General features: G+C 33.5%; 5 protein-coding genes across 10 annotated transcripts; all 5 read left to right on the top strand.

Moving 5' to 3' along the window:
• The first annotated feature begins 28,873 nt into the window (after nt 1-28,873).
• LOC132731215 (reticulon-4-like) lies at nt 28,874-79,115 on the top strand. 5 transcript variants are annotated; one of them, XM_060717355.1, is made up of 11 exons: nt 28,874-29,384; nt 31,067-31,189; nt 32,534-32,566; nt 35,950-35,979; nt 55,166-55,288; nt 60,314-62,935; nt 70,341-70,548; nt 71,184-71,322; nt 73,390-73,459; nt 73,717-73,822; nt 74,699-79,115. In XM_060717355.1, the coding sequence occupies exons 1-11, from the start codon at nt 29,054-29,056 to the stop codon at nt 74,745-74,747; spliced, it is 3,834 nt and encodes a 1,277-aa protein (XP_060573338.1). In that variant the 5' UTR covers nt 28,874-29,053; the 3' UTR covers nt 74,748-79,115. The 5 variants fall into 5 exon arrangements, with proteins under 5 accessions (XP_060573338.1, XP_060573352.1, XP_060573345.1 ...); XM_060717369.1 differs by lacking the exon at nt 31,067-31,189; XM_060717362.1 differs by lacking the exon at nt 32,534-32,566.
• A 1,636-nt stretch (nt 79,116-80,751) lies between these two features.
• On the top strand, nt 80,752-86,781 carry LOC132731199 (thiosulfate sulfurtransferase-like). 2 transcript variants are annotated; one of them, XM_060717345.1, is made up of 8 exons: nt 80,752-80,979; nt 81,858-82,030; nt 82,529-82,724; nt 82,937-83,032; nt 83,513-83,642; nt 84,119-84,217; nt 84,703-84,824; nt 85,256-86,781. In XM_060717345.1, the coding sequence occupies exons 2-8, from the start codon at nt 81,873-81,875 to the stop codon at nt 85,316-85,318; spliced, it is 864 nt and encodes a 287-aa protein (XP_060573328.1). In that variant the 5' UTR covers nt 80,752-80,979; nt 81,858-81,872; the 3' UTR covers nt 85,319-86,781. The 2 variants fall into 2 exon arrangements, with proteins under 2 accessions (XP_060573328.1, XP_060573320.1); XM_060717337.1 differs by having other exon boundaries at nt 80,753-80,979; nt 84,116-84,217.
• A 3,496-nt stretch (nt 86,782-90,277) lies between these two features.
• Nucleotides 90,278-103,847, top strand: LOC132731188 (thiosulfate sulfurtransferase-like). Its single transcript, XM_060717327.1, has 8 exons — nt 90,278-90,614; nt 98,328-98,494; nt 98,847-99,045; nt 99,824-99,919; nt 100,133-100,262; nt 100,646-100,744; nt 102,860-102,984; nt 103,591-103,847. Exons 2-8 carry the CDS (start codon nt 98,337-98,339, stop codon nt 103,657-103,659), a joined length of 876 nt encoding a protein of 291 aa, XP_060573310.1. The 5' UTR covers nt 90,278-90,614; nt 98,328-98,336; the 3' UTR covers nt 103,660-103,847.
• A 2,221-nt stretch (nt 103,848-106,068) lies between these two features.
• On the top strand, nt 106,069-109,505 carry LOC132731069 (uncharacterized). The gene is made up of 3 exons (XM_060717183.1): nt 106,069-106,186; nt 106,689-107,074; nt 107,448-109,505. Exons 1-3 carry the CDS (start codon nt 106,126-106,128, stop codon nt 107,520-107,522), a joined length of 522 nt encoding a protein of 173 aa, XP_060573166.1. The 5' UTR covers nt 106,069-106,125; the 3' UTR covers nt 107,523-109,505.
• Nucleotides 109,506-109,663: 158 nt separating this feature from the next.
• On the top strand, nt 109,664-124,928 carry LOC132731178 (thiosulfate sulfurtransferase-like). The gene is made up of 8 exons (XM_060717318.1): nt 109,664-109,903; nt 110,399-110,571; nt 111,150-111,345; nt 111,945-112,040; nt 113,512-113,641; nt 119,006-119,107; nt 120,011-120,135; nt 121,008-124,928. Exons 2-8 carry the CDS (start codon nt 110,414-110,416, stop codon nt 121,074-121,076), a joined length of 876 nt encoding a protein of 291 aa, XP_060573301.1. The 5' UTR covers nt 109,664-109,903; nt 110,399-110,413; the 3' UTR covers nt 121,077-124,928.
• The last annotated feature ends 2,941 nt before the right edge of the window (nt 124,929-127,869 follow it).

Genomic DNA, 127,869 nt, shown 5'->3' with positions numbered 1-127,869 from the left:
AATTGATATTACCTCTATGAGCTGACTTAATTTTGATGGTTTACTGAATAAGTTATAATTATGCAACCTTATATAGTTCATTATCTTGACCAGATAATAAGCAAATATTTACAAAGCTGTTCAGATAGGGCATATAATTCTATTATTGAGGTTTTGGAGACAAAATAGCATGTTTGTCATGATGGACAGCTGGCTGCATGTAACATTTGATAAAAAAAATATGTTAAATTTTAATCACTTTAAAATTTGTCACACTAACTTTGTAAAGGTGAACCACCTGTTCTGGACCTCAGGGATTTTTTTGGCTTATTTTATAGCCGTTATTGGGTCATATTCCCAATTGAAAATAGTATATTATTTTCCCAATCTAATATTGAAAGTTACCAATTAAAAATATTGAATAAAAATTCTAAAATCTTTGCAAATAAGGGCTTCTTCACTGCTTAAATGTTTGAACATGCCATCATAGACAGTAATTGTTTGCATCCATTTAATCACTGCAAAATTTCAGTCATGCATTTTTTCCCAATTTTTAACAAAACACCGCTGAAATTCCCAATTCCATGGGTATGGGTCGTGTTCCCAAAATCCTGAAAAAAATCCCTGGACCTGCACAAAGCTCGGATTTTATTTCAGACAGAGGCTTTTTTTGTAACTTGCATAGAACTGCAGCACCAAAATCAGTGCAGCAGCACTGAAATATCTCATGTTCTTGTTTAGAAATATGGCAGCATCTAAAATACTAGAAGGATTAAGGCATGATCACATCATTGAAGTAGTAAAACAATTCATGCTAAATGCATAATTAGATTTATAACGTTCACTTCCTTTATATATGAGGCTAATGTTTTATTTATTTTATAATAGCATCAAACTGTCACGGTTCAGAACTGTTCACTATATAGGGGGAGAAGATGTGTAAGCGGCCGGATAGCTCAGTCGGTAGAGCCGCGGTACGGTATTCCGAGGGTCCCGGGTTCGAGTCCCGGTCAGGCTGCACATTTTTCTCACCCTGTGACATTTGGCGCCCAACGTGGGGCCGTGACTGAATATAGCTCAGAGTTTAATTCACATTGCTCTGTAACTCTGTGAAATTCGAGGACAAATTTCAATATAGCAGGGGAGTATGTCACGGTTCAGAACTGTTCACTATATAGGGGGAGAAGATGTGTAAGCGGCCGGATAACTCAGTCGATAGAGCCGCGGTACGGTATTCCGAGGGTTTCGAGTCCCGGTCAGGCTGCACATTTTTCTCACCCTGTGACAAAACTAAAATAAAAAAAGGAAAAAGGAAGAAATATGATGTAACACTGGTGCAGTTTAAGGTAATTTATTATGACTAAAATGTACTTGTCTGGTTTTATACATACCCTTCATTATGAAATAAATTTTGTGTTTATTTACGCTCATGCGATTTTTTAATATCCTGATCATTTTTCTACCAATGAGATTCAGTACATAAATGAATTTAACAATTTAATGTTTAATAATGTTAAAAAAATGCAAACATATCAAATTGTGAAATAATAAAATCCAAAAGGAATGCAATTAAATTATTTGTGTGGACTTTGACACTTCTTTAGTTGCAAACAGAAGCAACAAATATATAAAAGAATAGTGGGTGTGGCATAAATTTCCATTTAAATCAAGATAGCATCTAAAATGCAAAACATATTCCAAATGCTTGTCTAATAACATTCATTAAGTATAGATTAGGTATGAATACATACATTTATATGTAAATTCACTGTAACTTGTTCAATTTTAACTATACTTTCGAAAAAGTATTTTCAAAACAATCCAAAATCGCGAAAACTAATGGCAAAACATTAGAGTATAAAGTAGCATCACTTACTACACAATGGTTTTTATATTTGTATGCCAATGATGAACAAGATGTTGTGAAAAAATAGTTATGTTACCTGTTGAGATTTCCCATTTTTATGTAAACCGTTGCTTTTTTTACTATATCCATTTATTTTGCCATTTATGTGAACTGTTCCATTCGCTCCTCCAGCAAAAGCCACCATTTTGAAAATGAAGTGACCTTTAACCTCTACATCTTCCGATGAATTTTGTATCTATAAATAGATCGTGCATAGCATGATGATCAGTTATTACGTCATCGTTATTGTTAAACACGACGAGAAACTTTATCACGCTAGGTAGTCTGTTGCGTGCAACATGCGTGATATTTTTAAAAGACATGTCTGATTGTACAAAAAAAAAATTTTTTAACTCTATGTATCTCATCAATAATCTGCCATTTATTTTGTATAAATTATGAAGTCATTGTTATTTTATCAATATTATAAGACAGTTTTTACCATTGTTAAATTTATATAATTTAACTTTGCCTTAAACTTAACTTTTAAATGATGTTATGTAAGTTATTTGTGTTAAACAAATAGAATTAATTTTAAGCCTCAATTATTTTATTCTTTGTTTTACCCATGCACAGTAAAGTGAACATATTAATCAAATTGTGATTATAGGCTTTAATAAAGTACAGCTTATTACTTATATACAGTTACTGTAGGCCTAAACTGGTTAAAAACTCATTCTAGGTTAATGTGAAATTAGATGCTGATGTTTGAAATTATTTTTTGTCTAATAGATTGCAGTATTTCAAATGAATCGTAGATAGCACATTTACTTTGGTAAATCGGCAATAGTAAATAGTAAAATTAATTTAAAACACTATAAGCTGGTTAAAATTTACAAATTTTAATTGGTCGCGCGGACCAATTTAATTTTGTTTAAACTATACATATATTTCACAGCGAGTGGCGATACGAGTAACCTAGTCACGAGTTAAAGAATTATTAAATATTATTATTTCGGTCTAAAATGCAAAATAAGGTGGGGGCTCTATTCCTTTCATCCATGGACATTCAAAAAATTAAATTTTGATAATTTAGGCTAAAAAAGCGTAAGAGATTCGGCATTGAATAAAAAGTTTATTTGATAACTAGACATAATCATCATTATTAGAAATTAAATAAGTTTCAGAATTTAATATTATCGTCCTAACGTTAGTCACTAGATCTATTATTCATTTTAGAATAAAAACAAATAAAATAAAAAAAACCACTGAATGCTGATCACGGACTTTAAGTTAGTCACATAAACATGAAATTTTTTAACAATCTACAACGTACGACTATACTGTATCTATATAACTTTGTATTTGGTTTGGTAGTTTGCCCATATGGTTCGATATTTTTGCATGATTATAATAACCCTATCTCAGATCCTGCATGATCTATCCACGCGGTTATCTAAGTAAAGTGGACTTATTTTAATGATTTTAAGGCCAACCTATATTTTCTTTAGAATTTAATATAATCACGTGCGAATCGGTTGGAATGATTCACTACCGTTCATTTTCTTGTGAAGTAGCATTACTGTAGTGTTTCCTAAGGGAGCGTCACATTTCTAAAGAACCATGGGTATAGATCTAAAAGAAACTTTGAAAATAATTAGTCCGAATTAGCACATGTATCTTAATTCATTAATTTGTGTTTCCACACTATCAAGCGGTGGGTCCATTACTGCAGCGGTGAAGCATTCGACGCAGAAGCACAGATATAAATGTGACTTTCACTGCATCTTTCTCTGTCATCGGTTAGTTTAATACCGAGTTTTACTAATCATATTTTAATGTTTTCCTGGGACTGGAGCCCACATATTTACTCCTACACCTTACAATCTTGGCCATAACATTTATGTAAACACTTCTGTACAAGACGTCGCTTTTGCTAATCTTGGCCATAACATTTATGTAACCGCTTCTGTACAAGACGTCGCTTTTGCTAGGCGTTTACCACAACTTTTCCGCGCAACGTCAAAATACCATACTTCTGACCGAGACACCGTATATTTTTGTCATACAAAATGGATGTCAAGACTGCATACGACAAGAAAACAGATGATAATTTGCCCCAAACATTGTAAAATCATCGAATTTTTCATTCCATCGAATGTGTCATTTAATTTGAAGCTTATTACTCTTTACTGCATGCTCAATGCTTCACTATCTAAGTCAAGATAGTGAAAACAATTGGGGCATACTGTGAAAAATATTGATTTAATTGCGAAATTAAAAACTTTCTAGTACGTTTTAAAGTTCATATGACTCATTGAAATGCAATATAGATATGTACATTATTATCGTTTGAACAAGTTACACCATTTTAATAACCTGTTTTTTTGTATATATGGTATGATTTTCATGTTTCCATGTGCATACTTCAGGCACCACAGTAAAATGTGGACACCGCATTATTCGTCCTTAAATCACTGCATTTCTTTTCTTTTCTTTTTTTCCAGTAACGTCGATCGACGAGAGATATTTACATGTGTGGTTTATACATTTGAAGAAATTTGAAAAAAAAATTAAAAGATCAACTTACTAATCTATTGAGACCATTGGACTTATCTATCTGGTATTTTGGATTTCGACCTTCAAGTCTTCCATAAAATAACATTTTATTAATAAAAGAGAAAGTGAACAGTCTTCCTTCAAATAAAACATATTTGTAAGTAGATATGTTAGTTTCTTTAAAAGTATGGTGCAAAAGAAAACAATGCCAGTTATAATCAATCTAACGGAATAAAAATGCGGTGTTAGAATTCAGTGTTGTGCGGTGCTCCAATATGCATCTCAGTTAGACTTTTTGCATCACATATTCCCAAAAATTTACAATTTAAACACACCCTTTTGTGTGGAACTTTATTTTATGCTTAACCATTATATATATACGGGCTCGTCAGGTCATAGCAAAAACACATCGTCGTTAAAGCCCAGGTTTTTGTGATAAGTACAAGTCATGTTGAGGTCGACACGACCTTTTGTAAACACTATTTCTTCGAAATATGTGATGTTCTGCGAATTGTGTTGTGCTAGATTAACGATGAAATGTTTCAAAAATTCGATGGAATAATTAAAACGTTGAAAAAAGTTTGCAATGTCTAACAGTAAGGTATTTTATAAGCTATTTCCTACAATTCGATTAGCCCGCCATAACTATTTTGTCCAGAAAGATACGGTGTCTCGGGCAGAAGTATGATATTTTGACGTTGCGCGGAAAAGTTGTGGTAAACGCCCTATCACCGTGTTATTTGTTTTAGTAAAAATCGGAACAGCTTTGTTCAAAACGACCACGAATAACGTCGACATCGTATCATATTTATACTGCTTTCATAAACCAAACATATCGGGTATTATTATTGCTTGTATTAAAAAAATGTCAATAAACTGATTATAACGTAATCAGTAGTGGATGACATTGCGACGTCCGATTCCATGAATTCATGACTGTTTTGAGAGTTCAACTTAACGGAACTTTTCATCGATCTTTACCTAATTCTTGTCCATGATCTACGGACCTAATCCTGTTATCCCCTTTGGGGCAAAAGGCATCCATCTGGGTCGATTCATTGCTGCTCTTTTTGCTTCTGCCCAGGTGATGTTGCAAGTTTTCAGCTCAGCGTCTATTGTTCGTCTCCAGGTGGGTTTTGGTCTACCTCTTCTTCTTTTGCCCAAAGGATTTAAATCCAGAGCTTGCCTTGTGATATTGTTTTGAGGTCGCTTCAGAATGTGTCATATCCAATGCCATTTTCGTTTCTTGATGGTGCTTGTGATGGATGACTGGCCTGTTCTATTTCCACAGTTGTGAGTTGTTGATCTTTTCTGGCTATCTGATTTGTAGGATCTGTCGGAGGCATTTGTTGACGAATACCTGCAGATCGTGCTCGTTTTTTAGTTTGTTTCCAGGTTTCGGATTCATACATAAGAACTGACATTGGTCTCGAAGATTCTCAGTTTGGTCTTTTGACTGACGTTCTTGTTCTTCCATAACGGTATGAGGGTCACAAGGGCATGTCTGGCTTTACCAAGTCTCGATTTGATGTCATCGTCAGCTTCCCCATTCTTAGAGACGATACTTCCCAGATACGTAAACTGGATGACGTCTTCGATGGATGGAGTAGTGTGATGGCAGAGTAGTTCCGAATGTTTAATCTTAAGGACTTGGTTTTAGAGCTGTTGATCTCCAAACCTGTTGATTTTGCTGTGTTGTAAAGACCTGTTGTTTTACCTTTTATTTCAAATATTTCTCTGTTAAATGTAATTTTTAGTTATTATGCAAAGTTCACAGAGTTCTATCTATACTAGAACTGCCACTGTCATGGCATGAATACCCCGCATACCACCTTGTCAGAACAGTGGTCATTTAGAGCTCAAGGACAACCTCCCTGCCAAATCTGAGGAAAGTAAGCCAGTGCATTGCTAAGTTATGTATTGTACACGTATTGCGTGGCGAAGACAAAAATGACCTTTACCTTTGACCTACTGACCTCAAAAACGAAACTGCCACTGCATGTTTTGAACCCTCCCCCATTCATGTAGCTTTGCCTGGGGTGTTTTATGATGAATATATATAATAATGAAAATAATGAAAAAATTGGGAACCTCAGACCAACTGAAGAAACATACGTCTTACGTGTTGCTGCTGTTTTACATAACTGATGCAAATTTTAATTTAAATTTTCAATATGTTTCAAACCATTAGGAGCCGGCACAATGTTTTGATAGCAGATAAATGCTTATTTAAACATCTAAACACCCAAGAAAAAATTCTCACCATCACATTTCAGAATACATGTATATGCAGAATTTATAGACTAAGTGGCCATCCCACGTAAACTGTGGCATCAGAAATGATATGGAGTTGAATTTGCGGCACAAAAAAATAAACCAATTCATATTTTCCAAGGTAGTTCTCTTATTTCAAAAAGCATTCAAAAACGAATTGAAGAAGTGCAAAAAGCACCACTTTCTCTTTCTCTGGTTACTATTGTTTCAACATTAAAATATATATTTTGTTCAAACATTCGAACCGCGGTTTTGAAGCGATGAAAAATTTTAGCTTAAAATGATGATTAAGTGTGAAACATTCTCGACCATCTATTGGCTTCTGTCGTCATTTTGGAGGTACACCAATTTGTTCAAGACTTGCATGTATTGTTTGAAACAGAACTTCAGTTCAGAATCGAAATGTAATTAGTTCTCCTGGGTACAAAATTTATCCTGCTCCAGGGGTCTTTTATTTTCTATTGACTTGTATGGTTATAAATATCTTAAATATATTCCCTAAGAAACTACAATGCTTAGAGCTTAGATATTTGGCATAAATAATTACTTTGTAGTCATCTATAAAAGTTATGTAAATCACGCCCCTGAGTAGTGAGCCCTAAGTACGCAACTTGACGGCTTGAAAGACAGGTCCTTAACTTGGGACCAACAGCCCTTATCAGGCTACCTCCTTTTCATATTGTCTCAGGTTACTTTATACGTTTAGTTGCACATTGACCGCTGAAAGTGGGCTACTTTCCGGTCAAAATTAAAGTATTTGGCTAACAGTCCGTTGAAATTGCATGGAGGTAAATTATCGCCACTTTGTGTTTCAAAATTAAGGACGTAATGGTGACATGCCCGGGGTATGTACTGGGCAACGAAAGCTGTATTTTATGCCTTAATGGGCGGATAAACCTTCATTTAGCATAGACTATACACACAAACAAGGATAACTTGATATTATAATCAAAGGGCTGTGCGCAGCTCTATGGTATTTTCTGATCTTTGCAATCTAAATCATACTGACTATCTGTATGTACTTTCCTGTATAAGTTTATTTTTATATACTATAATTCATCTTACGCAGCGACAGCGTTTTGATTTTCTTCTATAACAGTTTGAGATTGATACATATGGAATTTTGCATGAAAAAAAATAGAATTGCCTCGACTAGGATTTGAACCATATGCTTTTCACACCCTAAACGAGACTGCTTACCTCTGCACCACGGCGAAGTTATACATATGTACCTTGAATAAAAACGAATACATTATGTAATTCTAAATTGAGAATTTCCATTTCGTGTTTGTAATCCTTATTAATTTAGAGGTATTTTGTTCACGATAAACGTGTTGTTTAACACTGATGAAAATAATTTAGCGAAAATCTTCTCGCCAAAACAGTCCGACATGTATATATTCTACTACTCGACAGTCAGATTTATTTGTGTACTACGCTCTGGAGTATTCGGTAATCGGCATAGCTAAAAATAGCATTTTCATTGATTAAAATGATATTCATGATAATCCGAAGCTTTACGGAAATTGCCGAACATTTTTCATTGGGTAAAAAAGATATTCATTCGCGAAATTTGTGATTGTAACCTCATATTTCTGTTGACTAATCTAAACTTTTAATGCACTGTAATTCGTTAAGTGCCTACATTAAAAATTATTCTTTCTTTTAAATTGCTGGTTTTTAAGCAGTTTTGAGTGAGAACTACTTTGCGTTGTTAGGACTGTGAGGAAATTTTGTGTTAGACCGTGGATGTTAGCTATGTATTTACTGATCTTACGATCAGAAAATACAAAAACAAGAATGGGGTGCCTTCATGTACTATAAACATAATGTTTGTATTTCTAATTTAAATATTGTTGTTTGTTGGTAATCACATTGTCAGAATAATCATGAAGTTATATGTAGATATGTATTTTACAACGAGTTAATATTTCCATACAGTGATATATTGTTGTAGATGAAACAACGAGTTAATATTTCTTTACAGTGATACATTGTTTTAAGCAGAGTGTAAATATCATGTTTAAACCAGTCGCTGGATGTATACATGTTTAAAGGTCAGATCGTTTATACTAGCAAATATGCGCGTTTTGAGAGAGATTTTACATCAGTTAGGAGAGACACGCTGATAGTGTGTAGCGGTTATTTTTTTATTGGGAAGAGAATTTTGTTGTTTTGAAGAGAATTTTGTTGTTTTGAAGTCAGTTTTGTTGGTTTGTTGAAGTGGTTGAATATAATTGTGGTGATCTTAATTGATCAGGGTTTATTGGTTGAAATTAGTTGTTTTTGTTGTTGAGTTATATCTGTTTGTGAAGATATAATTGATTGATATTGGTTGAATGTTTGTCTGATCAAGATTATATTAGTTGATGCTTTGTTTTGAGGATATATGTAAATATTGGGTGCTTTAGTTTAAGTTGTTTTCTGATGCTGATTAGATTGTGTGAAGTTAATATTGTTGGATGAATGTTTGTGGTTTATACTGTATCTTAGAGTTGTAAAAATATTCATTTTTTGTGTTCTTCATTTTGTAGTGATTTTATTGTTTTGTTTGGTCATAAGTTGTTTAGAGCTTGGGCTCGCCAGGTGTCTAGTATTGTTTCATATAAAAGACGTATACGTGAAAAGATATTTCGTATAAGTGGCTGATAAATGATGTGTGTTTGTTTTGGGTGTAAATAATAGTCAGAGGTTGTTGTTTAAGTGTATATATTGATTTGAGATAGAAAAAGATAAAAATACCTAAAAAAATAGTGTTAACTAAACAATTACATGCTAGTTTTCCAACTGAGAATATTTCAATTTTATGTCAGGCGGTGCTGCCCAGCCTCCATATCTTGGAAATTGGTTCCAGTACTATTACTGAATCTTTCCTTAGATTAAATAACATCAAGGCAGACATTTCTCCTGACACACATTGAAGTTCCTGTATCTGACATTAATGAAATGATGTTCAAAATTGTAATTTACAGAATGTTTATTGCATGACTACCACAGCATTATCTGGATAACTGAATTCTTAAGACTTAATTAAGTGTCTAGATTAAGAATGCCTGATTTTTAAAATAGAGTCTCGGAATTCCCGAAGCACGCCCTAAAATGCTGTATTTGTATTGTTTTAGGAAATAAAGCGAGGAAACAAACGTATAAACTAATACATTCATTTACTATTTCTCTTTGATGCATGGAACTTCTCCAAATTCCACCCAAAGCGGGCTCGACGCGCAGATAGCATACAGCAACCTCGTGAGGGTGTGGTCGTTAGGTCAGGGTCCATCCGCCCTTTCAGGCACTGAGAGTACGGATCCCGGATGTGGTTGTTTAGAAAGAAATGCCTTAAGTACGAGATGGTAGAGAAAGACAGCATGCCATGTCTTTGACCTTGAACTAAAGAAGCACAAACCTCCGCATTGCACATTATTTTATTATAATCACACACATACATACATGCGCGCAAGCACGCTAGGACACACACGCACACGCACCAACACACACACACACACACACACACACACACACACACACACACACACACACACACACACACCTACCTACCCATCCACTGAATTGTAGATCCCATCCATTGAAGTGTAGTATGAGGTCCATTAGAAAGTACCATAAATTGATGTATATTTTAAACGAACAAAAAGTTTTACTCTTTCCTAGTTACTATAGCAAAAAGCCGTAAAAATATCATGTTGAATGGTTTTAGCGTTATTCATTCTTGCTGATGGGTGGATGTCGATGTTATCATTAAATGAAGGTATGGTTTGATCTATTTAATGACAAAATGTTGACGTTTACGAATCGTATCTTAAAACGATTTATTATCATGAGAAAACTTATGTTTTTGTGACATTTAAAATCAAAGCACAGAAGGCGATGAATTTGTTTGGGTCTCAGAATGTAAGAAAGGTACAGGTTGTGAGATTATATGTATAGTGCCACCAATGCTTTCCAGCGTTTTAATTGTAGTAAATTGGCTATAAGACTGATTGCAACACTGATATTCAATCCAATGTTTATTTGACTTAAACAATTTGAAAAAAAAAATGAGTTGCCTTTACTGGGATTTGAACTCCAGGCCTCTCGCTTCCTAAGCGAGCGTGAAAACCCTTCAGCCACGGTGAATTTATATGTGAACGGCCTGAAGAAAACCATATTATTCGATCTAAATTAGGGCTTGTAACGACTTTAACTGTTGTTTAATACAGATGTAAATAATGTAATACATACGGAATTCTACATAACTAGAGTTTGCATCAAAAAATCATTTTTTTTACGACAGCCACACTTTATCCTTGCATATCATGGCTACTTCCTTAACAAAGACACTTAAAAAAGAATTTTAAAAAAAGTGTCCTCGACTGGGATTTGAACTCCAGACCTCTCTCTCACTGAGCGAGCGCGTTACCCCTGCACCACCGAGAAGTTATACAAACAATGTCTGAATAACATCAAGTCATTCTAAATTTAGAACTTGCATTACATTTCGGGTTTGTAATCCTTATTAATTTCGAGGTATTTTGTTCAGGATAAACCTGTTGTTTAAATTTGAAGTAAATAATTTAGCGAAAATCTTCTCGCCCAAACAGTCCATGTAGAATCTATATATTCCACTACTCGGTTTGTGTAGTATTCGGTAATCGACATCGCTAAAAATAGTATTTTCATTGATAAAATCATATTCATCCGCGTAATTTGTGATTGTGCATTTATTGACAATTCTCAACGCTATTTTTAAACTTTGAATGCGTTGTAATTTGTTGGATACTTGTAACAAAATAAAAATATTTCTTTCTTTTAAATCGCTAGTTTAAAGCTGTTTTGAGAACTACTTGTTGTTAGGTTTGTCGTAAACTTCTGTGTCAGAGATTGAATGTCCGCTTTGTATTTACTTATTTTCGATCAGAAAATACAATAAAACAATATTAGAAATATTCGACCATTTGGGAATTATTTTGCTTGAATATAGATGTGCCTGTCTTTGACCATCTTTACGCAGTGATCTCCCCTGAATTTTTCGGCGCTAGTGTTACATATAAAGGGAAGTAACCGATTCAAAAAAGCGGCATTTGCAATTAACAGCATTAGACTCTGAAATTTCGCTACCATTATTTGTTTGGTCTGACGACCCAAACAAATAAAAATGCCGCATCTCATCGGAAAGTGTGGTTATTTTCAATCAAACTCCACGTAAAGTAAAAAGCTTGCACAGGGCCAGAAATTTGTTAGCTGGCTCTTAAATTTTGACTATTAATCCATAACATTGATTTACACGAACACAGTTGGGATATGTTAAAAATAGATAAATACAAGTTTACCGCCCGTAAGTTATGTTTTTATACCGACATGTATATACTAGAACGGCTGTCGTCGCGTTGAACAGTTGTCTTCGAATTTATGTGTACGGTGTTGGAGCAGACGTGTGTTGCAAATATGCTAACCTAAAATATGTTTAATATTGTTATTTATGCAACACAATATCCATATAATAAAGAAATTATAAAAAGAAGAAAAAAAAAGATGTTTGTTACATGTGTATATTGTTAAAGTCGCATTGATTTGTACGGAAGCCCATTGAGGCCGTTTTGAGATAGAAGTTAGAAGTTAGATCTTAGATCTTAGAACATAGATCTTAGAACTTAGGTCTTAGCTCTTAGAACTTAGAGGTTCCATATTGGCGGGAACACGCCATATTTACTGCAAGATAGACAAGAAGATGTAAGTGAGATAAGCTTTTTATTATATTTCTTTAATTTTATTTTTTAATTTAAAGAATTGCAGAGTTATAGCTAGAACGTTAAAAGATTAAGTGATTATATATTATAAATAAGAACCGGGTAAAAAGCAACCAATTTCAATGGGAGGCAAAGGTCGACGAAGCTATCTTCAACAGGCTGGTACAAACTCCATAAGTGGATATTTTAGCCAGTTCTAGCTATTTTAGCCGAACCTGGCTACCAAAAAATCTACGATGAGGGCACAAGCGATGAACCTGTTGCCTATATTTATGTAATTATCAATTATCAAATTTAAAACAGAATTTTTAAAATTGTGTATCTGTTAGTTTAATGATAATTAAAAATGTCGGTTTTCTAATATGTATTAAGATAATTTGGTTATTTATCCTATTTCAGAATCTTCCTCATCCCTTTTCCGGACGATGAAAATGGTTTCTAAATTAGTATCTAGGTTTGGAGTTTGGCTGTTTGTTATTACACCAGTAACAAGTGTTGTAATCACATATTTAGCTGCCATTCCCAAGGGGCGCATTTAACAAGGCTAGAACCGATCAACTTTGTGTGGCATGCAAATGGTTACGACCAGTTAAAGTCATGTTGATTTTGCATCCTCGGAGCGATCTGTACAGTCGACTCATTTTATGGCTCAAACAGTATCAACAAATCGCCGGCAGTGAAAACGTCATACTACCCAGACACATTAGAGGAATTGAAAATTCTCAAATATAACGGCACAGAAAGCGTAACATGGTTGAAAAGTTTGGATTAGAATGGATTACATCCAAGCAGAACTATACATGCATGTAAGATAAACCCAAAGGAGATTTTGAAATACCTTTCGGAAGACCTGATACAATGTATTTTGTACCTGGAATCTATGACGGGCATAACTTTGGCCATCGTGTTGAACAAGAAGATATACAAATGTGCCAGAACTTTGTGGAATACTTACACGGCCTCATTGAAACGAAACCGACAAACTTGTTCGAGTGTTGTCGTTGAATAAAGCCTTTGAAGCCATTAAACGAATCGTTAACATTGTACCTTGATTTTTACAGATGATTGTGGAGCATTAACAATGACTTACAATGAACATGTAATTGGTTTCGTGTTGGCATTCATAATTATTAATAAGAAATTATATTATTCATTAATTATTTTATTAATTATATCATTGATTATATATTATATTCTAACATAGATTTATGTGATTTTAGACCCCCCCCAATATAATCCTTTTGGGTTAATGATGCCTGGATCTTTTGAAAAAACCTATTGAACTGTTTCAAGATTACTTTTAATGTGGAACGCCTGGTGTAGTCAGAGCTTCAATAAATGGTCCGATCAAATTGTGTGTCTATTCTACATTTAAAATTTCATTAATGTTCACTTTGTATTAGCGGTGAATTCTTCCGTGTTTCCATTTCTACCTGGTCAAGATCACAGTGGCCACTCAAATAAAAGATAAACATTGCCTTAATTTTAACGAAGTGCACTTCTGTATTAATATTTGATGACATTATCAGTGTTTTAATACTGATTTGGGTTACATGTACCATGATACATATTTATATTAAAGGTATTGAAATAAAATGCTATTTGCTACAATTTCCTAAGGTGACAAAAGTGCATTATTCTGCACAAATGATTGATGGCGTGACTTGTTCTTGGCTTCAAATGGGCCTGCAGTATATTCACAAGGACATTTCATTACTGAATAGAAACAATATAATCTAAGTTTATGGTCGTCAAATTGGCAGGGTACCGAATGATGGCTTATCAAGCAATTGTTGTATAACTAGGCTAATTTTTTTTTTTTTTGTTTTGGGTTTTACGTCAAATCGACACAGTATAGGTCATATCGCGACGTTCCAGCTTTACCATTGCTGTGTGGAGGTCAACTGTGTCAATTTCATTGAACTTTCAGTGCGATGTGCGCTTGCTTTGAGAGAACTGTTGTACTCAAATATGTTTAATTCATATAAGAAAAAGACCTGTCATTAGCATTACAATCTGGCAGTTTTTGTGACAAATACTTTACATGACCATAATCTAAAAAATAAAACAAAATAAAACAAAATAAAACATAAAAATTGAACATAAATATCATAAATGGAAAAAGAGTACAAACGTTAGTATAAAAAGCACATGTAGTTTTGTTTTTAAAGTAATCAGTTTTTGTCTCCCTTACATTGGGAATGTTTTAATTATCAAAGCACTGAAAGTTCGAAAATCAAACGTACGGAAAAAACAACAACAAAATGGTGGAAGTAGGATGCAAGAGCAAATTATTTTCAAATATAAGAAGCTAAAGTTTAATGTGCGATGAGGCTCTGCAAGGTCTTCACAAGTTTTAACAGATTAATTTGAATTATTTCAATAATCATATTCCTGTGATCGTCTTACGAAAACGGCTATTAATCAAGTAGGTTTAAATAGAGGATATTAAATGAGTGTAGTTTAATACTAAATTTATTGAACGAGTTGAATAAGATCATATTATGCGAGCCATTTAAACCAAAGGTTTATGTGGTTTCTTTATTTTAAAATATTTTTACCTAAAATATGAACGTAAAGTAGCTTCTAAATCATGGATGTTGGCCCGGACAGACAGCTGACGACCAAGTATATAAGTAATTGCGCGGAAATGTTCTCGGGCGTACATAATAAAGTAGATTAACATCATCATATGACATTTTCCAACAGTAAAAGTCCAAAATCAAACAATGTGGCAAAATAAACATAGCCTGGCTATCTGTACTTCAGTACTTTGATCATATGTATTGAGCATTCCAATCTGCAAGTGCGCCCGGTTTAGACGTAATTCCCTACTTGGTTATAATAGTAAAATAAAGTTTCCTTTTAAACGGAAAGGCTTGCCCAGTTGTTTTTTTTTTATTTCTACAGAACTATATTGAGCAGGAGCCACTACGTTTAGTCAAATAGGAAGGCAACCGTTCAACGAGACGTCAGCCGTTCTAGTATATGCATGTCGGTATAAAAACATAACTGACGGACAGTAAGTATTTATCTATTTTTAACATATCCCAACTGCGTTCGAGTAAATCAAAGTTATGGATCCATAGTCAACATCTAAAGCCTGCTAAAAAAATCTGGCCCTGTGCAAGCTTTGCGTACTCTACGTGAATTTTGATTGGAAATAACCACACTTTCCGATGAAATGCGGCATTTTTTTTAAAGTCACGACAACTTTAGTTTTCTCATGTTAATAAATGATTTTAAGATATGAATCGTAAAAGTCAACATTTTGCATTAAATAGTTCAAGCCATACCCTTCAAAAATAATTTTCTTTTAAAGATATAGTATTTAATTTGGAATGTCTTCAAAATTGGAGTAACGTCATCAACCGTTTGCCTCTATTATAACATCGATATCCACTCAAAAGCAAGAATGAATAACGCTGAAAACCGTTCAACGAAACAATTTTTAGGCTTTTGTACTATATTAACTAGGAAAGAGTTAACTTTTTTGTTCATTTAAAATATGCATTATTTCTAATGGACTTTATGCTTACGAAATCCATGTGAGTCCTCTTGACGGGCTATTATTTGTTGTATCTTAGCTGAGAGACCTTTTTCTCCATTTACTGCAATGTCTTTCAATATAAAGTAGCAAGATCTATAAATACATATAATTCCACATGCACGTACACAAAACACTCTCATAAAGACACACACATACACGCACAGACAATAACAAATGCATATATAAGCACACAAACACGCGCGCGCACAGACACCACACAATCATACTTTTAAACATACATACACACGTGCATGCGTGCGTCTGCCCGTCCGTCTGTCCACACACACATACATGCGCGCAAGCACGCTAGGACACACACGCACACGCACACACACGCACACGCACACGCACACACACACACACACACACACACACCTACCTACCTACCTACCTACCTACCTACCCATCCACTGAATTGTAGATCCCATCCATTGAAGTGTAGTATGAGGTCCATTAGAAAGTACCATAAATTGATGTATATTTTAAACGAACAAAAAGTTTTACTCTTTCCTAGTTACTATAGCAAAAAGCCGTAAAAAAATCATGTTGAATGGTTTTAGCGTTATTCATTCTTGCTGATGGGTGGATGTCGATGTTATCATTAAATGAAGGTATGGTTTGATCTATTTAATGACAAAATGTTGACGTTTACGAATCGTATCTTAAAACGATTTATTATCATGAGAAAACTTATGTTTTTGTGACATTTAAAATCAAAGCACAGAAGGCGATGAATTTGTTTGGGTCTCAGAATGTAAGAAAGGTACAGGTTGTGAGATTATATGTATAGTGCCACCAATGCTTTCCAGCGTTTTAATTGTAGTAAATTGGCTATAAGACTAATTGCAACACTGATATTCAATCCAATGTTTATTTGACTTAAACAATTTGAAAAAAAAATGAGTTGCCTTTACTGGGATTTGAACTCCAGGCCTCTCGCTTCCTAAGCGAGCGTGAAAACCCTTCAGCCACGGTGAATTTATATGTGAACGGCCTGAAGAAAAACCATATTATTCGATCTAAATTAGGGCTTGTAACGACTTAAACTGTTGTTTAACACAGATGTAAATAATCCTGGAGCTTACTATAAGCATGTATATTTATAAAGAATCAAAGGGCTGCAAGTTCTGTGGTATTTTCTTATCTTTGCAATCTAAATCGTACTGTATATCTGTATGTATTTTCCTGTATAAGTTTATTTTTATGTATTATAATTCATTTTGCAAGGCACCAGAGTTTAATACATACGGAATTCTACATAACTAGAGTTGCATCACAAAATCATTTTTTTTTACGACAGCCACACTTTATCCTTGCATATCATGGCTACTTCCTTAACAAAGACACTTAAAAAAGAATTTTAAAAAAAGTGTCCTCGACTGGGATTTGAACTCCAGACCTCTCTCTCACTGAGCGAGCGCGTTACCCCTGCACCACCGAGAAGTTATACAAACAATGTCTGAATAACATCAAGTCATTCTAAATTTAGAACTTGCATTACATTTCGGGTTTGTAATCCTTATTAATTTCGAGGTATTTTGTTCAGGATAAACCTGTTGTTTAAATTTGAAGTAAATAATTTAGCGAAAATCTTCTCGCCCAAACAGTCCATGTAGAATCTATATATTCCACTACTCGGTTTGTGTAGTATTCGGTAATCGACATCGCTAAAAATAGTATTTTCATTGATAAAATCATATTCATCCGCGTAATTTGTGATTGTGCATTTATTGACAATTCTATAAGCCAACGCTATTTTTAAACTTTGAATGCGTTGTAATTTGTTGGATACTTGTAACAAAATAAAAATATTTCTTTCTTTTAAATCGCTAGTTTAAAGCTGTTTTGAGAACTACTTGTTGTTAGGTTTGTCGTAAACTTCTGTGTCAGAGATTGAATGTCCGGTTTGTATTTACTTATTTTCGATCAGAAAATACAATAAAACAATATTAGAAATATTCGACCATTTGGGAATTATTTTGCTTGAATATAGATGTGCCTGTCTTTGACCATCTTTACGCAGTGATCTCCCCTGAATTTTTCGGCGCTAGTGTTACATATAAAGGGAAGTAACCGATTCAAAAAAGTGGACTACTTTCGGCATTTGCAATTAACAGCATTAGACTCTGAAATTTCGCTACCATTATTTGTTTGGTCTGACGACCCACCCAAACAAATAAAAATGCCGCATCTCATCGGAAAGTGTGGTTATTTTCAATCAAACTCCACGTAAAGTAAAAAGCTTGCACAGGGCCAGAAATTTGTTAGCTGGCTCTTAAATTTTGACTATTAATCCATAACATTGATTTACACGAACACAGTTGGGATATGTTAAAAATAGATAAATACGTAAGTTTACCGCCCGTAAGTTATGTTTTTATACCGACATGTATATACTAGAACGGCTGTCGTCGCGTTGAACAGTTGTCTTCGAATTTATGTGTACGGTGTTGGAGCAGACGTGTGTTGCAAATATGCTAACCTAAAATATGTTTAATATTGTTATTTATGCAACACAATATCCATATAATAAAGAAATTATAAAAAGAAGAAAAAAAAAGATGTTTGTTACATGTGTATATTGTTAAAGTCGCATTGATTTGTACGGAAGCCATTGAGGCCGTTTTGAGATAGAAGTTAGAAGTTAGATCTTAGATCTTAGAACATAGATCTTAGAACTTAGGTCTTAGCTCTTAGAACTTAGAGGTTCAATATTGGCGGGAACACGCCATATTTACTGCAAGATAGACAAGAAGATGTAAGTGAGATAATCTTTTTATTATATTTCTTTAATTTTATTTTTTAATTTAAAGAATTGCAGAGTTATAGCTAGAACTTTAAAAGATTAAGTGATTATATTTTATAAATAAGAACCGGGTAAAAGCAACCAATTTCAATGGGAGGCAAAGGTCGACGAAGCTATCTTCAACAGGCTGGTACAAACTCCATAAGTGGATATTTTAGCCAGTTCTAGCTATTTTAGCCAACCTGGCTACCAAAAAATCTACGATGAGGGCACAAGCGATGAACCTGTTGCCTATATTTATGTAATTATCAATTATCAAATTTAAAACAGAATTTTTAAAATTTTGTATCTGTTAGTTTAATGATAATTAAAAATGTCGGTTTTCTAATATGTATTAAGATAATTTGGTTATTTATCCTATTTCAGAATCTTCCTCATCCCTTTTCCGGACGATGAAAATGGTTTCTAAATTAGTATCTAGGTTTGGAGTTTGGCTGTTTGTTATTACACCAGTAACAAGTGTTGTAATCACATATTTAGCTGCCATTCCCAAGGGGCGCATTTAACAAGGCTAGAACCGATCAACTTTGTGTGGCATGCAAATGGTTACGACCAGTTAAAGTCATGTTGATTTTGCATCCTCGGAGCGATCTGTACAGTCGACTCATTTTATGGCTCAAACAGTATCAACAAATCGCCGGCAGTGAAAACGTCATACTACCCAGACACATTAGAGGAATTGAAAATTCTCAAATATAACGGCACAGAAAGCGTAACATGGTTGAAAAGTTTGGATTAGAATGGATTACATCCAAGCAGAACTATACATGCATGTAAGATAAACCCAAAGGAGATTTTGAAATACCTTTCGGAAGACCTGATACAATGTATTTTGTACCTGGAATCTATGATGGGCATAACTTTGGCCATCGTGTTGAACAAGAAGATATACAGATGTGCCAGAACTTTGTGGAATACTTACACGGCCTCATTGAAACGAAACCGACAAACTTGTTCGAGTGTTGTCGTTGAATAAAGCCTTTGAAGCCATTAAACGAATCGTTAACATTGTACCTTGATTTTTACAGATGATTGTGGAGCATTAACAATGACTTACAATGAACATGTAATTGGTTTCGTGTTGGCATTCATAATTATTAATAAGAAATTATATTATTCATTAATTATTTTATTAATTATATCATTGATTATATATTATATTCTAACATAGATTTATGTGATTTTAGACCCCCCCAATATAATCCTTTTGGGTTAATGATGCCTGGATCTTTTGAAAAAAACCTATTGAACTGTTTCAAGATTACTTTTAATGTGGAACGCCTGGTGTAGTCAGAGCTTCAATAAATGGTCCGATCAAATTGTGTGTCTATACTACATTTAAAATTTCATTAATGTTCACTTTGTATTAGCGGTGAATTCTTCCGTGTTTCCATTTCTACCAGGTCAAGATCACAGTGGCCACTTAAATAAAAGATAACCATTGCCTTAATTTTAACGAAGTGCACTTCTGTATTAATATTTGATGACATTATCAGTGTTTTAATACTGATTTGGGTTACATGTACCATGATACATATTTATATTAAAGGTATTAAAATAAAATGCTATTTGCTACAATTTCCTAAGGTGACAAAAGTGCATTATTCTGCACAAATGATTGATGGCGTGACTTGTTCTTGGCTTCAAATGGGCCTGCAGTATATTCACAAGGACATTTCATTACTGAATAGAAACAATATAATCTAAGTTTATGGTCGTCAAATTGGCAGGGTACCGAATGATGGCTTATCAAGCAATTGTTGTATAACTAGGCTAATTTTTTTTTGTTTTGTTTTGGGTTTTACGTCAAATCGACACAGTATAGGTCATATCGCGACGTTCCAGCTTTACTGGTGGAGGAAGACCTCAGGTGCCCTTTCGTGCATTATTTCAGGCACGAACGGGCACCTGAGTAGAACCACCGACGTTCCGTAAGCTAGCTGGATAGCTTCCTCACTTGAAAGAATCTAAAGTCCCTGTCGGGATTCGAACCCACAGCGGTGAGGGGTAAGTGGTTTGAAGTCATTGACCTTAACCACTCGGCCACGGACGCCCCCATGACTAGGCTAAGCTATAATACTAGATATAAAGCGATAAAGAAATAATGAAAAATTACATAGCGATTTTATAAAAACCACATGCAATTATTGTGGCTATAGTTGCATGTTGCCTTAAATTGCAGTGATGAGGCAAAACAGTTTGCAAACGTATTTTTGATTTATATGCAGTACGTTTATTGATTGTTTTGTTTTGTAAGTGCGTGCGTGCGTGCGTGCGTGTGTGTGTGTGTCGGCTTTTTGTTCAAAGAAGTGTCAGCATCAGAATAACTATTTCAACTTATTTTCACACATACATCTGCACTTGCGCATGCCTTTCGGACTAGTTATGACGTCTGTTTAATGCACGGGCCAACAGGTATAACAATGCGGTACAGACAAAATCGGAGTATAACAAAGCTGAAACCCTGTCTCGATCGATCGAAATATAGGGCTTCAAACAGATGGTCCAAGAGGGGACCGTAGCAGTGAAGGACCTACAAAGTGGCCTAAACATGGTCCAACTATCTTAGAACTTAGACATTAGAAATTAGTTCTTAGACATTAGAACTTAGACATTAGAAATTAGTTCTTAGAACTTAGTTATTAGAACTTAGACATTAGAACTTAGTTATTAAATTTAAAAAAAAACTGTTTTGAAAGAGGTAAAAGAAGGAAACATAACTCCGTTATCATACATAAAACTTTATTCAAGTAACAGTAATCATACATAAAACTTAATTCAAGTAACAGTAAACTACAAAACATGAAACAAGGCACTTATCTCATTTATCACAAAAAAGGAATATCACAGTCTCGACAAGAACATGTCAATAGCGTGCAAACTTCAGAAACCATTAATACTTCTGCTCTGTCACAATTACATTTTTTGTAAAGATCAATGATATCTGTAGGTCTACATCAAATATTCATAGAAAAAAATCGAATGAACAAAATACTTATTTTTTAAACGTTTTGTTAATAGTTTAAAAAATATAGCGTTTCTTAATCCGTCAGTTATATTCAAAACATATATGCACATGAACTTGAAATTAAACCAGAACGATGAACTAAGAACTTGGATATACAGTTCTGTAAAATGCCTAATTAGTTTAAAGTGTCAAGGCGATATAATACGCTATCAATGCGGGCGAGTTGTTGCTGTTTGTTACTTCGAGACATAAAATGTGTCGACTGTACCCGTCGATCGCTCCGTGGATGCAGAATCCACACAGCCTTAACTTATCGTAACCATTTACATGCCACACAAAGTAAAGACCTTTTGAGACATATCTTCGCCGAGATGATCGGTGGCTTTGCAGTTATTAGTTCCTTTGGGATCGCTTTATGGCAATAGCCTCATCATAGAATCTCTACACATTGCAACCGGTAGTCTGTCAGCAGTTTGTGCTACATCGATCTAGATATACCTACACACTTGGTACTCCTATGGATTACTACAATAGGTCTCAACCCGGTACGGAATTAGACCCAACCCGTTGTAGTCTAGAAAGTAGTTCTTTAAAATTTTGAAGTGGTTCAATTTCAATCGCAACTACTCGGCCCTTTCCGTCAGTCTTCGGATAAGGACCTCGAACACAATAGTATGAATACACAGAACGGATGCGGTATTTCGGTCTAACTTACGCTAAGAAACTAAACATGTAAACAAATAGTAATTTAATGTTGGGAGTTGTTTACAAGTTTATTTCCAATATATGTAGTAAAAGTTCACCTAAAATAAGTGATATCATTGGTACAAAAGCAAATAACTCATTATTTATATATTTATTATTATGATTGTAGAAACCGAAAGTACAAAAAACCAACCTGTTGACATTTCGTCGGATTTGTTTAAAATTGAACACAAGGTTAGCTTTTAAAAAAAGCTAGTAGCGGCTCGCTTCGTAATTTTTCAAGGGGTGTGTTTAAATGTAAAAATGACAGTTCTGTTAGCTGAAGAGACTTCAGCGAACATCAAAATAAAAGTGAAGTCAACACTGGCCCGGTGCCCGATGGCCAGTGTATATAAGTTCAGGCCAGTGTAAATTTAAGAAAATTTTGTTAATTATTTAGTAGAATAAATTCAAAACTGGAATTAGGGCCAGTAAATTCAAAATCTTAAACTCATTGACTGAAAGTGACATATAAAGTTCTCTCAGTTTAACCAAGGTGAGTATGAGTATAATATTATATGAAGGTGCATGTAAACAGATAGAATGAAGAACCTATGTCTATGCACATTTACTATATGGCCTGTTGACCTTGACCACAAAATGTTAGATAGGTAGATTTCATAAAGATGTCTCTTTATACAAAATTAAGTTGTAATACATGTATGTTATTTAGTATTGGAATGAGAGGCACAAGTCCTAAAGTAAACACAAGTTGTCAATCAATTCAGCCAGAAAAGCCGGGATCCTATTAAAAAATATAGGGATCCCGGAAATTGACCAGTCTAAGAAGATGTTTTTCAGATAAGCCGGGATCCTATTAAAACATATAGGGATCCCGGGAATTGACCAGTTCAAGAATATAGTTTTCAGAAAAGCCGGGATCGTATTAAAATGTAAATAGATCTCACAGATTGGCCAGTTTTCAGAAAAGCTGGGATCGTTTTAAAACATATAGGGATCCCGGGATTTGACCAATTCAAGAAAATAGTCTTTGATTTTTCCAATTAATTAGGCATATAATTATAAGTATTTTGATTTCCGCATTTTAAGTTTGTTAATAAATAGCTCTAAATATATCTATATTCTAAGTTAAATTAATTTAACGTTCATTATATACAATAAAAAAAATTAACGTTTAATGGCCTTTCATTACGACAACAATCAACACAAATATAGTTCATTAGGTTTTTCCTCCATATCTTATACGATCCCGGATCCTGGGCGTCCCGGATCCCGGCCAGTAAATACATACACTAAATACCGGAAAGGATAAAATGACCGGAAAAAAGGAAAAATAAAAAATGCACAGAACCAGATGTACACTTATGTTAATTAACCAAACGAAAACTTACTACAGAGAAAACAGGTGAAATCGCTTAATCAGAAGTCAGTGTAAATATGATTTATTGAAAAGAATTCATAAAGACAAACATTTTAATCATCATTATATCTTTGCGCTCAAAACAATACTTGCTGATCTTTAAAAATGGCGTGAAAATTGAAGGTTTTTTGACGCTATGTAAGATTAAATTTGATTGGCTAAATAATTTTGGATCCTAGCCCTGATAGAAAAATTTTGAAGAAAGCTGGAAGCCAAGCTTCGATTAAATTTTTGGATAGCTTCGGAGTTTTAGGTTGTTTCTCAGTAAAATCCTACCGTAATACCGGCTCGCCGTGGCGAGCCGGCATCAGTGGGCATATTCTAATTACAAATTGTTGTCAGTCATATTTTCAAGCAAAAAAGTACCGGTACAGGCATTTGATGTCAAATATATACATTCGTTTCACATTATCTCTGTTTCTGTTTACATCTGAAACCACGTGGAAGAACTACTTTCAATCCGTATTGTTTCCGAGGTTAATATTATAGATAATAGCCGAGGCAGTTCCGAATGGCCCGATTTAAGTCATCTCTAGTTAGATTGGTCATAATTAAAGTGTATTTATTGCATGTGTGTAGTTTTTGTGTGTTATATGATGACTTTAAAAGTTGTTTTTTTGTGTATTCTCCAGGAACTCATTTGTTGGCGGAAGGATTAAAGATGTACCACCCACCAGCAGTCAGGAGTTTTTAAAGTGGTGAATTTAAACTGTGTTACAGCAGAATGAAGATTTCTGAAAAAAGTAGATGGCTAACCTATTATATTTTGGGCCTCATTTGACTTAGATAGTGTTGGTGTTTAAAGTTGAAGACAGTATATAATTCATCAAGAACAGTGGAATCCAGAATTAAGCCTAAAATGTGACTGATTTACTATAGAACAAAGAATAGGAAAATTCACCAGGCCGACACCAATAATGGGGTCCCTTCCATCGTCCTTTAATTGGTGTATGTGTTTTGCGTTGGATAATTTTGTTTGCTTTCGGTATTAGTTTAATATTATTGTAAAATAAACTATGGATAAGTAATTCTTAATCAGTTCTAGGCTTATAAATGCGCCCCTCTGAGAATGACAGCTAAATCCATGATCACAACACTAGATACTGGTGTTATAACAGCCAAACATCCATGCCCATGTAGAAACAATTTTCGTCGTCCGGAAAAGGAATAAAGAAGATTCTGCAATAGGAAAAATAATCAAATTATTTTAATACACATTAGAAAACCGACATTTTTTAATTATTATAAAACTATTAGATACACAATTTAAATACTGTTTCAAATTTGTTAATTGGGGAATCATATAAATACAGGCAACAGATATATCAGTTTCAAAGCTTGTGTCCGCCATCGAAGATTTTTTTGGTAGCCAGGTTCGGCTAGAATAGCTAGAACTGACTAAAATAGTTACTTATGGAGTTAATTTGTCCCTGCTTGTTGTAGATAGCTTGTTCGACTTTTGTCTCCTATTGAAATTGGTTGTTTTTTTATTTATAATATATCATCATTTAATCTTTTAACGTTCTAGCTATTTCTCTGCAATTCTTTAAATAAAAAATAGAATTAAAGAATTATAATAAAAAGTTTATCTTACTTACATCTTCTTGTCTATCTTGCAGTAAATATGGCGTTTTCCCGCCTATACGGAACCTCTAAGTTTTAAGAGCTAAGACCTAAGTTCTAACATCTAAGTTCTAACATCTAAGTTCTAACTTCTATCTCAAACGGCCTCAATGGACTTCCGTAGATTTGACCTGAAATATGTTATTTATGCAATAATTTATCTATCTATTAAAAAAAACTCTGACTTTATTTCCCTTTTTATTTTTTGATACATTTATATGGATATCATGTTGCATAAATAACAAGATTAAACGTATTTTATATCTTATCAATGCGACAAGCACCATTGCTGTGTGGAGGTCAACTGTGTCAATTTCATTGAACTTTCAGTGCGATGTGCGCTTGCTTTGAGAGAACTGTTGTACTCAAATATGTTTAATTCATATAAGAAAAAGACCTGTCATTAGCATTACAATCTGGCAGTTTTTGTGACAAATACTTTACATGACCATAATCTAAAAAATAAAACAAAATAAAACAAAATAAAACATAAAAATTGAACATAAATATCATAAATGGAAAAAGAGTACAAACGTTAGTATAAAAAGCACATGTAGTTTTGTTTTTAAAGTAATCAGTTTTTGTCTCCCTTACATTGGGAATGTTTTAATTATCAAAGCACTGAAAGTTCGAAAATCAAACGTACGGAAAAAACAACAACAAAATGGTGGAAGTAGGATGCAAGAGCAAATTATTTTCAAATATAAGAAGCTAAAGTTTAATGTGCGATGAGGCTCTGCAAGGTCTTCACAAGTTTTAACAGATTAATTTGAATTATTTCAATAATCATATTCCTGTGATCGTCTTACGAAAACGGCTATTAATCAAGTAGGTTTAAATAGAGGATATTAAATGAGTGTAGTTTAATACTAAATTTATTGAACGAGTTGAATAAGATCATATTATGCGAGCCTCTGGCGAGCATAATACTGTTTTATTCAACGAGTTCAATAAATTTAGTATTCAATCTACACGAATATAATATTCTTTTTATCACTGAATAAAATAAGAACAGTCAAATGTTAAAATGAGTAATTTGTCAATGTCGCGCCTATAGTGTAACGATAACATTAGCGCGCTTTAACGCTATGTTTCTATATAGCGCAAATGACGTCACGTCAAAGTGTTATTACACGAGTGTAATATCGTTTTTATTACATAGAGGATATTTGTTTAGTTCAGTGTAAGATCGGAATATATTTCACCGAGTGAGCACCAAAAGGTATATTTCACGAGTGGCGAAGCCACGAGTGAAATATGAACTTTTGGTGTTCACAAGGTGAAATATATTTCGATCTTACACTAAACTAAACAAATTTTCTTTTTATTATATGCAAAGAAACGTTTCAAAAAGACATTAAACCTAATACTGAATGAAAAGCGCGCCAAAAAATAATACAACGTGACGTCATTTACGACGTCACGTCATTAAGTTGGTACCCAGTACTGTGCACGCTGGTATTTCACTGAAACAACGTAAGGGGCTTTAATTCAAAACAGTGAAATTATCAAAGTGGTAATTTCACTGTTTCAAACAGTGAAATTACCAGTTTTATATCACTGATATATTTCTATAAACCACCGAAAAGCATGTAATAAATGGCTTTATTACACTCCTCCGCCACGGTTTATGTGATAAAGAAAGTTATCGCGTTTTGATGGATATTGAAAGGCGTTTATTATGACCATCTTCGCTTAGGCTTTTCTGATAAAAAAAATCATCGTAACTAAATGTCTCCTCTTTTTTGTGTAATTGTGTCATTTATTTAGCCATTGTTAAATAATTAATTATCGTTGGGTTCTAAACTTTTCTATAGGGGTATCTTGATAGAAACGCATGCAGTCCAACAAGGTCCTTGGGGCGTCCTTGGCCGAGTGGTTAAGTTCGTTGACTTCACACCACTTGTCCCTCACCGCTGTGGGTTCGCATCCCGACAGGAATTTTGGATTCTTTCATGTGAGGAAGCTATCCAGCTAGCTCACGAAACGTCGGTGGTTCTACTCAGGTTCACATTCGGGCCTGAAATTAATGCACGGGAGGGCACCTCCACCAGTAAAGCTGGAACGTCGCCATATGACCTATATAATGTGTCGTATGACGTAATAAGAGATTAATACACGACAGAGTAGGGCCGGAAGGTGATAATCGGCCCGCAAATTGAACAATGGCCCGAGGGCTCCAGTCCGAGGGCATTATTCATTTTTAGGGCCGATTATCACCTTCCGGCCCTACTCTGTCGTGTATTAATGTATTTAATACAATTGGTAGATCTAATAGTAGCATTTATTTTAAAACAAATACTTTGAAGTTCGTTGTATACACTTCTACTGTTCTGTACTGTTAGTGTGTTCAAAGCAGTAGAATTTAGAAGCAAGTTTTATTTTCTTTTTGTTTTCGAAATGAATTTGTCGTATTATTTCTTCAAATTTCAATAGTAACAAAAATGTGTTTGTACGAAATACGCTTAAGCTCTCACAATAAAACAAAGCAATTCGTGCTGATAACCTACTTTCACTTTTACAGTTAATTGTTTGATGACGTAAAATTTGACGTCATTTTTTCACTTTGTGCACGTGCACATGTTCTGCGGGCTGATACCGGGCCGCAAACTCATAATAGCTCACCTGACACTCATAATCAGTTGAAATCATAGGCAATTTTGTTACTATATATAGTAACAAGTGTATTAAAACCCAATTAAACAAAAACATAAACAAGGTCCGTGCTCACTTGTTAATTAGCCTGATAATATATTCTACTGATAAACGAACGTTTTCATCTCTCATATTTCTTCCCATCAGATTTGTCATTTGTCTGATACATCTGACTCATTAAGTATCATAACTAAGTGTGATGAAATCCAAGTGACATTGTGAAATCCTATTGCTTCATATATTGTTGAATTCTACAAGAAAAAGATTAATTTACCCGATTCACCAGGGAATATTGTATATTGGCACTTTGTAATTTAAGCTGGTAAAAATATTTTAATAAAAACTTTGTGTACAGCAGAAAACTGATTCACTCCTTATATTTCCTCTTAAGCAGACGTCAAATGACAGACGTTTTTTGAAATCTGTCACTTCATATTTAATATTGTAGATTTTTTATTGTTAACATCATTTTTGAACAGACAAGTTTACTTTAAATACATAATTAATATATAGTTTTTGTTTGTTTAAGGTCAGAAACTCTTCAGTTTTCGCCACATCTTTTTGTTTACTGACAAGTTTAGATTGCTTAAAACTAAAAAAAGAGGAATCTTTTTACTTTTGACTAGATTAGGTACATATAGCACTGTGTGCGTTGGCCAAATTCACGTAAAGTATATTTAGTACTCTGTAACCAAACTCCAAACTCAGTAAAGGGGAATAACCATTATTGCCGTCGATAACGGAAGTCTAATTATATCCGTTACACATGCGCACATTTGATGATTATTAATCAGCCATTTCGACAACGGTTAGAATCTGTAACTGAAAAAAAGCAGTTTTATTTCTATATAAAAGAGAATTCAGTTTGCTGAAGGGCAATATTTGGTACATTTTTACAATTCACTTGTTTACACTCGAAATTGAAACATGTCAGATAATTTCAACAGCGAGGAGTTCGAAAAAGTTGACGCGGACCAAGATGAAATCGTAACCTCAACTTCGATGACTGGGGAGGAGGCTGAGGAGGACAGGTATTCAGGTAATCCAGCACAGGGTGAAGTAGATTTATTAGGTGACTTCACAGGTGTTTCTCCAAGTGCGCCACCTTCAAATGAGGCATTTGAAAATGAAAATCTCCTATCCTTTGGCACTGACACCACCCCCACAGAACCAAGTAATGATTACTTTCAACCAGAAAAAACAAAAACTGTCATACCAGAACAGGTTTCAGAGAGCAAAACTACTGCTCCAGCAGAAGGTAATAGTATGAGATGTTGTGATTTAATTATACATTGGATCTTTTTTATGTGCACAGTCTTTGTCTAGGTTTAATAATAATCAGGTCTAGGATTTCATGATATTTACGGACAGTCTGTAAATTTATGGACGATCCATAATCTTACAGATTTTTTTCATCATCATCATCATCTCAAGTAATTGCATCACTCCGCAAGACATTAAGTAAAAAAAATAGTGATAGCTGCATTTAAATTCAAAATCGCAGGTTAAAATGAAAAAGGTTACATAGATATCTATTATATGATTAAATGTAACAGGATGGTAAGATTCAGAACAATTTGATGACCCATTTTTCACTTTTAACAAAAAATTCAAAATCATCATACAAAGATGAAACTCGCCCCATAACCATTGTAAATATATTCAATCAATAAAATAACTTGTCTTAAGCTGCGGATTTTAGTGTAAAACTAAAAACAGCAACTTTCACATCGAACATCTGTAAATTTATGGATTGAAAAATCTTTAAATTTCTAGACTATCTACAAATTTATGGACTGTCCATAAATATCAGGAAATCCTAGATCTGATAATAGCATGCCATGGCAGAGGGGCAAACATGCCAATTGTAACAAATTTTGTAGAGTGTATGGTTGATAGCATACAGAGCCTTTTCACTGTTCAACAGGAGTCTTTTAAAGACTCCACAAATTCAATATGCCAGCTTCACAACTGAAAGAAATTCCATCTGCAATTGAATGTTTCATTGATTAGCCACATTGTTTTAACTGAGAGTTTATTACAACAAAATTTCACTGCTTCATTTGGGAGGTGCTTAAAACAGGTTTTTTATTTATATTTGTTATGTTTATGCAAAAATTCTACTGTTTTTAAAGTCGAAATTGCCTGTGACATATCACACCAGGGCCTCTTTCCAATTAATGGAAAGTGTCTTGGTATAATATGATGATGACCAAATTTAATTTAGTAAAAAAGATAAAATGAACAAAAACAAATCAGATGAATCATAGATCTACTATCATTTTTATGACAAAAAAAATTCTTTGAACATTATTTTAGCCAATTTCATGTAAGCAAGGTGGTCTTCTACCACTTGTGTTGTTCATCCCACCCGACATGTGATACATCTACCCTTTCTTATTCTTAAGAGTCTTAGAGACCATGTTACCTAACCAAAACAACACAATTTTTAAGGCCTTAATGGCATCAGGAAATTAATGGCTCTACTTTTAATGTGAAATGAAACTAAATGCCATTTAGCTTTGTGAAATAAGTAAAAGTGACTCCAAAAAGTTTAAAATCAGTGTGACCGATTTTGTTTGCATATGGTTTGAATAGATAAGAAAAGAACAATTTATTTGTCTGATCAAAATTGTATTGAAGAATAATTTATCTTTTGCTTTAACAATGATACTGAGAAAAAACAACAACTAAATTTATTAATGTAGTGGTATTTTGCAATATATAGTTATACACATCTTTACATGGTATTGATGAATGTGTAAATTTTATGAACCTTTGACAGTGTTGCACATTGATGTCACCTGACCCTCTAGGCAATGTGTATACACATACACAGACTCAACACATTTGAATTTCCTCATGTTATTTCCTTATTTATATCAATGAATCTTTTACATGCTTTGCTCATATTTTATGTGGCTTGTTTTCAATATATAGCCACAATGGACTCTAAATCTAAAGAAAATTGTGATGAAAATACAAAGGATGATTTAAAGATTATAGATACATGCTGTCCAGCAGTAGAAGACACTTCTAATAAAAGTTATGAAGACAAGCCTGGTAACATAATTTCATTTCTTTGTTTTCTCCTAGAATAATTATATTCTAGGAAGCTGGGTCTTCTTTTGTCTTATTAAGGCGACTCTTGTAAACCCAATTTGCAAAATCATTTCAACACTGTAGCACTTAAAGGAGATTTTCCTGCCTTTGATCCTCAAACTTACATAAAGCAATTTAAAATGATGAGACTTAGTATCAGTGACCAACTTAAGCATTTATGTTAGAGACATCTTTAATGGTTTGTTTCTTTGTTTTAAATGTAGTGTCTTGGTTATTTTATCAGGTCACTTGAATGTGAACACTACTATTCTATTCCCAGCACGCCAGTTCTTATAAAGGTAGATCTAAAATGTCATGTCCTTTTTATAGTAAAAAAAATCCGAGAAAATAATAATGAAACACCAAACTTTGTTAAAATATTTTTCTTATAAATATTCATGAACTTTAAGGTTGGATTGATTTCTTTATGTATTATATTAAAGCCGAGTTTTTATTACTTCAGCTTACAGATCAATAATATTGTTAGCTTATTGATTTAGACTATTGATCAATACCTTATGCTAGGAAAAAAAAGAGAGTGAAATTGCACCGAGTAATACTGTGACTGAAGATAACTTTTAAACACATGACTTGTCGTTGTTGCTATAAATAACTACAGATTTGGCCTTGATACCACACCTGTTATAATGTATGCAATAGTTTACCTATGATTAAACATACATACTGCACATGGTTGTGGTTTGATACTGTATAAACTTGACCTATTTATAATACAGTACATGTATGTATTTATCATGTACTTAGGATACTTAGCATATTGAAAGGCTTCCTATTTAAATGGGAGTGGTTTATAAAAAAATCATATTGACCATGTAGAAGTTTATGAACTTTTTGGTCTAAATTATTTTTCAATTTGAAAACTTTGCATTTGTGAAATTAAAGATATTTTAAATATTCTTGAATTTATTTTCTTGCACACAAGTTTTTGTACCCTATTTTTGGCACAACTGTATGTTTGAATTTAATTAAGATTATGAATAAAAAAAAAGATTGTTGTGGTAAATAAGGTCTTCTTGATGTTTTTGCACTGTTTTTTTTGCCTCTTTGATGTTTGCCATGTGGGTGTTGATCACTTATATATCTTTTCACTGTTATGTCAAGATGATGAAACTAGGCAGACATTAAGTTAAGAAGACAGTGCATTCAATCCTACCTGTAGATCACTTAACATGTGCATTTAGTCATGCGCATGAACTGTAACAAGTTAATGCATGTTTTTGCATACAATGTTAATGTATAGTTTAATTGCTTACACTTTGTATATGACATATTGTTCGTTTGTAGGTTTAATGGGCATTCCTGGTGCTAAGGCTTTGAGTATGTATCACAGTTTTAAAGATGCTTGACCTGTTCACAAGTTCCTCGAATTTAAAGAGTTGTTTCACCGAAAGAAAATCCTGCTTTTTAACTTCAAATCATATGAGAAGGATCCAAGTTTATATTTTGATTCTATTCTTCCTCCTTACTAAATTACATTTATTTTACCTCGATGTTTGCAACATTAGATAATGTTTTTATTCTTCCCTAAAACTTGGTAGCCAAACAAAGCATTGAAGTAAGTTTTGACTGTCAGGGAAATATATGTTAGTTTTAGTTCTGTGATTGTACTTAATTGTCTGTGCCTCAATTAAGTTCAACAAATAATTGTGAGAAACCTTCATTAATTGTTCATTTTACTGTGAGTAAGTGATTCAATTATTGCAATATTACATGTATATCACATAGAAAACCTGAGTATTTGGCAAAAATGTTTTGACGAAAGTTTTGAAAATGTAAACATTTTTGTCTTCCTGCAATTTCTACTCATATTTACATTAGTTTAAACTATTTAGGATAATTTTGTACCAGTCTGGTCTTAACAAAGTCTAGAGCCTTATGTTTTGTAGTAAAGCAGGATTTTCTAGCTGTAAAACAACATCTGTTTGATAATATACTCACTTCATCCCCTGGCATGTCCCAATATATATATACATTTATATATATAATCAGCAACAGCTCTCTTTGGCACTATGTTAAATACTTAATTATTGTTAAGCAGTAATACAAGGGTTTATTCTAGATATTGCTTGCTTTTTATATGTGGAAGAAAGATGATTTAGTTTTATGGATAAAAAAATCTTTGAAGTGTGGCACAGTCCTATACATTTTATTTTCGTAAAGGTTTTTGACAAAAAAGAAAATTGATGTTGAAATTTTTTTTTTTTGCTGAAATTTGGCAGGAAAATGAATATAATTTTCGATATAAGTAAAATTTCATACTTTCTGCTGAAACTTGGCACACAACTGATACCAGAAGACTTAAGTGACTGGAAGGTTATTGGAAATTCTGGATATAATTAAAGAACTAACGATAATGCTTTAACATGTAATGATGTCATTTGCTATGTAGACTTCAATGCTATACAAAAGAGACATTATGTGTACATTAATATACTGATTATTTCAGTTTTATCAGGCAGTCAAACCTTATTATCATGTGAAAGTTATCAGTTAGAATTTCTGCCCATTCTGTCTGTGTTTTATACAGATAAAGGCAAGAATAAATACATGTAAGTTTGAAAACCTTGACCTTTCTGGACTTTGTTATATGCAAAACAGTTATGCACTTTATAAAAGGTCTGTGTCACAAGGTCTGACTGGCACTTAATTATATAGTCAAGTACTTGTTTCAATTTTTGCACAATATCCCAGATACTACTAGGTGTAAAATAAGGTTATTTATCTTACCAAGCATATCCCATGAGTATTGCTTACTGTTAACGAGTGCATAATTGCTGTATTTGAGACTTTGAATATGCAAATGAGTTTATTATTTTTATTTTATATTACATTCATGTTTATTATTAGTATTCATTATTGAACAGTCCTTTATACTCTAAAGTTAACAGCCGAGTTGTTGAAATGTAACACATTTTAATTTCATTGTTTTCTAACATAATTTTTATCCAAAGTTCTGTTTCATTCTAACTCAGTTGTTCATTTTTAGTTTAAAAAAAAAGATAATTATCAAGTTTTGTATTAATCCAATATGAGACATTTTATTTGTTGAAGCAATTAATTGATCCCAACATTATGGGAATGCCACTAACATGTTTAGGAATATCTCAAGATGTTATCCAGCCAGCTTACAGAACATTGATGGTACTCAGTTGCCCTTCTGCACCTGAAATAATGAACAGAGTGGCACCTGAGGTCTTCCTGCAGCAGTAAAGCTTGAAAGTCGTCACATATGACTTTTATGATGAAACCCTATTCCCCCATTATGTACACTTAATAAAGCCAAAATTAGAAACATCCTATCTTGTCTGTATAATATTTAGGAGTGTAGGCTTTCATGTTCAAATCACAATGTTGGTTTGACATTTCGTTAAGGTTAAGACAGTTTAACAAATGCTGACTTAATTTGTAAATTTCAGTATAGTGCTGATTGTGATCTTGAAATAAGAAATTCTAATATATGCATAAGATAATTACTGGTACATATGTACCATGTGCTGCAAAACCAAACAATCAAATGCTACTTAGTGATATATATTTATGCCTATTTATTCAGAATTGAGATAATTTCAATTTTGATGACGCATTTAGCTTCACTATGCTATCTCCTTCATAGCTCTTTATATTCTATACAAAGAACAAATTGAAAATTAATTTATGTAAAGATATCTTACTTTCTTTGCTGTCATTCATAACTGTAATCTCTACAAAACTTTGGCATTTTAAATAGCAATTTTAAATTGTGATTTGAAACTTCTTCTTCTTACATAGTTATTGTTTGATGTTGCATTTTATGTAGGAATATGACATTATTACTATAGAAGAATATTTATAATAAGCCAAGATCTTGAAAACCAACATTCCTTCTCATAATTTTTGTAAATTGAATCAAGGGTATTTAATGAAATGAGATATTGTTGCTTATTATTAATTATATACATACAAGGCTTACAAAGCTATTATAAAAATGCTTATTTCCTAGACTGAAAGCTTGTAGTATCTATTAAAATTGCCAGCATGTATCTTAGTCATCAAGCATTTGAATGTGTAAGCATTTCATGCATTACAGTTGGTTTGCAATAATACTTTAAAAGTGGCTTGATCAGAGATGAAATTTTCCAATGTGTTTTTTATTAACGTAAATTCATGTTGATTTTTTTTTTTCATGGACTCTTTTTATTTTGAAAGTGTCTGTTTCAAGTTTTGGGGAGATAAAAATCTAGAAGTATGTCAGCCAACAATATAGCGGCTGTTTGAGCTACAACAATATGCTGGTCTGGCCCTATATTGTTGGCTATAGTTTCAGCATTTTAAACATTAATTTGTTCAGCATTACAATTAATGTGGTAAAAGTATGGGAGGTTATATTCTTTTAGTCAGAGTGTCAAATGAGGAGAAAGTTCATGAAGAAACTTAAAGAATTATAATTTATCTGTAATATTATAAAACCTATGTCAGATATAGTAAGTTCCATCCAAGCTTTACTTTTGAATGCACCACATTTGTCAGGAATTCTTTCAAGTCATGAATGCTCTTCATTAGAGAGATCATTTTAAGTTAAAGAGTGAAACAAATTTCAAAATCTGAGTTTGATCAAGTCACTTTATATTGTAAAATAATGCTTATAAAATTGTATGATGCTGTCTCAATAGTATTATACATAAATTTACCTTTTTACATTTCTATTTTCCTGTCAATTTCAGGCGGATGGATGAAAACAGTTGACCCAAGAGGTATGTAATTTTATTTCACAGATTTGCATGCTGTAAACCTATTGTTATTCTTGAATTATTCTAACTGTTGTTTTAGAAAATATACTTGTCTGAGTTTTACCATTTCTCAATAAGGTTTACATTTTCTATGCTTAAATTCTTCATCAGATTTACATGGTAACAAATTTTTACAGTTTGGAAATTTGATTAATGGCTCAAATGAAGTACAATTGTTGAGGATTTTGGGAACACAAAAGATATTATGAATATTCTTTATTGTTACTAGGGCTTTTTTTCACAGGTTGGGGAAGCAACCCTGTCCTTAATTTTTGGGGAAAATTATACAGTATATTTGCAAAAGGGGAAGAAAAAACTTTAGACGTGAATTCAATTTTTGGTTAAAACTGTGTGATTTTAAAGAATTTTTCTGTCAAGAATCTACCCTTAAACGGCCCCATGCCTGGAAAAAAGCCCTGATTGCATTAAAAAATCAGTTCATTGTGACTTGAAATAGCAGTTTGTAAATTTCTTTAATATATTAGGATTCATTGTAACATATCTGTACTGTAAAAGGGCATGATGTAATGTGCTTTGAACCTTAGAGAATTTCTCAGTCATGTTTGGTTAAAAAAAAACATTATATAAACAATTTGCTATAAATTAAGTTGAAGAAACCAGAAAATACTTTAGAAACATTTACTACTGACTTTGTCTTTAGGCGGAAAAAACAGCTCTATTCACTTAGAGGGTTATTAAGTAAAAATGTGCAGACACACTCAGGACTTTTTGTGTGAAAAAAGTTTTATTTAGGAGATGTTACTGGTTTTACTTCATTAGTGACTTGTTTGGAACATATTGGTCTTTGATGTCTATAGACTGATACTCTGTATTGAATTGTAATGGAAAAAGAATGCTTGGTTTCAGTTCATCTGATGTTGGTAGAAAAAATCAATCTGGTAAAGAGATATTGGTCTGATATAACAAGAGTGATGTATGTAATTGATCAATATGTAATGCATGTTGACATGAGGCAACTGAGGAAGAATACCATTTTGTATAGATCTATATTATGACTGGTAGTGTAAGAGATACAAATGATATTTACAGGTTACAAATGATATTTATAGATTTGGTGATTAGTTCTTAATTAAAATTGTGTATGAATTTTAATATTTTCTATTCAACTGGATTTTTTTTTTGGTCATAAATTTTGTAAACATTTCAGCAAAATTGCTTGATTAAAGGGGACAATTTTTGTATCGTCTTCTTTTACATGTTGCAATGGTCTAGAAATTATAATGTCCTCCACATCAGGAAAAGTACTTTAATAAAGTAGATGAAACTGGGAAGTATTTTCAGGTTCCATTTTGAAGTGTTATGATTCAGTTTTTAATTGGTTTGTCATGCAATTTGAAACCACAAGCTCTGTGTGAAGTCAAACCTTTACTGTCCTTAAACATGTAATTGTTCCTGCCAGTAGTTCTGTTTTCTGTATTGATTTTACCATACTTTTATGTTTTGTACTTAAATTTCACAGCAGTTACAATTGGTAGTAAGTTGAGTCAATCATATTGCCAGGAAGACTTTAAATGTATCCACATATATACCAATTCAATCCTAAGGTATTGAGCAATGTATGATATTTTCTGCTTATTTTAGATGTCAGATTGATAATATCTGTCATATGTTGCGGTTCGGACCGGAATATCCGTCCCGAGGGGACCCGCCCATAGCATATTCTGCTATATTTATACCCCCAAAAACGAAGTTTGGGGGGGTATATAGGAGTCACCCGGTGGTCGGTCGGTCGGGCGGTCGGTCGGTCGGTCCAGACGTCCGTTGCATTTTCCTTGTCCGGACCATAACTTGAAGACTAATGGTTGGAATTCAATATAACTACATACAATGGTCAAGCACATTGAGAGGAAGTGCAGTGCACAAGAACCATAACTCTATCTTGACTAATTACAGAGTTATTGCCCTTTGTTACTTTTCCTTGTCCGGGGCATAACTTGAAAACTACTGGTTGGAATTCAAAACAACTTCATACAATTGTCAAACACAATAAGGGGAAGTGCAGTGTACAAGAACCATAACTCTATCTAAAGTTATTACAGAGTTATTGCCCTTTGTTACTTTTCCATTGCTTTCTTTTGTCCGGACCATAACTTGAAGACTAATGGTTGGAATTCAATATAACTACATACAATGGTCAAGCACATTGAGAGGAAGTGCAGTGCACAAGAACCATAACTCTATCTTGACTAATTACAGAGTTATTGCCCTTTGTTACTTTTCCTTGTCCGGGGCATAACTTGAAAACTACTGGTTGGAATTCAAAACAACTTCATACAATTGTCAAACACAATAAGGGGAAGTGCAGTGCACAAGAACCATAACTCTATCTAAAGTAATTACAGAGTTATTGCCCTTTGTTACTTTTCCATTGCTTTCTTTTGTCCGGACCATAACTTGAAGACTAATGGTTGGAATTCAATATAACTACATACAATGGTCAAGCACATTGAGAGGAAGTGCAGTGCACAAGAACCATAACTCTGTCTTGACTAATTACAGAGTTATTGCCCTTTGTTACTTTTCCTTGTCCGGGGCATAACTTGAAAATTACTGGTTGGAATTCAAAACAACTTCATACAATTGTCAAACACAGTAAGGGGAAGTGCAGTGCATAAGAACTATAACTCTATCTAAAGTAATTACAGAGTTATTGCCCTTTGTTACTTTTCCATTGCTTTCTTTTGTCTGGAGTATAACTTGAAGACTAATTGTTGGAATTCAATATAACTTCATACAATGGTCAAGCACATTGAGAGGAAGTGCAGTTTACAAGAACCATAACTCCATCTTGACTAATTACAGAGTTACTGCCCTTTGTTACTTTTCCATTGCTTTTTTTTGTCCGGAGCATAACTTGAAGACTAATGGTTGGAATTCAATATAACTTCATACAATGGTCAAGCACATTGTGAGGAAGTGCAGTGCACAAGAACCATAACTCCATCTTGACAAATTACAGAGTTATTGCCCTTTGTTACTTTTCCTTGTCCAGAGCATAACTTGAAAACTACTGTTTGGAATTCAATACAACTTCATACAGTTGTCAAGGACATTAAAAGGAAGTGCAGTGCATAAGAGCCATAACTCCATTTTGACAAAATACAGAGTTACTGCCCTTTGATACTTTTCCTTGTCTGGAGCATAACTTAAAACGTACTGGTTGAAATTCAAAACAACTTCATACAATGGTCAAGCACAAAAAGAGGAAGTGCAGTGCACAAGAACTATAACTCCATCTTCAGTATTTATAGAGTTATTGCCCTTTGTTCCTTTTCAGGGCTCGAATTTAACACTCGCAAACTCGCAAAATGCTAGTTGAAAAATGATTTTGCGAGTCAGATTTATGACTACTCGCAATTTTTTGCAAGTTGAAGAAAAAACGGAATACGCTCTTCAGGAAAATCCGAAATATAAATGGGGCGTAATATTTGCAGGTAGCCGAGTTATAAACTATGCGCGCACTTGCTGTTTGGTTTACATTTTCTATACCTTAACCTCGCTTTAAAAAGTACACAAATTTAAACCAGTCCAAATGTCATTTTGTCCGTGTAAATCAAGCGTGATCGGAATAAAATGTCTAAACGAAAAATAATGAACTTCTACCCACTTACTGAAGCAAATGTGTCTTTCGATAACAATATTCTGAGTACAGAAGATGATTCACAGTCTATCAAAAGAAAGACAATCAGACCTTAAGTAATGGGAGAAAGAACTGCACGTCAGTCTTACGTACAAACTCGATGACGATGGAAATGTTGCTAAAATATTTTGCGCTGATTGTTGTGCACATAATCCAGACCAGACATTGTCGGTATGGCGACAATATTGCATTATTATTTTTTTACATGTAGGTTAACATTTGATAAGAATCCCTGTCCCCTAAATAAAGTTTTTGAGTGGAAAGTTACATTGCTGATTCGTATCCCGGGCAGTTCGAACTCGTTCAAATAAATTACAATTTTAATTTTGTTATTCTCTATATCCAGCAACAACTTTGTCTTTCAGCACATCAAATAATTAAACTTAAAATTGAAGTATTATAATTTTTTTCATGCCCAATTTCATGATTAAGTCAGCTATGGAATGAACTCAAGTTATAACAAACTACTGTAAATTTATGTGTTGTACTACAACATTTATTAATAAAAACATTTTCAATAAAATTCATTATTATGATACATAATTGTAACAACAATGAATTAATTATTATGGTACATGATAATGTAAACAATTAATGAATGTAAACAAAAGTTTAAACAATTTTGGAATTAAAAAATCATTGTCATAAAAAGTGCTAGTTGAATTCAGTTTTTGCTAGTTAAAAATTTGTCTACTAGCAAAAAATTGCTAGTGGCCAAAAAAGTTAAATTCGAGCCCTGCTTTTCTTTGTATTTGTGGACTTATTACAGAGTAATTCAATAAAACTTCTTCAATGGTCAACCACATTGAAAGGAAATGCAATATACAAGAACCACAACTATCTTTAATTGCCCACAACCATAACTCTATATTTCAATTCTTTTACAAGGTTTTCTGTTACTAGTAACATCCTCATTTCCGAAGCAGTCTTGTGGGGGTATTAATCACATTTAGTGATAGTTCTAGTTTAAGTAAGGTGGAATGTCTGGTCTAAATTCCATTCATTCCATAAGCAAGTCAATTAGTGGGTCCAATTCTTTTGTTCAATAATTGGGTTCTGGTCAATAACTGGGTCTTTGGAAACAATAGAAAGTCCCAACAATCAACAGGGTTTCAGCTTAAACTAGTATAAAAATATATATATATGCTCAGTTTCATACTGTTTTCACTTTCAGACAATATAAAATTGATCAGTCAGAAGAACATTATACATGATGGTTTGTCATAGTTAACAGTATGCATTGTGTACTACATTGTGTTTATGACTATATCCTGTTCTTATGTAAATGTATATACATTTCAAGACGTGTAAGTGGGGGCATCTTTTTCCTTTGGACTCATTTCTAGTTTTTCATATTTCAAATGGTTAACCCCAATATGATATATGGTCATGGAAAGTAAAGTCATTTCATCCCTAACTATTTTCTTACAATAGCGTATGAACTTACAACTTAAATAACAACGGCAAAATGACGTCATCCTAAGCACATATTTCCCTTCTAAAACGACGTCATTTTAACGTGGTTCATTCATAAAGTGAGCTAAAATGATGTTGTTGTTTGGCACGCGACTCATCTGGCACCCCCCATGCCAGATGAAATTTCCGGCATGGGTAAAACTCATGGAAACGCCAGTCTGCTATGCAAGAAATTCTGATCCAAACCGCAAACATATGTCAGATATTTTTTCTTGCATATACTGCCATATTATTCCATATTTAAAATGGTTGACCTCAATATGATATATGTTCATGGAAATTAAAGTCATTTTATCCCAGTCTGCTATGCAAGAAAGTTATTCCTCTTGATCGTTTGTATATTGGAGTTGATCTGTTTTGAATAAAGTTCACATTACAATCGCAATATGTGTATACTCATTATTGGGAATTCATAAGCCTTCCCTGATTTTAGAGGTAGAGTGCCATTTTGTGTCATTTTGTGTTTGATTAGAAATGTTTTGCTATTTTGAATTACGTTATTTCAAAATGTAAGCATAAACACTAGGACTTGATGAAAAAAAAATCAAGTCTTTCATGGAAAGGAATCCTATAATCATGCTGTTACAATGTAAAAATACAGACCGTAAATTGAATATTGTCCTGTGGGACTTGCTTTATTGCTAGTGAGTTTTCCTCCATTTATTCAAGTAGGACAATATTGTACAGTGAGCTAGTATGCAGATTAGCTCTAATGTTTCACTTAATAATTGATGAAATTAGGAGAAACTTTCCTTGTTATGGCAAGGCTTATATATCAGTAGGTGCTGAAATTCTCTCATAATGACTTCATAATGCACATGTATATTTTTTTCCAAGAACAAAAAGAAAAAGACAAAAAGGGATTGATCATTCTTAAGGTAAACCCTAAATTACAGACAGTTCATTAAAGTCTGAAGTCACTTCAAGTATGTGACCTGTCTCAATGTTGAAGAGAATCTGGGGGAACTGCCTGGTTGACCCTGTACTGACTGGCCTGACTCCATGTTGTAGAGAACCTAGTGGAACTGCCTGGTTGACCGTGTGTCCAGACTGGCCTGACTCCATCTTGTAGAGAACCTGGTGGAACTGCCTGGTTGACTGTGTGTCCAGACTGGCCTGACTCCATCTTGTAGAGAACCTGGTGGAACTGCCTGGTTGACTGTGTGTCCAGACTGGCCTGACTCCATCTTGTAGAGAACCTGGTGGAACTGCCTGGTTGACTGTGTGTCCAGACTGGCCTGACTCCATGTTGTAGAGAACCTGGTTGGAGACTGACCTGGTTGGTGGAACTCCTGGTTGACTGTGTGTCCAGACTGGCCTGACTCCATCTTGTAGAGAACCTGGTGGAACTGCCTGGTTGACTGTGTGTCCAGACTGGCTCCTGGTGAACTGCCATGTTGTCCATATGAGAACCTGGTGGAACTGCCTGGTTGACTGTGTGTCCAGACTGGCCTGACTCCATCTTGTAGAGAACCTGGTGGAACTGCCTGGTTGACTGTGTGTCCAGACTGGCCTGACTCCATCTTGTAGAGAACCTGGTGGAACTGCCTGGTTGACTGTGTGTCCAGAATGGCCTGTCTCCATGTTATAGAGAACCTGGTGGAACTGCCTGGTTGACTGTGTGTCCAGACTGGCCTGACTCCATCTTGTAGAGAACCTGGTGGAACTGCCTGGTTGACTGTGTGTCCAGACTGGCCTGTCTCCATGTTATAGAGAACCTGGTGGAACTGCCTGGTTGACTGTGTGTCCAGACTGGCCTGACTCCATCTTGTAGAGAACCTGGTGGAACTGCCTGGTTGACTGTGTGTCCAGACTGGCCTGACTCCATCTTGTAGAGAACCTGGTGGAACTGCCTGGTTGACTGTGTGTCCAGAATGGCCTGTCTCCATGTTATAGAGAACCTGGTGGAACTGCCTGGTTGACTGTGTGTCCAGACTGGCCTGACTCCATGTTGTAGAGAACCTGGTGGAACTGCCTGGTTGACTGTGTGTCCAGACTGGCCTGACTCCATCTTGTAGAGAACCTGGTGGAACTGCCTGGTTGACTGTGTGTCCAGATTGGCCTGACTCCATCTTGTAGAGAACCTGGTGGAACTGCCTGGTTGACTGTGTGTCCAGACTGGCCTGACTCCATCTTGTAGAGAACCTGGGGGAACTGCCTGGTTGACCGTGTGTCCAGACTGGCCTGACTCCATGTTATAGAGAACCTGGGGGAACTGCCTGGTTGACCATGTACTGTCTGGTCGACTCCATGTTATAGAGAACCTAGTTGAACTGCTTGGTTGACCATGCACTGTCTGGTCGACTCCATGTTATAGAGAACCTGGGGGAACTGCCTGGTTGACCGTGTACTGTCTGGTCGACTCCATGTTATAGAGAACCTGGTGGAACTGCCTGGTTGACTGTGTGTACTGACTGGCCTGACTCCATGTTGTAGAGAACCTGGGGGAACTGCCTGGTTGACCGTGTACTGTCTGGCCTGACTCCATGTTATAGAGAACCTAGTTGAACTGGCTGGTTGACCATGCACTGTCTGGTCGACTCCATGTTATAGAGAACCTGGGGGAACTGCCTGGTTGACCGTGTACTGTCTGGCCTGACTCCATGTTATAGAGAAACCTAGTTGAACTGCCTGGTTGACCATGCACTGTCTGGTCGACTCCATGTTATAGAGAACCTGGGGGTACTGCCTGGTTGACCATGCACTGTCTGGACGACTCCATGTTATAGAGAACCTGGGGGAACTGCCTGGTTGACCTTGTACTGACTGGCCTGACTCCATGTTGTAGAGAACCTGGGGGAACTGCCTGGTTGACCTTCTGCTGTCTGGCCTGACTCCATGTTGTAGAGAATATTTGAAGAACTGCCTGGTTGACCATGTCCTGACTGGCCTGACTCCAAGTTGTAGAGAACCTGGGGGAACTGCCTGGTTGACCTTCTACTGTCTGGCCTGACTCCATGTTGTAGAGAATATTTGAAGAATTGCCTGGTTGACCATGTACTGTCTGGCCTGACTCCATGTTGTAGAGAACCTGGGGGAACTGCCTGGTTGACCATGTACTGTCTGGACGACTCCATGTTATAGAGAACCTGGGGGAACTGCCTGGTTGACCGTGTACTGACTGGCCTGACTACATGTTGTAGAGAACCTGGGGGAACTGCCTGGTTGACCATGTACTGTCTGGCCTGACTCCATGTTGTAGAGAATATTTGAAGAACTGCCTGGTTGACCATGTCCTGACTGGCCTGACTCCAAGTTGTAGAGAACCTGGGGGAACTGCCTGGTTGACCATGTACTGTCTGGCTTGACTCCATGTTGTAGAGAACCTGGGGAACTGCCTGGTTGACCATGTACTGTCTGGACGACTCAATGTTATAGAGAACCTGGGGGAACTGCCTGGTTGACCGTGTACTGACTGGCCTGACTACATGTTGTAGAGAACCTGGGGGAACTGCCTGGTTGACCATGTACTGTCTGGCCTGACTCCATGTTGTAGAGAATATTTGAAAAACTGCCTGGTTGACAGTGTACTGTCTGGCCTGACTCCATGTTATAGAGAACCTGGGGGAACTGCCTGGTTGACCGTGTGTCCTGACTGGCCTGACTCCATGTTGTAGAGAACCTGGGGGAACTGCCTGGTTGACCTTCTACTGTCTGGCCTGACTCCATGTTGTAGACAACCTGGGGGAACTGCCTGGTTGACCGTGTACTGTCTGGCCTGACTCCATGTTATAGAGAACCTGGGGGAACTGCCTGTTTGACCTTGTACTGACTGGCCTGACTCCATGTTGTAGAGAACCTGGGGAACTGCCTGGTTGACCTTGTACTGACTGGCCTGACTCCATGTTGTAGAGAACCTGGGAAACTGCTTGGTTGACCGTGTACTGACTGGCCTGACTCCATGTTGTAGAGAACCTGGGGGAACTGCCTGGTTGACCTTGTACTGTCTGGCCTGACTCCATGCTGTAGAGAACCTGGGGGAACTGCCTGGTTGACCTTGTACTGACTGGCCTGACTCCATGTTGTAGAGGACCTGGGGGAACTGCCTGGTTGACCTTCTACTTTCTTGCATAGCAGACTGGCGTTTCCGTGAGTTTTACCCATGCCGGAAATTTCTTCTTGCATGGGGGGTGCCAGATGAGTGGGGTGCCAAACAACAACGTCATTTTAGCGCCATTTATGAATGAACCGCGTTAAAATGACGTCGTTTTAGAAGGGAAATATGTCTTAGGATGACGTCATTTCGCCGTTGTTATTTAAGTTGTAAGTTCATACGCTAATGTAAGAAAATAGTTATGGATGAAATGACTTTAATTTCCATGAACATGATCATATTGGGGTTAACCATTTTAAAAATGAAATAATATGACAGAATATGCAAGAAAAAATATCTAACATATGTTTGCGGTTCGGATCGGAATATCCATCCCTCGGCAAGCCTCGTTGCCGCCCAATGGGCGGGTCCCCTCGGGACGGATATTCTGGTCCGAACCGCAACAGATGACAGATATTATTAGTCTGGCCTGACTCCATGTTATAGAGAACCTGGGGGAACTGCCTGGTTGACCGTGTACTGACTAGCCTGACTCCATGTTATAGAGAATATTTTGGGAACTGTTGGTTGACACTGTACTGACTGACCTGTCTCCATCTTGGGGGAACTGCAAGGGTTACTAAGTAATGGCTGACCTGGGTCCATGTTGAAGGGAACCATGGCAAACTGCACACTGGTGACCATGTACTGATGTGCATACTTGGCAAACTAAATGAATGACCATATCATGCTGGCTGATTTGGCTCCATATAGCATGCAGCAGAGTTTAAAATAAGAAAATAGAAGAACACTTCAGTATAAAATATGTTCTTTCATTAACCTTTCTTGACATTTTTTATCTATATAAATGTTTTAAGTATATGCCCTACTCTCCTATAAGGTTACAATCAATCACAATCTTGCCATCAAAGAATTTCTTTAGTAGTCTGCACATGTTTCTTTAAGTAACATCCTTGTGTTATTTGTCTTTTCAAGAGGGTTTAAGTGTTCCAGGCACAAATAATGTTAACATCCTTGTGTATAACATCAAAACAGCTTATCATCATTTGCTTCCCTTTATACACAAACAGTGGTATCATTAATGTATTACGCAGTACCAGTCAGGTAATGATCTAACAGTCAGTATAGATAACCTTCAAACATTTACCTGCCTAGACAATGTACCTGCTGCAATTAGCTCTTATTACACTAAATATATATTATGAACTTGTCCATCTTTCAATCGCATTATCTGGACAAAACCATTTATCATTTTTAGGGAAGATTTAAGAATAGGTAGTGACTGAATAGCAAACAGCGCATAACATGATTAGACAGTTTGGACATGAAGGCTGCTTTTGGTCTGCATGGCTAAATTTGGAGGCACTCCAGCAGTCTAAGAGTTGAAGTGGTCCAATTTACAACTGAGGGGATTTGAACATCACGGATTAGTATGAAAATAAGGCAACTAATGTTTGCTAGTATCTAGTGAGACTGTGCCGAAACACAGGATTGTTTTGAAATATAGAAGGCATTATTGTCTCTTAAAGTAAAAAAGCCATTAGTCAAGTTAATGGTCAAGTCTGTTAATCCAGCTTCTTACAATTATATCTGTCTAACAGACCAAAATCATTGTTTCTGTAGCAACACAAAAAATTTGTCAGTTCTGAAAAATGAAGGATGAACATGGGTTTCTTAAATTATAAATATGTGTAGATCATAAGAGATTATAAAACATGGGATATGCCATATGTCATGGGATATTTAAATTCTTAAATATACCATATAGGATTCTTAGATATGTATACATCACATAGGATTATTATTCAGTAGGTATATTTCTCATTGGTATACAACATGCGATTATGTGATATCACATAGGTTTCTTAAATGTAATGTATGAGTATTATAAAATACACCTCATGGGGTTTTTCATGTGGCCCTACACCTGCTTGGATTTTTCAGATGGTATACACTCCATCTCGAAGGACATAATTATGGCAGATCTATAAACTATGATTTTCAAATATGAAGGTTTTGAGACCTGTTAGTTATTAATCCTAACATTACCCTGGATTTGAACCAATCAGTGTTAGGTCTGTTTTTCAATCAATCACAAACCAGGCTACTGTAGAAAAAATAATAAAAAGGAAAACCTGCTCAGAAGTTCGTTTACATTATACATACCTGAAAAGTTAATTATGATAACAGAAGAGTACAGTTATAGCAGAGAAATATCACATAATATGATATTGTAGGAATGTGGCCAAATCTCTTCACTCTAGTATGTGCCATTAATGATATAAACACACACATCATTGTTCATCATTCATATCTCTAATATTCCATGTTTCGCAATGGCAGATAATAATTAGATTCATAAACATATTTAAAGAGTGATTTCTGTCTGCCCAAGTTGAACATAATCATACAAATCAAGATACTTTCTAGAACAATTATTATTATGTTATTCCCCAGACAGCTCCTGAACATGCTGTTACAGTTTGTTTAACTGGTTTTGTTCTATATCTAAATGTTATGTTTTAAGTGACTGTAGATCTTTCCCTTTTTAAGTCAGTCTTTCCCTTACAAATTAAATGGACTTGTCCATCTTTCAATTTGGACATGACAATTCATCAATTTGTGGGAAAATTTCATATTATGCACAGACTGAATAGCAAACACTTCTCACTGTGCAGACTGTTATCTTGGTCTGCACTGTTTGCATTGGCAATATCTGTCTTCTAAGGAAGGGTTAAAATAATTCTGAACATATTTGTGGGGACTGTTATTTGTCAAGACTCCAACCCTTACCCTGCTGATTCCAAAAATGAGTCAGCTACTAAAGTATAGTGCCAGGTCAGCCTTCAAAATTGAGGTAAGTTTGTATATCATGATTTGATATAAATCCTGAAGATTCATGTAAATGTTTAAGTGTGCAGAGTAAATTTATCTAACAGTGACATTTATGTCAAACCAGTTAAAACCAGCATGTGTGGGTTAAGACAGGAGGTCAGTATCTAAACTTAACTGGGGCCATGCTTTAAAGGTTGTTTGGGCCTTTCTCAAAGATAAAACTTCAGACCGTATAAAAAGTTACGCGCAGTCTGATCAGGATCCATGCTGTTCGCTATCAGTTTATCTACTTGTAATAGAGTTGGTAAGCGAACAGCATGGATCCTGATCAAACTGCGCGGATGTGCAGGCTGGTCTGGATCCATGCTGGTCGCAAACCCACTATGTTGGTTTTGTAGCGACGCGGCTTAATTATTCATTTCCTCTTGAACTTCTGTTTGAGATCTGAGCTACTAAAGTAGCTACCACTTTTAACTGGTTGTCTACTACACTATATGTTACATGTATGACTGGTCTATAAATATATATAAATATATGATTTATATATCAAGATAATAAGATAATATAGATAAGTGTTCTAATGACAGTACAGGAAAACCTCTCAATATGTGGTGAAGATAGTCCGCAGGAAATCACCTCTTGGATATACAAGCCATCTCGGTTAAAGCCAAATGAAACTAATTCTTTTACTCTTCCTTATGATTTACTTCAGACTGTACCATTAGATAACCTCTTATTGCACTAAACAATTTAACTGTAACTGTTTTCTCAACAAAAATGCAGTTTTTACAATTCTATAATCATTAGCTAGTTTAACTATTGTCAAAAACGTGTCTGTGTGTGTAGGAAGTAAAACGCGGAAAGAAATAAAAAAAAAGAGAGAAATGTTGTTGTAAAGTTTTGTTTGCAGATATGTGTATTATGTGTGTATGTTTTATGTTTTAAATGTAAGGATTGCGGGGCAGATCTGATTTCTAGAATAATTTTCCCAGCTTTCGGAAGGATATTTTTAGATATATTTTCTACAATCTTTTGCGTAGCACAGAGAAATGATGATAAGAAATGATTTTTTTGGCACTTAATCTGAAAATATCTATCTGCTTATTTCCTATGTGTTTAAAGGATAGTTTGTGACTACTGTAGAACATACCTGTGTTTCAGGAAAAATATTATTACAACTTATTAGGATTACCTAGTGCTTCACTTGTTTTGAAAAGTGTGGTCAGTTTGGGGAAATTTATTCATTCAGGAGTGGTGTGTGCAGTCAGTGTTAACATTTATGTTTATATAAATGTGGAGTTTTTGCTTATATTTCCGAGATATTTTATAGAGTTGTTTCTTTTGTGAGGAAAAAAATGTGAAAAGATACTATATATCGATGGCTTAACGCAATAAGGGCGTAACTACATTTTTGAAAATTTTACAGTAGAGCAAAAAAACTAACTCATTTTCTTGTTTCTGTATATTCCCATTACATTACTTGGTTTTGTAATATGAAAATATATATTCTAAATATAACTTATAACAACATCAAAATAAATTATGTAAAAAACACTTTATTTGCAATTTTATTACTTATGCCCTTGTTGCATAACTTTTACATATTATTTGAGAGATAATATTATATGCAATAAGGGTATAAGTATACTTACGCCCATATTGCAGTAAGATTTACATTAAACATGGCTATATTTTGTTATGCAATATGGTACCATGTCTACATATAATTCAATTACAATAGGATATTTAACTTTCTCAAAGATTTTCCAAGAAATACTTAAAAGTCTACACTAATGTTTTTGCAATTCTACAATGTGACAGCGAATTTTATACCTCCTGACTTTAATATTGACCTTTATCATATAATCCATGCCTCACTTATTTCTATTCAATATATTGAAATATATTGATTTAAATTCTTATTTATTCTTATTTGAATTAGTTTAGCATACCATTAAATTAATTAAGTGCTTAATGTATTCAAAAACTTGACAAAAATATTTTTAACTAATGAAATTGTACAAGCTGCGGACACTAGTTTTTGTGTAAACATTAGGACCTTTTGTAATTACATTAAACAAGTAAAGCAGCTATCATGAGTGTCATTTAAGACTTGTATGAAAATGAAAAATGAAGTATTTGTGATTGTTACCATTCTGTTTCCTTCATTGGTTTCTTTAATTTTTTAAAGATGATTACACCTTTCTATGCCATCATTTCTAGCTGAATAGGCGCAATAACTTCAATATTTATGCTTTCACATAACAGTAGGGTTTGATTGTCAAAAATATGTGTAACATACATTTGTATTCAAATGTGTGCACATTTGAAATATTTGTAATACACTAATTATTTCAAATGCTTACAAATCCTTTTTATATCAAGAAATTAAACTGTATGAGGCAAGTAATTCCCCTTATTAATATGTAATATAGAATGTAGGACAAAAACTTTGAGGTGTGGGGTTTTGACATCCATCTTCTCTTAATATTATATGTTATTTTGGTTTTGGAGTGATATTATGTGGATATATTACCTGGCAAGATTTTATATCACCCGAGCTGTTAGGCAAGGGTGATATTTTATCTTGGCAGGTAATATATCCATATATATCACTCCAAAACCAAAACAATAATTTTATTACCCTTCCCATGCCGAGTAAGATGATTTTAAAATAAATCATTGCTGTTTCAATTAAAACGTCGAAATAAGATTCCCTTTAGAGAACGCTTTCACCACAACATGACGTCACATAAATAGATGACGTATTTGCTTTCGTACCTAACAAACGCAAACAAGAGAAAAGGAGTAGTCTGTAGAAGACACTTTTTGTTAGAAATATCAAGCATTGGCAAGGCCATTTTTGTTTTCAATACTGATGAGAATATTTATCATTACTTTATTTTGGTAAATAATTTTTATTTAATATTTAAAAATTGCTTGTATATCAGAATTTACACCGCGTAAATTGGAACTGTACGCACATCGCCACAACGCATGTTGTTTACAACGTGGGGTACCCAACGGGCATATTTAGTGTGTAAATTACCCGTCTGGCTTAATATCCAATCAAAAAGGTGGAAAAAATCTGGAAGGGTAATAAAGTAATACATTGTTTAAGTATAAGGGATTGGGCTCAAATAAAAAATTACTTTATTGCATTATACTATTAAGATGACTTGGTTTGTTTGTGAAAAAAAAAATATTAATGAGCAATTTTTCAAAATTAAAAACTTGCCATCCATTTATACCCTTAAGTACTTTGATTCCTTATGCTCTTGTCCTTATGTTTTATCTGCCCCACTCACATGAAAAATAATGGGGACTTTGATTTATGGACAACCACTTTAAGATCTAATGAAATATCCAATGGTGTGATCCACAACAATTCTTCTACATAATGTAAGCAAGCGGCTATATCCAAATATTTGTTGCTAAAATAAAATAATTGGATTGACTCAGTAGTATATGGACAACTGGCAGGTTAAGACATGTTTCAATTCCCATGCTATCACCCAGAACACTTTTGACAGTGGACATTAGTAGGATATAGAAGACTCAAACACAATTTCCCTTATTTAGTTAGTTTACTTTTCAAAAGAAGCTGGCAATGCTTGCTAATATCATAAAGCAAATAGTTTTTCTGTGTTGTTCCTTATTATCGTATTAATTGTACATGACAATTTTGAAATTAATTACATTATCTCTCAAATAATATAGTGGCTTGTATTATTAAATAATTCAAGTAAACCATGAAAATAATGTCTAAAAGTCTCTCTGGTATGGTGTAGATAATGATTTAACCATTTTTAAACAACTTTAAATGAAAAGTGCCATCTGCTAGTAAACTTCAACCAGATCACCCCTTTTCTAGATTGTTTTCTTATTCCTGCCCGTAATAATAATAGATTATTGGGTTTCAATTACCAAATTGTAAAAATTGGTTTGAAGTCAGAAGATAAACTCCCTCAAATTTGAAATTTACTTACAATAACAAGGGATTTTTCTATACTTATAGCACCAATAACATGAATGTAATTTAAATTCTGAAGTAACATTAACTGTAAGGGGCAATGACCAGTTTGCAGAATATTTTTTGTAAAATTTTGCAAAAATATTTAAAAAAAAATTTTTTAAAGCACAGTAGGCAGTGTTATACAGGATTTGAAAGTTGCTTGCCTCAATCAATATACTGGAGTTATTAGCTAAAAACATTTTGCCCATTAGTCGTGCCAGAAATGCTTCAAAAGCTTTTGTTTGGTGTTCTAATTTAGTTTCCAAAAAGTTACACATTTGAGATACATCTGAGCCATCATTTGTTTCTTTTCTATTTTGGCATTTAGTACAATACAGTACAGTGATTTTTTTATAGCAGTTAAAATGTTAAAATACTGCTTTGTATACATTTGCTACTTTTATGTCAAATAATTTCACATTCAGTGCTAATTCTTTTTTCATGTGGTAAGTATCCTACATGCTCTAAAACCATTATTTACACGTTATAAAACTTTTGTTTGCTTTTTCTAACGAAAGCAAAAATATTCCTTTTCAAAATGTGTCTTTAAAGGGACTCAACTGAGGTTTTTTGCCTTGACAGGACTAGATATTATTTATAACATTTATGTTCCATTTGATGTAGGTCTAGATCAAAAACAGGTGTACAAAATTTCATTTTAATCCCTAAGTCTGTTTTTCCAGAATAATAATTCTAATCATGAAAAATGACCCAAAATTGAAAAGCATTCAACACTTTTCACTAAATTGGACTAAGAATAATAAAAAAATATGATTTTCAATATATTTTTGGGTATATTTTTAATCATTGTTTGCAAATAATCTTTTGCCTGTTTTAAGAAATTCATATTTTAGTCCTTTGGACCTCAGTGGAGTTTGTTCCTTTAATTAATAGCCTTCAATTAAAATGGTTCATGTACATAGAAAGTTATCAGTTACTTGTTTCACTAGGAGAATGACTTCAGAAACATCAGACATGTGGTGTACTCCGTAAATGATCTCTTACAATAAAAAATAAATATTAAAAGAACCATTGACAATGTGATATTTAATTGAATATCTTCATTTAATTGATAAACTTGAATGTTTTTAAATACTTAAACAGATTTTATTTTATGTGCAAATCAATGTCTTAAAAACACAGTACAAAATTTTAATGTAAAATATATGTGATGTAATTGTTATACAGTGGTAATAAAACTGGTATAGAAAAATCTTTAAAGTTAATTTTCTATAACTTTTTTCCTGTCAATTGGTTACCGTGACCTCTGTAAATAGTAATAATATACCGGTAATTCAGTTATTTTGTAAAATTATTAGCAACAGATAATGGTATCAGTTAAAGAAACAAAGGAGGTTTAAATGATACAGTTTGTTCTTGCATGACTGTGCATTTTTTTAAAATAAAATGGAAGAGATAATGCATTTGAAATTGATTTGACTTCAATTATTAGCAAGTCTTGTTTCTGATGGACATTATTATATACTTAAAGTAAATCTGATATTGTTACAAAGAAACAGTGCTATCTTTCTGCACTTTTATGACATCACTTTGATTTATCTAATATACTTTTGCCTATGTTGCAGAAAAGAATTGAAACTCTTAGATACTTTATATATATGCAATATGAATAAGGACGTAAGTCGAGTTACTCCCTTATTGCATAAAAAACATAAGTCACTTTGAGATAGGCCCTTATAGTATTATCAAAAGGTAGATACAAATAAACAATATTCTTTGTTCAAACTTTCAGAGTTCATGAGTAAGACTAAAATAATGTCAAAAATGATATAAAACCATTTTTAGAAAAAAATGTAGTTACGCCCTTATTGCGTTAAGCCCTCGATATATATATATACATTTACCTGGAATTTGTATATTGTTTTGTTATAGCACTGTGTGCTAGGATTATGTAGATTATGTTTGTTGAAGTGATGGTAGATTGATATACATGTTGCTTTAAGCTACCACATGCTGTACATTATGATATATGTTAAACAATAATTTTGTCTTCATTTAATTAAGCATTAGTACTTATGATAAAACAGTTTGATTGGGTTAGTGACCTGTATTAATACTGTATCCTATGCAAATGGTTGGCTCTGACTACTCATTGAGTTGCAATAATCTTAAGGGTCCTGCAGATTTTTCAATATTTAAAGTCTTTAAATTTGAATATTCTTCCTTTGGACCAAAGTTTTACAAGTTACACAATTTTTGATACTTTTAAGAGCTCCATAACTTATGAATCCAAGATATTTATGTATATACAACAGTTTAACTTTAAAAATTAATTTTGGAAATTAGAATCTACAAAACTGTCTTTTAAATCCATTGGTTACTTGATCATGTTTAAAATCTCAAACATAGAAACTACCTAGTCAGACAATTGGGTTTAAGCTAAGATATGTCACTTTTAAGGAAGTTAATAATAAACAGACCTATTGTTATCATTGTGTGACTACCACCAATATAACAATATACAAACATTATGTACATGTAATGAGATAAAAGTGTTGTTGTTTTATACTGTAGACTCCTTGAATACATTTATGATCTGCAAATTGGACATAACATTCAAAAACCTATTTGCTTCCATAGACAAACATCTTAAAAATGCAACCAGCTGGAATTTTTACTTTATACAATTGGTGAAGTGAAGGGGGGGGTATACAATTGGTGAAATGTGGGTGGGGGTTGGCACTGCACCTGATTGAAGTTAATTAATTCTCTGTTGCCCGTCTGGTAAACAGATTGAATTTTTTAAAATTTGTTTATTGTTATGTAAGAACAGTAATAGTGATCTGTTCTAATGTTATAAGAATGTGTGGGAAGATTTCAGGAATTACTCCAACTACATGTCAAGTGCAGAATTTATATGCCTTATCACATGTAAACCACAGTGAGAAATTGTAAGATAAGCTGAACATGCCAAAATTCACCATTAGTCACATTTTGTGTGGGTTTTTAGCTTATCAGTGCATGCTTTAGTTACTGTTATTTTACAGTTTAACACATTTAAGTTGACTTGTTTTGTTTTTTTTTTCATTAAAATTTGTTGTTTAAATAGCTGTGTTAACAAGTAAGTAACTTTCATAATATCTGCTAGATGACATAAGCGAAATGGAGGAACACAGTCCATTCAACACTGGTGGAACCAGTCAATCTGACAAAAGTGAAACCAGTCCAGTTGAATCTGCTGAGTCATCCCCTCAGCAGAAGGTCAATGGAGGTAACATCTTGGAATGTTGAGAATGACTACATATTTTTACAAAAACATATCATTGCATGACAGGCTGAGAAATGCTAAATATTGGGACAGATTGCAACATCATGTATGTTATGCCTTGGTTTTGAATTCAGCTGACTGTATGAATATTAAAATCACTCAAAAATTGATGGTACAGCTTACACCAACTTACTAATAATTATTATTATAATTATGTGTAACAAATTAATTAAATTATAAGCTTATATACATTTTATATATTTATTTTGTTGTATTGATTTGAATTGCATGTCTTTTAAAATATTTTTCATTTTATTTGTTGAATTTTTTTTTTCTCACTACTTTTTAGCTCGACTATTCGATAAGAATAAGTAGAGCTATTGCAGTCACCCGAGCGTCGGCGTCGGCGTCGGCGTAACCACTTATGTTAAAGTTTTTGTAATAGTTCAAATATTTTCAAAGTCCATTGACATATGGCTTTGAAACTTTGCACACTTGTTCACCATCATGAGCCCAACCTGTAGACAGGAGGAGGTAACTCTATCAAGCATTTTGACAGAATTATGCCCCTTTTTCGACTTAGAATTTACGTTAAAGTTTTTGTAATAGTTCAAATATTTTCAAAGTCCATTGACATATGGCTTTGAAACTTTGCACACTTGTTCACCATCATGACCCCAACCTGTAAACAGGAGGAGGTAACTCTATCAAGCATTTTGACAGAATTATGCCCCTTTTTCGACTTAGAATTTACGTTAAAGTTTTTGTAATAGTTCAAATATTTTCAAAGTCCATTGACATATGGCTTTGAAACTTTGCACACTTGTTTACCATCATGAACCCAACTTGTAGACAGGAGGAGGTAACTCTATCAAGCATTTTGACAGAATTATGCCCCTTTTTCGACTTAGAATTTACGTTAAAGTTTTTGTCATAGTTCAAATATTTTCAAAGTCCATTGACATATGGCTTTGAAACTTTGCACACTTGTTCACCATCATGACCCTAACCTGTAGACAGGAGGAGGTAACTCTATCAAGCATTTTTACAGAATTATGCCCCTTTTTCGACTTAGAATTTACGTTAAAGTTTTTGTAATAGTTCAAATATTTTCAAAGTCCATTGACATATGGCTTTGAAACTTTGCACACTTGTTCACCATCATGACCCCAACCTGTAGACAGTAGGAGGTAACTCTATCAAGCATTTTGACAGAATTATGCCCCTTTTTTGACTTAGAATTTACGTTAAAGTTTTTGTAATAGTTCAAATATTTTCAAAGTCCATTGACATATGGCTTTGAAACTTTGCACACTTGTTCACCATCATAACCCCAACCTGTAAACAGGAGGAGGTAACTCTATCAAGCATTTTGACAGAATTATGCCCCTTTTTCGACTTAGAATTTACGTTAAAGTTTTTGTAATAGTTCAAATATTTTCAAAGTCCATTGACATATGGCTTTGAAACTTTGCACACTTGTTCAACATCATGACCCCAATCTGTAAACAGTAGGAGGTAACTCTATCAAGCATTTTGACAGAATTATGCCCCTTTTTCGACTTAGAATTTACGTTAAAGTTTTTGTAATAGTTCAAATATTTTCAAAGTCCATTGACATATGGCTTTGAAACTTTGCACACTTGTTCACCATCATGACCCCAACCTGTAAACAGGAGGAGGTAACTGTATCAGGCATTTTTTTTACTATCAAGCACTAAGAATAGTCGAGCATGCTGTCCTACCGACAGCTCTTGTTTATTAAATTTCTTTAAATTTATATAGAAATTTAAGAAAGGGCTTGCCTTCTAGGATCTTAGATTATTTACTATACAACTAATACATTCCTTTTTATTCTCTGTTCAATTTGGGATTGGTTTTGAAATTAATATACACACATTCTATTAGGGTTGTAAGTTTCGATTTGGTGAATGAAATTTTTAAGATTTGCCCTTGTATTGGTTTATAATAATTGTATGCGACCTGCAAAGCTCAATCCTGTGTGTTTAGGTCTGCAAATTTAATTTTACATAAGAATATTGAAGTTATAAATGAAGAAGTCTTCATGTATTCATACATGAAGGTTTACAAGGAAAAGTCATTATTTATTACATGTTCTTGATTGCAATTATATGTACATGTGTACTTAGTAGTTATATCATAATAATGATGATACATTTATATGTACATATGTACTCTAGTTGTTATTTCATAATAACAAAACTACAAGGAATGTGATCAGATACACTGGGGCTAGCATTATCTACATCCTAGATTTTAAACTTCATTTTTAAAATGTAAGAAAAAGTTTAACCGAGGGCTGGTAATGCATATTGTTTCAAATTTTTTTACCTCTATAGAAAAGTAAATTGAAGTAGCATTGTAAAATTATTTATGAATGACAAAAGTTGAAAATTGTCTTTCTAAAATTTGTTTTTGGCTATTTGGCTATAGTAATTTCTTACATGTGAGAGAGTAGTTTGTGGTTCTACCAGTGGCTGCCAGTGTGCAATTTACTTTGAATGAAAATTTACTTTTGAAATCTCACTTATAATATTTGTATTTGATAAGGTGACAATTTTTTGAAGTGGGTAGAAAAGGGAGAAAGGAATAAAAAAAAAATTTCTTGTTTATAAAATCATACATAACGTACATGTATATATCATATAATGTGAATGATACAAACATGAAACAAGGAAGTTAAGCTTGAAAGTAGACAAAAGAATGTGTGAATGTTGAACTTTATACATGTATAGTAGATTATCTTATTAAGTATTACTATGTTAAGTGTATTTACAACATTAATGTATAAAGTCCTGTTTAACAAAATTTATGACATAGCACAGCATAATTAAGAACAATTTGTGATTTAGCCATCAATACTGGACGTTAATTAACTTTTGTTGTCTGGAAATTTGCCCATTTGAGACAATTACTTTTATATTTGTTGAGTTTTATGACTACTTTATTGGGCTCATGTAGTGCATCTAGATTTGTAGCTTTTACGACCAATGTACATGAGTTTTGGGTTATTTCGTAATACAGTTTGACATTCATTTGAAAGCAGACATGCTTTTGATCTATTTTTGATGTACTAAAATTAAGGCCAGATCTAAATATAGAACTGTAAGATTAGATATTTTCGAGTTGGCTATAATATTTCAGAATATCTCTTGTCTGTAATATTATTATATATTTATAAAATATATACAATACATTGATTATTGCTCAAGAGATTTATTGTCTTGATGTTACATGTCAGTTTTAATAATTTTAACTAGGGCTGGGAACGAATAAGGAATTTGATGTTCGAATATTCGTTTTCCATATTCGAATATATTCGAATATTCGTTTTTACAACATTTGTTTCAATATTTCTCTGTGACGTATACGTATCCGAAATTGATTGCGTCGAATACTATACTACTTTAAAATGCTTGGAATAATCGACGATTAAAAATATATTTATAACTATGTAAAAAGTTTTTAATTTATATGTTGTAAATCGACATATATGTTTACTTTTGAAATAAATTCATAATTTGATTTCCTTCAAGTTGATCCGACTGCTGATCATATGTCTTATTAACGGGAGGTAACTCACGTGGACTTGATTGACAGTAATATGAATCATCACTCATAATTATATTGAAACTTAACTTGTATTAAATATTTTTTTATTTATTTATAATTTTAGATAAGGTTTGAAATATTCTTAAGATAAATTTTAGATAAATTTAGCTATAACGCAGTAAATGTCACAAGGAGTCTAATTTCTACGGAATAAATATATTCTGACGGAATATAGACACTTACCATGCTTTCATAAAGCACCGATTAATGCGTGTCGATTTTTTCGTCTTCACAAAATTTAAGACAATTATTGATTAATCGGAAAGTTTATAGCACAGAAAACAATAAATAAGATAATTAATATCGGAAAGTATTACATTAGAAACTGTTAAACAGGTAAATTGGAAACTGTGAAACAGGTTCTAGTCCCCAAAGTTTTCACAGTTAATTGGCGATAATCGTTGACACGTGTCATACAAACGTGTGAACACCTGGTCAAGTAAAGGTCAATGGTTTAATTTACGATCTTAATTTGAATTTGAAAGTAATATCAAAAATAATAAAACATTTTTTTTTTCGAATATTCGTATTCGTTTTTCAATGTTCGAATATTCGATAGTGTTTTGAATATTCGAATATTCGAATAAAATTCCCGGCCCTAATTTTAACTGTCATTCAAACTGCATCCTTATCATACTTGTATAAATGCACTTTAGAATTATCGGTAAATCGGTCCTATCACAATATAAACAAGCAAGTTTTTCTAAAATTGTCATTAAGGTATGATTAGTTTATTATATGTATCTGTGTATAGAAATTTACCTTTCGAACTATCCATTTGTTTGTTTGTTACTAAAGATAGTAATTTTTAACACGAAATTGTAGCCGCATCCCATATCAGTGTCATTGTACATGTTGTATTATTGTATCTTTTAACAATGATATGGTTAATGCATAATTTATGGAACATCCCTTATCATATTTTATTGTTACTAGATGTATTTATAACCACTTGAAAATGCTTTAATGTGATCTTGAAAGGACCCTTATACTAGGATGGTATACCTAACATTTTTGTCCTTGTGTAGTTTAGTATTACCACTAGTGAATCAGTGTCGTGTTTGTAACCGGACTTGACTGTTTGTTTTCAGAAATAACATAGATTTTAATAAATGTCAAGGAAATAGATCAAGTGGGAATATAGTTGATTAAATGGATGGAATTTGTTGGCTTAACTGACATACTTTCATAACTTAGTATATATAGTATGGTAATGTAGGATAGGTCATCTATCTAAAGATAACATCAGCAGGCAGATGTTACGTTAAATCAGTTATTTATTAGATTATTCTCTTTTTAGAGAGATCAGATTAACTGCTTCATTTAAATCACCTAGATGCAGCTGATCTTTCTCAAAAGAGAGTTTGAGGTTTATATATGGAGGAATTATTGTAGAATCTGTTGGAATTACTCAAGACTCAGTTTCGAAAGACATACTTGAAAATAGTTCGGATTCGAGTTCAATTGTGAGTTCCTCAGATAACGAGTATAGTAGTTCAGCAGATGAATCTGACTCAGAAAGTAGTGACTCAGCGTCTGAAAATTTAACAGGAGAAATAAATAAGGAGAGAAATGGATTTATTGGAAATTTAGATGATAAAAATCAGTTGATTGCAAGTCAAAGAAGTGATGAAAGATCAGATATTGAATTACTGTCTGGTACCCAAAGTTCTTTCGGATTAGTGCAGTTAGATAAAGGTATAGAGAAGGAAATAAATTCTGAGAAATCAAAAATGGCATCAAGTGATATATCTGAAATGCAGGCTGGTCCTGAAGATGCCATAAAGATTGGAAAAGATATGGAGGAGGAGACAGGAAGTAATGTCGGAAGTGAAACATTAAACACTAAAGAAGATGAGTATGGAGGGGCTGCTGTTGGTGATATAGGTAGTAATAAAGAATTGGTCGATGATAAAGTTGGTTTGAGTGAAAATGACATGCTTGATATTATTAACAAATTAACACAAGATGATGATAGTATTGATAAATCTACAGATTTAGAATCCGACAAAGCAGCTAGGGATCTTGAATTTGAAAAGTTTGTAAGAGGTGAAGAAGTTCTTTCAGTTGATAATATTTCACCAGTTGTATCAGATAACGGGGAATGTAAAAGTATTGATTCATCATCCAGCAAGTCCAATTCAGATTCTGGTGATGAAGTTTCATGTACTGACAGTGATTTATCAGGAGATGAAGGTGTAGTTGGTGCTTGGAGCCCTTCTCCACTGTATACCCATTCATTTGGAAACTTTGATGAGGATGAGGATGATGAAAATGAAGATATGGATGTTGAAGAACAAAGTGGTGATGTTCTTGCTGGGTATGAATATGTTGGCTCAGACAATATAAACACTAGAGGGGAGACTGTTCGGCAAGAAAGTGAATTAAGCAATTTAAGGGCTGATGTTAAAGGCCTTATGGAAGAGATGGAAGCTATGGTTCAGGATACAGATTCAGATGGAGATAAGAGAAGGTCAGGAGAGTTCATTGATAAAATGGTTGCTGATATAGATAAGACTGTGATAGACGATGATTCTGTAAATACAGAACCAACTGTTTTACGCTCTGAGCCACTTGCATCAATAATGGCATCAGCAACAAGAGAGAGAAGTAAAACTCCAGATCATGTGAAGTTTCAAACACCAACAAACACTTTGTTTTATGACCCTGACTGTCCAATTGTTGAAAAAGTTTCTATGGAAGTTGCAGATGAACTTATTGATCATGAAGAAAGGAGTCTTGAAGATGTAGAAATTGACCAAAATGATGACATGAATGTTGAAGATGTTGAGGAATTAGAAGCCAAAGTTGTAAAAGACTTAAAGGAAGTTTATAATAATTTAGAAGCTAAGGGGGAGATAGAAGGGGCAATGGATTTACTTAGACAGTCTGGAATAAAAAATATGGATGATATAGCTCTGCAGTTTGCAAACAAAGTACTTGAAGAGGCTAGAAATGAAAGATTTGCAGGACAAATGCAAAATAATAATATAGAAAATTTGGATGCAAATAAAAATGATCAACAAATTAATTCTGATGTTGAAGTTAGAGGAGACAATAGCAGACAAAATACAAATGAGATGCAAGAACAAATCAGAACAGATGTTGAAAATGAAGAAATAAGTGAAGATGTAATAACACCAGAAATTAAAGAAAAAGAGTCTGTTAATCCATTTAAGACAAATGAATCATTAGATGACAGCAGTTCAATCCAACTTGAAGAAGAGAGTATATCTGAAAAAGAAACAAAATCACAATTAATGAGTGAAAAAGAGGACATGATTGGTGAAATGGACATGGGTTATACTCAAGAGATAAAAGAGGCTCATTCCATAGAGGAGGTTGAAAAGGAGGATGAAGTTGAAGAACCCGTAATAATGAGGCAAAAGAAAGTGAGAGTAGTTGAAGGAAAAGTTACAGCAAGTGAAATGTTTGATTCTATGATCATTCACGATGTTGACACTGCATCAGAACGAGATGTACAGTCTATGATTATTCATAATACTGATGAAACTGAAAGGGATAACAAATCAATGGAAATACAAAACTTTGTAGCCAGTCAGCTGCAGGATGCAATATTAAACTTGGAAAAGGAACATGAAGAAATATTAGCAGATGAAGCTGAGGAGGAGAGAGAAGAAATGCAAGAGTATGAGCATAATAAAGTAGGTTTAGATGAAGTGGAAGTGATGCATAGAAGATTATCTGAATGTACAGAAGACATTGAACACTTTGGATTAATAAATCATTCAAATTTAATTAAAGAAAGTGCTACAGTTGAACAAGACAATGAAAGTGAAAATTTGATTTGTGAAAATTCTGATCAGGAAAAAAAAGGTATTGATATTATTGAGGATATTAGAAATACAGAAGTTGAAAAAGTGTCTTCTGATTTCGTTGAAAAAGTGCCTTCAGAAATCATTGACAATGTATGTAAAGAGGATTTAAACAAAGAAGAAGACAGATTATCTATATCAGAGAGGGCTACTGAGATTATGAAGATGGTACTTTCGGAAGGTATAAGTAGCAAAATGAATTTTCGTTTCTTTCGTTATGTCTTTATAGCTTGATAATATCTTTGCCTCCATTTTATGATTTATCTTATATGTTATTTTTACAGTCCTTATTGCATTTTTATCTTCAAAACTATTTTAGCTATTTGAAAAGAAACAGATTTCTAGGATAACTATTTTAACATATTTTTTGCAGATAAGAATGTGGGAAACAAATTAAATCACTTAGAAAATATAGCAATATTGATCAGAATTTAGAAAAAAATATGCTAAGATTACAAGTTGTGTATGTTTCCTACATTGTCAGTTTCCTTTTAGTCTTGTTAATTTGTAAATTGTGTAACTGGATTGTGCATGAAGATGACAATCAATAATGGTCTTGTAATGACTTTGTTATTGATGCAATCACTTAGTTGTTGCCTACTAATCAATGTGTGTCAGTACTTTTGTACTTTATTTATTACTGTCTGGTTATTTGACATGCAGAACATTCAAAGTTTTGTGTCTTATAATCTTTATTGTAGAGCATGTAAGATTTATTTGAAACTAACTGTAGGAAATTTTTTATATGGTATAAGGCAAATGAATGTTATATTGGCTATATCCAAATATCCATTCATTCTTTCAAACTACTTTTGTAGTGTCTTATCATTATTGCTTGTATAAGAACTTAAAGGAGATCACCATTAATATTAATTTTTTTTGTAGTTTAAATGTAAAATTTTAAAATGTCATTTCTAGTTAAAACAAATAAGAAACATTTCTTAACACATGTAAAACCTTATAACGCAGAAATGGGACTGTTTTCCTGCCTTGAAATGACAAATCACATTACCATTGTGAATGGAATTTGAAAGCAACCTTGGCAGATTATTTGTGTAACAAAATACTGGAAAAGTCTGAGAAACACAATAGTTTTTTGTTTCGACAGCTTGCTCCCATTATAATACGGGAGATATGATATAATTCTGCTTTACCATATGGGCTGATAAATTGATTGCTGTAGCTTGGCATTTTGATATGTTCCATATTGTGCTGGGATTAATTGAACTGTATGAACAGCATGCCTTTGATCAATATTGCTTGACCCAAATGCCATTACATTATGTTTATTTTGTACTTGGAGTTTATTTTGAACTTAGGGAGTTGTTTAAAATGGGTAGGATGAGGCAGTGGTGATATTCTCCCAGGTATGAGAAAAGGTTGTTGGTGTTTAAGCTTGATTCAAGACAGTGCTGTTGTTGTTCTTTATAATGAATAGGAAGTTGAATGATTGGCAATAGTTGATGTTGTCCGATAACAGTTGGACTGAAAGTAACCCACAGTATTGTGACATGTATTTTTTCTTATTGATAACATTTGTTTATCCAATGGTACTTGATGGTTATTCTTCACTGTTGTTGTGAGATGACTACACTAAAAATATTCATATTAAATAAACTCTCTCCCCTGTCCAACAAGAAAAAACAACAACAAAATAAAAAGAAATAAAAACAGAAAAATTCCTTATTCCTAAAATACAATAACCGTAATTATTTATTGTCACTTAGTTATTGGCATTTCATTTAGAAATTATCCTGAATTAATAGCATTAGCCTTTTGATTGTTTAATTCTAGAGAACTTGTTTATATAAACTGTGAGTACCTAAATTAGCAGAAAATAGCTTTCTTGTGCCTTAAAACACATGTCCATAGTTATTATAGAAAGAAGCAAAAGTTCAGCATACTATTTCTGTCTGAGATTGCTGTACATAGATTTTTTAAGACAATAAAATGTAGGAACTATATTTTGTCCTTGTGTGTGTGCGTATTGATTATTCATTAAGCGGTATAAATTCCATAGAGGAAAATAGATCCCCTTTTATTATACTGTATTTATGCATAAGTGGAATAAATCTTGCTTTTAAGTAGCAACAAATTGGCTCAAATATCTTTATAATGAAACGGTCATTGTGTTAATGCAAGTTATTTTAATATTGTCTTTAAGTTATTTTAAGATTATATTCTTGCTCATAATTTATATAAAAATGATTGGTTTTTAATTATAGTTTAGGTTTTTGTATGATATAAAGCTTGCGAACTGAGTTTATTATATTCAATTGGAGATCTGAAGTACATTAATATTAAACAGAAGGAATTTAGTTATTTAACTCTTATATTAACCTGCAGAATGTGCAATGGAATTGCCCTGCTTTGAATTTGGAACAGCCCATTTGAAAATTAAGGGATTTCAGTATTAAAATAAAAAATTCAGCGTAACCAACTGTGTATTCACCACTTCTGATATATTGTATGGAGGTTGGCTGTTATACATTTAAAACATAGACCGGGAGTAGGTCATTGGGTCATGTTAATTAAAAATAATTTAACTCCTGATAGTTTTCACTACCTTCATTATAAGCAGAATTAAAAGGATGCATTTATTTAAAGCTCAAGTCCTCAGCGGAAGGAACATAATAAAATCCGACATCTTTTGCAGATGTTAATGCACAAAAAAAGTGTATTAATTAGTGTTATTCTTGCATAAACATAATTATATACATCTGTTTTCATATAAAGAAACCAGATTTTGTAATGCTTTTGAAAATTGTGTGTAAGGTTTCATTTGACAATTATGATATTTAAAATTATCTGGGTTGTCATTGCTATTGGCTATTTTTACACGATGCCTGAATTTTTAGATTAATAAAGGTAGGGTAAACAAATTTACTATAAAGCAAGTACAGTATGTAAATAAGTAACAAAAGTCTTTCAAAATGACATGTGCCTGAAAATATGAACAGAATGATAACATTTGCATGATATAAGTAAGTATAGAGAAATTGGCTATATGCTTGACATCGAAGATGAATAAGGCATGGGTTTTTCTTATATTTTTACATCTTCAAAGATCTGTAGCACAGAGTTTTTTATGACTATGTCTATGGTTAATACACAAACAAGCATGTGTTACTACATGGGGGTTTGGTCTATCAGTTTTAGTAATCTTCCCTTTGAAATGATCTCCTGTAGCCAAAGACTGTAGTCATATACCTTTATGTTCAAAGCATATAGTATACTCCAGCCAAGAATCTTGTTTTTGCCATTACATGTGTGCTAAATCATTGAACAAGAAGAGATATTTTTTTCTGTTGATATATTTTTGATGATAGATGTTTTATAATGTTTATATGATTTGTATTTTATTATCGTTTGCATCATTCTAATGAGATATGAAGAATATTTCCAAGAAAGTTTGGTTTAATTACGAGCATTTATAATCTCCAGACATCGATGGCATGTTACACAGTTTTTGGTGATAAATTCTTTCACTGTCTTCAGTGCAATGATTGCAATTTTGAAGTTATCACAGGTTAATCCTTCACCAGCTGAATTTCCTAAATGGATTTGTCCAGTTTCCATGTTTGGAATAGTCCATTTTCAATTTTCGGGATATTGAAATGAAATCAAAATTAGTCGGCTAACAGTATAGAGACTGGTCAGACTGCACAGATTTGCAGACTGGACTGGGTCTATATAACATCAAAAGGTTTTAGCATGGTAAAAGTAGTCATGCCATAATTCTTAACTGTAGTGTTTATTTTACACTCTGTTTTACTGGTATAACTTTTTTTATCCCCCGCCGAAAAGGCGGCGGGGGATATAGAAATAGTCTCCGTCCGTCCGTCGGTCCTTCTGACCGTCCGTCCTTCCGTCCGACATTTTTGTCCGGAGCATATCTCTAAAAGTATTTGAGTAATCAACTTGAAACTTCATAGGTGGATAGACCTCATTGAGGAGGAGTGCAGTGCGCAAGAATGATAACTCTACCCTGCATAATTTTTGTGTTATTGCCCTTTGTTATTTTTCAAAATTGATTTTTGTCCAGAGCATAACTCCAAAAGCCTATGAGATATCAACATGAAACTTCATAGGTGCATAGATCTCACTCAGGAGGTGTGCAGTGCACAAGAATGATAACTCTACCTTTCATAATTTTTGAGTTATTGCCCTTTGTTATTTTTCATACTTAATTTTTCACCTGAGTGGAGCATAACTCAAAAAGTGTTTGAGATGTCAACATGAAATGTCATAGGTGGATAGATTTTATTGAGGAGGAATGCTGTGCACAAGAATGATAACTCTTCCCTGTACAATTTTTGAGTTATTGCCCTTTGTTCTTTTTCATACTAATTTGTCCGGAGCTTATCTCAAAAAGTATTTGAGGTATCAACTTGAAACTTCATAGGTGGATGGATCTCATTGAGGAAGAGTGCAGTGCACAAGAATGATAACTCTACCCTGCATAATTGTTTAGTTATTGTCCTTTTTTTATTTTTCAAAATTAATTTTTGTCCAGAGCATAACTCGATCAAAAGGCCTTTGAGATATCATTATGAAACTTCATAGGTGCATAGATCTAACTCAGGAGGTGTGCAGTGCACAAGAATGATAACTCTACCTTTCATAATTTTTGAGTTATTGCCCTTTGTTATTTTTCATACTTAATTTTTCAATTCAATTTTTTTCTCAAAAAGTATTTGAGGTATCAACTTGAAACTTCATAGGTGGATAGATTTTACTGAGGAGGGATGCAGCACACAAGAATGATAACCTACCCTGCATTATTTTTCAGTTATTGCCCTTTGTTATTTTCAGCCATCAGTATTCACAAATGTTTCAAATCTGTAATCACTATAGCCATCAGTTTTCATTACCAAAAGACCTCTTAAAATGGAATTATTCTGCTGTACTACATATACATTCTTTCAATGAGCAAACACATTCGGCGGGGGATGGCCATGTTGACATGGCTCTTGTTTCATACATTAGACTAGTTAAGTACTTTTGAATATTCAGGCACTAAATTGTAACAGAAAAACTTACAATGTTTGATAATATGAAATGCAACATTTTAAAATATGGACTCTTCAGTTAAGTTTGATAATTTGAAAATATGGTTTCGTCAAACATAAGAATCTAGGGTTTAATCTGGTATAATTGTCTGTTTTCTTTAAGAGTTTAATCATTTCAGTAATTATCATTTCTCCTACAGAAACCAACAGTTCATCTACTGATGCATGGGAATTTCCTGCAAGTGCTAATTACCATTGATCTTATACTGTTGACACATTCTAAATCTCGATGTTAGATAAATGTTTTGTTGCTCGCAGTGAGTCACCAGTCTCTTCATTCCGTCAACCTGGATTCCGATGTCGTCATGACGACATGTGACATAAGTCAGCTTACATTGACCTCATTCTGGATTCACAATTGTTACATTTATAAACTGTTAGAAGGCTTAACTATGTAATGTGACTAAATAGTAGATGAAGTGGTATATGTCCTGAAAACATATTAATGACTTGCAATATTTATCATGTCATTAATTTTCTCTTCTAATAAATAAAGAAGCAGTTTGATTCATTGGGTTGAAAACGGTTAAAAATCCTATGCATTATTTATGCTGAAATCAATGTGTAAACAGAGGTGATTCAGTAAAATCTCTTTATATTTCAAATGCTTCATTCCGCCATATAATTTTTATTCTTCACATAAATTGGGTTAGTGCTTTAATTAAGCAGCAATTTTTTTTCTCTGTATGTAATTTGATATCCTGCTGTTATTGTATGAAATAATACTTTAATTTTGAATGCATTTTTGAATATCTCATAGAATATGGTACTGAAGTGATACAGTTTACCTTTTTGTATTTGTGCCCTAGGAAATCTAACTGTAAATTCCATCAAAATGCACTCTTTTCCTCTTTTGGGTTGTAATAACGGTGATATAAACATTATATTATATCTATCAAGAACTGAAATAGTTTAAATTTGTTGAATCTTTATAATTAAATATTATCAGGAGAATATCTTACTCAAACAGGAAGTGTTTTGGAATAAAACTAAATTATAAATGCATTACATTTCCATTGTCAAACTGCAGTTATAAAAGACACGTCCTTTAGATATGTCAGGTGACTCAGACAAACCAGTTGACTGCAATGATATTCCTGTGCCTTTTTCAATGCTGATTGTGACTCGTTATAAAAGCAGAAGTACAAAATCAATATTTAACTGTTTTCAAGACAGTGAACTATTTCAATAAAATTGAAATCTGGAATTTACCGTATGCACACACAAGTAAGTTAAATGAATAAATCTAGGAAGTATTTTAACAGTTTCTTACACACAACAGTTGAAGAGGTGGCTAGTGCAGTTTTTCGGTTATAACTTCTCAAGCAATATGTTAAGGTCAAAATGGCTTTAAAATGTTGGTTGATTATGTGTGTCAAACTTTCATTGAAATGATTACGTGTTTTTCTGTGTCAGTATTTATTTACATGTGTTTTTATCTATCAAACTTTCATTTAAATGTATTTTCTGTGTCTGTTTTCAGTGTCAAACATATTTTTAAAAGTATTTTTCTGTCTGTGTCATAAACTGATTGCATGTCAGAAACAGGTATTCAGTCTGGCTTCTTTTACGCAAAGTGCATCTTAACCTACAGATGAGTTAATATATGAAATAAGAATTGTCTGTAAAAACTAGTATGTAATAAGATTGTCTATTCTACAATGTAAAGACTGATGCATTTATTTATTGAACACAGTATGTGCATGCAAATTTGAATGGTGATCAACTATGAAAAGATCTATATCTGGTGTTTGTGTTTTAGTATCATATTTGCCAAAGTTGAAGGATCATATAATATAAAGGAATTCAGCTGTAAATAATGCTGACAAAGCAGTTTTACAATTTTGGCAGTGTTTTATTTTTGATGAATTATGCATGGGAAGTAGACTTCTGCTATATTTTATTCCTTTATTGCAACTGTCTGTGCATTTTATTGCTTTATGATTATATAATCTATATACTGACCAATCTTTGAGTTAACCTTGAGGTAGTTCTTGTACATGTATATTCTGAAAGTGAACTAAACGTAACAGAAATGATGGAAATGTTTTAGATTTGAAATGTGTGTGCATGAACTTGTTTTTAGATCTATAGCTTTTATATCTTTGAATGCATTACATTTCACTAGTTAAAAATCAATCTTGCATTGGGTTTTATTATGTTCATGTTATTATTAATCTGTTTTAACTACAACTTTTAAGTTTTGTTAATGATATTATTTAGACTGATTAGTACCTTCTTAAGTTTTTCATTTTTGTTTTCGTTACTGTTAAAACTAGTTTTTTCTAAGTAAAAGTTACTGTTTGTGTTTGATAATTTCTGTTGTTATTTATTAATCTAAACTAAACTAAACATACTCATATTATTGCCCTGAGATATTTAATTCCATCTAGAAGGTGCGGTCCACCAAATGCTGCCTACATGCTGGGCATCTTGACCATGCATTTTTCAGTCAGTGAGCATGAATAACCTTAACTGATATGTTATTTATAAAAATATAATTTTATATTGTAGTGTTGGACCTGATTTACTGGCGAGATGTTAAGAAGACGGGTGTAGTTTTCGGCAGCATGATGTTCATACTTCTGTCCTTGACCTTTTTCACGATACTGAGCGTGTTGGCGTACCTGTCACTTGCCATCCTGACCGTCACCCTCAGTTTCCGTGTCTACAAGAATGTCATGCAGGCTGTGCAAAAAACCAATGATGGACATCCATTCAAGTAATTTAGTGCTTTATTTGATTGAATTGTCCTGTCCTGATTTAGGACAGAGTCGTAACTACATTTAGTACAGAGTAGTAACTACATTTTAGGAGTAGTAACTACTGTTAACCATAACCGACTATAAATAAAGTTTGTCTTACTGTCTTATAGGACAGAGTCATAACTACATTTAGGACCGAGTCAGGACTACATTTAGGACAGAGTCATAACTACTGTTATATGCATTCATTTTGTAATACTTGCCAAGCACGGTTAGTGGTTAAATCATATTATTACCCCTCACTATATTTATAATGTTAATTTCCCATAGGCCAGTAGGAGTAACCCATACGGTTAATTCAAGTGTACCATGATTGTGACAAAATTTTGCACAGTATTTTCCTTTGGATGGTATTAAACTGTTGGAAACCTACATGTTTCTTATATATTGTCACATTGTATTATTTTCTGAAATTTCTTTAAGAATTCTATGAATTCAAATTAAGGTTAATAACTTCAATAACAGTTAAGGTATATCATATTGATTAATTATACAATTTAGTAAAAGATTCCTTTTTATTTTGTTCCAAAATCAAGTTTAATGTTTATTAGGTATTGGTCCCAATTATAAACATCATTGTTTCTTTTTATAGAAAACTGTTAGACTTGGATATTTGCCTGCAGAGTGAGGTTGTTGAGAGTGCCGCAGATAAAATTGCTTGTAACGTAAACAACTGCTCGAAAGAACTCCGAAGACTTTTCCTTGTTGAAGATTATGTTGACTCACTCAAGGTGCGTATAAGTAATTTGTTTCATGTGAGCAAGCTATCTGGCTAGCTTATGAATGTCAGTGGTTCTATACAGGTGCCCTCCATGCCTGAAATAATGTACAAAGGGGCACCTGAAGTCTTCCTCCACCAGTAAAGCTGAAAAGTAGCTGTAAAACATTTACTGTGTTGATGTTATGTAAAACCCAAGCCAAAAAAAAAAATATATATATATAAAAATTGACTCACCTATATAATTATGTGGTAATTCACATGTATGGTAAGCTTTATGCTTAAAGAGAGATAATATCCTTGCAATATGACATGACTAATGTTTGTTGTTATATTTGATTATTTGGAATACTAAAACTTAACAATTCTAACTTCATAAGCTTGACAAGTTCATTGTACAGATATATACTAGCATACGATGAAGGTTGAAATTATGCCCACCAAAACTGAAGTTCATGCTAAGGGGAACTTTACACAGTTTTTCTTGTTGGTTTTTTTTGCTCTAGTTAAAGCAGCGAAAAAACACTAAAAATATGTTTTATCATCGGCAACATGGTCTTTTGTATGCATCCTACAAAATCATTTTATTGAGTTGTATAGACATAACCTCTGCAAGACTGTGATTAATTCATTATTGTCTATATTCTATGATTTGTCTTCATCTAGACAGTGTTGTCATATTGATATCTATTTATAGATATTAGTAGGTCTGACCGTCTGGCACTCTGCATGGATTTATGATTGTTTCCCAGAACATAATATGTATGAAAAATTCGGCTATCAAAAACTTTTATGATGTAAACAATAATGCTGTTTATTGGGCAAAAAAGAAATTAAAGAAATAATTTGTATAATGGGGCTGTTGTCATTTTGTGGATACAGTAATTTCACTAATAATCTGAAAGTATTTTCTGACTCTGCTCAATTAGTGTAATAGACTTTCTCTTGTAGAACAGAACTTGCCAATAATTTTAATATCAAAATTGAACATTCAACAGAATGGCAATACTGGCAAAGTTGTGCAAGCTAGCTAGGTTCTTTTATATTTGGCATAGGAAGCAGGGCTTCCATTAGTGGAAGTTTGGCTTGTGACTTACAAAATATATTGCTTTTCCTTCTTTACCTATATAATGTGAATGTCAGACACTTTCCAAATTTTGAAACCTAATGGAAGCCCTGATAGCAAGTTTCAGAAGTCACATTCAGAGTGAATTTATTGTATAATGGCTTGATTGATTGACCTCATGTTTCCTGACAGGTGTCAATTAAAGGTTTACACTTTACTGAATAACATGCACTTTTTCATTAGCTAAAGCCTTCCCTACTTACTAATATTAATTTCTACTGGCTATTCTCTTGTGGACAAGCATTTACTTGAAGCCATTTAGTTTAGACATTATTTATTTAAGCCCAGCTGTGATGAATGCTTGTACCTTATTTGTACTATCTTTAAATTGGCTTCCTGGAATTAACCAGTATATGCATGGTTGTTACTCCAGTATGGCCCTAACCTTCTTTCTCTGGGATGGCAGCTAGTATGCCTGTTAAAATGAAATATGCTTTACTATGTAGAGGTTGCTGCTTGCTTATTTACCCTTAATCTTATTGCTCAAATATACTTGTCCAGTTTCCATTTCTTGGAACTGTACATTCACAATTTTAGGGATATCAAGATGAAAATGTAAAGCTAGTAGGCCACCAGTATAGAGTCTGGTCAGACTACACAAAAGTGCAGGCTGACCTGGCTCTGTACAGTGGTGGCAAATGCTAATCACTCACAGTTCCAGCAGGGTAAGGGTCAAGTCTTCCAAAGAATTCTCAATAACTTAAGACATTTCCATATACTTAACAAGTTAATGAAAATCAGGTTTAGATAATCCATATCATCGCCTTAGTGCAATAATGTAATGAGTCCTTCTGAATTTAATAGTAGTTAATCACTTATTGCACTAAGGTGTGTCAAATAGACAGCATCAGTGTTAGAATGATTTTCTGCCTTTGTATCTTTAGCAAAGAGAAAGTGTGATAATGTAAATCTACAATTTGGTAAAATATAATCTTGTTAATTTCTCTGTTTCAGTTTGGTCTGTTGTTGTGGTTGCTGACATATGTTGGAAGTTGGTTCAATGGCATGACACTTATTATTCTCGGTAAGTTATGGGTCAAAATAAGACCACATTAACGTGCTCACTACTTTTATTTTTTTTGCACATACAAAGTTGAACAAATTTGAAAGGATTTGGTTAGAAGTGGTTGAGGCTGCCAATATTATTGGCATTGATATATGTAACTGAGCTAAATTGTTAAAAGAAATAATATACTATAATAACATGATGCAAATTATGTTGAATATTATGGAGAGATTGATATTGTCTATTTGAAAACGGTTTATGGTGTATATTTTCAGCTGTAGTAAGTATTTTCACATTGCCGAAGGTATACGAGACCTACCAGGGCCCCATTGATCAGAATGTTAACATGGTTAGAGGCCAGCTCAACAATATCATGAAACAGTAAGTATATCACAGTAGTTAATTCTTATATATGGAACAGTATTTTATACAAAAATACACCCACTGTGGAAGACAGGTTGTGTGTTCTGAAATCATGACACGTGTTTCATGGGTACGATGATGTCATTTTGACTTTACTACTATAAAAAAAAGTGCTAAATGAAAATATAAGTTTTAGTGATTTCTTTTTCAAAAATGATTTATATGTTACATGAATGGAAAAGAATCAAACACTGATTGTTGTCAAGGGGGGAGTATTAAGCTCTTGTGTAAATGTTCGATGGAAACTTGGCAGAGCCTCTTTACTGCTGTTAACAGCTCATTTTTACTGAACTTAATACAATACTTGTACATACTCTTTTCATCCTTTTCCCCTTGAAATTCTTTGGTTGAGGATTTAATTGCCATTGTGTCTGTCCTTTAGTTACATTTTCTCTGCAATTTTTTTGGTGGAGCATAAAAAATAAACTTATAAGTTTATCTTTCCTAATGTTTCCTTTAACATCTTTGTTTCTTGACTGATATCTTTTTGTGATATCTTCCACTCTGCCATTTAATGGGGGTTAAGTTCAATAAGGTCAAGGCTAAAAATGAATTTTCATACTTTCCCCATAATATTGTCCTGTTTTTTGCTTTGTCATTCTGAGGTATCCTTTAGTGTTACAGGATTGTCGTTTCTGTTAGGGTTCTGGTTTTTTGACACAATAATTAGTGGAATCTAAAGACAACCCTGTATTATTAGCAGTAATATTTTATCTGTTTTAAATACATGTATTGACATTTAACCCATCTTTCTTCTTGCTTTTTCTTGAAAGTCATATTGTTGTATGTCACTTTAAATGATAAGTAATGCATGCAATGTTTTCTTTATTTCAGAGTCTCCTCAAAGATCCCTTTCCCAAAGAAGAAAGCTAAGACGCAGTAAAGATGCATTAGACGTAAATAGGACATTTAAACAATTTTTGGACAGAAATAAATAATTATTATACTACAAAGATTTACATGTTATTCCATAAAGATGTTTCAAAAAACGTTTTGTGTACATTTCTATAGCCACATTTCATCACTTGGATTTTAGTGGATTAGCGAAATCTGGAAATAATTGGAAAAGGAAATTAACCGAAAATTTTAATAGTTTGTGACAATTGTTAAATAATGTTGATGCGGATAGGAAAATTGCCTGTAGAGGAATTTATTCAAAGATTAACGCTGCATATGTCATGCTTTTGTATTCATCGGAGTATTGTATGGAATTATGCTTTATGTATGACAAACACGAAGCTGAATTGACGTCAATTTCGAGCCCAGCATCAGAGATACCGTGTGTTAGTGTTGGCAAGTGTTGTGCCTCATTATAATTGGCAATGTATCAAAAATGCTTTCAATCGCAGAAATATATTTTGAAGATTTATAAATAGTTTTAAATATGTGAAGATGTTTTGAGTTTTTGTGGAATGAAAAAGAGAGAAATTTGCAGGAATTTAATATTTATATGAATGATGGAGATCAACCAGACGTAGGAAATGTAGGAATGTGTCTGTAAAATTAGAACAGGTTCAAACACTTTGATTATCTAAGTCACTGAGTTGGGACTGGGTAACAATGCTTTTGTGCAATCATTCTGCATGGATGGGATATGTAGTGAATGAATGTGAATTTCTGTAGTGAATGGACGGAATAAAAATGTGGATCATTTATGTTCTAAGATTTATACCATTTTGGAATATTAATGTGTTATGTTAAAATATTTCTTTGTAACAGAGGACAATAGTCATTTTGTATAGTAGATTGTATAATAATTTATTAAGACTTTGATTATTTTTCTTGGTATATCCTCTGTGATAAATAATAAACTCCCTTTTGCTGTGCTCATATATAATATATTACACTTTACCTTGTTTAAGTTTGGAGTAGTTAGTAAAATAGAATTTCGTGAAATCAATAGAAAACCGACCGAAGACAGTTCACCCTTTGATACAAAAGGTTTTGATAGAAGCTGTATAATTGTATTACGAAAAAGGTCGTTTTGGAAAGAAATTATCATTTATTAGAAAAAAATAACACAGAATTTTGCATGTTACCAGAACTTCTTGCCTTAAACATAAACATTCAATGCTCTATAAACCTCTCTCTTTGTCTAAAGCTCTTTGTCATACATTTAGTGTTCTCTATAATCTATTATTTACTTGTCTGTGACCTGTTTATTTTGTTTTTAAACACTGACCCAGTTTGAAGTGCTAAAAAAATTTACAGTTTTTGTTTTTGTTTAGTGACATACATCTTGCGTTGTTCATTGAGCAATAAATTCTGTTGTTTTTGTTTTCATACATCTATAAACATTATTCTTGATCAAAATCATTTTAAGATGTAAGCAGTATATTTATACATTATTTTTTCATCATTAGGTTAATCTACTTTTTTTTTTCATAAAGAAATAATGTATTGTTTTTAGAATACTCTGTTCAGATTGGAATATTCAGCCTTTATCGGTGCTTCAGTTTATTCATCACATTGTTTTCATCATTATTATATAATTTATTTCACTAAGAGAAGATGTTTTGATTTCTCCCGATACTTTTTCTGTTGATCGTGTGTCAACAATATAAAACCTGGTGTCAGTCTACAGTAACACAGACATGTAAGTTGGCCCAGCTCTATACTGTTGGCACAGTTTATACAGTTGTCGTTTCAGTCATTCTTTTTCTCGGCAAACAGGAAGTGAAACTTTCACAAGTAATCCACATAATAACAAACAGTACATTTTGATTTTATTGTTAAATTGTTAAGAATTGATGTCATGATTTTCTGAATGACTGGATATAAATTATCTTGGTTCGATGTCTAGATATAACAGGACTGTATTTGTCAATGTGTAAATTTTGGTATTTTAGCAGTTTGATACCTAAAAGAAAGATTTTTAGCAATATATTTAACATTTTCAGATCTTGTTGCTTTTTGATAAATAAGAACTTTTTGCAATGTTGTTTGTCAGTAAAAACAGCAGATTTTAATATTAGATGGCTGATGCTGTTAATCCAATAGTAATGAATGCAAAAATTTGTCGGAGAGAGATTTTATGTTGCAAAATTATAATTGTTTTTCATCAGAATTTCAGAATTACCACATTGACAAATGCAGTGTAAAATTTTTTCTACAGCTATAGTTGGTGTGGAGAGGTGAAATCTTGTACATGTATGTGTCAAACTTGTTCTTCTGATCTCATTGTGTTTTTGAGGCAATGTTGTGATGTATAATGTTGTTGCAATAGCGTACAGTCCCGGATAATGACAACATAGTTTAAAACCCCGTTCTGATTGATGGCGGTGAGAATTTCTGTCGATGCTACCAGTATAGATCCGAACCAGGTCAGTCTGCACGTCCTTGAGCGCGTGACCAGACTATACTGTATAGTTGGCAGGTTTTTATAGATTGACCAAGGAAGATAGAAATTGAAAATTTTTCAAGGCAGATTTAAATTCCATCACAGGAATTTAGAAGTAAAGGGGTTGAAATATTATTCTTACAAATTTATTAAGTATTCTTAAACACAGAATATTCAAATAATCATTTGCACAAATAATACAGACAGTTCTGGAGGGAATTACTATTTTGTCTGCAGATACTCCGTCAGAAACATCTGTATTTATTAAAGATTGTAAATTGGATTTGTCGGTAGAGCTGAAAATGATGGAATAAATGCAAAACTGTTTAATAGATATAAAAAATAGATTATAATCCTGAATGAACTATGATGTTTTATAAACAATATATTTATTCTTTTACTTAAAATTTGTGGCAAATTGTTAATATATGATATGCCTTAATATTCAGAAACTAGAAAGTAGTGGAGATAAGATGTTCTTTTGAATTTGAACTTGAACAATGAAATATATTCTTGAATTTCACATTAGTATATTTTATTTCATCATTAAAATGGTTACATCTAAGTTAGACATCACATATTGTAAGTTCATGATGTATTTTTTTTCGCAGTCATATTTTTTTGGTAAGAATTATATTACATATATATATGTGGTAAATGATATGTAAGCTTTGAATATATATTGTTGTCTATTATCTTGAATTTAGCTTGTGTCTAGACATTTTATATTCCGATATTTTTTTCTAGTATATTATATAATGTATTGATATAGTTTATTTGCCTTCACTGGTATTAAAACAATGACAATGTCTCATTTTATTGTCTATCCAGAGTTGATAAGGCAACATTTTTTTTTGTCTACGTATGCGTAGCATTTTTTTTGTAAACGTATGCAAGACTTTAAGTGTTACGTATGCAGAACATTATTTTGTTAACGGTATTGCGAACATTGTTTTGTTAACGTGTGCCAGACATCAAGTGTTACGTATGCGGAACATTGTTTTGTAAGCGTATGCGAGACAAGATGCTACAGCAGATGTCTGTATAGGATATTGTAATAACTGTATATCAGTAAATCTTTTATATATAATAATAATAATACAAAGTACTTATGTTGTATATATACTCAAACTATATAATATCGCTATCTACTATTCATACATAAACTACTATATGTAAACTATGTAGTGACAAAAAATGGGATTTACTTTTTTAAGGTAACGTTAGAAACTCCAGATTAAATAAACATGTTATCACAAGGCAAAATAGTTTAGCATTACACTAAGAAAGTTTCACAAAATGGGGAAGTTTAAAACAGTTTCACAGTTTGAGATTGTTTATTAAGTTCATTTATAAGGTCATATTGTTGACTGAGAAATGACAAAAAGTTGTATGGTTCATTATAAATTTGTTCAATTGTTCACATCATTTCACATTTCTTTATCAAAAATTCATGTTTTTTTTTTTGTTTTTTTTTATGAAATTCTTAAAATAGCAGATTTTTATGTATGTCATTTGAATTATTGTTGAAACTAGATAAAAGTAAATTTTGCAATTAACTGATACACTGTTTTATTTTCATGACAATTTTATTCCATAATTATACTACAAGCACAACAATTTTCCTGACCCTCAGCTTCTATTAGCAAAACCTTTGCCAGAATTAAGGAACGTTTTTATTATATTAGCACAGTTTAAAGATATAAATATTGACAGCAATATTGTTATAATTATGATCTAGACAATTGTTCAGATATAGGAAGCTATGTTAACATGTATATTACAACTATGTAGCTATTCTCCTCTTGTGTGTTCATTTAACTTTAGATAGCTTATTGTATAAGGCCTTTCACATGTCACTATTAAGCGTTTTTTTTCTTGTCAATAAAAATGTTTTTCTGTCCACTATAAGTGTCTTGTTTTTTCTATTATTATCTCCCCTCCACCCACCCCGAAGTCTTAACATGAAACCATAATTGATACCTTCTTGCGAGCCCTATTGCTAAATGGTCAGTGACATGAATCCATGTGTCTATGATGCCATTGAATAAATATCCTGAAAGTCGTTGGTGGATGGTTTCACATGTATGAAATATAATTGCCCCACTTTCACATTGATAAGGTTATGACAATTTTCTGCCTATGAACATAACAATTTGGCCCATTGGAGCTTTGGTGACATAGTGATTAATGTGTTAATATATCATCATTGCTGGAATTGAATACATGATGCCAATATATATGATTATGCCAGATGAAAATCAATTGAATTGAACTTTGCCAGGGATGCTGGTTATACATGTATTTATATCTTTTAAATACGGACACGGTCATCCATATACTGATGTAGCTAAAGAATCGCAAATTACACTTACAGTGCAAAAATTAGCCAGCTTTGTTAATATATCTTTCTTTTGTATATTACTAGAGACATATTAAATATAGCTCTGTGATATTAAGCTATATAAGTTTAAAGCACATTTGAGCCGCGTCATGACAAAACCAACATAATGGGTTTGCGACCGGCATGGATCTAGACCAGCCTGTATAACAAGTAGAGAAACTGATAGCGAACAGCATGGATCGTGATCAGACTGTGCGGATGCGCAGGCTGGTCTGGATCCATGCTGGTCGCAAACCCATTATGTTGGTTTTGTCGTGACGCGGCTCATTTGTATATTTGTAATGAGACCTAGGTTGGATATTTACATCATGTCAGAGACATGCACTGTTTAGGTTCCTTCTCCTGTTTTATACAAGGGGTGTATACTTTGTATATGCATGGAGCTAAATTGTTAATATATCTGTAACAATTTCACAAGCGGATTTAAAAGTATTGTTGGATGGTACTGTTTATGGAAGAATAAAAAATGAACTCAATGAAAAGAATTTTCAGGTTCTTTCAGTCGATATGACGTCATCGTTCAATATTATTTTGAAAGCCAACGACGATATTGCTCTTTTTTTTAGATCTACATTTAATTCAATGCGATATTTATTTCTTGATTCACTTTGTGAAGTGTCTTGTGCCTCGATATACTGTTAATCCAAAATTTAAAAAGTGCTTTTGATGCAATTACGCGCCAGAGTTTGTCTATTTAAGACCCACCTTTTTAATGCAAAACGTAAGTTTTAAAGGTTATTGCTTAAGCTGATACGCTGACGGATTAAGATCAACCAATATGCTGCAAAACGCTAGATGTATATTATATTGATATTGCAATTTAATCATATTTGACGAATCACCACAAATAAATATACATATATAACCAGTTAAGGTTAAGTGTTTGTACTTTTGCTAAAGACATAGGTTGTTTTCTTCTCCACAATTTTGAAAAAGTATTTTTTACAACTGAAATCTTTGTTCTGTTGGAGACCCAAACGAAGGGAGACAACTTCTCCAGCCTTACTATTCAAATTATGTCAAGGGAAACAACCGCAATAAAAATAACCTTCTCGTAGTCACGTTCGGTATGATGAAATGCGCTCACCATAAAGTCACGTTTACCGAGCCTTATTCCAGTATTTATTGACGTCAGTCACAGATTTTAAAACATTTACAGTACCCGTATAGTGTTGAAAAAGTCTGAAAAGAAAATATATTTTACTAGTGTAGTTTTATTTTACAATTTTATAAACCTAACTTTAATGAAGTAGTGCGTGTCGTATGGTTAGTTAATTATCGGATTTAGATCTGTACAGCGTAGTGAACTATAACATAACACAATATTACAGGCATAGAAAAAGGTGGCAGAGGTCGAGTGGACGTTTAAAGGTATTATTGTTTCTTTTTCCAGCGTTCAGTTTGTTGTATAATATAATATATAGTATTTATATTTACTATTACATCGAGAATACTTACTCCGTTATGGTAATGTCAATGTACATGTTGTATCTTTGTGAACAACGGTAATTACACTCAATAAGTATAGGTCAGTGTTTAGTAGTAAGCATTTACTACTTTAAATTGGCCAAGAACGGCGCGAATTTCATTTGAAATACTATACTGCAATCAAACACTATGTCAATTTGATTTTGTGTACAATGTTCAATACTGAGATGTTTTATTTTGTTTCGAACTAAAAAAATATTCTTTTAATAGTCCATTTTCCATTTTGGTAAATATAGATTACAGTAATTTTAGAGAAAATTAATAATTATATTGTATTAGAACTGAATAGATCTTACGTATTACCGAATGAAATATTTCTAGAAAATTCACATCGCTTTGCTGATATTTACCTATAAATCTCATGTATGTTACATGTATGTATTTCAATAGTTTGAATATGTTAAATTTATATTGTTCCTTGTTTGAATATATTAAAGTTATATATTGTTCCTTGTTGAGGGCCTCATGGAAGATTGATATGTTGTTCAAATGAGTTTTCTTGTTAAATAAAGTCTTAATTATTACATTATTATTATTTGCTGCGTTTTATAGTTGCCACGCCTATTCATCACACAAGAAAATGGGCATGACTGAAATTCTAAGACGATCGATTTACAACGTGTTTTCATTCACGTGTACGTTTTATAGTTTGGCGGGAATTTGACGTCACGCGTTACGTTGATAACGTTCATGACCTAAATTTCAATTTAGATTTATTTCACTGTTTTCAATTTAATATTAATTAAATTGATTTATTTAAGAAATAGCAGAAGGGCATGACTATCTCTAGAACTGCATTAGTTGTTTCAACAAACTGGCTTCGAGAACAGTTAGGCAATAATGCCAAAAATCAGATATCCAAGAAACTACGAGTTCTCGACACATCTTTCCTGAAGAACAAAGAAGTTGATACATACAGTACATGCTATCTACAGTAAGTGTGTTTATACCGTTATGCTTCGGGTATTCTGTTTATTTTTATGTATTTTCTAAAATTAAGATGTTTTCAACAGACTAGAAATGCATATCTTTCTGATGTTACATACATGTACAGCCTTTAATCTAATTACAATGTTGTAAACAGTTCATACTTTTTACAACAATACTAGTTATACCTTGAACATAATATGAACATGCTACGGTAAGCGCCAGGTTAAACGTTAACATAAGAATATTAGAATTATATGTAAATACATCTAAATGGAATCCCTTTGAAATATTTCTAACAAGTAGATTTTTAAAGAGTGATGCCAATATAATGATCACGGAAGGTTACTTGGCTTTGAAATTGTACTGTTTTCATCACATAAACAGATAGACGAAGGGAGACAGCTCTGCAAGTAACGGTTTGTGATTTAAAATAGGGACACTTTAAAAGAGAAATTCTCTTCCATGTCTTATGTTTAATTTGATTTATTTTATCATTTTCCAGGGAGCATATACCCCAATCTGTATATTTTGGATTGCACAACTGTGTAGAAAGCACACCAGAGCTTCCACGAAACTTGCCAGACCCGAAATGTTTTTCACAATATGTGCAGACATTAGGGATTCATCCTGACACACATATTGTGGCCTACGATAGGTTCGGACCCACACCTGCCTTCCGTGCATGGTGGTTGTTTAGGGTAAGTCGTTTTTATAGAATAGCCAAGATGATTGGAATACTGGAGTGCAGAACAAGTTTTTTTTTCAATAATTATTGATAGGTCATGTCACACTTGTAAAATATCTATTGTATGCACATGAAAGTTTATAAAGTAACACTTATAAAGCCAAAGAAAAGACACTGTCGTTTAGGAACATCGATAAGTAATAATTTCATCGATTATTATTTCAGCTGTATGGTCACAAAAAAGTTTCAGTGCTGGACGGAGGGCTACGGAAGTGGATTGCAGACGGTTTTGAGACCACTCAAGATTTGGTAACAGTTGAGGTACCAGAGTTTGTCATATATCTGCAATACTTATATATAATTTAAGTAGTCATCACGATTTTGTCCTATAGCTTTAATACCTCTAGCATTTCTTAAATATTTTGAGTGTTTTGTTGGTCTTATATCAGAATAAACAAAAAAGTGTTCTAAAATGGAGCGGCGGCTAAGTGGTAAACGTGTCTGGGTCTCCACTCAGGGGTCGTGGGTTCGAGTCTTACTTGAGTCACGACTATAATTCCTCAGATGATACCAATACTGGTGAGTTCCAGGAGGCGGATTTGAGAGTGAGCTCGAATAATCTTTCGGCTGTCTGGAAAATCGAAGTGAACGAAATACTGTATTTAAGCTTATTAATGTAATAATAATTCATAAAAATTTCTGGGGAAAGGAATCAAATTAATTTTCCTTATTAATAAGAACTAATACTTAATATTTTTAAATGCCTTTTTAATTCAATAAATGAGTACCTTTTTCCCATAGCCTTCAGAGTTCGAAGCCTCGCTGGATAAATCTCTAATACGTTCTTACGATGACATGGTTCGGAACACAGAAACAAAGAAAGAGCAAGTGCTGGACGCACGCTCCAAGGACGATAATACAGTTATTAATAGTAAGATTAAATTCAAGAATATTCTCCAAGAAACAATAATGTCAATTTTCTTTTGTAGTTAAACAACATAATATTACATCTTTAAAACAGTTATGATTTCTTTATAGTTCATATCCAAGATAGGTTCATCTTATAAAAGAAATACATGTAAAAATGTCATTGTTATAGGCACAGCAGCTGCCCGTTACAGTATATAGTCACATTTTATAGGACATAACTTGAGAGTACAGTCCTGCTTATAGCAGAGCAATTGGCATCTCAATCTTATTAACTTAAATGTAGTTCTGGGATTTGAAACATTGACCTTGAGACATGAGCGTTCTTTCAAATTGAACTGAAACTATTTAATGTGCATACTTGATTTGAAAATGGATCCTTATCAACATGTGTTTCGTTTTTTGCCTTCTTTGGTTTTACATGTACTTTCAAACATTAGCTTGAGTAAGAACTATGCACTTTTTGTTTGATTTAAGAAGAGTTGGATGGAGGAGTGATACCGGGGGCAAAGCACATTCCATTTGAAGACCTCTTTAATAGTGACGGGACATTTAAATCTGAAACTGAAATAAAAACAAGTAAGTGTTTAATGACTTTGCTGAATAAGTTAACAGTTTTTCTGTACTTCTATTCGAATAAGTTTCTTTAATATGGTAAATTTAGTGAGAAAGGTATAAAAGTAACTAGTGCTAGCATGAGGTATTTATTTCTTCCTCTTATTCAGGTGAATGCATTGAGATTCTATTAATATAACAATTGTAATATGAATTAATTTTTATCGCGTATCCTTGTCGCTTTTGTGACTCCGTAAAAGTGGTATTGCACGGCTTTGTGACTCCGTAAAAATGGTATTGCACGGCTTTATTTTTGGCATGAGGTCACTTGCGTTATAAATGAATAAATACATGTAGTTATTTTAATTGAAAAATGGTTCTTTTTTTAGATGTTTGATAAACAGAATCGTTCAAAACTCTTTCAATAAATTCAGTACTGAACTTATACTCATGTACATGTATAAGCAATTGTGATATAATCTGTATACTTTTGTTTCTGTTTCCTTCAGTGTTTGACAGTGCGGGTGTGAATTTCGACGCGCCAATGGTTGCCTCGTGTTTTACTGGTATGACAGCTTGTGGTATTGCTGCGGCCGCTTATACCCTGGGAAAAGATATTCCAATATATTATGTAATTACAATTTAAATTTCTATATTTATTTTACCCGTACGTAAAACATATTCTTTTGTTTTAACACTCCCCCGAACCCCGCCCACATTTTTAAGGGTAGGGGGATGTATATAGATTTGCCTTTGTTTATCCGTCCCGCATTCTAGCTATTCTGTTCTGTCCTGCTGTCACATTGTCCCTCCTTATACTGACAAAATTGTAAGCTATGGACGCATAGTTTTAAATTGATTTGAGTGCAATTCTTGTTTACTTTCTTAAGCCTTATTTGTTTTAGTAATAGGATGAACACTCGTATTTTTTAAATACCAATTCTGTATTTGAATCTATGACACTTCCGTTTTATAAAGTTTAAGTTTGTATCCAAAGTTTAAGTTTGTATCACTAATTGAATTTTTGGATTTTGACAAACATATTTGAACGTTTTCATTCAGGGTTCATGGACAGAATGGCGTCAGAGGGCACCGGAAGAGCTTAAACATCGATACAAGGTGTGATTATGAGTCTTCGCCGTCCATCAAATCTTCGCCGATCATCAAATCTTCGCCGATCTTCAAATGATTCCAATCTTTGCCGATCATCAAATCTTCGCCGATCATCAAATCTTCGCCGATCATCAAATCTTCGCCGATCATCAAATCTTCGCCGATCATCAAATGATTCCAATCTTCGCCGATCATCAAATCTTCGCCGATCATCAAATCTTCGCCGATTATAAAATCTTCGCCGATGATCTACGATTCTTTAAATGATATTCACTTTAAAACTTTTGATAATTACTACTCATGTATTTCATTTAAACCATATTTGTGTTCATTTTGAAACAGAAGGATTAATACTCGTTTATCTTTATATGGATCATTAATTTACTTTTTTGTTGAGGTTTTGTTTTAAGGGTACAATATGCCTTACACCCGAATAACTTTTTCCTTATTTAGGTAGGGCACACATGAGTTTTATAACATTTAGATAATGGTTTTAGAGCATGAAAGATGCTTATCACCTGAAAAAAAGAGTAGAGCTGGACGTAGAATCATTTGTCTTAAAAGTAGCAAAATGTAAACAAGGAAGTAGTTTGATGATATTCAATCACTTGTATATCTTTACTCCTTGACAAAATGCAACAGAAGCATTAGATAGTTCAGGTATTTGATCAATGAGTGTGTTTTTTGAAAGTATAACAGGACACGAACAATAAAAAGCTTTTGAAAACTGAAAATAAAAGCTTTTATGGGGCATAATGTGTCTTTAATCTGAAAATTTATGAAGCAGTTGGTTTATGAATACTCAATGAATTGTTTTTCAGGATATATTTTGTATTAACAATGCAGTTTTTAATTGTTAATTTCCTATCACTATGGTGAATTAACAACCATAAATGTTTTTCCTTTGTGATATTCAATTATGTTTGTGCGTAACCTATCCTCGGTGCATTTGTGATATATATTTTTTAAAGTATTGCGCGTGTGCGTGTATGTATGTACGCGCGTCTGTTTGTACGTGTGTGCGTATGTGTACCCGTGGGCGGAATAATTTGGGAGTGAAGAATTAGTCTTTCTAAATTTAGAGATACAATGTATTCAATAATTTTGTTTATTTTTATGACGTTAATTTGTTTAATTGACGATGTCATCACCAATTTGAAATAACAGCATGTCAAATAACATCATTTTACATTTGCTATATGGCTGAAAAGGACCAGGGTGACGCCTTTTAAATAGAGTATGAAATCTCGTGGAGTAATGTAATTTTGTTTTAGAATTATACTACAAAAGCTGACATATTTGTTAAGCCAATGTGTTAGAAAAAGGTAAAAGGTCCACGGCTTGAGTGTTTTCAGCTCTGATATGTTAAAGTGTACATGGCGTGGCATATACATTTCTATTATTGTATGTTAAAATAGCCTCAATATGAAGACATTCAGGTTTTAGACAGTCCTTTTTTCCAGTAGAAGTTTACATATTATTTTGTTTGTTTGTATACTTTTCTTGTTTACATTCTTATTTATGAAATATATTTATGAACACAATTATTAAATATTTTTGTTTTTATTTCAGTATTTAAAGTTTTACAGGTGTTATTGTGTTTAAATGTACATTTACTCATGATATTTGTTCACAAATTGTTCATAAATATGAAAAATAAACAATTCATAGTTTCTAGACCAATCATGACTAAAAACCTATGTTATAGCTGCATGTACACGCAACTTTGAAATGAGAGCACTTGATATTAATTACAAGAAATCAATCAATTAATCAATCAATCAATCAATCAATCAATGAACAAATTTAATTAATGAATGGCCCAATGCTCTTTTTTTTTAAAAGTCTGTGAGAAATGTAATAGATTATCATGAAAAAAGAAACATATTGGATATACATCAATTAGTTTCTACTATAATTATATACTACCCAAAGTTTGCTAAGGTTCACTTTTTCTACAGTAGAATCTACTTTACTTTTGTGTATTTGTGATAAATTTGAAAATTGATATAAAGGAATTAAATATAATTACACAAACTTTTCTATCTCCAACGTTTCGAGGGGTTAAACCCCTCTTTTTCAAGGAGTTTCTGTTTATTTTTATATAAATCACATATTTATCTTCTTACATGTCTTATCTTAACAATAAAATTACGCAAATGTGATTTATGTGATTTATATAAAAATAAACAGAAACTCATTGAAAAAAGAGGGGTTTAACCCCTCGAAACGTTAGAGATAGAAAAGTTTGTGTAGTAGATAATTATTAATTAACTGTTTCCAGATTGAATTTAAATATAATTAGTTGGGATTTGATTTTTATAAAAATAATTACAATGGAAGTGTTCCTTGACGTGTGCCTGTTGCGGAAAGAGTGTGCTGGACGAAAATCAACATTTTGGAGATCACATAATGGAAAAAAATCTTGCAAATCAGGAAATAGTTGGAGTAGGGTTTAAAATATTGAGTATAGTGTCCGCGGGCATTAATAACGGCCTGGCATCGCCGCCGCATGCTGCTGATGAGCCTGCGGACATTGTGATGAGAAAACTGGGCCCATTCCTCTATTATTGCATGCCTTAGCTCCTGGACTGTTGTTGGTTGGATGTGGCGTGAAGAAATGGCTTTCTGCAGCATATTCAAAGCATGCTCAATTGGATTTAAATGCGGGGACCTCGGTGGCCAATCCATGCAGACTATAGGTGCCTCCTCAAGATATCGGTTTGTGATGTGGGCTCTGTGTGCACGGGCTTTGTCATCTATAAGAATGAAATCAGGCCCGACTGCGCCAGCTTACGTGCGTACATGGACGTCTAAGATTTCATTGACATACCTTACTGCCGTCAGTGTACCGTTTTCAATGATGTGTAGGTCAGTTTTCCCCTGAGCGCTTATTCCCGCCCACACCATGACTGAACCCCCGCCAAAACTGTCGTGTTCTGCAACGCATACTGAAGCTAATCGTTCATTTGGACTTCTCCAAACCCTAGCCCGTCAGTCCGTGAAGTCCACACAAGACCTTGACGACTGGGGTCCAATCATTAATTATCCATGTGACATGGGTCTGCGCTAATTGCAAACGCTCTTGAATATAGCGTTGTGTCAAAGGAATGCAAATTGCTGGCCTGCTTGACCTCAACCTAGCATCATGCAACCTGTTTCTAACAGTTTGTGTTCTTACACGCACACCAGTTGCATTCTGGAAGTCGTTACGTAAGGTCATAGCGTTCGAGAACCGTTGGCGCCTGGCCTGAAGGACAATAAATCGGTCCTGGGCTTGAGTCGTTGAACGTCCCCGACCTCCGGCGTGGCCCTGCAAGATCGACGTTTCCTGTCATTTGGAATCGGTTCCTCATCCTGGAGACCCCGCTCTGGGATACCCCAAGGACATGGGTAACGTGCCTTTGTGAACGGCCAGCCTCCAAAGTTCATCTCATCTTCAAATGGACGACGTTTAACCTGTCGATTTGCCATAGTTTGTTAATTTCGAACACAGTTTTACAATAAAACTACTTGTTCACGTTTAAATGAAAGCACATGGCCATAAAACAACAAATTTCCATGGGTATGCTCTTCCACGTGCTAATCGTGCAAGGTGTACACTTAAGTACACGATTTACAGGTGTATCGTTAGCAGAAATATCATTTTAATATGATGATATATGTAATGTCAAAAAGGGGATCCTTAAGCCTCGGTCTCACATACTCCCGGCAGAGCCCAGGATCATCCCGGTAAGTTACCGGGATGATCCGGGACGATCCGGGATGAAATTATTGTTGCAGTCACACTTACCCCGGCAGCACTACGGTAGTTCCCTACTAACCACCCAGGATGCGCTCCGGATCATCCAGGCAGAGCCCAGGTGAAGTTACGGTTCATGCCGGTGCTTCCCCGGTCGTTCCCGGATGACGCCGGAAGAGCCCCGGTTGACCCAGGCAGAGCCCCGGTCGATCCAGGCAGAGCCCCGGCAGAGCCCAGGACCATCCCAGGCAGAGCCCCGGTAGAACCCCGGTGGATTGAAAATGCCCGAAAAATGATAACTTTGATACATAATTTTTATTTAATACAATATCTATTGTTCCAGAATAGTAATTCATGATGATTTTTCTGAAAAATCCTTATGCCATACTGGATAGAAGGCTTTTAATACAAAAAAAGTTCAATCATCGCAAATTGTCCTTATTCTTTTTAAATGATCCGGGCTTTGCCGGGGCTCTACCGGGGCTCTACCGGGATCAACCGTAGCTCTACCTTTATCCTCCGGGGCTCTGCCTGTAGTTACCGGGGCTCTGCCGGCATATACCGGGGCTCTACCGTAGCTCTACCGTAGCTCTACCGGCTATATCATACCCAGGGTCATCCCCGGTTTGTGCCGGCAGAGCTACGTTGCTTTCCCGGTATAACCCCGGTCGTTCCCGGCAGAGCTAAGGATGAAGCCGGCAAAGCTATACCTTCCCGGATCATCCCGGACCACCCCGGTGATATTAAATATTTTATTCCATCCGGGGTCGAATGCCGGATGTTCCCGGATCATCCCGGATCATCCAGGACGTTGCCGGCAGAGTTACGGATGTACCCCGGTTGTTCCCGGTCGTACCCCGGTCGTTCCCGGATCACCCCGGACGTCTACCGTGGCTCTGCCGGGGCTCTGCCGGGATGTAAGTGAGACTGTAGCTTTAGCAAATTTTGAGTTGTATATTATTTTTTTGGTAATCAAGCACAAACTTTATTTTATAGAAAAATACTTGCTAATTAATATCCAACAAATAGATATGTAAACATGAATATCTAGGATTATAAAGTTATCACTATGAACTGGTTATACATGCATGTACATGTATATATTTTCAACATGCGTTTTCCTGATTTACACTAAATTAACCCTGCATTCAAGTACATATAAACACATACATGTATAAAATTATGCTCCCGGATGCACGTAGCTATTACGTATAGAATATTTATTTAATATTTATTTGTTATTATGGCCGCCGCTTTCTGTCATTCGGTAGACATTATGATTGGTAAAAATGCATCATATCAATAAAAAAAAAATCTCTTTATTTGAATTCAGTAGGATATGTGAAATCAAACTATACACATACATAAGTAAACAAGTTTAATATTCATGAAGTTTTATATTTTAATATCGCGACGAAAGATAGACAACTCAAGGTGATTTTATTACATAAGCCGCGCCGATAATAAAGGTCAAAGAAAACGGAGTGTTTTGTCAATATCACGTGTGTTAAAAACATTGAAAATTTGGTGCCAGAGATTAAAGGACATATAGCATTATTTAATAAGGTATTTATATTTCATCATTTCTTCACTGTTTCAGCAGACGAAAAAAATAAACTTCGGCACCATTCTCCTATTGTATTTCAGGCCTGCATGTATATAGGCCTATAATTTCTACATGTACTATATCTGCGTGGTTATAGAACTGTAGAATGGCGATGGATAAAAGATGGAAATCATATTTTGTTAACATTTACATTTAAATACCATGGGTAGGAAACTAAAAGAATAATTATATTTATCGGTGATAAAAATGCATTATCTTGTTAAAGAAAGCATACAGTATAAACAGATTAAGTACACGGGTACTTACTACAGAAAAATAACATCTTCTAAAATGTATATGCAGCTTAATCGATTTTACCTGATTCAAGTGTCCGGAGATGACCTGCACAAATTCAAACAAGATTCCATTAAGATTAGTCATTAGATTAACGCTAGGTTTAAAATAAATCTAAAAGACCTGTATTCAATTGTTAAATATAAATAATGAGTATTTTATAACTGCTGTAAAAGATATTATTTATTCAGAAGAAAACATGTACAGGGTAGATTAATTTGTTTGCCTCATTCGAAATAGAACGTTAATGTTATGGTGGTATGAAGCTTATTGGCATAAATAAATTAGAAAACTTTTCAAACAATGAAGAGTAAATTAAAAGGTATTTTCGGTTATGGTGCATGTAATTTAACATTTAAGGTTCCTTTAGAAACTTGTCATGGAATTCGATGTTTGAGCGTAAAACTTGTACCGATCCGATAGAAAATAGTAGAAATTAGATCAAAGCACTGAAAGCACTGAATGCGATGATTTTACTGGTAAATGAATGTTTTTGCCTTTAACATCTTTGTGGTAAAATATAAAATATCGCGAGAAAGAAACTCTCGATATTTTATGCTATATCCTTTCGGCGGCCACCACCTTTTCAAGCATTTTCATAGAGACCCCCTACCTCAAAGTGTCGCCTCTCAGTCCGTATAGGCAGTTACTGGCGATGTTTCAACCCTATGACATTCTGATTTAGTGGTGTGTGACATAAAAGCGCGCGTCAGAGCACGCGATTTCAGGACGTGACGACATGCGCAGGCTGTTATGGTGATGTATGCGCGGTTAACTTAAAAAAAAAAAAAAAGAAAGAAAAAAAAAGAAATCGGAAGTATAAACGCAGTGCAGCTTTCTCCTACATGGTTAACTTTGTGTTTGTTCCCCACCTTGACCATTTATCTGTTCGAAAAATATACCATTTTGGCAGGAAAAGTCACGTGACACGCACCTAGTGAGAAACATGTGTTGGCGGTAGAATTCAAATTTCCAATTTTGTCAAATTCGCACGCAAACACGTCTTTAAATGGAAATAGCGGTGTTCGAAATTCGTCCTTGACCTTGATCACGTGACATCCTGTATTATGCCATGCATATGTTTCAATGTTGGAGCCTAATCCAAATTTGAGGAATTAATATGGAATCTACGGAAGCCCAAAAGTGCCACCTTCGCGAATACGTTTTATTACGTTACAGCTGCTGAAAGGATATGTTACTTGAGATTTTTTTATTGCTATGATATGTTCTTTTGTCTCGATAACAAAACCCTTAAAACATTTTCTCTTGATCATTTCTACCAGCTAATTATTATTAACAGGATCTCTTTCTTCAAATACCACTGTTAAACGATAGAAATAGCTCACTTCCACCCATTCCCCAAATTCCTGTTTCCTCCTTTTTAAAATTCAAACATTGTAGACATATTTTAAGTTTAGTAAGATAATATTCTAGAATATGTGCTTGATATTTGTCCGGGCCTTTTGGTAATGTGTTAAGCTGAATAAGTTGATCCATACTACTCATCTTATTTTGGTCATTATTATAATTATAGTAAAAGCCCATTATAGCTCAGAAATGCAATTATTTTCACTTCTAAAGAGCTTTATCATGTTATATTTTCCAAAAAAGTACTCATTGACCATATTTCTGAACCATCTTTTGCTTCTATTGCTTTCTGACAATTATTACCATTATAGTGATTTATTTTTTGCATGGAAGTCAAAATAATACATGTTCTTCGTTACATTTTGCTACTTTTATGACAAATAATTTTACATTCTGCAGGCAATCAGCATCTGAAATGCTCTTAAACCATTATTCTAATGTAATAACTCTTGTTTGCCCTTTCTAAAGAAGGAAACAAAAGTTAGTTTGTTTCTGTGGCACACTGTGCCTTTATTAATTATTTATATGGGTGTCAAAATATAAGTCTGCGTTAGCTACATTTATGACATAATGACAAGTTCAGAAATGTCTTAGCTAAATTTAGACTTTCATCGCACTGTTTAGCCATAGAGCAGGGTCGCCATAGAAACCAGTTAAGAAGTGAACAAAAGTGTGTTATATGTACCAAAGACGATATTGAAGACGAATTTCATTTTGTGTGTATAAGGACTTAAGAAAATTATATATTCCGTACTATTTCAGAAATCGTCCTAACATGTTTAAGTTTATTGAACTGTTAGACTGTAATAATCTCAACATATTGTGTAGACTGTCAATATTTATTTCAAAAGCTCTGAAATTAAGAAACAATCACATTAATCTTGAAGTTTAATAATATCAAATGTTGGCCTGTGTGTAATATATATTTGCTAATTTGATTTAGTAGATCAGTATGCTTACTGATTACATTGTATATTATCTTCCTTCTATGCAACTGACAACTTGTTTTGCCATTTTCATTTGCATGCGATTGAATGTACATGTATCATATTTTCATGATTGATGATAAGCTGTATATGCTTAAGTCAAAATAAATATTCTGTTCTACATTTATGACAAATTATATGTATTTCACACAGCGCTTCGAAATTTTAGTGAGAATATATAATATGCTTTGAATACACTATGTAAACATTATCATACACATGTTTGCCCATTAAAAAGAAGATAGCAATACAAATGTATTCATTTCTGAGACTTCAATAATGTGCTTTTAGATATACATTTTAAACAAAATTTCGATTGAAAGTTTAAATGTGCAAATAAAATGATATTTATAAAAATTTCCGACCTATCTTTACAACATTTATACTTTCTCATGACATTGAAGCTATATTACTGCTTAGATTTACAAGATACCAAATGTATATGAGCACTTGTCACATTGCATTTTTTACGAGTTAAGGTTGTTTTGTGTAGTGCTTTCAGCACTTTGATCCATTTCAAACAGTTTGCTTTATCGAAATCTGAGACAAGTTTAAATAGGACAATTAAAGTACTTGCATTATGACTGTAAATTTGCTCTAATGTTCTGAAATTGTAAGATAAGTAGTAAGTGTGTTAACAATACCATAGCTTCTCTTGAAATATCCGAAATTTCAGAAGAAAAAAGAAAACATCTTCAACAGTGTAGAGAGATTCACGACATATTTGAAAAATGTGTATCGCAACCTTTAAGACTAAAGAATTTAAAAGAACAACAACAACAACAACAACAATAATAATAATAAAATCACAGTAACTTGCACAACTTGCACAAGACATGTGTTATGTTTTATGTCACATATATTTGTGTAAGAACTTTGAGAAACTTATGCACTATGTTTTGTTAACTAATCAGATAAGAGTGAATTTATGGTGGGAAAGGGAACGTGCGTTTGTATTTGTCTTGTTGAAAAATGCATATGTATTCAAGGTTATTTCGAGAACAAATTCGTGAATATGATAACGATGTTAGTTTTCTTTCTCCAAGATATTGTGCTTGTTCAAATCACATTTAAACTCTAATTTGAGAGCGATGGCCTAATGGTTAACTTTTAATATAAGGTGTCTGCCTCTCAACCCTCAAATCATTGGTTCGAGCACTACTTGGGACATGTTTTTTAATATGACACCAATACTGGTTTGTTCAAGGAAGCGGACCCAAAAGTGATTAATATAAGTTGCAAGACTTTGTGCAATTGAATGAGTGTAGTTTAGTACTAAATTTATTAAACGAGTTGAATAAAATCATATTATGCGAGCCTCTGGCGAGCATAATATTGTTTTATTCAACGAGTTCAATAAATTTAGTATTGAATCTACACGAATATAATATTCTATTTATCACATACAGTAAACTGTTAAAATGTGTAATTTTTCAATGACGCGCCCATAGTGTAACGCTAACATTAGCGCGCTTTAACGGTATGTTTCCATATAGCGCAAATGACGTCACGTCAAAGTGTTATTACACTAGTGTAATATCGTTTTTATTAAATGGCTTTATTATATACTTATAAATGAAATATTGAGAAATATTGATGAAATAAAATGCGTATTTTCATTTTCCGTATTTTCACTGTAAAAATTTATTTTTCACTGCAGTGAAACATATTTTCCGTATTTTCACTGGTGTCTTGCCGGACTACTTTCTTTTAAATTCTACCAGTACACAAAATTTAAGGGAAAGTTTTTCAAATTTTATTGCAAAAAAGAGAAAAATGTACATAATAAACAGAAAATTCAAGTTTTTTCTATAAATACATGATTTATTTTCATCTTGTGCCATGAAAATTACCATATTTCACTCGTGGCTACCGCCACTCATGAAATATTTATTTTCATACCACTCGATGAAAATAAATCATGTATTTATAGAAAAAACTTGAATATCCTCTATTTATTACATGCTTTTCGGTGGTTTATAGAAATATATCAGTGATATAAAACTGGTAATTTCACTGTTTGAAACAGTGAAATTACCACTTTGATAATTTCACTGTTTTGAATTTAAGCCCCTTACGTTGTTTCAGTGAAATACCAGCGTGCACAGTACTGGGTACCAACTTAATGACGTGACGTCGTAAATGACGTCACGTTGTATTATTATTTGGCGCGCTTTTCATTCAGTATTAGGTTAAATGTCTTTTTAAAACGTTTCTTTGCATGTAATAAAAAGAAAATTTGTTTAGTTTAGTGTAAGATTGAAATAGATTTCACCTTGTGAACACCAAAAGTTCATATTTCACTCGTGGCTGCGCCACTCGTGAAATATTCCTTTTGGTGCTCACTCGGTGAAATATATTCCGATCTTACACTGAACTAAACAAATATCCTCTATTGTGTTTATGTGATAAAAATAAATATGTTTCAACTAAACCTTATTGGCTTTTCACATATAAAATATAAATTTTTTGAAAACTTCTTTTTTGAGAGTAGGTCTAACGTACCCTGTCACAGAATACGTCATGGGAGTGCAGTTGATATTTCATGCGCAACTTTGAATAGCTGATTGGTCAATAACTGAGGAAGTAAAGTTGCCTTGAAGGCTATCTAAAGTGTAACTTTTCTCATTGCTTTTCTGCTTCATTTTTTGGGGTTATTGATTGTATAAGACATGTACTCATTTTGATATTTCAAGTATATTCATATTTGATAAAAATGACCACCTTCTATGATTTATTACTATTTAAGTGTGACATCTGAATAGTATATATAAGTTGATACTTAAATAATCCCCAAATCCAAAATTTTATGATGCAAGGTTTAATTTGTCTATACGTGGTGCATTCAGAGTTTTACCAATGGTATCAAATGAGCCGCGTCACAACAAAACCAACATAGCCTAGGTCACAAATAAGAAAATGCCGCCGGGCGGCGTCTGTTTCTCCAAAAAATCGCAATATCGGCCGGCGTCCGTCCGGCGGCAGTGACTATCGGACGACAGCAGCTGAAAATTTTGCTCATCGGGCGGGCACCTTCGAGTTTTAAGTAATACTTAAAAGCTAACGGCGGCCGGACGATAATTTTTGGGGTCACTGAGTATATCATCGAGCGGACATCGTTCGGTCGCTGGGCGATTTTTTGTTCTACTAAAACAGCGTCCGATTTAAAAGGCGTCCGGGCGGACATCGGCCGGGCCCCGCCCGGTGCCTGAATAGAGCTAAGTAGTCAAACGATTATCGCCCGGTACCCGGACTATTCATGTACAGGCACCGGGCGGTCATCGTTTTGTCATCCGGCGACCGGGCTGCTTGTGTTTGTTGTAATTTCAGCTTGAAGAAGTTGTAATTGTCTCAAAAATATATTTGTGAATTTCTTTTGAATACTAGTAAACATGAATTTTTTCTTCAATGTCCATGCGAATGTCTGATTGATTTTCGCCTTCTACGGCCTCGATACTGGCCTGTTGGTGACTCGTTGTCAACAACACGGACCAACTCCTTGGCCTTCCCCTTGGGTTTGGCAGCTGACTTCTTTGCTGGCATAATTACAACTGGCTGATTTATCTGAATGTCATTAAAAGTAAAGTCATTGTCGCCCGGAGCCCGCGCGGCAACCGTCCGATTCACTTTTAAATCGCACGGGCGCCGTACGGACATCGGGCGGCGACCGCCTGATTCGTTCAATTCTTTCTGTAAAATCCACTCGGCAAAAATCGCCCGACGACTGTTTCATTCGTGACCACGCAAGGTATCAGATTTAAAATCGCCCGGCGTCCACGACATCAAAAAATCTGCCGATTTTATAAAAATCGTTTAATCGGACGGCGCCCGTTTTATTTGTGACCTAGGCATAGTGCGTTTCCGACCAGCATGGATCAAGACCAGCCTGTGCATCCGCGCAGTCTGATCAGGATCCATGCTGTTCGCTTACAAACCCTATTACAAGTAGAGAAACTGATAGTGAACAGCATGAATTCTGATCAGACTGCGCGGATACGTAGGCTGGTCTGGATCAATGCTGGTCGCAAACCCACTATGTTGGTTTTGTCATGACACGGCTCAAATACTAAAAACCATTACCATTGCTACTACTGTACTGGTTGACGATTTACTCTGAATGGATTTCGTCAAACGATTTCTGTTATTGCCAATAAAATAAAACATTGGTACTAAAGGTGAACCAATGGTACCACCGTACAAGTGGCACCACAGCCGACTGATCTTAATCTTAGTTTATTCCTTTTGTAATTTGTATTGTTTTTAATAAATTTTATTAACAAAACATATTTGTTTATTTGCAATTCAACATTTTTGTAAAGTTTATAAATGTGTTGTATGACTTGCCAAAACTGCAATAGCACACTATTGTCTTCAAATTATTCTGTCAATGGCATAAATTGTCCGTAAATATTGCTAACAATGGTATGCCATTGGTAAGTAAACCTACCAAATGTTGCCAATGTAGGCTTATAATCAAAAACATTTATCACCAAAACTGACCCTTTTCCAGTCTTACATGCGTCAGTTTTTTTATATATTTTTTTAAATAATATATCTTAATTTCTTATATTGGTTTTCGGATATGAAAATGTATAGTGAGGACAAAGAGAAATGTAGGGATCATACGTGCCTTGATAAAATAGAACACACATTATATCTACGAAAAGCTATAGTACAAGGCGCAACACTTTTTAACTTTGGAAACACATTGGATTCCCGAGTAAAATGAAAATAAGAAATTCGGACAAAGTGTAACGCGATTATTACGACCGAGTCTGAAAAGTTTTCGTTTTATAGAGAGAATGCGACATTGTGCTAGGCTCTTTGAGTTCCCTAGTGTTCGTTTATAAATTGCTAAAAGTTCAAACTTAACACTCTTGATTTTATTTTTCGTGCAATCTATCTATATTTGTTACCTTATCATGACAAACGCTTATAAAATTATTCAATTCTAGTTTCCTGTCTGTGTGTCTCGTTATTTTTACAATAGTATTGTTGTTTTATTGTTGCTGTTTTTTTTTGAAGGTATAAAGAATGACTGTATCACGTGCCTTGACGAATGTATCTACAAAATGGTTACGTCAACATATTGGTACCAGTCCAGGGAAACAAGCGTCCAGGAATATAAGAATTCTTGATACTTCATTTGTACTTGACAGACACGCGGATTCTTACAATGACCTTTATAAAAAGTAAGTTTTTTTCCTTTTTTGTGAATATATTCATCTTTATTTAAAAACCCCGACACACCTCTTAAATTGAAAATGAAGATCCATTGTAACCATTTGTTTTGTAAAATTTTGTATATGACAAAATAAAAAAGTTGTTTATGAAGGTACAAATCGGAGAATAACTTAAGTTTAAGTTACATTTGTTTTTCACTTATTATGTGTGCTATTGACAACTTGTTTGTTTTTGGCACAATTAAATATCATATTTTCATATGTCAGTTAGAAATGCTGTTTTTGGTGGAAAGTTTACTTCAGATTGGTACGATTTAAAATTTGTTTCATATATACAGTATATATTACCGACTTGTTTTAGAGAACACATTCCGCACTCAGTTCACTTCAACATCTACAAGTGTACGCCGGAGAAGCCAGGTATCACACTGGGTTGGCCGGACTTAGACTGTTTTACGGACTATGTTCAGTCACTAGGTATATGGCCGGACACTCACGTGATTGCGTATGACAGAACCGGTCCTATTTCAGCTGCATACAGAACATGGTGGCAATTTAGGGTATACGTTTTTTGTGACTTTAAAGCTGCATTTAATAAATTTCACAAAAAGGAAATAGTTACATTTCATTAATAAATTGGGTTACTTTTTTCTCAACGCCAGGACTAATGCACCGTGAAGCTAAAAGGGTTAAAGTGTGTTTGCACAAGAAAATCTCATATTACCTGATTAACTTATTTAAATTTGTGACTTAGCAGCTGATTATAGTCTTCATTTTCATGTTAAAATTCCTATACGAACTTAAGTGTTACCGTGGCGTTTTCCGTTTAAAATCATGATTTATGAACAATAATTGATCAGATTTACAACAAAACTGTTTAAAAGGTTAACGAAACTGTAGAATACTTGGTTTTTAAGCCGACTGCAAAATATTTAATGCAGCTTAATTTAAGTATCTTAAGTAAGGATATTATTAAGAAAATCTGCACCAGATTGTATAAACTCACCAAATTGTATAAATATAAACTTTGGTTAAATTAACGCAAGGTTAAACGCTAACAATGTTACACGCTAAACCGTGGTTTAAATTTAACCAAATTTTTATGCAATCGGTTAACCAAAGTTTAACTTAACCGTGGATTTAATCCAGTGGTCAAATTTAAGTAACGTTTATACAATTGGGTGCAGGTGTTTATTTTTAACCGAAATCTTATGACTTTCGTAAAACGAATCATCACACCAACAGCCGATATTCTCGTATTTCATTAAATATTTTATTTTGCTAAATCATGTTTTTTCCATCTAATAGAACGGTATAATTAAATTTTCGTGTTTTCAGACTCTTGGTCATAAAAATATATCTGTGTTAGATGGGGGACTGAAGAAATGGGTGGCAGATGGTTTTGAAGTGACGTCAGAGGAACCGGAAGTTGAGGTATCAATAATTGTATAGTGTATAGTCACATGATGTTGAATTCTTACAACATAAATAGTTGATATTTGTCAGTATATTTAACCACTTCTGATTTACAAATGAACTCATTTTGCTTGATAGGCTATAGATAAATTGTTTGCATAAACACTTTTAAGACATATATGAGACAGTGAATTTGACAGTTTGAATAACAAAAACGATTTAATTTTTCAGAGATCAGATTTTGTTCCAAATTTCGACAAAAGTTTATATCGGAGTTTTGAAGATATGCTGGAGAATTTAAAGACGAACAAGGAACAACTGGTTGATTCCAGACCTCTTGACCATCATTCTGTCATTAAAGGTATGGTGAATATGTAGAGAGCAATCATTTTTACACATTTGGTAATTTTGATACTATGTTTCAAGATCAGTTACACTAAAACTGACGATTCCTCTTTGTATTTGAGCTTTTAGTAGTTATTCTGATTCCATCTCATTGTAACACGTGTACTTTGTCATTCTAAGAAGAATCACTTGGTCAGTTTGTAGAAGCGGACTCGACTTAAAATTAAAATCAAAGTTACAAGACCAGGTTTTATAATGTAGCTGAAAAACAAAATGAAAAAAAAAACGCAATAAGACAAGAAAGGAATAAACATATAAGAACGCGTTTTTAGGAGCAAATACTTTGAAATAGATTTAGTAAAACACTAGATAAACGTGCATTTTCTTTTCTCATTTCAGACGATAATTGCGGAGTTATAGCCGGATCAAAACATGTGGGGTTTCCATATTTGTTTAAAGAAGATGGAACAATGAAGTCGGAAGCTGAACTTAAAGCTAGTATGTTATTCTTAAATCTATTTGAAAATCCGAAGTGCGTCTTGTCGTTTATTTATCAAGATTAATTTATAAATGTATGATGTATTTTTCGACACCCGTCAGGGACTTTGGATTCTTCCATTTGAAGTAGGTATGAAGCCAGCTTACCAAAGATTGATGGTTCTACTCATATGTCCACTCCTGTCTGAAATAATTCATGTAGGAGCATCGGAGGTATTCTTCCACCAGTAAAGCTGAAATGTCGCCATGACATTTGCTTTGTCGGTTGTGACTACAAATCATTCAAACTAACAAATAAACAAATTAACAAACAAATAGTATAATATAAGTTATTTACCGTATCCATGACTTTGTCGGCTACCCTGTCCTGAAAGGAAGCAATTACAAATTAGAATCATATAAATTTAATAAATCAGCAATTATTAGATATTTTATTTGCAATGTTGACAATATGAGAAAAGATTTTTTTCTCGAGATAATTGGTTGGTCCTAAAAAGGACCAGGATGTTAATCAGAAGGAGTTAAGCCTGACACTATCTCCACTGATTCACCAAAAAGTTCTGCCCTCATATCTGCTATCTTCTCTGCCTTGATACGAGCGTAATCGTGAAACATGTTGCGAGTCCCCTCGATTACCGCCAATTTCCGCCTCAGACTAGCCTGAAAGTGTCTGTTCTTGTTTGTCTTGGCGTTCTTGTAGCGTTTCTTCATATCACTGAAGCGTTGGTTAAGCACTATGATCTGATCACAGGCTTTTTTAAACCGACGTTCAGCTTCTAGCAGAGTAAATCTTTTGTCGAGAGAATTCGTGTTGGAAGGCATCTTGAGCAATTCAAGTATAATGACGCGTCACGCCGTTACATCAGTGACGTCGCTCATTTGTTACGTCATCGAATATATTTACACAACGCAATTATAAAGACAGTAGAGTGATTAATTTCAGTAATAGTAACACCGGTATCTTACGTGAATTTTTCCTTACCACACTATATACAATGTATCTAAAGTTTAAAATTAGCCCCTCCATTTTTTTAAACTTGGCAGAACTATTTATCATTTAAAGGGAAAATTTCAAAACAAGTATTGGCTGATTTGCGAACGGTGCAGGCCATAAAAAGAAAGATTAAAAGCTACTAAAACATGATTCTTCATTGTATGAAGATTTGGCAGTCCAAAAACCTATTCGTTATTTCGTAATCAGACAGAGAAATTTGGAAATATTCCATGAATATGTTTGTGATGATTAACATTGCCGAGAGAACACCACTGTGAGCTGTTAATATGTTTAGTAAATATGTAAAGAAAAGACGTGCTGCACCAAATAAATTTACAGTCACACTTGTGAACAAAGGCCATCCAAGGAAACCAAACATGTCCTTTGTATAAAAGTGGTCTATATTTGGGAGTTTCTTTGTTCTTTTCAATCAAAGAATTGTTGTCAAGGAAACGTCTTTATTATATACCTTTAAATGAAATATTGAGAAATATTGATGAAATAAAATGCGTATTTACATTTTTCGTATTTTCACTGTAAAAATTTATTTTTCACTGCAGTGAAGGATATTTTCCGTATTGTCTTTCTGGTCTACTTTCTTCTAAATTTAGCCAATACACAAAATTAAAAGGGAATTCTTCGAATTCTTAAGGTTAAAAAAGAGAAAAAAGTATAAGATAAGCAGAAAATTAAGTTTTTTCCTATTAATGCAGGATTTATTTTCATCTTGTGGTATGGAAATTATCATATTTCACTCGTAAAATTTTCATACCACTCGATGAAAATAAATCCTGTATTTATAGAAGAAACTTGAATTAATATCCTCTATTTATTTACAGGGTGATCTTGTATAGCAGGCGGTCTTTCACACACAGATTTGATATAAAAAATCGATATGCAGAAAAGACGCAACTACAGCGGCAAATCTTTACTACCCGGATTGAAAATTAAAAAAAAAAAACTTCTTGCTTTTTCACTTAAAAGCGGTTTGTGTACTGACATTAAGTCTAAACAGGGACTGTATATTTCTTCCTTGGAAAAAAAACAAACAAAAACAATAGCAACAAAAGAAACCACAACAACAACATTAATTTGTATTGAAAATTATTCCTCTGTTTCAGTGTTTGACAAGGCTGGTATTGATCTTGACAAGCCACTCTTGGTAACGTGTCTGCGAGGGCTGACGGCATGCAGTGTTGCAGGGGCTTGCCATATTCTAGGCAAAGAAAACGTGCCAGTTTATCAAGTAAATTCTTGCCTTTTTGTTATCAGAGGACCTTATGTTAATTATATATCTGGCTAGGTTGTCGTCTGCTTTTTGACCTGAGAGAAAAACACTTCCAATTTTGTTGAAAATACATACTTATTCGATTACATAACCCAGGCAGATTGTAATACTGCAAGTTTGTAACGTTGCTTTTCATTGGATGATCGGGACGTTTAGAAAAACTTTATACACGGCTTCTGTCTATTCATGAAGTAATTTTTCATTTTCTCAAATAAAGGAAGTTTGCTGTTTTATTTATTGGTTATAAAGATTGTTGGCAGGTTATATGACCGGAAATAATCAAATGTTATGATTTCGTGAAGTGTTGAATCCATGAAGTTTAAAAGTTGAAGTCGTGAAAATATGAATGTACATATGTATTTAATTTGTTGAAATCTTGAATTCACGAATCTGAAATGTCACTGTCGGTCTTTATAACGGATCCGTTGTTGTCTGCTTCATGTAATATGATGTACAAGGAAGAAATACAAATAAGTTATTGTATTATTATAAATCATTGTTGTTATATTGCTTGATATAACATATTTTTTGTAGATTATAAAAACTATTTATAATTTGTTTCAGGGATCATGGCAGGAATTTAGTATGATTGGACCCGATGAATATAAAAGAAAAGTTGATCAGAAATCGTGATTTACAGAAGTGGAAATGAAAACTTTTAGATCTGTATAAAAAATCAACATTGTGTTCTTTTCTTTTATTACATTACCATTGTTGTAGCACATTACTAAAGTAGATATTCATTTGTGATTTATACGTTTTTTGTAAGTGTATGATAAATATAAGTTACATTATAATGTTATAAAGTCTGATGGTCTCTGTGATGTGTTGCTGTTGTTTAACCAGTCCTTAAAGGCACATTATGCCTTGAAAATCCATTTTTTAATTGTTTTGAAATGTCAGTCATGTTTAATAATTTTCTAATAATGGATTTGGAACATGTAAAATGTTTTACAACTGAACAAAGTAGCGCTGAAAGTGAAGTAATCTTTTATAAATGTAGCAAAATGTAAACAAAATAGTACTTTAACTATCACACAAAATACTAATTCACTATACTTGTACATGTAATTATACCAAATTGCCAAAAGGAGCAAAGAAAGCAAAAGATAGTTCATCTATGTGGCAAATGGGTATCTTTTTCAGACTGCAACAAGATACCAAAAATAAAGTGTTTGAGAAATTAAATTGTAAGCATTTCTGAGGCATAATGGACCTTTAATTTTTTTTTTTAGTTTTTATAAATGTTTTACTTATGACTACATGTATATACGATAAGTTCTGGGAATGGTGAGATACTTTTTAAGTAGACATAAATAGAGGATATTGAATGAGTGTAAGTTCAATACTGAATCTATTGCACGAATTAAATAAAATTATATTATGCGAGTCTCTGGCACGGCTTGTGATAAAGGCACATATGAGATGGAACCAATACACAAGAAAAGACCTACAGACACGAATATAAAGTATTGGGCCATTGTTGAAAGTGCAGATCATTTTCATGATTTTACTAATATGAATGTTTGAAAGAAATACCGCGTAATCTGTATGACCAAAATTAATATCATCAGTGTTGAAATATAAACTACTCTGTGGTCTATGTAAAGTTGTTTTTTATTTCATATACAGTACGTTAAATCATCAAGTCTAACCTATTAAGAATACCTTTATAAAGGTGTAAAATTGTCGGTGACCCACATGGTATGCCATTATGTGCAATCCAGAATGAACAGATTCCCTAAAAAGCACAAACGACAAAATTAACAATATTTCAGGCTCGATTTGAAAATTTTGCTTAGGCCAACATGGACGATCGGGAAATCGAATGTGCTAGCCTAATTAAATAAAGTCGTTACTTACTTACTAATGATGCAAATTTGAATTTAGACTCATCCACAAATGTGTTCATGCGTCGTTTGTGTCATTCAATAATTGAAAGCGGTTTATGGTCCCCCCAAGCTAAAGAAAGCGTATGGCCTAAACGAGAGAACAATCGGCGGAACTAAACAAAATAAAATTTTAAAAGGGGATCAGAGGTTATGAAGCCTTCATATCACAGATAAAACGTTAAAAGAAAAATTTAAAAAGCAGGCACCTATCGTAAGAGTTATTCTAGCTACTGAAACAAACAGCAAACGCCAGAAGCAGTGACTTAGAAAATGTGATTGCCGCTTTATCCAGATATCTTGGGTTTGAATAACACCTCCAGACAAACAACACGTACATTACCGACCTGTTCGTAAAACACAAATACTTCCGTCACCGAATCTGTGTATTAAATAGAAACTTCCTAGGATGTGAACGTCGATGCATTTATTCAGAATAATATTTCAATACCCTGAAACTTCGTAAAACTCTAAACAAATGTATGGTGCGTCCAAGTTGGAATTATTCAGTCCCAGGAATATGTGAGTGTATACTTGAGTTTATATTTACTCGCCACCTTTTGAGCGAGTACCTAAGAAGAGTATTAGTCATTTTAAATTTTGGAGAATAGTGCAAGATACAGATACAGAAATATGCCCCAATTTAAGAAGCTTCTCCTTTAGCACACATACACGGGATCTCCATTGAAGGTCTCATCCGAAAGACTGAAATTACCATGTTCAGAGGTTATAAAGGAATGTGCTCAGCTCAAGCTCATGTCTCAGGCATTTGATTGTCAAAATCCAGCACAAAAATTACACTGACCAATGAAAATCCCGGGATTCGTGGCAGACCTCGGCTACAGTTTAAATCGTCTGTAGAAACGGATAAAGAATAACAGACAGAACAAAAACAATAATTATTGGTGCTTTGGCATAATAAAGGTAGGTGATTTAATTTTAGGAGTTGATCCCTTCAAGACGCCTGATTTTCCTTTCATGTTAGGGACATTATTATTATTATTATAATTATTGTTTGTACACTGTACGTGTATATTAAATTTGATTTGATCCTGGTGACATGACGACACGAATAATTGTACTGGAGAACGTTATGACGTGACACTGATATCTTTGGACGTAAAAACTAAGCAACAGTGTCTACGTCTAAAATAAGCGATTTAAGTTGTGCTGACAAAGAATATATAACAATTAAATCTGAGAAGAGAAAATGGAAGGAAACTATAAAGGACAAGCAAATATATTTAAACCAGGTGATAGTAAAGTAGAAGGTAAATGTACATTTTTCGTACTTATAAGAGTGTATATACAGCAGCAACATAGATTCCTTGAAATTACGAAACAGTAATAATAATCATTCCATGAAAAAGTGCGAATGGTTCCGAAAAATATACTAGTATACAATGTATATAGAATTACGTGTAAATATTATATATCTATAATATAATCTATATTGAAATTGCATTTGTATAATTATATAATGAATGTAAAGAAATTGCAATTGAAACCACGTTACCACCATCGAAGAGGAGCGAAAGCTTTGACTGGAATGTTCAAAATTTTATAAATTCAAAATTTCAATATTGCAATGAATAAATTTTGCTTAAGCTAATGGGCGTGGACGATTACTTATACATTTTAATACTGTTTAGAATTATCTCAATCAAACCGAGCTTGCAACATTTTCAATTCTGTTGTATTGTGCGTTCTTCATGGATTCCGTTTATCTCTCCTTTTTAGGAAGATACCGACAATTTTTATTTTATTTTGTAGATGAACAGAAAACTCAAGAAAAAGGTAGAAAGTCAAGGAAGAAAAAGATTTCACAAAAGCAGTGGGAAAGGTGGGTCAGATATAGGAATAAGAAGAAGTCAAAGTGTTTGCAAAATGTAACCACGAATCAGGGAAATTTGCAGTTCTATCTGATATGGCCGCCTCCAAATGTCACCACACAGAAAGTTGTTAATGATGAAAGTCTTATCAACAAAAGAAAAGATGCTGTGAAATTAAATCCAGAAGCAGAAGAATTTATCCCTCGAGGAAAGTTGAACGAACGTCAGAGGCCAGATGGAAACGGTAGTGTTTGTAATGAGGATGAAGACATGTTTGGCATTATATCAGTTTATGCTAACAGTGAGTTACACAGCATGAGTGACAAGGTTGGTTAATTGCAGAAATAATTTATAAGAAAAACGAGAAACGTTTAAAAACTATCTTTCCATCATTTCATCAACTTTTAATTTTGAAAAGAGTCAGATTTTATCATTATTGTTGTTAATTTAACTCAACCATCAACATTTATTTTTCAATGCTGGCAACTTTTTGGGTTTTCATTTTTTGAGTATTCTATAAACATGCATTATATACATGTACATGTATTATGTACATGATAAACATCTATCGGAACACGCAACAGTTACAATGTCTAAATATAGTTTCTAAGGAAAAACAAACACCATGTTTAATCAAGTTTTATGCAAATAACACAAATTAGTCAAGAACTTTCTTTATAGATTTTATTTCTATTTTCAGATGTATGTTCAGATGGAAGATAAGCACACTTTGGAAGACTATGGATACATGTATTTTTCAATAAAAAACTTGTAACAAAAATTTCAAATAACCATTCATTCTAATTCTACCGATTGAACTATCTTCTGTTTTTTTATAACAAAATGTGAGTATTTGTTGATAAATAGAATATAATGAATTTGGATTTCTGTTTTTATCTTATTGTATTTTCGGGTTTCTCGTAGATTTTCAAAAGAGTAGCGACAATGAGCATTAATCTGGATTCACATATAGTGCAAACGGTCATTTGCTAACCTTCTTTCTCCTGGGTCAGTGCTGGGGATACTCGAAGAAATGAGTCAAGTTTAACCTATACGTTGATTTTATATGAGCTCTAAAAATTATATATTGCGAGGGGGCCGGGAATCATAGACGGTAGTGGTAAATGAAATGTAAAAATTCTGGAAACAAAGTAAGCAACCGTTCGCGCCCCTTGTACTAGCATAAGCAGAATTAAACATTTAAGTATGAAAATGGTTTATTTTTAATGCTACAGGGCGAAATAATGTGCAGACTCGGGCCCCGGGATACCCGAAAAAACGTCCCGTTGAGATACCGACGGTTATCTGATCGCTTGCAGAAAAAAATTGTATTTATAAACAGTTTTCCAGTAGGAATACTTGACCACCCAAAAGGAAAAAAGATCAAATTAAAAGAAACAGAAAACCATACAATGACATAACGACCGTCGGCACAAAGAACACACGGGCGAGACAGTCTTTTACTCGAGGACACACTGCTTATGCAACATTGAAGGTTATATGATAAAAATCTTATTTTCATGGTGAATATTGAATTATGTTAAAGCCGGTGCTAAGGGACTTAAACGGTAGCTTGTCGTGCCCTACTAGGTTCCGTGCCGGTGGTTCTGTGTTGCATTTTGTTTGTTATCATTCAATTTCTTGTGTGATCCTTATTCTCATATTTACATTTATCACCATCGCGAATAAGTTCGATCAAATATGAAAACGAAGATCAACAAGGTAGATCAAACAGCAAGATCACTAAAATTGGCCGCAAAATTAACTAAAATAGGTGAGGGCGGGGATGATGAGTTCAGAAATTTGCAAGGGGATGTGAAGAAGGAAAATCAGCGAGGGTGGAGGGGCAAAATGAAAGAGAATACTAGTCGACAAATGTCAAAGATAAATAGGAGCGCGGACACAGAAGTTATAATTTTTACCAAAATAAGACATGAAGAGAAGGAACAATTTTGAGCACCGCCTTGGTCATTTTATTAACACTGTCTCGTTTGTAGGAACATGTTTGGGCTAAGAGTGAGGTTTGGTGCACCATTAACCGGTTTTAACTCCCCAGTAGTACTGACCGTTCCAAGGCGGCGCCCCTCTGTGTTCCTCAGATATATGTCTTGTTATTTCAAACTGTTCTGGTGACACTTTTGTTTGTGTCCCTTGGTGTTTTCTCGTCTACGGTAAGTATCTTCCCTTTTGCCCCTAGTTTTGTTTCTTTGTTTCGCCCCTCCCCGAATTTCGTATCCCCCTTCCCTGTGCCCTGTTGCTTAGTGGGCCTATTAATCAACTATTTATTTTATTTATTTCCTTGTCGGTTACTTTATTTCTAATGTAACATTTTAGTGATAAGCCTGTCCGTGCTCTCCTTTGCGCCCTGTTCTGTTTTGATGGGGTCCTCCTGGGCTCCTTGCCGCTAGTTCTTGTTGCTGGGTCGCGTGGGGTTGCGTTCATTGAACGCCTTCTTTTCTTGTATATTTTGGAATGTTCAATATCGTTTGTTTTTCTGGTCCTTCGGGATCATTGATGCCAACACTATTAATTAAGTGTTGAGAATTGAGTACCACTCAAGCCGGTGCTAGGGGGTAAGGGATGTTGCACTTAATCATTATCCCTCATGTGCAGACTCAATCAAACCGAGTCTGCAATTCTTATGTAATTTTGTTGTGATTAATGCTTCCGAGGGGTCACTTTGTTTGCCGCCCCCTAATTTTGCTGTTTCATTTTTCTTTAGATGTGGGTGGGACAAAAACCCAGATTTTATTCAATTTGTCACATTAATTAGATAATCTACATTGAAGAATGAATAATCTAAAATCAAATGCGAGCATTAAAAAGGTACAATTAAAAGGGCTGATACTGTGATTTGGGAAATTCACGAAGACACCAACAACATAGCCAGGTTTAGAATTTTTAGGATTTTTACCTGTTTTATATGATATGTTTAACAGACCAAAAATGTAAAAAAAAGCTTGTGTTGCAATTTGTTTGACGCTAAATTTTACTTTAATCGGACTAATACGCGGTATTCAGTCACATACGAACGACAACTACATTTGGACCACTTATAGAACATGATTTCTTAAAAGTTACGCCCCTTTCTATCAATCGCGCCATTTGCACCCATTTATCTTTGTACTTTTTTAACGTTTAAACCATATAATTGCAGTAAGTAGCAACATTTTACTATTTTATTTCTTATTTTAAACATATTTAAAGATATGATTTTCTCTGTTTAATCCAGGAACAACTAATGACAGTGAACGAAACTAGGTTAAATAGTCACGTTTCAATGACGGTAAAATGTATATCTGTCAAAACAGTGTCATATTAAATGTCAGTGTCAAATATTTTTGCTGTCTGTGGTTGAATTAGAAAGTATATTTGTGAAACATGTAATCCTTGGAGATGTTAAAACATATTTATAGCGTTTCATTCCTAAAGTGTTCTTTATAAATATATGCATATTTATCAGATGATTTCTGCTTACTTTTAGATGCAACCTTCTTCTTATTTTTAGTTGGATCATATTTTCATTCTATCTTTTTGTTTCGAACTAAATGAAATTTTAATACATAAAATTTTTTTTTCTTACAGAGATAATCAACAGTTGATTGATGATTCCAAGTCTGGCATAACTTCTCCTGTAATTTGTAATTTCAGATATAGATCTAAACAATGACGCTTTCAAGGGTTCTGACTGTTGTTTCTACTAATTGGTTACGGGAACAGATAGGTACCAATGTTCAGAAAGAAGCTACAAGGAGACTAAGAATTCTTGATACATCATTTGTGATGGACAGATACGCTGATACTTACAATGAAGGATATAAAAAGTAAATGTTTATGATTGAATTTAATTAATATTTTGAACCTTTACAGTAAATACATACAGAGGCATTAATATGTATATATGTCTCTGATAAAGATTAACTAACTGTCAATGATCAATGATGTAACACTTTAATACACTATTTACTTTGTCAGCAGTAAATGATAATATTATAAAAGTATCAAAGCTTAAGTACTTTTAGAAAAGCCATCTTAAACATTACTTCTTAAAACAAAACATAAATAGTCTATGTAGTATATTTATTTAGTTGGTACCAGTATAAGGAAAAGGAGAACATGTATGCTTAACTGTTTTTTTTGTTTTTTTTCTCTAAGGCATGCCTTCAGTTATAATGGGAAGTTGTAGTGTGCCAAACAATCTGAAATTTGCAGCAACAGTTGCTGTATCTTACAAATATTTATTTATCTACTGCCATTAACCTGGTTAATTAAAGTGAATTCATGTAATGTAAAATAAAGCAGATTAACAAAAAAGGCATTATTGGTGATAACTGCTAAAAGTGATAAATAATAATATATGATATTAAATTTATAAAAATGATTTTGCTCATGTATTTTTCAGGGGTCATATACCTCAATCAGTCCATTTTGACTTGTTCGAATGTACACCTGAAATACCTGGTATCAAAGTAGGATTTCCTGATGAAAACTGTTTTACAGATTATGTTCAGTCATTAGGGGTGTGGCCCGACACACATGTGGTAGCTTATGATAGATATGGCCCACTGTCTGCATACAGGACTTGGTGGCAGTTTAGGGTAAACAATCAATATGTTTATTTTTAATATATACTGACACTACTAGTCTGAAAATATCATTGTTTCCCTTTTGATGACCCTTGCCAGTTTGAGTAAAGTAGGAAAGTAGACTAAATATTTCTTTTATTTTCCTTTTCTCTTATATCTGGATTATATAGATATTCTTTTATTTTACTTTTCCTCTTATACTCGTATCTGGATGTTACGTATTAAAAATAAAATAGAATAGGTTTTGAATGGTACATCGGGGTTTTCATTAAAGTCCAAAATTTGGATATCAGAAACTGCAAAATGTCTGATGTTGGAAGTCAAATTATATAGATAAAGAAGAAAAGCATTTTATTTTGGAAGTCACAAACCAAAATCAGGAGTAAATGAATCCCAAACTTCAACTTACAGCAGCCCTGCTATACATCATTATTTTAAGCATCTGTTTAAAATCCAGATCAAGAGTGAATAATTTTAGCATGTATCATTTATGAAAAAACAACCACAAATTAAAAAAACAATTCAATTTGCCATTTTTTTTCATTTTTTCGTTTGTTAATAAGTGTTAATAAGTGACCAATGAATAGTATTCACATGCCTATTTATTATAGGTGTTTGGTCACAGAAATGTATCAGTGTTAGATGGGGGACTTAAAAAATGGCTAGATGATGGATTTGAAGTGTCAGAAGAGGAACCTGAATATGAGGTTTTTATGTCATTTTTGTCTTAAAGGCACATTATGGCTCAGAAATCAATAATTTTTCTAATTCTTTAGAAAGGTCAAATATGTGTTCAATAATGTTTTTATGATATATTCAGAGCATTTTAGATGTTAAAACAACTGAAGAGAATAACACTGAACATGCAGTAATTTGTCCTAAAGGTAGCAAAACGTAAACAAAGTGGTATTTTGACTTCCATACAAAATACTAAATTACTATAATTATACCAATTGCCAAAGAAAAAAGGAGCAGAAGATAGTTTATTTATATGGCAATTGAGAAACTATTTGGAAGCTGAAACAAGATAAGTTAAAAAAGGAAAAATAAAAAATGATAGCATTCTGAGTCTACAGGTCCTTTAATTGATATAGTACATAAATTATTGGCGTATATGTTTTGTGACTTTAGAGTTTTTTAGCTCATCTGTCACACAGTGACATGGTGAGCTTTTGTGATCGCTTTTCTTCCGGCGTCCGTCCACTGTCCGTCCTAAACTTTTACTTTAAATGACATCTCCTCACTAACCAGTTTGCCAATTTTATCCTAACTTCACAGGAATGTTCCTTTGGTAGTCAACTTTAAAAATTGTTCAAAGAATTTAATTCCAAGCAGAACTCATGCCATGGCAACCGAAAGAAAAAACTTGAAATATCTTCTTTTAGAAAACCGTAAGAGCTAGAGCTTAAATATTTGGCATGAAACATCATCTAGTCAGTGTCTACTAAGTTTGTTCAAATGTATGCCCTGTGGTCAAAATTGGCCCTGCCCGGGGGGGGGGGGGGGGGTCATTGATTTTCCTTATTTGTATAAAGTAAAAACTTAAAAAATCTTCTTTTAAAAAACCCAAATAGCTAGAGCTTAGCTATTAAGCATGAAACATCTTCTAGTGCTTGTCTACCAAGTTTGTTCAAATAAAAGCCCTAGGGTCAAAATTGGCCCCACCCCAGGGTGTCATTGTTTTTCCCTTTATGTATATAGTAAAAACTTTAAAAAATCTTCTTTTCAAAAACCTTTAGAGCGAAAACTTAGATATTTAGCATGAAACATCTTCTAATAGGTGTCTACCATTTTTATTCAAATAAGGGCCCTGGGGGTTAAAATTGGCCCCTCCCTGGGGATCATTGATTTTCCTTATATGTATATAATAAAAACTTATAAAATCTTCTGTTAAAAAAACCAGAGCTAGAGTTTAGATAATAAGCATGAATTATCTTCTGGTTAGCGTCTATCAAGTTTGTTCAAATGAAAGCCCTTAGGACAAAATTGGCCCTGCCCAGAAGGTGTGGGTCATTGTTTCAGGGCCATCATGGCCCTCTTGTTAAAATGTTAATATAAGATTATAAGACTGCATACCAATTTGTGTATGTTGAAATTATATTTATTCAGGCAGGTCTATTTCTCTGAACTTTTAGTACCATCTTTGTTTACTTTTCGCCTTTCAATTTTTTTTTTCAGAGATCTGATTTTGTTGCAAAGTTTGACAAAACATTGTTTCGTAATTATGATGAAGTTCTTGAAATCTTGAAGTCAAAGAAGGCACAGCTTGTAGATGCTAGAGCTCTTAGCCATCCAACTATAGTAGATGGTAATTTTTTACTTGCAGCAGTTCACTTCCAGAATAATGCTAATTTTCATGATAATTTAAAAATTAACATGGAAGTGCTTTTACAATACACATAAGGCATACCAATTCACATAAATTACCTGAAATATGTAAATATATGTCCTTACACAGTTAAAGTGACATTATGCACATTTTTTCACTGTGCAGTTGAATTAGTAATATATTTCAAAAGATCAACTATTTTTATGGTGATTGGCTAATAATTGATAATGACAAAATTGTTAAATACAATATAAAACCTACCTTAATTATAAAAAGATTGCCCCACTGAATTGTGTGTTTTTCATACATTTTGAACAAGATTTTTTGAGAAATGCCATTGGTCACATGAATTATTGTACAGTGAAATTTGAGAAAACCTGACGCTGAGAAAATCGGAACTCTCTAAATACCGGACGAATAATTCAGTCCCAAATTTTCCCTTCTTTAAACTATTGCATTAAACATTGACAATACCGAAATCTGTAAAAAACGAATATCGGCAATTGAAAGGGGACTACAAAGTCCATTATATAGACAATTACCCTGACAATACCGGACGACAAAGGTGTAAATAACCTTGTGTACTTATCAATTGGTTGTGTCTAATACGCTAACTGAGCGGTAACGGAACAATGTCTATAACTGACAAATTTAAATTAGTTAAAGACAGTGAAACTTTGCCGAGATCTACTTTAAAAATCTCTATCTGACAAATATGGTATAGGCAATATTTACAATTGGGGCATTATTATAAACAAACAAAGTAAACTATGTTCGTTAAATCATTATCCATTACCCAAATGTAAACATATGCGGGTGTAATCGGACTTTATCGTTATGAGGTCACTGCTGTTCGTTTAAATCCAAAATTTTATTGTATATATATGCAATAATGGGACAAAAACAATTAAAACAAATTTTATAGTATTTTTATAAGCAATATACTTACTCATGATCATGAAAATGTAAATATACATTCAGCATCCTTTGTAAGTTATTGCTCGGTTTATAGGATCCTGAATAGCTGAAGGGGACATTGAGAATACCGGACCGCTGAGAAAACAGGACAAAACCCTCGGTCGGAAAGCCATCCGGTTTTCACAACTTTCACTGTATATAGTTTATTTATTTGAAAATTTGTTCATTCATCTGGAGGAGAGCAGCGGTAAAACATTTACTTGCCACTTTTCAGTACTACATGTAGTTTGTGTTTTACTAAAGCTTAATCTGCTGAATTATTGTAAAGGACTTTCCTTCCTTTAAATTTGAAACAGTCGGTTTTAAGGTACATGTATTTTGATTTTAAGCTACTACTAGTATCTACAGAGCCTGGTCAGACTGTACGGATTTGCAAGCTGACATGGTTCTATACTGGTGGCAAAGGCTGATCACTTTTGGTTCTAGCAGGTTAAGGGCTAAAAATCTTAAAAAATAAAGCTTTTGATAGCCTATAACAAATCTTTTATGGTCATTTGTGATTTAGCAATACTGTGAATTCACTTAATTTCCCAGGCATGAAATTTCGTGGTTTTATCACAAAGAAAATTTTCATGGGTTCTAAAATTTGTGACTGTTTTTTTTGTTTTTTTTTATGCCACCGTGGCATATAGCGATTCACCTGTGTTTATGTATGTGTGTGTGTTTGTTTGTTTGTGTGTGTGTGTGTGTGTTATATAGATTATATAGTGAACTTAAAATATCTTCTTGTGAAAAACCACTAGTCCAATTTCAACCAAACTTGGCAGGATTGATCCTTGGGTGAAGGGCTTCCAAAGTTGTTCAAAGAATTTCATTCCATGTAGAAATCTGGTTGCCATGGCAACCAAAAGGAATTATAAGAATAAATTTAAAAAATCTTCTTGTAAAGATCCAAAAGGCCTAGAGCTTAGATATTTTGCAAAAGGCATTGTCTGGTAGACCTTTACCGAGATTGTTCAAATTATAGCCCTGGGGTCAAAATCGGCCCCGCCCCGGGGGTCATTGATTTTCACTATATATACATATAGTAAAAACATAAAATACCTTCCTGTAAAGACCCTAAAGGCCTAGAGCTTAGATATTTTGCATAAGGCATTGTCTGGTAGAAATCTACCAAGATTGTTCAAATTATAGCCCTGGGGTCAAAATCGGCCCCGCCCCGGTGGTCATTGATTTTCACTATATATACATATAGTAGTCTGGTAGAAATCTACCAAGATTGTTCAAATTATAGCCCTGGGGTCAAAATCGGCCCCGCCCAGGGGGTCATTGATTTTCACTATATATACATATAGTAAAAACATAAAATACCTTCCTGTAAAGACCCTAAAGGCCTAGAGCTTAGATATTTTTTATAAGGCATTGTCTAATAGAAATCTACCAAGATTGTTCAAATTATAGCCCTGGGGCCAAATAGGCCCCGCCCCGGGGGTCATTGATTTTCACTATATGTACATATAGTAAAAACTTAAAATCCTTCTTGTAAAGACCAAAAAGGCCTAGAGCTTAGATATTTTGCATAAGGCATTGTCTGGTAGACCTCTACCCAAATTGTTCAAATTATAGCCCCGGGGTCAAAATCGGCCCCGCCCCGGGGGTCATTGGTTTGCCTTATATGTATATTGTAAAAACTTTAAAAAAATTTCTTCTAGCAATTGACAAATGCTAGAGGTTAGATATTTTGCATGAAACATTGTGAAGTGAACTTCTAGCAAGATTGTTCAAATTATAGCCCTGGGGTGAAAATTGCCCCCGCCCCGGGGGTCATTAATTTTCAATATATACATATAAGAAAAAATCAAAAAAATCTTATTGTCAGAAGGTACAAGGCCTAGAGCTTTAATATTTGTTAAATGATATCATCTATAGGTACTCTACCAAAGTTGTTCAAATTTTACCTCTAGTGTCAAAACTAGCCCCACCCTGGGGGCCATAGGTTTTCCTTATATGTATATAGTAAAAACTTTAAAAAATCATCTTCTCTAAATTTGCAAAGGCTAGAGTTAAGATATTTTTCATGAAACATTATGTAGTGAACCTCTAGCAAGATTATAGCCCTGGGGTCAAAATTGGCCTGGCCCCACCCCCAGGGGTCATTGATTTTCACTATGTACATATAGTAAAAAATTAAAAAATCTTCTTGTCTGAAGGTACAAGGCTTAGAGCTTTGATATTTGGTATATAATATCATCTATGGGTCCTCTACTAAAGTTGTTTTAATTATGCCCCTAGTGTTAAAATTGCCCTGCCCCAGAGGCGATAGTTTTCCTTATATGTATAAAGTAAAAACTTGAAAAATCTTCTTCTCTGAATTGAAAAATCTTCTTCTCTGAATTGACAAAGGCTAGAGGTTAAATATATGGCATGAGACTTTGCGAAGTGAACCTTTACCAAGATTGTTCAAATTATAGCCCTGGGGTCAAAATTGGTTCCGCCCCGGGGGTCATTGATTTTCATTATGTACATATAGTAAAAAAATAAAAAATATTTTTGTCTGAAGGTACAAGGCATAGAGCTTTGATGTTTGCTATATAATATCATCTATAGGTCCTCTACCAAAGTTGTTCAAATTTTTCCCCTGGTGTCAAAATTGGCCCTGCCCGGGGGCAGTGATTCTCATTATGTACACATCTGTATCTGTATCTGTGTGAATACGTAGGAGGACCACTTCTGGTATATGTCCTACGGGGAGTGGAGGAACTCTAGTCGAGTTTCTGAAGGGCTGATTTGAAGCCCCCTATTGTAACTGCATGCACAACTGAATCTTCCAGATGGTTCCAATCCTCAAGTGTTTTCACAAAGAAGGAGTTTTTAAATTGATTTGTTTGTGCGTTTATAGTTTTAAATGATCTAGTGTTATTGGCTACTCTTATAATGTTTGTGGTTTCACAGTCACTGAATCTCTTTGGTTTAATTAAGCGTCCTTCAACTTTCTGAGTCAGGTATTTATCAGGGTCCACTGCTGGCACCATACCCCCTGCTATCTTGTAGAGCATTACAAGGCGGTTGTAGGTCCTACGGTCTTGTAGTGAGTCGAGTTTCAAGCTGGTCAGCATATCTGTAACACATCCTGGTTTTCTTGACTTGTAGTCATTCATAATGAATCTTGCTCCTAATCTTTGTATATTTCCAGTTTATCAATATCTTTTTTCAAGAACGGGTCCCAGATGATTGAAGCGTATTCTATTTTCGAACGTACAAGGGCTATAAAGGCTGTTTTTCTACAATCTAGAGGGCAATGTTTCAAATTTCTTCTAAGAAAGCCCAAGGTTGAACTTGCTTTTTTACATATATTTGTAATATGGTTGGTCCATGTCAGATCGTTGGAGATAAGTACACCAAGATAAGGATTTGAGTCCACGTGTTTTAAGATAGTATTATTGAGTTCATAGAAGTGTGATGTCTTGTTTTTGATGCTCAGTATATAGCATTTACCAGCGTTGAACCTCATTCCCCACTCTGACGCCCAGTTCTCAAGGCTTTTAAGGTATAGTAAACACATAGTAAAAACAGAAAATAAAACAAATGTTTTCTGAATGGGAGAAAGCTACAACTTAGATATTTGACTTGAAATGTTGTTTGGTGGACTGTATCAAGATTGTTTTGAATTAAATCCTTGGGTCCAAAATTTTGCCTTGCCCAAGGGGACAGTGACCTACTTTCTTGTCCTTTGATGTACAGCAATGAAATTTTGACCACATGCACAGTTTTAGTTGTAAAATTGAACTTTGGTGTCAGGTGACCTAGATTTTGATGATGTGACCTACTTTCTTGTCCTTTGATGTACAGCTATGAAATTTGAACCATGTGCACAGATTAAGATGTAAAGTGAACTTTGATTTCAGCTGATCTAGATTTTTACAAAGTGTCTTACTGTGTTGTCCTTTGATGTAGTCATGAAATTTAGGCTGTGTGAAATATGACCTTCACCACCAAATTCACTAGACTTGAGTGCATTGATATATTCCTACTCTGATCTTTTATTGAGTTAACAACAGATTTAACCACTAATCTGATATTAAGAATTAGATAGGTCAGGGATCTATGCATTATGACAATCTTCAAAATTGTTTAGAAACAAAAGAAATCTGTTCCTACACTACTATTTAGTGTTGTATTAATGCGGTGGCATAGCATTTTTTCTCAAATGCAATCTTGTTTTCAAAATGTAAATTACAAATAGTTTTACGCAAGATAATCGTACAGAAGACATAATGAAATTCCTTAACTTCATGCATTGACCTATCCACAAAAACCACAAAAATTAGTTCTTCACAAATAATAATGATTTTGCAGTACTTCTAAAGAAATATAGTTACTTCGTACAGAAATGCAGAAAGAGGTATTGTAGTTTTCAAATTTCAGAGGAGACTGGAGGTGGTTATATAGCAGGCTCCAAACATGTCAGCTTTCCAGAACTATTCTCAGAAGACGGTACAATCAAACCAGATTCAGAACTTAAAGCAAGTAAGTTAAATATTATTGTTTTGGTTTGCTAATGGTAAGATCTTCTGATCTATTCTGTAACTAAATTTTGATATAATGCATTTTAAAATGAAATAATCAATAAATTATAATGGAAAAATGTCATTTTAATTGGAGATTGAAATATGAAGAATTTTTGAAACTAAGTGGCATTACTCTTATTTTTATGTTTTCATCACACAATTGATAATGCCCTTTAAGTAAAGAACCAAACAAAAATGAAATAAATCATAAATTTGTTCATAAAAAATTCTTTGAAAACATCCTCAAACATCAATTTCCTCATATAGGTCCATTATGTAACAATTTCCTCATATAGGCCCATTATGTAACAATTTCCTCGTATAGGCCCATTATGTAACAATTTCCTCGTATAGGCCCATTATGTAACAATTTCCTCGTATAGGCCCATTTAGTAACAATTTCCTCGTATAGGCCCATTATGTAACAATTTCCTCGTATAGGCCCATTATGTAACAATTTCCTCGTATAGGCCCATTATGTAACAATTTCCTCGTATAGGCCCATTATGTAACATTATGTTTCATAAATGCTTTTATCTATATTTCTCAAAAAACTTTTTTATTTTGTTGAATTTTTTTTATAGTATCCAAAAAGGTACATGTACTATGAAGCACCTGAACCATCTTTTTCATCTGTTGCATTTTGATAAAAAGTATAGTTACAGTGAATTTGTATTTTGTTTGGAAGTCAAAATACTACTTTATTTACATTTTGCTACTTTTAAGACAAATTATTTCACATTAATATATAAATCACCACTTTCTTCAGGTAACGAGTATCTAATATTCTTTAAAAGTAAAATTTAGGTAAAACCATTATTACTGTACTAGTGACACACTGTGTTAGATAATTTTATTTCAGTATTTGACAGAGCTGGAGTAGATCTAGGTCATCCTATAGTTGCTACATGTTTCCGAGGTTTTACAGCATGTGGGGTGGCAGCAGCTGCTCAGATCCTCGGCAAGGAAAATGTTCCCGTTTATGCGGTATGTTAGAGTACAATAAGGTTTACAATTTATAAATGATGAAATATTGATGGATTGATTCCTGTAATATAATAATAAATATTGATCAACAGTCAATGAAAAACAGTAAATTCTATATAATTAATGCTTTTTTATGCATACATAGTAAAGGGGACAAATAGAGGTGAAGTTGCTCTGAATGGACAGTTTTAATTAAATGTGGAGCAATGTCCATTATGTGAATTGAATAGCATAAAGGTTAAGCTTAGATTATCTCACATATAGAAACATTGCAGTACATGGACAGTCTAGCCAGCTTACATTTGCTGCATCTTATAAAGACATTTTACATTTGATTGTTCAATCTGATAAATATGACATACAAATCCTTCCTAATGAAAGATCTATTACATTTTAAGGCTGACCCTTTACTCAGATTCATAACTCGGCAGTGTTAATATAAAGGTGCATTATGTATCTGAACTCAGAAATTAATTTTGTTCATTCTACAGATAGGGCAAATATGAGTTTTATAATGTTATGTAAGTAATGGTTTTAGAGCATTTGAGATGCTTATCACTTGAAGAAATTTAAAGTAGCTCTGAATGTGAAATGATTTGTTATTAAATATAAGTAGCAAAATTGTTAATAAAGAAGTATTTTAACTTTCATACAAAAAACACCATATTGTTATTAGTTTTAAAAAAGCAGCAGAAGCAAAATGGTTCAGACAATTGGCCAATGAGTACATTTTTGGGGGAAATATAACCAGACAGTGAAATGAAAAAGCTTTTGAATAATGAAAACAAAAGCATAATGTACCTTTTATGAAAATATTCAGCTGTTTGCAATGTTTTGTACATGTATAATGTTTTCATATATTTATGTTTCAGGGATCTTGGGAAGAATTTAATTTAAAAGGATATAAGGAATATAAAGGAATAGTGCCAAAGAAGACGTAATCCCAAGTGCTTATAATATATTACATGTATATCATGACTATTTTTATAATCAAAAGCTATTACAGGAAAGTGCTTTAACTGTGTTAAATTGTCACATAAGCCACACAGTTACGTTAGTAGTAAATTTTTGAATAACTTAAAGATGTTTGTTTCTTTACATATACACAATTTATGCAGTATATATTCTTAGTGTATTGTTTTCAAGAATATCCTACGCACATGATTTAAAAAAGATTATCTATTATCAGGATTAAAAAAAAAAAAAATCAACAACAAAAGAAACAAAACAATTGGGCCTGTAATCTTAGTATAAGTGTTAACTAGATAACATTTGGACATGTAAGACATATTGTTTATATGTTGCTTGTCTTGTTGTTTGCATGCAGCATAAATCATCATAAGACACAACATACTCCAAGATGAGAGTATTGTTTTTACATCATACAATTAGACCTTAGTTCTAATGGAGCCTGATCTTCAAGGTCAAATTTTCAACACATTTCAGCATAGTATCTTAAGTATCAAAGATTGAGGGCATTTGTATTTTTTTGCATCCTTTTTTGAAAAGGTGATTTGATCATTTGATTTTATTTAATTTAATATATTTTAGATTAATCCAAACTTCAAATATTCTTTTAAGCTATGAAAGATTATTTAAATCTTGTTATTATATCTTCTACACGGTAACGATTGTGTAGTTCATGTATTAAACATATTAGTTTATATATATTACATGTCAGTTCATGTATTGTATATGTAAATTCATGTATTTTCCGTGTTTAGAATAGGTTTTCACATTTTTTTTTAAATGTTTACATTATTGGGTATTCTGGAAAAAATATCAGATTTTAAAATATGAAAATAATGCGTGAAATATGACATTTACTAGACTGAAATGAAAAGACAGTTTTAACATGTGAAATAAGTTTGAAGGATTGTTAACACTTATGCTGATAGATTATGCATAGTTACTGCATCAGAAACTGTTTAGTTTCAGTACTTTAATATTGAATAGTTTCAGTACATTGATATTGAACTCCTTCAAAACCCAAATGGATTGTTCCAGATTTTAAACAGGCCATTACTGTTAAATGACAGCTCTAATCACTACTGTTTTGATAGATCAAATTGGATGAATATTTATATATCTGTCACCAACATTAAGAATTTAGTCTATTTTCTTTAGCTTTGCCACATTCTCCTTCCAACTCTCCGAAATTTTCGTTTTTACCTCACATTCCCTTTATGATCTGTTCTTGGGCTGTGCATGTTTGGATGTCCTAGATTTCTGGATATTAGTGCCAAAGTATGTATTTATCTATCATGACTTTTTTAATTAACATGCAGTGTTAATGTGAAAATGTAATTGACGGTTGAGAGCATTTATAAATAAAATAATGTAAGATTATAGTGGATACATGTATAAACAAAATAGCTCAACACATGTGGAGATTGAAACCAAAGATTTTGTTCCATTTAAGCATGTTTATTTTATCATTTTTGCTGTTCAATCATGTCTTATTTTTACAAGGCATTGTATGGAAGATTATTACTGTATTGTTGTTTTGTTGTTTTGCATCATCTATTTTATTGTATTTTAACAATCTTTCATGATAGAGTAGCTGTTGATTCATATTCATCTTTGAATTGAAATGTTAAAAGGCTGATTTATGTGAGAATATTGACAATCTATTGAAAAGTGTAAGTTATAGGGTCAAAATTGAAACTGAATATTTAACTGCGCAATATATGTAGCTTTAAAGTGCATGCATTTTTGTGTCGCCTCTACGCTACGGAGTAGTGGCGACATAAAGGGATCACTTCTCTGTCATCCGTCTGTCTGTCCGTCTGTCACAAAACTTGTCCTTACTACTCCTCATAAACTACTGGTGCAATTTCATCCAAACTTTACAGGAATGATCAGTATTAAGTCTAGTTGTGCATATTGTCAGCATTTTCCGGTTCAATGATTTTTGTAAGAGTTATGGCCCTTTAATAATTTTTATTTTTAAAGTTTGTTCGGACTACTTCTCGTATACCACTAATGCAATTTCAATGAAACTTTACAGGATTAATCTGTAGCTCAAGTCCTTGCGCATATTGCAGGGGTTTTTTGGTTGAATGATTTTTGGCCGAGTTTTGGCCCTTTGATAAAAAGGTGTTTTTTCTGTGTGTTGAAAGATACACAAAAGCTTGTCCAGACTACTCCTCATAAAGTACTGGTGCAATTTCATCCAAACTTTACAGGAATGATCAGTACTAAATTTAGTTGTGCATATTGTCAGCATTTTATGGTTCAATGATTTTTGTAAGAGTAATGGCCCTTTAATAATTTTTATTTTTAATGTTTGTCCGGAATACATCTCTTATAACACGAATGCAATTTCAATGAAACTTATTAAGATTTATCTGTAGCTCAAGTCTTTGTGCATATTTCACGGGTTTTCCAGGTGAATGATTTTTGGCCGAGTTATGGCCCTTTGATAAAAAGGTTTTTTTTTCTGTGTGTTGCCAGATTCACAAAAGCCTGTCCGGACTACTCCTCATAAAGTACTGGTGCAATTTCATCCATCTTTACAGTAATGATCAGTACCAGGTCTAGTTGTGCATATTGTCAGCATTTTCCGGTTCAATGATTTTTGTAAGAGTTATGGCCCTTTAATAATTTTTTTTTTAAGTTTGTCCGGACTACTTCTCTTTTACCACTAATGCAATTTCAATGAAACTTTACAGGATTGATCTGTAGCTCAAGTCATTGTGCATATTTCACGGGTTTTCCGGTTGAATGATTTTTGGCCGAGTTATGGCCCTTTGATAAAAAGGTATTTTTTTCTGTGTGTTGCCAGATACACAAAAGCTTGTCCGGACTACTTCTCATTATCTACTGGTGCAATTTTATCCAAACTTTATAGGAATGATCAGTACCAAGTCTAGACGGTCTGTCTGTCTGTCTGTCCCCACTACTCCTCATAAACTACTGGGGCAATTTCATCCCAACTTTACAGGAATTTATGCCGCAACTACTCCGATCACTTCTCCGTCTGTCACAAAACTTGTCCCAACATGAAATTGGCCATCATGAGGCGACACATGTGATCACTGATCGCTCTTGTTATATTAATATAAATACTAGTATGATAAAAATATATTAGATCATGTTTTCATTAGTGTTAGTAGTCAATATATTGAGCAAATGTTGGGAAAATTGGCATAAAATATTGAATTCTTAGGGGAATCACTGTTCAGTGTTGTTAACTTAAAGCATTTTTGCAGATGAAATTTTACACTTCTTTGTATGAATTTTTTTATTACGGTGCTTTCTAAAATTTTATAATTTAATTGAAAATTTGTATGTTTTATAAAAAGATACAAGACAATTTGGTAAAAAAATACAAATGTGTATTCAAATATTCATGTAAGGAAAACCACGATCTTTGAGGTGAATGACAAGATTCATATGTTGATAAAAAGTTGACACATTATGCAATTAGCCCCAATAACTTGCCGTAGTATTTATTGTTCATTGCTAAGGATGTTCGTCCGTTACAAATAATGTACATGTAGTAAATGTATATGGTTTTATTTTACAACTTTTTCCTAGCAGTCTAAATTGTGCTTCAATTTTACACAAAGTTGTCTGAGCTTTCTGACTCTCACTTGAGTTTATGTCAATATATTACAGTAATTTAGAATATAATGTATAAAATTTCAGAGTATAATTATTTGGTAAAGTGTATTAAAGGTGAGTTATACATTACCTTGTTAAAAAAAAGAAAAGAAAAATAGATATGTAATCTAGGGCCTTTTATCTGTGATATTTTTATAAACTGTGGGTTTAAGTTATCATGTTGGTGATAGCAATGTATTATTCTAATAAACAATGTATTTACGATACTATGTTTCGGTGTTTTTATTTTTTATCTCCCTAGAATCAATGGAGAAAGGCCGTCCTAAGTGTACTCTAAGTCATAGGACTTATCACAAACGTTAGGACAATGTTACGATCGTTTCAGTCATTTTGTTTCATCTGAAGTAAAATTTTTAGACTTTCATTTAATTCATTCTGCTTAGAAAAGATACAAAATATTGACAATCTATTGAAAAGTGTAAGTTATAGGGTCAAAATTGAAACTGAATATTTAACTGCGCAATATATGTAGCTTTAAAGTGCATGCATTTTTGTGTCGCCTCTACGCTACGAAGTAGTGGCGACATATAGGGATCACTTCTCCGTCATCCGTCTGTCTGTCCGTCTGTCACAAAACTTGCCCTTACTACTCCTCATAAACTACTGGTGCAATTTCATCCAAACTTTACAGGAATGATCAGTATTCAGTCTAACTGTGCATATTGTCAGCATTTTCCGGTTCAATGATTTTTGTAAGAGTTATGGCCCTTTAATAATTTTTATTTTTAAAGTTTGTTCAGACTACTTCTCGTATACCACTAATGCAATTTCATTGAAACTTTACAGGATTAATCTGTAGCTCAAGTCCTTGCGCATATTGCAGGGGTTTTTTGGTTGAATGATTTTTGGCCGAGTTTTGGCCCTTTGATAAAAAGGTGTTTTTTCTGTGTGTTGAAAGATACACAAAAGCTTGTCCAGACTACTCCTCATAAAGTACTGGTGCAATTTCATCCAAACTTTACAGGAATGATCAGTACCAAATTTAGTAGTGCATATTGTCAGCATTTTATGGTTCAATGATTTTTGTAAGAGTTATGGCCCTTTAATAATTTTTATTTTTAAAGTTTGTCCGGACTACATCTCTTATAACACGAATGCAATTTCAATGAAACTTAATAAGATTTATCTGTAGCTCAAGTCCTTGTGCATATTTTACGGGTTTTCCAGGTGAATGATTTTTGGCCGAGTTATGGCCCTTTGATAAAAAGGTGTTTTTTTCTGTGTGTTGCCAGATACACAAAAGCCTGTCCGGACTACTCCTCATAAAGTGCTGGTGCAATTTCATCCATCTTTACAGTAATGATCAGTACCAGGTCTAGTTGTGCATATTGTCAGCATTTTCCGGTTCAATGATTTTTGTAAGAGTTATGGCCCTTTAATAATTTTTTTTTAAGTTTGTCCAGACTACTTCTCTTTTACCACTAATGCAATTTCAATGAAACTTTACAGGATTGATCTGTAGCTCAAGTCCTTGTGCATATTTCACGGGTTTTCCGGTTGAATGATTTTTGGCCGAGTTGTGGCCCTTTGATAAAAAGGTATTTTTCTCTGTGTGTTGCCAGATACACAAAAGCTTGTCCGGACTACTTCTCATTATCTACTGGTACAATTTTATCCAAACTTTACAGGAATGATCAGTACCAAGTCTAGACGGTCTGTCTGTCTGTCTGTCCCCACTACTCCTCATAAACTACTGGGGCAATTTCATCCTAACTTTACAGGAATTTATGCCGCAACTACTCCGATCACTTCTCCGTCTGTCACAAAACATGTCCCAACATGAAATTGGCCATCATGAGGCGACACATGTGATCACTGATCGCTCTTGTTATATTAATATAAATACTAGTATGATAAAAATATATTAGATCATGTTTTCATTAGTGTTAGTAGTCAATATATTGAGCAAATGTTGGAAAAATTGGCATAAAATATTGAATTCTTAGGGGAATCACTGTTCAGTGTTGTTAACTTAAAGCATTTTTGCAGATGAAATTTTACACTTCTTTGTATGAAATTTTTATTACGGTGCTTTCTAAAATTTTATAATTTAATTGAAAATTTGTATGTTTTATAAAAAGATGCAAGACAATTTGGTAAAAAAATACAAATGTATATTCAAATATTCATGTAAGGAAAACCACGATCTTTGAGGTGAATGACAAGATTCATATGTTGATAAAAAGTTGACACATTATGCAATTAGCCCCAATAACTTGCCGTAGTATTTATTGTTCATTGCTAAGGATGTTCGTCCGTTACAAATAATGTACATGTAGTAAATGTATATGGTTTTATTTTACAACTTTTTCCTAGCAGTCTAAATTGTGCTTCAATTTTACACAAAGTTGTCTGAGCTTTCTGACTCTCACTTGAGTTTATGTCAATATATTACAGTAATTTAGAATATAATGTATAAAATTTCAGAGTATAATTATTTGGTAAAGTGTATTAAAGGTGAGTTATACATTACCTTGTTAAAAAAAAGAAAAGAAAAATAGATATGTAATCTAGGGCCTTTTATCTGTGATATTTTTATAAACAAATGTGGGTTTAAGTTATCATGTTGGTGATAGCAATGTATTATTCTAATAAACAATGTATTTACGATACTATGTTTTGGTGTTTTTATTTTTTATCTCCCTAGCATCAATGGAGAAAGGCCGTCCTAAGTGTACTCTAAGTCATAGGACTTATCACAAACTTTAGGACAATGTTACGATCGTTTCAGTCATTTTGTTTCATCTTAAGTAAAATTTTTAGACTTTCATTTAATTCATTCTGCTTAGAAAAGATACAAAATACGCGCATGCGCTTCAATCCGCAATGTATAAATGTCCATCTGCATCTGCATATTCAGAAATTGAGGAGGCTTAATTAACATTAGAGTTATCAGTTAGGACATTTTGTTAGAAACCAAAGTTGTCTCAGTTTTGGTCATAAGACATATTTTAGGCTTTGGACTTTCTATGAAACACAACCCACATTTCTATGTCTGATACAAACAAAGGTTTATGGTGATATTTTAAAATATATTGATAACGTGTTGTCAGGCTTTGTAAATTACTTAACCATCAACGGTTTTTACTTGACAATCAGCAAATT

The sequence above is a fragment of the Ruditapes philippinarum genome, unplaced genomic scaffold, assembly GCF_026571515.1.
Source record: "Ruditapes philippinarum isolate M1 unplaced genomic scaffold, ASM2657151v2 ctg41_1_1_1_1, whole genome shotgun sequence".
Classification (NCBI taxonomy): domain Eukaryota; kingdom Metazoa; phylum Mollusca; class Bivalvia; order Venerida; family Veneridae; genus Ruditapes; species Ruditapes philippinarum.
The sequence above is the reverse complement of the archived record's forward strand: the minus strand, read 5'-3'. Positions and strand labels throughout refer to the sequence as shown.

Bases quoted from the DNA above. Each gene is read 5' to 3' on its own strand.
- LOC132731215 (XM_060717355.1), top strand. From the start codon at position 29,054: ATGTCAGATAATTTCAACAGCGAGGAGTTCGAAAAAGTTGACGCGGAC. The intron at 35,980-55,165 runs GTATGTAATTTT...AATATCTGCTAG, and splicing joins GAAAACAGTTGACCCAAGAG to ATGACATAAGCGAAATGGAG. The intron at 71,323-73,389 runs GTGCGTATAAGT...TCTCTGTTTCAG, and splicing joins ATTATGTTGACTCACTCAAG to TTTGGTCTGTTGTTGTGGTT.
- LOC132731199 (XM_060717337.1), top strand. From the start codon at position 81,873: ATGACTATCTCTAGAACTGCATTAGTTGTTTCAACAAACTGGCTTCGA. The intron at 82,031-82,528 runs GTAAGTGTGTTT...ATCATTTTCCAG, and splicing joins TACAGTACATGCTATCTACA to GGAGCATATACCCCAATCTG. The intron at 84,825-85,255 runs GTAATTACAATT...GTTTTCATTCAG, and splicing joins AAGATATTCCAATATATTAT to GGTTCATGGACAGAATGGCG.
- LOC132731188 (XM_060717327.1), top strand. From the start codon at position 98,337: ATGACTGTATCACGTGCCTTGACGAATGTATCTACAAAATGGTTACGT. The intron at 98,495-98,846 runs GTAAGTTTTTTT...GACTTGTTTTAG, and splicing joins TACAATGACCTTTATAAAAA to AGAACACATTCCGCACTCAG. The intron at 102,985-103,590 runs GTAAATTCTTGC...AATTTGTTTCAG, and splicing joins AAAACGTGCCAGTTTATCAA to GGATCATGGCAGGAATTTAG.
- LOC132731069 (XM_060717183.1), top strand. From the start codon at position 106,126: ATGGAAGGAAACTATAAAGGACAAGCAAATATATTTAAACCAGGTGAT. The intron at 106,187-106,688 runs GTAAATGTACAT...TTTATTTTGTAG, and splicing joins AGGTGATAGTAAAGTAGAAG to ATGAACAGAAAACTCAAGAA. The intron at 107,075-107,447 runs GTTGGTTAATTG...TTCTATTTTCAG, and splicing joins TACACAGCATGAGTGACAAG to ATGTATGTTCAGATGGAAGA.
- LOC132731178 (XM_060717318.1), top strand. From the start codon at position 110,414: ATGACGCTTTCAAGGGTTCTGACTGTTGTTTCTACTAATTGGTTACGG. The intron at 110,572-111,149 runs GTAAATGTTTAT...TGTATTTTTCAG, and splicing joins TACAATGAAGGATATAAAAA to GGGTCATATACCTCAATCAG. The intron at 119,108-120,010 runs GTAAGTTAAATA...ATTTTATTTCAG, and splicing joins AGATTCAGAACTTAAAGCAA to TATTTGACAGAGCTGGAGTA.